Source organism: Phyllobates terribilis, unplaced genomic scaffold, assembly GCF_046119375.1.
Source record: "Phyllobates terribilis strain yellow unplaced genomic scaffold, ASM4611937v1 Scaffold_5__5_contigs__length_657084704, whole genome shotgun sequence".
Classification (NCBI taxonomy): domain Eukaryota; kingdom Metazoa; phylum Chordata; class Amphibia; order Anura; family Dendrobatidae; genus Phyllobates; species Phyllobates terribilis.
The window spans coordinates 127,579,229-127,723,407 of record NW_027362765.1 but is presented as its reverse complement, the minus strand read 5'-3'; the positions used below and the strand labels follow the sequence as shown (position 1 = coordinate 127,723,407).

The following is a 144,179-nucleotide window of genomic DNA, read 5'->3' as shown; positions in this document are numbered from 1 at the left end:
TGTGAGTCCGTAAAAGTAGCGTAATACCTCTGACAACATTGGGGATCTGGGAGTCAGAAATGCTTTCAGTGGTCTTCCTCATGCTGTTCCCATGTCATTTGAGCACTGTTCCCATTGATTTGGGCAATTTTTAGGCCCTCTGCAGAAAGCTGGGGGGGGAGCCGCCTGAAAAATGCTCGAGTTTCCCATAGACTTACATTGGGCTTGTTGCTCGGGTCGAGCACCCGAGCATTCCAATTTGCTTGACCCGAGCATCGAGCACCCGAGCATTTTAGTGCTCGCCCATCACTAATGGAAACCCAATCAGGATTCTCCACATTTACAAAAATTAGTGGCAGACTCCAGCGAAGTGGCATCAATTTCACTACAGTAGGAATAGTAGAATTAGGAACGACACCTCTTCCACTACAGCCAACCCAGTAGATAGAGAAACAATCAGGATTCTCCACATTTCCAAAAATTACTGGCAGACACCAGCGAAGTGGCATCAGTTTCACTACAGTAGAAATAGTAGAATTAGGAATGACACCTCTTCCACTACAGCCAACCCCATAGATGGAGACCCAATCAGGATTCTCCACATTTACAAAAATTAGTAGCAGACACCAGCGAAGTGGCATCAGTTTCACAACAGTAGAAATAGTAGAGTTAGGAACGACACCTCTTCCTCTACAGCCACCAGCAGCGGTGAAGAGTCAGACACGTTCTGAGAGAACGCTGACTGCCGGACATGATAAAACCTCCAAGGCGTGACAGGCGAGCTCAGGCCATTCATCCATTTTTGAAGACCAAAATGTTAAAGGGTCCAAATCCTCCCTGATGGTATTCATATTGAGCTCTAGCACCATCCTCTCCAGTTGTTCACCACGTGTCAGACTTGTACTCTGTTGTGCTGGTGCACGAGCTGTTGTAAAAAATGTGTGAAAGTACTCACAGAAATTGCTTCTGCCATTTACGCTGCTGCTGCGGCTAATGTTTTGGCAATGATGAACTGACCTTCTGGAGGTTGAAAGTCTACAGCTGCGAAGCACACTGTGTGCCTTACTGCTATCTTGGGGAAAACCTCTCTTAAGGTTGCTTAAAAGCTTGTTTCGATACTCCAGCATTAGCAGGTCACTTTCCAGGGTTGAAAGCATTTGGCAAAATTTATAACGTGAATCTAACAGAGTGGCAACCCAGTAGTCATCATTATTTCGAATCATAACTATATGGGGATCATGTTGCAGATGGTGCATGAAGAAAGCACTCATGTCGGGCTCTTCCAGGAGGTCCAAAGACAGGCTGTATTGATGGCTGGATAACACTGATGCTTGTTTCCTCCGTCCCCTCCCGCCAACCACGATCAACAGAGAGGGGATGATTATCCTATTCATCTTCTTACTGTTGCTCGCCCATCACCTCTTCCTCCACCATTTGTTCCTCGGCTTTTGCACCTTCACTAACAGTTTGTCTGGTATCACCCACCCCCCTCGATTGCAGTAATCCACCCTCACTTGGCATTAGCCTATGTGACGACAGTCTGGAACTTTGAGACATTGTTATCCCTTCCGCATCCTCTTCTTCTAGGACCATCACCTCCTTCCGCAGGTTATTCAAAGTCTGCTCCAGCATGTAGATGACCGGAATTATGATGCTGATGATGGCCTCGTCAGTGCTAACCATTTTAGTAGTCATTTCAAAACTGTGCAGAAGGGTGCAGAGGTCCTTAATCTGTGCCCACTACGTAAACATGATATGCCCCATGTCCGTACTGCGTTGGCCCAGGCTATACGACATGACATACTGTGTCAGGGCTCGTTGCTGCTGCCACAGTCGCTGCAAAATATGCAGAGTGGAGTTCCACCATGTCGGCACATCGCATATCAACCTGTTAACTGGCATGGACAAAGACCTCTGTATCGATGCAAGTCGATGACATGACGGGTGAAAACGGCGGAAGTGAGCACAGAGCTTCCGTGCTTTCTAAAGCAGCTCTTCCAGGCAGGGAGCAGGGATAGTGACGGACAAATCGCTGTACCACCAGGTTAAGGATGTGAGCCATGCAAGGCACGTGTGTGAGCTCGCCTTGGCATAGGGCAGCCACCAGGTTCACACTCGGCCTTCCCTGGCTCCAGGTTCAACAGAGACAGCCATTGCTCAAACTCAGCCTGGAGAGCTGTCCACAAATCTTCAGCAGTATGACTGTGATCTCCAAGGCATATTAATTTTAAGACTGCCTGAATGCGGTGTGTCCTGGCTGCGCAGTACTGAGGTGGTGTGGATTCACTCTGCACCGTTGGAACGTGTGTCTCGTTAAGGCAGAGGTTGAGTGCACAGGTGGAGGCCCTAGAGGAGGTGGAGGAGGCAGAAGCATTGGAGGAAGTGTGAAATACAGAGGTTTGTTCTGCAAGCCTTGAGGATTCCAAGATTTGTGGAGCAGCCCCTTCCCTGCCTGCCCCCACAGCCACCATAGTCACCCAGTGCCCAGTCAGCGAGATGTAACATCCTTGGCCATGCTTTTTCATCCAGGTGTCTGTGGTGAAATGCACCCTGGCAGAGATAGATTTAGTCAAGGAACGGGTGATGTTATCTACTACATGCTGTTGTAGCGCAGACACAGCTTTCTTAGAGAAGTGACTGGGCAACTGGTACTAGGGGACTATGACGGCCATCAGTTTTCAGAAACCGTCTGTATCTACCAGGCGGAAAGGCAGCATTTCCATGGCCAACAGATTGGAGATGGTGGAGTTCAACTTTTTAGCTTTCTCATGTGGGCGAAACGTAACCTCCTCATCTTCCTCCTCCACCTCCTTAGATGAGCTACTTGGTTGCGTGACTCTGGGTTCACACCAAGTAGGATCTTAACCTCATCATCATCCAATTTGTTATCCTATTCCTCGCCCTCAGAGTGACCCTTCTCCTCTTGTTGCCCTGACAGCACAGTACAGTCCGCATGAGCCTCAGGTATCTGAGTCTCATCAGGATCACCTCCCTCCCTGGTGGTTTACATCTGGTGACAAGGGTCAGGAACCTGCTCGGACCCTACTTCATCCTGCCCCAAATCCAACCTTAAAAAATTGTGGGCATGACACGGGGGGAAGCAAGGGTAATTGGGGTGCCACATCTGTGGACTGTACTGTGTGTGATTTTGAGGTGGAGGAAGAAAAGGAGATGCCACTTGAAGCAGCGCTTGCCATCCACTGGAGCACCTTCTCTTTCTGGCCCTTATCAACAAGGCGTATTGCTGTGCAGCTGCCATAGAAAGAGAGTGGAGTAGCTCATCTGAGGAGGTGGAGGAGGAAGACGAGGAGATTATTTTTCGCGCTACGGCGCAGACACGGAGTGATGCAAGCAAGAGGAGCACTGCATCCTTAGCCACAACTGTGGCTGTGGCCAGCAGCGGTCACGGGTCTGCAGCTTGCAGAGGTGGCAATGGTTGTTTAGCCTGGGCCTTTTTTGACATCACAAAGGATGAGCCAGCTCAAGTTATCTGCAGACTTTGCCAGAAAAAACTCAGTAGAGAGAAAAAGTGCAATAATTTAACTACATGCATGAACCTTAACATGCGCAATCAACATGCGTTACGCTAGCAATCTTACTGCGCTGAAATGCGGACCTCAACAACCATAAGATAACCCATCAACCGCATCCACTGCTTCTTCCTCCTCCTCTGTTACCGTGCCAAGTATTGTCACGCAGGTTTCCGAAAGCTGATGGCCGTCGCAGTACCAGTTGCCCAGTCGCCTAAGAAAGTCTAAGAAAGCTGTGCCTGCATGTCGCAGACAACATCACCAGTTCCTTGACTAAATCTATGTCTGTCAGGGTGCATTTCACCACAGACACCTGGATGAGTAAGCATGGCCAAGGGCGTTACATCTCGCTGACTGGGCACTGAGTGACTCTGGTGGCTGTGGGGGCAGGCAGGGAAGGGGCTGCTCCACAAATCTTGGAATCCCCAAGGCTTGCAGAACAAACCTCTGTATTTCACACTTCCTCCACTGCTTCTGTGTCCTCCACCTCCTCTAGGGCCTCCACCTTCGCACTCAACCTCTCCCTTAACAAGACACGTGTTCCAACAGTGCAGAGCGAATCCACACCACCTCAGTACTGCGCAGACAGGGCTCAATGCAATCAGGCAGTCTTAAAATTAATATGCCTTGGAGATCGCAGTCATACAGCTGAAGAGTTGTGGACACCTCTCCAGGCTGAGTTTGAGAAATGGCTGTCTCCGTTGAACCTAGAGGCGGTCCTATGCCGAGGCGCGCTCACACACGTGCCTAGCATGGCTTTGTCCGTGCCAGTTAACTGGTTGATATGCGATGTGCTGACACGGAGTTCCACTCTGCACATGCTGTAGCAACTGTAGCAGCAGAAATGAGCCCTGACGCAGTATGTTATGTCGTATAGCCTGGGCTAACGCAGTACGGACGTGGGGCAAATCACGTTTACGGAATGGGCACAGATTAAAGACCTCTGCACCCTTCTGCACAGTTTTGAAATGCCTACTAAAATTGTTAGCGCTGACAATGCCATCATCAGCATCCCTATTCCGATCATCTGCATTCTGGAGCAGACTTTGAATAACCTGCGGCAGGAGGTTGTGTTCCCAGAAGAAGAGGAGGATGCGGAAGGGATAACAATGTCTCAAAGTTCCAGACTGTCGTCACACAGGCGAATGCCAAGTGATGGTGCATTACTGTGATCGAGGGGGGTTGGTTATACCAGACAAACTGTTAGTGAAGGTGCAAGAGCCTAGGAACAAATGGTGGAGGAAGAGGTGATGGGCGAGCAACAGTCAGAAGATGAATAGGATAATAATCCCCTCACTGTTGATCGTGGTTGGCGGGAGGGGACGGAGGAAATAAGCATCAGTGTTATCCAGCCATCAATACAGCCTGTCTTTGGACCTTCTGGAAGATCCCGATATATGAGTGCCTTCTTGATGCACTATCTGCAACATGATCCCCGTATAGTTATGATTCGAAATAATGATGATTACTGGGTTGCCACTTTGTTAGATCCATGTTATAAGAGTAAATTTTGCCAAATGCTTCCAACCCTAGAAAAGGACCCGCTAATTCTGGAGTATCGAAACAAGCTTTTAAAGGAACATTAAGAGAGGTTTTCCCCAAGATAGCAGTGAGGCACACAGTGTGCATCGCAGCTGTAGACTTTCAACCTCTGGCACGTCAGTTCATCAATGCCAAAACATTAGCAGTAGCAGCGTAAATGGCAGAAGCAATTTCTGTGAGTCCTTTCACACATTTTTTATAACAGCTCATGCACCAGCACAACAGAGTACAAGTCTGACATGTGGTGAACGACTGAAGAGGATGGTGCTAGAGCTCAATATGAATACCATCAAGGAGGACTTGGACCCTTTTATATTTTGGTCTTCAAAAATGGATGAATGGCCTGAGCTCGCCTTGGAGGTTTTATCATGCCCGGCAGCCAGCATTCTCTCAGAATGTGTCTTCAGCTTTGCTGGTGGTGTCCTGATGGAGAAGCACAGCCAGCTGTCCCCTGAAAGTATAGACTGCCTAACTTTCATCAAGATGAACAAGTCATGGATCTCCAAGGACTTTTGCACCCCAATCGCAGACTGTACAGACTAGGCGATGTTGTAGTTATTAGTGTGCTGTATTGATCTTGCGGAATTGCAGTCCGTGATATGGCTTCTGTGCCTGCTCTTGCTGCTGCAGGGTTTAGGCCCTAATTTTTTTAAATGTGAACACTCCTTATTGTGTCTCCATCTGCTGGGTTGGCTGTAGTGGAAGAGCTGTTGGTTCCCATTATATTTATACTCTAGTGAAATTGAAGCCACTTTGGTGGTATTAGGCCCTCATTTTTTTAAATGTGAACACTCTTGATTGTGTCTCCATCTGCTGGTTTGACTCTAGTGGAAGAGATGTCGTTCCTAATTCTACTGTTTCTACTGTAGTGAATCTGATACCACTTCGCTGGTGTCTGCCACTAATTTTTGGAAGTGTGGAGAATCCTGATTGGGTCTCCATCTACTGGGTTGGCTGTAGTGGAAGAGGTTTTGGTCTCCTTTACAATTGTTATACTCTACTGAACTTAATTTTTTGGTATAGATATTGTTCTCCACACAGGGGTACACAGACATGATAAACTCAAAATTGGTTTTCTTATTACTGTGGTATATAAAGCAGGCTACATCTCAGCTTAAAATTCGTTGGTGCAAATAGTGTTCTCCATACAGGGGTACACAGACAAAGTCAAAATTGGTATATAAAGCAGACTACATCTCAGCTTAAAATTCTTTGGGGCAAATATTGTTCTCCATACAGGGGTACACAGACATGAGAAACTCAAAATTGGTATATAAAGCAGACTACATCTCCACTTAAAATTCTTTGAGGCAGATATTGTTCTCCATACAGGGGGAAAAAAAGTTTGGGTCCAAGCAGCTTCCTGACCCTCGACTGTACTGTGCTGTGCTGTTTGGGCAAGAAGAGGAGGAGGGTGACTCTCAGTGTGACAAATGGGATAACACATTGAATGATTATGAGTTTGTAGATCCCACTTGGTGTGAACCCAGAGTCACGCAGCCGAGTAGCTCATTTGAGGAGGTGGAGGAGCAGGAAGACGAGGAGGTTACGTTGCGTCCTATGGCGCAAACACGGAGTGATGCGAGCACAAGGAGCACTGCATCCTTAGCCACAACTGTGTTTTTGAGACAGCAAAGGATGAGCCAGCTCATGTTATCTGAAAACTTTGCAAGTAAAAACTCAGTAGAGGGGAAAAGTACAATAATTTGACTACTACATGCATGAACCTTCACATGAGCAATCAACATGCTTTACACTGGCAATCTAACTGTGATAAAATGCGAACCTCAACAACCATCAGTCGCCCCATCAACAGCATCTGCTGCTTCTTCCTCCTGTGTTATCTTTCCAAGTATTGTCACGAAGGTCTCCCACCATAGAACCTATGGTTGTATACCCACTCCAGTCACCCTGAGTGCGAGCCTGTCAGCTGTAACGGAAGCAGACATACCTGCTGTGTTTGTTTCACCAAGCACACCACATCTTTTTCAAATCACCACAACATCTCCGCCTGCACCTCACTCACGGTCCACCAGTTTGTCCTGTTCACCATACTCCACCCTCTCTCAGTACTGCAGCCAGCCCTCAGTCCCATAATTGTGGTCACGTAAATGATTGTTTCCTCTATACATGACAAAGCTAAGAGGTTGAACTCCACCGTTTACAATCTGTTGGCCACGGAAATGGTGATGTTATGCCCTAAGTTTTAAAATTTGAACACTCCTGATTGTGTCTCCATCTGCTGGGTTGGCTGTAGTAGAAGACGTGTTGGTCCCCATAATAATACTTATACTCTATTCAAATTAATTGTTTGGTGGAGATATTGGTCTCACAGGGAAACACATGATAAAATAGAAATTGGTTTTCTTTGTATCGTGGTATATAAAGCAGGCTACATCTCAGTTTAAAATTCTTTGGGGCAAATATTGTTCTCCATGCAGGGGTACACATTAGTGATGAGAGAACACTAAATGTGCTCAACTTAGTGGTTCACCGGTTTCTCAAAACCTACCCAGATCTGCCAGAGATGCTTGTGAAAGTATGCCGTGTGTCATTTAAGAAAGTCAGCTACAGCTTCCGCCACCCTGGCAGTGATTCAGCAGTGTTTTCCACTTCCAGCTCACCGGCTGGTGTGCGATGTAACCACACATTGGAAATCAACGTTGCAGATGTTGGGAAGGATTTGTGAGCAGCAGAGGGCAGTTGTTGAGTACCAGCTTCAATACGCCCGTTGGAATTCATGTCAGCCTCCGCACATAACAGCTGATGAGTGGGCATGGATGTCTGACATCTGTGCCGTCCTCCAAGTTGGTGAGCGGCGAGGACGCCATAATTAGCGTCACCATCACGCTTCTCTGTCTACTGAAACGCTCACTGCTCACAGTTAAAGAGAAGGCATTGCAGGCGGAGCAAGGAAATATACAGCCCAGCCTCATCTCATCTTAACTCAAGGCGGATTAGGTGATAATGAGGAGGAGGAGAACCTGGACAGTTGTCCTTTTGGTGAGTACAGAGAAGTCTTGGCTGTCTTGGAAGTCTTGATACCCCTTTTTCAGCCTATGGGAAAGCTGTATGAGTTTCGCTTAATGATGACCTTCAGTGGCCTAAACCGTGGCTTTGCTTATGCACGTTATTTTTCAAAACGCATTGCAGATCAGGCCATTCCTCAACTCTGCAGTCATGAAATTCAAAGATCTTGTGTGAGCTGATGTTGGATGGAGTGCCATTGCTTATGGAACAAGCTGCATTAGAATGACAGCCGGAGTAGATACTGTTTCCCTCTATACCAGTCCTTTCACCAAGCTAAAGAATATGGCTGAGATTAAATACAACTGCCACAGAGAGGCAGTGTCAGACCGAACGACCCAGAGGATTTGATTCTGAGGGCCCACCTTTCTCCCCTACTCAAGAGCCCCATAGCAGCTGCAAGGTTTGCGCTATGAACTCTCCTGAAGGAGAAGTCAGGGCCCACTCAGTCAACCAAATAAAATTCGTGAGAAGGAAATTGTGGATGGCTTTGCTTCTGGTACTAGGTGCACTGCTAATATCATGACATGCCATAATTTACTGGAAATATTCCAGGCTGCTTGGAGACAAGCTCATTCCCATAGAAAAGTACCAGCAGCAAGCTAAGGAGATGGTGGCCTCTATCATCATAAAGGAGTTAGAGTGCTGCTGCCTACCTTGTGAACATTGTGTTGAAACTTGCAAGGTGTCATGGGTTTACTGTGACAGAGGAGCCAGAAGACAGCAGCGTCTGATTCCTCCCACTCCTGCACTCATTAGAAGCCTTTCCCCTTCATATTATTCGGTGCAGGGGTTAATCTGCTCAGTTGTTAACTCCTGGAACCTTCCCTTCATTTAAGCTCTCAGCAGATTTGTCCCATGCATCTCAACTATTGTGTAACTGTGTACCCCAGCACATCAGACTCTCGCCTACCGTGGAAACCTTGAAAAGGAAGCTGAAGACCAGGGCTGGCTCCAGGTTTTTGTGGGCCCTGGGCGAAAGATTCTCAGTGGGCCCCTTTAACACATACCACTATTCATGATGCACAAATACCGCAGAGAAATATACAGTGGTGGCCAAAAGTATTGGCACCTCTGCAATTCTGTCAGATAATACTCAGTTTCTTCCTGAAAATGATTGCAATCACAAATTCTTTGGTATTATTATCTTCATTTAATTTGTCTTCAATGAAAAAAACACAAAAAGAATTGTCCTAAAGCCAAATTGGATATAACTCCACACCAAACCTAAAAAAGGGGGTGGACAAAAGTATTGGCACTGTTTGAAAAATCATGTGATGCTTCTCTAATTTGTGTAATTAACAGCACCTGTAACTTACCTGTGGCACCTAACAGGTGTTGGCAATAACTAAATCACACTTGCAGCCAGTTAACATGGATTAAAGTTGACTCAACCTCTGTCCTGTGTCCTTGTGTGTACCACATTGAGCATGGAGAAAAGAAAGAAGACCAAAGAACTGTCTGAGGACTTGAGAAACCAAATTGTGAGGAAGCATGAGCTATCTCAATGCTACAAGTCCATCTCCAAAGACCTGAATGTTCCTGTGTCTTCCGTGCGCAGTGTCATCAAGAAGTTTAAAGCCCATGGCACTGTGGCTAACCTCCCTAGATGTGGATGGAAAAGAAAACGTGACGAGAAATTTCAATGCAAGATTGTGCGGATGGTGGATAAAGAACCTCGACTAACATCCAAACAAGTTCAAGCTGCCCTGCAGTCCGAGGGTACAACAGTGTCAACCCGTACTGTCGGGGTAAAAGAGAATATATATTTTTTGTAACTTTTATACTTTTGTAACTTTTATACGCTTTTTTGCTAATGTACTAACCACCATTTTGTGTCTTATAACAATAAGCTTTCCTTGCTACGTATTACTTAAATCGAAACTTAAACTAAGACAGTTCCAGTGTTGCCAAGACTTATTTCAGAGAAACGAAACAAGATTATAAGCTGACGGCTACAATATCTGCCCAGAGACTGAGATAAGGAGATGTGGACCAATCAGGAGTGGCCAGACACTGGACTTTCATGGCTTACCCCGCCCGGACAACCCCTTTCCCCTCCCCATTATGTAGTGTATTTAGGTTTGTGTATGTAGGAATAAACACAGAACATTGCTGAGAACTTTGTCTGTAGTAGTCTTTTGAGCGTGCTCTGAGTTTGAACCAGCTTGTTGTCTGACTCATTCTTTGAATGGTTGACCCATGCTCATAGCCTTAATTTGGAGTGACTGGAGGACGAGTGGAATGTCATCACGACCCTCACAGTACTATCCATCGGCGTCTGAATGAAAAGGGACTGTATGGTAGGATACCCAGGAAGACCCCACTTCTTACCCCGAGACATAAAAAAGCCAGGCTGGAGTTTGCCAAAACTTACCTGAGAAAGCCTAAAACGTTTTGGAAGAATGTTCTCTGGTCAGATGAGACAAAAGTAGAGCTTTTTGGGAAAAAGCATCAACATAGAGTGTACAGGAAAAAAAAGAGGCATTCAAAGAAAAGAACACGGTCCCTACAGTCAAACATGTCGGAGGTTCCCTGATGTTTTGGGGTTGCTTTGCTGCCTCTGGCACTGGACTGCTTGACCGTGTGCATGGCATTATGAAGTCTGAAGACTACCAACAAATTTTGCAGCATAATGTAGGGCCCAGTGTGAGAAAGCTGGGTCTCCCTCAGAGGTCAAGGGTCTTCCAGCAAGACAATGACCCAAACACACTTCCAAAAGCACTATAAAATGGTTTGAGAGAAAGCACTGGAGACTTCTAAGGTGGCCAGCAATGAGTCCAGACCTGAATCCCATAGAACACCTGTGGAGAGATCTCAAAATGGCAGTTTGGAGAACGCACCCTTCAAATATCAGGGACCTGGAGCAGTTTGCCAAAGAAGAATGGTCTACAATTCCAGCAGAGCATTGTAAGAAACTCATTGATGGTTACCGGAAGCGGTTGTTCGCAGTTATTTTGGCTAAAGGTTGTGCAACCAAGTATTAGGCTGAGGGTGCCAATACTTTTGTCTGGCCCATTTTTGGAGTTTTGTGTGAAATGATCAATGATTTGATTTTTGCTTCATTCTCTTTTGTGTTTTTTCCTTGCAAGCAAATTAAATGAAGATAATAATACCAAAGAATTTGTGATTGCAATCATTTTCAGGAAGAAACTGAGTATTATCTGACAGAATTGCAGGGGTGCCAATACTTTTGGCCACCACTGTATAGTACAAGGCCAAAGATGTCACTTACTTTTTACATTACATGAATGATATCTATTGTAAATGTCCAGCATATGAAAAGAAATAATGAGGCACCAGTCAAACTATGCAGCCTTCAATTGTCGAGCACTAATCGCTGCACTCTGCATATGAAAGACTGTTAGCCTGAAAACCACGTAGACAGGGCACTAGCCGTGTGCATGCGAGCCAGGTGGTGCAAATTATATATATAGTGACACCTGAGCCGTCAAAGCTATAGAAATGGAACAGATAATGCACTCACCAATAGTGTTGCTTGATAATAGTAGTGGACCCGTTGAAGCGCAGGACTCGCGCGAAACGGTCGTTGTCCTCTTACTCCCACATCCCAGAACCTGCACCACCACTCCGCATGTGTAATCCCGAATAAACAAGACTATTATCAAACAACACTGTTGGTGAGTGCATTATCTGTTCCATTTCTATAGCTTTGATGATATCTATTGTAAATACTACAATATCTCAGAAACCGGTGAATCCTCACAGTGCAGACCAGACAGAATAGTACTCCATACAGTATTATGGACACCACATAGTCCTCCATACAGTATTATGGGCACCACATAGTCCTCCATACAGTATTATGGGCACCAAATAGTCCTCCATACAGTATTATGGGAAACACAGACTCCTCCATACAGTATTATGGGCACCACATAGTCCTCCATACAGTATTAAGGGCACTACTAAGTCCTCCATACAGCATTATGGGCCCCATATAATGCTCCATACAGGATACTGGCCCCCTTAAAATGCTCCATGCAGAATACTGACCCCCTTATAATGCTCCAAACAGAATACTGGCCCCCATATAATGCTCCATACAGAATACTAGCCCCCATATAAAGCTCCATACAGGATACTGGTCCCCATATAATGCTCCATACAGAATACTCGCCCCCATATAATGCTCTATATAGAATACTGGTCCCCATAAAACGTTCTATACAGAATACTGGCCCCCATATAATGCCCCATGCAGGTGCCCCATATAATTCCCCATGCAGGCTGTTCCCCCATATAATGCCTCCTGCTGGGCCCCCATATAATGCCCCATGCAGAATACTGGCCCCCATATAATGCCCCATGCAGGTGCCCCATATAATGCCCCATGCAGGCTGTGCCCCCATATAATGCCCCATGCAGATGCCCCCATATAATGCCTCCTGCTGGGCCCCCATATAATGCCCCATGCAGGTACCCCCATATAATGCCTCATGCAAATGCCCCCATACAGAATAAAAAAATCAAATACTCACCTCACTTCTCACCTGCTGCCGCTGCTCCGGACTCCTCACCCGCATCTCCGTCTTCCCGCTCTGCGCTGTTACTGCTCAGGAGAGGGCTTGGTGGAAAGACATCACCGTGCCCTCTGACCTGACACGTCACAGTGCAGCTGTCGCGGAAGAGACAGGACCTGCTGCGGATACGCGGGGAGAGGTAAGAATTGTGCCGGCTGCTGGAGCCCTGAGCAAGGGGGTGGGGGGGGTTGGGCGCTGGCACTGGCACCGCTTTCCTCCGCTCATGGGTCCCATAATGCACCGGGGTGCCCGACAGCGAGTGGGCCCCCCGCCTGCTCAGAGCCCCGGGCCTGCTGAAGACCCACTTCTTCTGACAAGCGTACAATCTGCAGCAACTCTCGCTCCAGCATACCGATGCACGACTAGCTGTACCCTGACCTTCTGTATCCTCACCCATCCCTTGTAGATTGTTTGTGCGCCCTCACGGGCAGGGTCCTTTCTTCTCTTGTACCAGTCGGTGACCCCTTTTCACATGTAAAGCGCCACAGAATAAATGTCGCTGTAATAATAATAATAACAGTACTTGTACTCTGGGTCAATTGATGGCACTTTCCTGGTGTCTGCCCCTAATTTTATGTTTTGGCAGCTTTTGGGCCCGTTTGAAGGTGTTGTGTATGCGTTTGTTTTTGCCCCCCATTGAATCCTATGGTGTTCGGTAATGTTCGGCGAATATTCGACAAATAAATTGGCGAATATTGCAAATTCGACGATCGTTATCCGAACATTGAAACATTCGCTCATCTCTACTGGTGACCATGAGAAACCTGCCTCTATTTTGCAGAAGGGGGTAGTCATTTCATCATTGTACCCTGACAAGGAGGGTGAGGTGTTGGAGGCTCAGGGGGACGCCCCTGCCTCCTGCCCTTTGGGAAGGTTATTTGTACCATCTGTGACAGAGTCACTGGTATGATATATGAGGGGAGGTATGTGTCGCACAGGTTGCTTGCCTGTGTGAACTGAAACCAATGGACTTTCTGCCAGCATGTTATATGTAGGTGGGTTAACTCAGGTTTCAGGGGAATGACAGTGATGGGAGGGACGTCATTCCCCATACCTCCACCTCAGGCTGTGGCTGAGCATCGTTTAAATGTTCAGTCCTGTTTTTGGAGAGGCAAGGTCTCCAGACTGGACAGCCATAGCTCAGGAGGGAGCTGAATTATCAACATAACCTGTGTGGGCGAACCGCACACACATACAGTATATGGACTGTGCTATAGTTTATCTTTTGTTTTGTTATTTAGCCAAGTAAGGCTGTATTTATTTTGCTGGAGTGCAGAGCTTTATGCTTTTAATAAAGCCTGCAAAGAAAACCCAGGTTCCTGAGTCTACTTCCGGAAGTGGCAGAGCGAGTCGTCCTACCACAGTTGGTGGAGAATGCGGGCAAGATTCCAGGAACACGTGTACCTGCCACAGAGACCGGTGGATGTCCTGGGTAAAGGCCGCCAGCCAGATTAGTCCAGCAGCATGGAGGAGCTCATTAAGCTCCTGACCCAAAGCCAGCAGAGCATGCAGCAATTGCACTTACAGACCCAGCAGAGCATGCAGCAGCAGCACAGAGAGCAGCTTCAGCAGCAGAGGGAGCATGAGCAGGAGACCACGACAGATAGAACTCCTAGCAGGGGAGATCCATGGCAGGACATCCGCTCCACCCCCAGGTCCAGGTGAGGATGCACACGTCAGGAAAACGGTAGGGAGAACCTTACACAAGATGACCCCGGGGGATGATGTTGAGGCGTTCCTGACTGTTTTTGAAAGGGTGGCGGAATGGGAGAAATTACCTCAGGAGCAGTGGGCAGAGGTTCTGGCACCATATTTGACCGGGGAGCCGCAGAAGGCCTATTATGATCTGACTTTATAAGACGCAAAGGAGTACACGAAATTAAAAACTAAGATATTGGCACGCTCAGGAGTGACAATGTCTGTCAGAGCGCAAAGGGTCCACCACTGGGCTTATGCTGGCGACAAACCTCCACGCTCACAGATGTTCGACTTGTTACATCTAGTCCAGAAGTGGCTGCAGCCAGAGTCTTCCACTCCTGCCCAGATGGTTGAGCGTGTGGTGATGGACAGGTTCATCCATTCCCTACCCAGGCCGGTGCAGACCTAGGTTGCCCAGGGCGACCCTCGGAATGTGGACGACCTTGTTGGCCTGGTAGAGGTACCAAGTGGTTGAAAAATCCCTAGGGAAGCCCGACATAATCACCTTTCCCTACTGGAGTGCCAAAAAGTGGGCAGGCTCACCACGGAAGAGGTTCAGAGCCACAACTGGGGGGGCGTCCCACTTCCACTGAAGGTGCCGCAAGGACTGTTGTTAAGGATGTGATCTGTTGGCGGTGTCGCAATCCGGGACACATAGCCGCCCAGTGTCATACGTCTGCTGAGCCAATGGACTGCAGCCTAGGTAGACGATGTTCATATTATGCTTACCCTGCCTGCAGTGTGGACTGTCAACCCAGCGAGGGCCCGCAGGCATGTGCCGTATCCGTTAACGGAGTGATGGCTCTGGGGCTGTTGGACTCTGGTAACCTTAATCAGTGCCAGCCTTCCCCACCAGCTGGTCCCTACCAAATCTGTGGGCGTCCGCTGTATACATGGGGACGCCAAGAACTACCCGGTGGCCAGAGTGACAGTCGGAACAGACTGTGGCACCCAATCCCACGAGGTCGGGGTGGTCAGGGACCTGATACATTTCGTCAGTTTGGGGCGCGATTTTCCCTTGTTCTGGGACTTGTGGGGGAAGGGATCCAGACCGAGTCCCGTGGAAAAAAGCCAGGACCCTAGAGAAATACCCCGGTTGACATTGGAAGTGGATGAGTTCCCACTATGTGTCCTTGTTGGCGACGAGGATGAGACTGTGTCTGAGGTGGTCATTGCTCAAGAGCCGGGGGCGGACACCAGGTACCCACACTTTGCAGTTCAGGGGGAGCTATTATACCAGGTGACCAAACTAAAAAGTGAAGAGGTAGTGGAACAGCTGTTAGTTCCAGGTTCATACCGTCAGAGGATATTAAAAATGGCACACTCACATATTCTGGGGGGACACCTAGGGGTTGAGAAAACCCAGGAGAGAATAATAAGGAGGCTTTATTGGCCAGGATGTTATCGGGAAATCTTAAACTATTGTAGGTCCTGCCCCACCTGCCAGATAACCGCGCCCACCTCCCAGTTCCGTAGTCCCTTAGCTCCACTACCTGTCATAGAGGTTCCCTTTGAGAGGATTGCCATGGACCTCGTGGGTCCCTTAGTTAAATCGGCCCGGGGCCACCAATACATCCTGGTGGTCATGGACTATGCGACCCAGTACCCCGAAGCGGTACCCCTAAGGAACTCGTCCAGTAAAAGTATAGCCCGAGAGCTAGTTCATATTTTTGCTCGGACAGGTCTGCCAAAAGAGATTTTGACAGATCAAGGAACATTATGAGCAAGGTGATGAAGGAGCTATGCACAGTCCTTCAGATTGCCCAGATTCGGACCTCAGTTTATCATCCGCAGATGGACGGCTTAGTGGAAAACTTCAATAAAACCTTAAAGGCGATGCTCAGGAAGGTCATTGAAAAGGATGGGCGAGACTGGGACTACCTGCTCCCATTTCTGCTTTTCTCTGTCAGAGAAGTTCCTCAAGCCTCCACTGGCTTCTCTCCATTTGAGCTCCTGCATGGACGGCATCCAAGAGGTCTCCTAGACATCGCCAAGGAAACCTGGGAGGCCGAGGTCACGCCCCACTGGAGCATTATCGAACATGTCGCCCAGTTACAGGAGAGAATGGCAAAGGTGATGCCCATCGTGAAGGAACATCTCCTGCAGGCGCAGGAAGCCCAGGCGAGGGTGTATAACCGGTCAGCAAGGCTGAGACAGTTCCAACCTGGGGATCGCATCCAGGTTCTTATTCCAACCGTTGAAAGTAAGTTTCTGGCCAAGTAGCAAGGCCCATACGAGGTGGTGAGAAGCTCGGTGAAGTGAACTACAGAGTCCACCAGCCTGGCCGAAGAAAGCCACACCAGCTGTACCATGTAAACCTGCTCAAGCCGTGGCGAGATCGGAAACCCGTGGGAACTCCTTGCCTGGGAGGCCAGGTGGAAGATGTCATGATAGCGGAGACCCTTTCGCCAGCCCAGAAGCAACAGTGTCGAGAACTGCTCCAGCAGAATCGGGACCTTTTCTCAGAGTTGCCGGGGCATACCCAGGTGGTAGAACATGATGTGCTAACAGAGCCGCATATAAGGGTGAACCTGAAGCCATACAGGATTCCTGAAGCACGCCGGGAGGTGATCTCGGCCGAGGTAAAGAGGATGTTAGACCTCGGTGTGATAGAGGAGTCAAAGAGTGGATGGTCGAGCCCCATCGTCCTTGTGCCAAAATCCAATGGAGAGTGGAGGTTTTGTAATGATTACCGCCGGCTGAATGAGGTGTCCAAGTGTGACGCATACACGATGCCCCGCGTTGATGAACTCATCGAGAGGCTTGGAAAGGCGAGGTACATCACCACCTGATGAAGGGCTACTGGCAGATCCCCATGTCCCAGACGGCCAAGGAGAAGAAGGCTTTCTCAACACCTGATGGATGCTCGGATGCTGTTCGGACTATAGGGGGCCCCATCCACCTTCCAGAGGGCTATGGATCGGATCCTAGCCCCACATAAGAAGTATGCCGCAGCCTACCTTGACGACATTGTAGTCTTTAGCCCAGACTGGGAAAGTTATCTACCTAAACTACAGGCCGTTCTGGATGCTCTAAGGAAGGCGGGATTTACAATAAATCCAAAAAAATGTGCCGCTGGAAAAGAGGAGGCCAAGAACTTGGGCTATGTCGTCGGGAGAGGGGAAATAAAGCCGCATGTTATTAAAGTGGAGGCAATCAAGACCTGGCCGAAACCGCTCTCCAAGAAGCAAGTGAGAGCATTCCTGGGAATATGGGATATTACCGGCGGTTTATCCCAAATTTTGCCATGATGGCCGCGCCACTGACGGATCTCCTAAAAGGCACCAGATCAACCATGGTGAAGTGGACGGAGTCAGCCCTGCGTAAACAGCCGGTTCTGGTCGCACCAGACTTCAAGAAAGAGTTTGTGGTCCAGACAGACGCTTCAGAGGTTGGTCTAGGAGCCGTACTCTCTCAAGAGATAAATGGAGAAGAACATCCCATTCTCTATCTGAGCCGGAAGCTTTCGTCCTGCGAGAAAAACTATGCAATAGTAGAAAAAGAGTGTCTAGCCATAAAATGGGCCATAAATACACTAAGATAATACGTACTAGGCCAAAAGTTTAAGTTGGTATCAGACCATGCCCCGTTGAGATGGTTGAGGGAAAAGAGGGGTAAAAATGCCAGGGTCACTAGATGGTTCCTAGCTCTTCAGGACTTCAACTTTCATGTAGATCATAGGCCCGGGAAGTTACACGGAAATGCTGATGCCCTTTCTAGAATTCCCTGTCTGGTATCGGAAGGTGCCCAAACCCCTGGCTTTGGGCAGAGGGGGGAATATGTGACAGAGTCACTGGTATGATATATGAGGGGAGGTATGTGTCGCACAGGTTGCTAGCCTGTGTGAACTGAAACCAATGGACTTTCTGCCAGCATGTTATATGTAGGTGGGTTAACTCACTTAAAGGGCGTGGTTTCAGGGAAATGACAGCGATGGGAGGGACGTCATTCCCCATACCTCCACCTCAGGCTGTGGCTGAGCATCGTTTAAATGTTCAGTCCTGTTTTGTTTTCTCTGAGTTGTGTTTGGAGAGGCAAGGTCTCCAGACTGGATAGCATTGCTCAGGAGGGAGCTGAAGGCTGGACATAACCTGTGTGGGCGAACCACACACACACATATATGGACTGTGCTATAGTTTATCTTTTGTTTTGTTGTTTAGCCAAGTAAGGCTGTATTTATTTTCCTGGAGTGCAGAGCTTTATGCTGTTAATAAAGCCTGCAAAGAAAACCCGGGTTCCTGAGTCTACTTCCGGAAGTGGCCGATCGAGTCGTCCTACCACACATCTAATTTGCCCCATAAAGTAATTAGAGAACATCATAATTCCGTGCTTGCTGGTCATCCAGGTGATAAGGACACTGCGGACCTCCTTTCTCGACGTTTTTGGTGGCCGGGGTTGCTTCGGGATGTCGTTGAACAGGTGTCTGCTTGCAGTATTTTCGCGCATTCTAAAGTAGAGCATACCTGTCCATCTGGTCCACTTCTTCCACTGCCTATTCCTAGCAGGCCATGGACACACTTGTCCATGGATTTTATTACTGACCTACCGATATCTACAGGCAAGACTGTGGTTCTGGTGGTTGTAGATAGGTTCAGTAAAATGGTTCATTTCATCGCATTACCGGCACTTCCGAAAGCCAAGACTCTAGCTCAGGTTTTTGTTAATAAGATGGTGAAGCTTCACGGGGTTCTCTCCAATGTAGTGTCAGATTGGGGGACCCAGTTTGGTTCTAACTTCTGGAAAGCTTTCTGTACTCGACTGGGAATGCAGCTGTCCTTTTCCTCTGAATTCCATCCTCATTCAAATGGACAGACCATGTATATTAATCAGAATTTAGAGACTTACCTCAGGTGTTTTGTCTCCGAGAACCAGGAGGATTGGGCATCTTACTCACCGTTGGCCGAGTTTGCTATTAATAATCATTGCCAAGAATCTACCGCCAGGTCACAGTTCTTTGGTGCATACGGTTTCCATCCACAGTTTGTTACTTTTAGTGGGGGAAGGGCTTTGGGAGTTCCTGGGGAGGAATGTTTTACTTTGTCGTTCTCTTCTGTGTGGTGGGAGGTTCAGTGTAATTTGAAGATCATGGGAGACAGGTACAAACGTATGGCTGACAGGAAACTCTCGACAGGTCTGGTCCTAAGTGTGAATGAGTTTGTGTGGTTGTCTACCAGGAATAATGAGTTGAAAATTCCTTCCTGAAAGCTGGGACCTAGGTTTATTGGCCCCTATAAAATAACCACTGTCATTTACCCTGCAGAGTTTCGTCTTGAGTTACTTCAGGCTCTTAAAATCCACAATGTGTTCCACAGGTCTCTTCTCAAGAAATATGTAGAACCTCTTGAGTCCTCTCCCCTGCCGCAGCCCCCAATCATGGTTGATGGTAATTTGGAGTTCCAAATTTTGAGGATTGTTGATTCCCGTCTCCAGTGTCGTTCCCTACAGTACTTGGTGCACTGGAAGGGTTATAGTAAAGAGGAAAGAATGTGGGTTTCAGCATCAAAGGTGAATGCCCCAGGCTGGTTCGTTCCATGCCTCTCATCCTGAGAAACCAGGCCCTGAGTGTCCGGAGGCCACTCATAGAAGGGGGTACTGTCATGGGTGTGTCAGGTGTGACAGACTGTTGTTCTAGATCCAACTCTATAAGGTCTTTGCGCTTGGCTCTGCAGGTGCCTTCTTGATCTTTTCATCTCTGTAGTGTACTAATATCCTTCTCCCTGTAGGACCCAACAGTGACCTCCACCTTCTGCTGCTTATTGACACACCCTTGCCGGATGTTTAAATACCTTCAGTCTCCCCAGAGAATCACCGGTGATAGTTCAATTTTCCTCAGTCCAGGCTTGAAGTACTAGTAGTCGGCTAGTGTCTTCTTGAGAGTTCCCTTGTAGGATAGTTGGCGTGACATCTCTGGTGTCTTTACAAGCTAAGTGTTTCCCTTGTCTGTTTACCTGTTTGTCTTTAGTTGCAGTGGAGGCTGACTAGTGCTCACCCTGTCCCCTCCCTATCTAGGGCCCATCGCTAGTGGCAGTCAGGGATTAGGTTTCCTGCTCAACGATAGGTGCGGAACCTATTTAGGGATGTTAGGGGAGCCAGCGTGATGTCATATTTGCCTAGAGGTCTACACTCCCCCTTCCCCTAGTGTTTAGGCTTCCTCCCTGTCTTCCCGTTGTTGTGCACTTAGTCTTTCCCTCACCTTGCGTGACAATTACCCATGTCCTCAACAATGCAGTTACTGGGAAGGTCCACATAACCATGGATACATGGACAAGTGCATGTGGCCAGGGACGGTACATCTCGCTGATGGCACACTGGGTTAATATAGTGGAAGGTGGGACCCAGTCAGACCCTGGGACGGAACACGTCCTACCGATGCTGAGGATTACGGGCCCTGGGTCAATAAGGGTTGCCCCCACATTCTACAGCTCCTGCACCTCCTTCTTAGGCTCCATCTCCGGAATGACCAAATCAGTCGGAAGCCGGAAGTACTGCCTCGGCCAAGCGACAACAGGTTGTGCTGAAGTTAACATGCTTAGATGACAAACCGCACACCGCTGCAGAGTTGTTGACAGCTGTAAAAAAGCAGGCAGATCTGTGGCTGTCACTGCTGAACCTACAGCCAGGCATGGTTGTGTGTGACAATGGCCGGAAACTGGTGGCGGTTTTGAAGCTAGGCAAGTTCGCACACGTATCATGCCTGGCTCATGTGCTCAACTTAGTGGTTCAGCGGTTTCACAAAACCTACCCGGATCTGCCTGAGCTGCTTGTCAAAGTACGCCGCTTGTGTGCCCATTTTCGAAAGTCACCTACAGCTTCTACCGCCTTCGCCATGCTTCAGCAACGTTTGCAGCTTCCAAGCGTTGGAACTCAACGTTGCATATGTTGGGGAGAATTTGTGAGCAGCAGATGGCAGTTGTTGAGTACCAGCTTCAACATCGTTATTCAGGCCAGCCTCTGCACATTAGAGCTGATGAGTGGGCATGCATGTCAGACATCTATGCTGTCTTCCAAAACTTTGAGGACTCCACCAAAATGGTGAGCGGCGATGACGCCATAATTAGTGTCACCATCCCGCTTCTCTGTCTACTGAAATGCTCGCTGCTCACAATTAAAGAGGAGGCATTGCAGGCGGAGCACGATGAGATTGAGCAAGGAACTATACAGGGTGATGTCACACAGCTCAGCCTCATCTCATCCCAATGCGGATTGGGTGTTAATGAAAAGGAAGAAGAGGAAAAGGAGGAACAGAAGCTGGTTTCCTGCGCTACAGATGGTACTACCCACACAACTGTCCTACCGTCTATTCAGCGTGGATGAACTGAGGAGAGGGAGAATGAGGAAGAGGAGGAATAGAGCATGGACAGTTGTCCTCTTCGTCAGGACAGGGAAATCTTGCCTGTTGGCAGTCTGGCACACATGGCTGAGTTTATGTTCCGCTGACTTTCCAGTAACCCTCGCGTTGTACACATTTTGGGTGACCGTAATTACTGGTTGGTCACACTTCTAGACCCATGCTACAAGGAGAACTTTCGATCTCTCCTTCCCGTGGCGGAGACGTCTAATAAAATGTTGTAGTACCAGAAGGTCCTTGTTGTGGAATTATTAAAAAAAATTTCGATCTGAAAATGCTGGCAGCAGAGGTCACAGTTTGTTGGACAACCAAGGAGTACAGGTGAGAGAGACACAAATACGATGCAGCAGAGGCAGGGGAACACTGTCAAAAGTCTGGGACAGTTTTCTCAGCCTGTCCTAGCGCCCAAGCCCTGATGCGCGGGGTACTCCGACAAGGAGGGAAAAGTTTTGGAAGATGCTGAAGGAGTACCATGCTGCTCATACCAATGTCCTCCCTGATTTCTCTGTGCCTTATAACTATTGGTTATCAAAGATGGACATGTGGCAAGAACTGGCTCTCTACGCCTTGGAGGTCCTGGCCTGCCCTGGTGCTACCATTTTGTCATAGGGGGTTTTTAGTGTCGCCGGGTGCATTGTAACTGATAATCGCATCCGCATGTCAACTGAAAATGCTGACAGGCTGACTCTATCAAAATGAACAAGGGTTGGATTGGGCCAGACTTCTAAACATCAATGGATGATAGCAGCGGAACATAAAGTTAAATCCAGTGGCTTTTTTGTGGGGGTCTATTCCCATGCACCTCTTCTCATCCAGACATGGGTATGCGCTTACTGATTTTGTATTTTCTGTTTTACTCCTCCACCACCACCAAATCACCAAGGTGACCGTGATGCAACACCCACATAATCTTTTTAAGGGTGTTTATGATGCCCGTAGTAAATTTTTTTAGAGGCCTACCTCTAACATGCTGCATGTTATACAGTATGTTCATGTATACCCTCAGGGGTAAATGTTCTTAGCCCATGCACTAATTGCATGGGCTTTACCAGTATAGGAGACCCACTCCTTAACAATGGTAACAGTTTTTATGCGGTAACAGTTTAATGAGGATCTCCTCTACGTCTCTTCAAAGAGGTATTGGAGTGCGTCCAACTTTTTGGCAGTCCTTGCAGTCACTGCATGGGCATTACCACTATAGGAGACCTACTCCTGAATAATGGGAACAATTTTTTTAATGAGGCCCTCCTCTACGTCTCTTCAAAGGGGTACTGAAGTGCGTACAAATTTTTGGCAGCCCTTGCAGTCAGTGCATTCTGTGGTAAGACGCCTCACTCCGCCGCTTCTGACAGACATAATAACTTCTGAGCATGCCAATATTTCAGTTTTTAATTTGGCGTATTCCTTTGCGTCCTGTAAAATCAGATCGTAATAGGCCTTCTGCGGCTCAAATATGGCGCCAGAACCTCCGCTCACTGTTCCAGCGGCAATCTCTCCCATTCCGCCATCCTCTCAAAAACAGACAGGAATGCCTCGACATCATCCCCTGGGGTCATCTTCTGTAACGCTCTCCTTACCGTCTTCCTGACGTATGCATCATCACCTGGACTTGTCGGAGCCGTTGCCTTGCCACGAATTGCCTCTGCAAGTAACTCGATCTGCTGCTGCTGTTGGCGATGCTGATCCTGTTGCTGCTGTTTCTGGAGCTGAATTTGTTGCATCAGCAGTTTAGTGGTCTCTTGTAGCTGCAGTAGCTGCTCACGGTGCTGCTGCGTGCTCTGCTGGCTCTCCAAGTGCTGTTGCTGCATGCTCTGCTGGCTCTGACCAGGTGCTTAATTAGCTCTTCCATGCTGCCGGACGTCTACGGCTGGCTGACAGCCTTCACCGAGGACATCCACCGGTCTCTATAGCAGGTACACGTGTTCCTGGAATCTTGCCCGCATTCTCCACCAACTGTGGTAAGACACCTCACTCGGCCACTTCGGGAAGTAGACTCAGGAACTGTGTTTTCTCTGCAGGCTTTATTATGTGGCATAAAGCCCTGCAGCTCCAGCAAGGATAAAACACAGCCTTACTGGCAAAACAACAAAACAAAAGATAAACAATAGCACAGTCCATAGCGGTGTGAGGTTCGCCAACACAGGTTCTAGGACCAGCTTTCACGTCCTCTCTAGCTGTGGCCTTCCAGTCTCGAGTCCCTGCCTCTCCAAACTTCACAACAAAAAAAAAATGGTGACTGAGAATTTAAACCTTGCTCAGCCAAACCCTGAGGGGAGGTAGTGTGAATGGCTTCCCACCCTCTTTTCCATACACATAAAACCACACACCTTTTAGTGAGTTAACCCCCAGCATATAACATGCTGGCAGAAATTTTGCAGGTTTCAGTTCACACAGGCTAGCAACCTGAGTGACACATACCTCCCCACGTATATCACACCAGTGACTCTGTCACAATGCACAATAACAGTATAGGAGACCCACTCCTTTATAATGGGAAGTTTTTTTTACTGAGGTCCTCCTCTATGTCTCTTCAAAGAGGTATTGGGGTGCGTCCAAATTTTTGGCAACCCTTGCAGTCACTGCATACGCAATAACAGTATAAGAGATCCATTCTTTAATAATGGAAACAACAAAGCATAGCCAGCTGATGGCCCTCTAACAATAATGAGGGCCGACTGATGGCCCTTTAACAATAGTAAGGGTCGCCTGATGGCCATGTAAAAATAGGCTTTGTGACTTTCAGAGTCCCTCCTTCATAAATGAAACAGGATGTGTCTGATCATTTCTCACACACCACATGGGCAGATAAAGTAGCAAAATATTAAAATGACATTTACTGGTGAATGTATTTTTCACAGTTGAAAGCAATGCAAAAATGCATCAAAAATGCTACGTGTGAACATAGCCCCAGGTGTGGAGGAGTATTTTTTGTGTGTTTTTTTTTGCCTTATATACAAGTCATTACCCTGGAAAGAATGTTCCTTAACATTTTTTCCAGGAAAATCCATTTTGGCTTTGTTTTTGTATGTTTTATTGTGAGTCCATAAAAGTGGCGTAATACTCTGACAACATTGCTCACAGCAGTGACCTGAGAGTCAGAGATGCTTCCAGGGGTCTTCCCCATGCTGTTCCCATGTAATTTCAGCACTGTTCCCATCAATTTGGGCAATTTTTAGGCCTCCTGCAGACCTCGGGAGGGGCCGCCGGAAAAATCCTCAAGTTTCATATTGACTTACATTGGGCTCATTGCTCAGGTCTAGCACCCGAGCATTACGATTTGCTCGACCCGAGCAACGAGCACCTGAGCATTTGAGTGCTCGCTCATCACTACAGCCAACACTTTCGGCTAAGACTGTATTCATGATTGGACTATAGTACTTTTATTGTGATAAAACAATGCTTTGCCTCACAACCAATTTCAAATCTTTACTCAAATACACAATGGCTTAATTTACTCAAAGGGTTAATGGAGGGAACTGTCTGAAGTGAAAGTGTTCATGACACTGTGAATGGCATGAAAAAGGAGGTTCTGTGACAGACAGAGTGAGAGTCTGTCCCCAGTCAGTAGTTAGTGATAGAAGTATTGAACAGCATCTACCGCAACAGGAGAGATGGCCGACATTGCCAAGTCTGCTAAAGAGTGAGGGAGAGTCAGAGTTTCCTGCCATATCTTCACAGAAGTCAGCAGCATATAGTCGGCAGTGAAGATTTTAGAGCGACAAGTCATTGAGACCATGCCAAGATCTGGTAGAAGACAGTAATCAGAAAAGGCCATCCTAACACTGAGTGAGGTGGGTGCTTGTCTGGGCTGCTTTGGTCGGCGTGTGTAAGGTCCCCTTCGTATGTCCGTATGATGCCAGTAGCGGAAAAAAACGGTTATCAGTGTTTTGGATCAGTGTGCCTCCTATTTTTTTTCTGGTATGGCTTAAGAAACATCAATTCCAAAGCTTCTCCTGTACTTTGCAATGCTAAACACGTACAGCACATAGACGGCACACGGATGCTATCCGTGTGTTGTACATGGACCCATAGACTTGTATTGGCCCTTGTCATCAGTGCTGCTGATAAAAAACGGACGAGTCTCTGTGTGTAAATGCAGCACCATAGGACACACACGGACATAAGTGCAGAATCATAAATTATAATGGGTACGTGTGGTATCTGTGAAAAAAACGTATCTGAAACACGAACGTGTGAAGGGTGTCTAATAGAGAATAGCAGTGACAAAATGTATGTGGGACAACTGGGCTTTAATGAGAGCCATATGGAGTTCATGCCAGAATGGAAAGTTGCAGAGTGCAGGCAGTGGCACAAGCCTAAATGCATCGCATTTCATTACTGGGTGGAGAAAACAGTGTCAGATGCTGTTATTTTTCTTTGTTTAAGGTTGGCAGCAAAGTTTTATTGCCTCCATGTTGGAAAATCTGTGAATACATTTTCGTTGTTTTTAAGATCTGGTTTCTCAGAGGAAATATGCTTGACCTCTGGCCACCAATGAGTGCGTGACACAGAGCCCCCCTCCCTCTTTTCCATCCTTACAACTTGACTGGCACTGCGGATTTCAAGTTTTCAGCATTTCCACAATGGAATCCACATTAGTTTTGCCACTACATAAATTTTGTAGTAAATATGGCCTGTGAAACATAACTTAATCAGTAGTAGCCACTTTTTTCCTTTTACAGAGTAATTTGAGAGTGGCTTAGAAATATATTCAAAGTCTTTAATTAAGGTTTTGATTAGTCTAGAAAAAACCTACTACATATAGTGAAGGAACAGTTATAGCCAAAAGGTTTTTTAGATGCACACTTACTCTGTTTAGCATGACCACTTTTACACAGAGCAGTGTATATGTCTTTATTTATTTACAGACATTTTTGTCTCTGTCCGGTCACATTGCTTTGCTTCCCATGCAGAGCAAAAGGTTAGAAACATAACTAAGGAGGAGGAGAGGATTCAAAAGAAGATAACTCTGAATTTGGATCATCTAAAAATAGCATCAAAAAGGCAAAGAAAAGCCAAGTCTGGGTCTTGCAGGCCTAGTAGTCAATGCATTGATAGGAGGGGTGGATCAACAGCTCGTTCAGTAATGGTACTCTACAGCTGGCAGGTTATTTTTACCATGACTGACTAAATATGGTCAGAGGGACTGGCAGCAGATGAGGACACTAGCTGGTTGCAGAGTGATTTAAAATCGTATCTGTATATATAAGTAGTGTAATTGTATTGTGGATGCTTTCGCTTACCATTGCTCTAGCCTTCATTTAATAAACACATATGCATGTATTCCTCCCCTCCCAATATTATAACCTGCTTATCTAATAACCCACTTTTTTTCCTCACAAATCGTGGGATTCCACTAAGACTATTGATTTGAAATAGAAATTATTAAGTACAACTTCCACAAAACTGTGGGGGAGGAATACATAGGAAGGTTATTTAAAGGACATTGTTTATTTCTCTAGATAGTAAGCTAGGTTAGTTTGCCATAATTTACAGGTGTGAGACGTCTTATCAGTTGTTTCACATCTTGCTTTTATTAAGTGAGATGAGCCAATAATTTACTCATAAAACGGTCCTACTTCTACCACAAAATGTTCACACAGCTTCATGGCCAGCCAAGAATAACAAAACACTGCAATGAGTAAATATGCACACCCTCCATCAATGCATGTGCTTGTAGACACCCATTCCATAGCAATGTCCCTGTGCGAAGCCTTGAGGCCGTGAATGCTGCCTCTATTTCAAGCACCTCTCTATGTGCCACTTCCCATCATGCTGGAGATCCTTATCCTTAAGACTCTCTATCCCATCCATCGCAACCCTTCATCCCTAGGGAGGATGCAAAAAGAATTGGGCTGTGTTAAGGTGCTTGAGTGTAAGGGAGGTGGAGAAGCCAATGAGGGGGTGGGGGGAAGCTGGTATTTTCTCTCTCTCTTAAAGTGTGGACTAATACCATTACAGGGCCTGTTCTCTTTCTCCTTTCCTGCATTAGAGATTGGCTCTGGGAGAGGGGAAGGCGGTTGCAGCATAATATTACCTTGTGATTCTATGACCCTCCTCTATGCATCCCTAACTCTCAAAAGCTGATTCAGCTTTCAGCTTGAGCTCTGGTGACTCCACTGCTGCAACAGACTCTTCTAACAGGGTATGTCTCTCTCTATGCTGTTATCTTTTCCACTGGCTGCACCAGAGCAGTTTTCTCTCCTTGCTTGAGCAAAACATTACCTGGTCCAGTCAAACTTGCCTGCTGACTTTAGATGAGCATCTCTGCTTCCAGGGTGATGCCTCCTCTGTGTGCTTGGCATCTAAAGTGCATGAATGTGCTTCTTTGGTTGGGTATGTGCAGGATGAAATTACTCATTGCAGAAATCTGCAGAGCAAGCAACTGAAGTAGATGGATCAGGCTGAAATGGTACAACTTTGACATGTAATCGTTGGCTAGGGTTAACCTGTTCAATGCTGGTGAAGGCCTGCACGTTCATGGGTTTTGTAGCATGTTAATCCCTTCTTCAAGGAACTGGTTAACCCAAGCTGTGTACAGCAACTATCATGACAGGGAGTATTGTACAGAAGCCGGAAAAAGCTGAGTGTTTGTTTAATTACTAAAGAACCTTCTCTGTCTGGAATTATATCCCGCACTTAATTAGTGGTCACAGCAGGCTTTTTCTAACAAATGCTATTAAATAACAGTCTCCCCTAGTAAAGCGGGTCGCATGTCATGTAACGGAACAGTGATTTCATTCCTATACTATAAGCCACTAATAGTGGGTATAATAAAGTGTTCAGACATTTCTTACAAACACCAAACAACAGAAATTGATATCACGCATGTTATTAAGGAAACAGACATGCCTAGCTAAGCGGCAAACCACAACAGCAGAATTTGGGTGCATATGTAATGCGCAGCATGGCCATGACTGTGTGTATGTCTCTGAGATTATGTGGGATATGTAATAATGACAGGTTGAAAGCTGTGTGTTCACTATATATTTTTTGCAACTAAAATAAACTTTTTATTCTCCCAGTGGCAACTGAATGAGAAAATTGTTTATTTTTTTTTAGACACTCCAAATTCTGACATTGATAACAAGGAAGTGAGATAATGTGACGCACAAAGTGCCTTATAACCCTATCAGCTTAGACTAAAGAGGCTTCTTTTACCCACCTAGATATCTGAAAAATTTCTGTCCAACCAGACCACTGTTAAACTGAATTGTTGCGTGCGTAAATGGCCAATTGATCTGCTTTGAATCTGTCTCATCTTTCCGAAAACTGAACTGATGTGCTTCTGTTTGACATACACAAACACTGTAAACTGCCTTGAAAGATATCTGAAAAACATCTCCATTATATGTAACTGAAAGGATTATATTAGGAACACCATAACAGATGAAGAAGAAGAAGAGAATTGGTTGAATTGCATTGAAATTTCGGTGGGTGTAAAGGGCCAACTCAGACCAATTTCATCATTTGCAAAATCAGTCTGATTGATCACAAAAATGTATGGAAACTCGGCTTAAGTTACGTAGCTGATTTCTCCCATGTCATTTTGTCAAGTCATATCTCATGAATATTCTTAGCATTAATATACTGCAGTGCTTCACATACTACAGACACGTGAGAGAGAGAGAGCTCCTGCAGGATGCAGCGATCTCTCAGTGCACTTCATATGAGTCTGAGAGTTTGACAGCTTTTACCATGTGTGCTTCAGGATATTGAGATTGCTACCGAGGTGACACTGCAAATAGCACAACGACGGGACAAACAGTTTCCCAGATTAGTTTTGTGTCATTGGTTAAAGTCTGAACTTTTGCTGAGTTTCCTGATCAGTTTTAATAGCCATAATCTTCTGTACAATGGTGTGCATCATATTATAAGCTATTACAGGTTATCTGTGTTATTACATAATACAGAAATGGATTCTTTTCAGTGAGTCAAATTATATAAAATCACAGTCTTTACACCATAATTTATATCAACTTTTGGATTACTAATGTTTATTATATTAATAATGGTTTAAAAATCATTTTACAATGTGATGTTAGATTGAGCAGATCGAGGATAGTAATAAATACATATATAGTGACTTATGTCGCAACAGAAAAAGGAACTAATTTACAGTAATATCTACATCCAATGCTGACTTTCTATCATATCTAATATTTAGCTAGAAAACATGATTATTACTGGAATAAAGTTTTTATTGGGTAAAGCTGCCTAACAAAACCCCAGTTTAATTAATGCTAATAATCCAATTTTAGCATCCATCTTCAATGGATGGTCCTGATACAAGATATCACAAAGTGCCATACTCAACTGAGGGAAGATTGTGGCCCCAGTGTAAAGCTTTACCACACAGTGCGTATGAGGGTCCCCTATCATAATAATACACTTTATCCACTATAGTATATAACAAATTATTCAACACCAAATTCAAATATAAAGGCAACCCAACTGCTACCAAATGTTTCTTTAACCAAAGAAACCTCACTGACCAAATCTATTTTCTATAGACTCATTGAAATCTATGTAATAGCATATATAAACTACACACTGTATATATAATATGGTTAATTTAATTGCTGATCACTTGTACGCAGCCCATTTACAGTTATTAACATTTTATCCTATGACATGTAAGGTATACAGCTCACTAAAGGCACAACTGGTCACAAGTCCCTTGTATTCCTGCGGGTTTGCAGATATTAATCAGTCCTTGGGAAGACTATCCATTGAAAAATTCAATCCCACTTTCCCTTGTCAGTAGCAAAAGCATTGGATTATTGACTCAATTAGCTCCATATACAGGAAGAGACTTCTGGTGCCTTCCTCGCATAAAGGGCTTTAGCTACGGTGAGGAAAGAGAAAGAAGGCTACAAATGGTCCGCATGCTATGGTAATTTTATTTCAGGTCTTCATTAAGAAAGCTGCAACAAAAGCAGCAAAATTCATTAACACTAAAATAGCCATTCTACATTAGCCTGTAAATTGCTATTGATCTGCATAGTTCTGACTTGTATGTGTAATGTGCACTGGGAGGAGGTTGCCTGGGGTACAGTGAAATGAGGCAGGTAAGTTGACCAGCTGAGCATACCATTACAGCAGTGCTGAGTGAGCAGGAAACATCACGTTGACCTCTTCGTTTAGTCAGATGCCTAAATCCAGCTCATAATAGCCCTCTATTCACTGTGATCATCATTTTCACTAGTGGCACCCACACTACATTGTTAGGGGAGCTTTAAAGCTCAGAGTGGATGCAAAGGAATGAGTGAGCAAAGAGAGAGAGAGAGGGAGAGAGACAACTAGGGAGAGACAAAGAGAAGGGACAGATTGGTGTTAAGTGCTGAAAGAGACTGACACAGAGACCAAAATGAGTGGCCTGCAACCTGCCTGCTTTCTTGGCTGCCCTGATTTATTTCTCATTTCAGATGCCTGCTCATGTAATAATTCTGTCCTGCCGTGGAAATACCGGACACATTGAAATAAAATGTGAGCAGAGGGCACAGCCTTTGTCTATAGAGTGGAGAGATGCACATGTCTTATAATAAGAGGCGCCTGCAGCAGTGACATCTACGGACTCCAGAGGTAAGAAGTCTCCTTAGTTCTTTGTTTCTGTCTCACCCTGTCTTGGCTCTGTTCCCCGCAGTCTTGACCTCACCTCAGTTGTCACCCCGGTAATGCCAAATGGGGTGATATTGGGGGGCCATGACCCTTTCAAATGATGCCTGCGGAGAACAATGCCTCCTATACTGCTTGCACTGATGCACTCTCTGTGCAACTTTTTTTTTGTTCAATGTGCTTTCTATATTAAATTTTTTATTTTGTCCATTTCTGTGTATTTTTGGAACAATCATTAGTAATGCTTTTTACAATGACGCAGTGTAAGTTTTATAGTGAGTATGGAGTATGCTATTGTGTGCATATATTAACATAGGGGGTCTAGAAGAAGCATGTGAGACAGTGTACATAGGGTACATGGAAAAGTTATAAAATGTCTATTCTGGAAGACGATGACTAAGTATATTTACATGGACAATCTAATATTGAGGGAGAGCGAAAAGGTAATTCTGCATAAGGTTAGATATATAGTGGTGACCAAAGTTCTACATTTATATTCCGCACGGTATACAAGTCGATTACTTTCCATAGGTGCAATACAGAGGTGTGTAGGTGCACTGCAGATGTATATGGTTTTCTAGAGGCAGTTCATGATATATATGCCTTTCTTGTCTTAGTATATATACATTAACCCTCTAGTTGAAACTCCATATCATTATTTTCTTCATTATGGTAAAATGGGTAAAAAGCAACCAGCATGAAAGAATACAATTCATGTGATATACTACTAAGAGGAGAATCAGAAAAACTGAAAGGTCTAATCTGTTTCAAGTCTCTGAACATCACAATTCTTTGGACTCCCAGGACAACCTCCTGTTTGGGGCACATACTTCTTTATATGTCCATATGGAAGTGTCACTGCTGTGGAATGTAAAGAAGTATGTATCTCAGGTGGGGAAAAGCTGCGCTGGATGTGACATAGCAGATGTTGTGACAACTTCACAAGTTCCCCATAAAAGCACTTAGAAGAAAGTTGAGGGTAGCATAAGGACACTGGAAATGTCTTTGTATCAGATAAAACATCACCACAAACGTGACCATTTCACGACAATATTGGCCTACGCTTAACATTCAGGCTAAAGAGAAGCTCAGAATCTATATGATGTTACTCTATAACCCAAAATGAATAACAGCAAATTGTACTAAAGTAATGAACATTTTAACACTTCACTTCCCATTTTGTCAGAATCTTAAGAACAGGGGTTAAGATAAATAAACGGGTCCTTTAAGAAAAGGCTCAGAGTCTCCAGTTTCCTTACAATGTTACCCATGCGTTCATCCAGATTTCCAAAGCGATACTGCGCCACAGTGTGAAACAGTTGGCTAAGCTTTCAGCATATACAAATAGTAACGCATGTGGCCGCTTAGTTTGCTATAGATTCTCTTGTCATTGACCCATGGGAGCATAGTTTGGGTGTGAATAAAGCTATATATGCATCCAGATTACGTAAGCATGCTGAGACACATAGCTTTCTTTTGGTGCAGTGCCCTCGGCACAAGGGTAGCCACTATAGATACAACAGTAGAAACCGGAAACTGAAGATGTGAATTTAACATCTGTTATGCTACTATTTGCATTCAATATGTTTTAAACACAAAGTTAATATTTACAAAAAAAAGTAAAACATTTAAAATGCTTAAAAATACTATTGAGAGTAAAAAAAAATACAAAATATGCAATTGTCTAACATAAGAAAAAATAAAAATAACCTAAAACTTTTGGTAGCAGTACGGTTTAGGCATTCTGCAAGGATATATGTATTTCTTCGTTCATGTATGCAGCTGGAAACTCCATAGACTTAGGTTTTAATTAGTTCCTTTAATTCAGCATTCAGTAATACAGAACTTCTGATGTCTCAATACTGAATTACAAGATTATTCTTAGTTTCACAAGATTAGTGGCAGAGATAACCGATAAGTAAACTTCACTGACATTAACTTATTTTAGGTTTTAACGTTAGAGCCAGATTTAAAATTTTTAGACCTTCTAATTTACAGTGTAGTAAATGTCTTATCCCTTTACAATCAGTGATTTTACTAAAATAAGATCCTTTTAAATTTATGTCCATTATTCTATACAGTTTTTTTAATCAAAAGGAGAATCAAATCTAAACTTGAGGGAAACGAGAAACTGTTTCTAAGGAAATGTTAGCGAAAGTTTCCCCTCTGCCTTGTGCTGAGATCTGATCCTGCTTTTGATCAAAACAGAAGAACGGATCTCCAGAACATGATGTGAAAGGGGCTTAACCCAGACATCTGAAAGTAAAGATGGGGTCGGAAAAGGCAAACACGGCGGTATTTTCTTCCAGCACACGGGTTCCCCGGCCTTTTCAGAGCTCACACTGACCAATTGTTAAGTCGGGTCTGAATGTGGAATAATGCAGGAACCAACTAATTCACTTACTGTAAATATACTGTACACATCACACCTTTATTTTATGAGTTATTTTTTTTCTAAAATTAAGAGCAAAATCTTTACTATAACATAATAATGATTAGGAATGCAATTCTTGTAGTAACTTATAAATGTACAATTCATATTAGTTAGCTTAGAGTTTGCAGAGTAGCCAGGAAATCTGTTATAAACCATTAGTAGATTGTTTCTATGTAATGTGTTCCTGATTTGTTAGTCTTGTAAGCAATTATGAGGCGCAATGGTTAGATACAAAACTGTGGTATATAAGGGTGAAAAAAAACACAGTTGCAGTAATAAGTGAATGAAAATAAAAAGACTCCTATACCTGGAGAGCATGGGAGTCCAGAGTTATGTTGGAACCGCACCCCGTAGGAATCACTGTTAAATGTGCACATCATGTAGCTGGATGTACCGCTGTAAACCAGGTAACTAATAGTTACTTTAAGCTATGTTTTTTTTCTCCATTATCAGAGAGCCTGAGACCTCAGACAAGTTGCCTATTTTATAAAATCCAGTTTTTCAACAAATTTTTAATGTTGAGATGGACACACGATGTAATAGTGGCTGCAGAGCAGAATAAAAGATTTTTTAGTTTCTTTTTAATTTGCCTCTCCATTGCAGAGGTATTAGCAATCATAGTATTTGGCATTTAATGAGTTAACTTTAGCTAAGTTCAAGTGGGTGTTATCAGATAGTTTTCACTGGGGGCGTGTATTTATCTTCCCTTTATGAGTTGCTATCTGATAACACCCACTTGGACTTAACAAAAATTAACTCATTAGATCCTAAATGCTTTGATTGCCAATACCTCCACAATGCAGAGGTGAAAGTAAAAAGAAACAAAAACGTTTTATTTCACTCTGCAGCCACTTTTACATTGTATGTCCAGCGCAACATGAAAAAGTTGGTGAAAGGTTCTCTCTAATACTGGAGAATCTTTCCGAATGGACCATAACCAATTAGAAGAAACAGAAAGTGGCTGCAAAATGCATGTATGTAGGACACATGACCTTGCTTTACAAGGACGCTGTACTGATTTTAAATGGCACTATGTAATGCTTAATTTCTCCTATAGTGGCGCTGTAGGAGAGTTGTACTAGTCAGAATACAAGTGATTCCTAAGGAATCCAGCAGTGAGATGCACTATGATCCACATACATCTACAAATTCAGATTGTCCAAAGTGGACTTTTGATTTAAAGGAACGCTCCAGAGAAAACTGCGAGACTGTGTTATACCTGGTACAGACAAAACTGCTACACTGTGTTATACCAGGTACAGGGCCTGAAAAACACTAAAGAGAAAATCCTTGTGTCGTGCATCTCCCCTCAAATCCTGCACGAGGCATAAAATATAAGGTCAGTTTAGCAAGTAGGATTTAAACTAGAGTTTAACTAAAAAGCAAATAGATGTATACTATCTGGTGAATTATTTTCTATGCCTGCAAACTGCTTAACCATTACATAGATATGCAACTCCCTGTGATTCAATCCAGTAGTGAAAGGATCAATTAAAATCCAAAAAGTAAAGTTGAAAAAAGGCTAAAAAAGAGAAAAAGCCTGACCTAGCAGACTGTGAGAAGAGTCAATTGATGATCTTGTACTCGTGTGTGTATTGTTGTACCACTTTGACTGTGTCAGCAGGTGGAAACGCTCATCAGGACATTAAATATTCAAAGAGCTGACTGCGGCAGGGCCAGAAAGAGGCTCCACCAGGATGAAACCCGCTGTCCAGGCTTTATTTTATAAAAAATCTCAGGCCTGTGCTTATATCTAGCTCATTCTCTGTGTCATGCTTTTATTAGTGGCTGACATAAAAGAAGGAAGTCAGATATGCAGGCGCTCTCCACTTGGAACTTTTAAGGGTTAAAACAAAAAAAGTAAGCATAAAAACATTATATACACATACACACACACACACAAACATATATATATACATATATACACACACATATATATATAGTATTTCTTTCAAGGGCTTACACAGCCAGGTTATACTACTCTTGTACAGTGAGGGATGGCTGCAGTAGCCTGTTATTCTTGGCATGTTATCAGGGTGTTATGTGGTGGAATTGACTTGATCTTTACACATAAGCTTCTTCTCTGCATTTTGATTAAGATCAAGTATAGTGTCTGTACTTGTGTACTTGTCAGTTTTATATTTGGAAACCAAATATTTCAAAGAACACAGAAATGGGGTTGCTCTGTCCACTCCATGCATTGACTTGGTATTGCAGTACTCCAGGACCAGTGCATGATAACAATTTTCTGAAAGATGAGAGCTTGAGAAGTGTCTGATTATTCATATTTTCTTTTAAAATCAGACAGTATTAAAGATTGCATGTGCACATTTTCATGCAACATATAGACAATACAAAGCATTACCTTTATCATTCATTTTCTGTTGCAGAAACGTTTGTTTCAAAAATGTGTGGCCAAAAGTCAATTTTTCCTGGTGATAAACATAGAAAGAAAAAAAGTTTAAAAAAAATACCTTGTTTTATATATAAGGGAACAAACACATTTGTTTCATTTTCATTTGTATTTACCTTACATTGACATGTATCTAGTCTATTTATCTACAGTATCTAATCTTTATAAAGATATTATTTTTCTAATTTCATTTAAAATATATCTCGCAATCCATCCAGCTACTCATTTCCACAAAACACTAAGCATAGAAAGCAGTTTAAATAAAATCCATTCAATGCAGAAAAAAATCTTTCCTTTCATTTTTTTCTTAGATTTTTTTTGAGACTTTGCAGGGTTGGCGCCACTGTTAGGATGACCCTTTTGAATCTACAGAGATCCATCCTCTGCCCATCAGTTGTGCTATATGCTTGCTAGTTTAGACCTTTCGGGTACTGAGTCTTCCTGTGTTGCTGACTGATTTCTCTGAGCTACCAGGGTAAGCAGTGATCTTTCAATTCTGTGATGGGATCACTGCAGTGGACTGAAAGCACTTTTTACACCCCAGGCTTGCCTAATGCAGCTGGCCCAAACAAAAGCCCATCACTGATAGGTGCTGGCACTAGACCTAGAAGGGAAAAATAACACAGGCCCCTCATTTTGGAGTTTCACTGGATAATACTGTAAAATACTACTCATCTAAGATCACTGTTTGATGAGAGACAGAAGAATTTCCTATAGAAGTCAGGCTAGCAAAGAACTTTACTAAGTAATATCTATATTCTGCTTTGAATTTCTACTCTTCTGATTCTTGTCTCTGAGCTGTACAATTATTTATTGCCATTTCAACAGCTTTTGAAAACTGCCATAAATAAATGTACAGGACTTCTGGAAAAGATGAAATGCTTATTTGATAAAACACTACTGTAAAGAGGTCCAAACATTCATAATGCTTCCCTATTCAGGCTTTGGTATGTTATAAAGAAAAAAATATTATTAGTTAAAGGGATAATGCTGACCGAACCATGAAATCCAGACAGGATCCCTCTTTACAAAAAATATGTTTTATTCTCAAACGCTCTGGTGTTTAACCCCTTCACAACATATGATGTACATTTACGTCATATGTCGTGTCCCTGACTTTGATGCGGGCTCGTATGCCGAGCCCTCATGTTTTCCCGACAGATGATGACTGATTCAATCTCTGACAGCGGCATATAACACAGGCTGGCTGGTGGACGAGTCATTCCATGCACCCATCGACGCGCCTGTGACGTGATTACGGGGCGACATGAAAGCTGGGTGTCTGCCGAAGACCTCCGTGCTTGTCATGACGATTCCCCTATGAATGCCAGCGTTTAGTTGGCGTTCATAGGAGATCATGATTTTCACTATACATAGCAGTGCTTATGCACTGCTATGCATAGTACAAGTAATTGGATGACTGTAGCTTCAAGAGGACCATTAAATATAATAAAAATTTTTTTTTTAAAAAAATATGAAAATAAAAAAAATACAAAAGTTCAAATCACACCCTTTTGCTCTATTACAAATAAAACAATTAAACAAAAATAAAAAAATACACATATTTGGTATCGCTGCATTAGTAAAAATACAATCTATCAAAATATAAAATAAATTAATCAGATTGGTAAACAGCGTAATGAGTAAAAAAAATCAAAATGCCAGAATTATTTTTTTTGGCCACCGCAACGTTGCAATAATATGCAATAAGAGGCAATCAAAACATTGTATCTAAAATTGCATCAGTAAACACAGCCATTCAGGGTGCAAAAATATTACCCCTCACATATCCCTTTATCCCGAAAATTGAAAACGTTACTAGTGATGACCGAGCACTGAAATGCTCGGGTGCTCGAAGCTCGGGCCGAGCACATTGGAATACTAGGGTGCTCAACCCGAGCAACGAGCCCAGTGTAAGTCTATGGGAAACTCGAGCATTTTTCTGGCGGTCCCCCCCGGCGGTCTGCAGAAGGTCAAAAATTGCCCAAATCGATGCGAACAGTGCTCAATGAAGCATGGCAGGCAGGCAGAATATATAGGCAGACAGGCAGGCAGGGTGTATAGGAGGGTGCATAAAAAACATAGCAGAGCACTAGGAACACACTAGTGCCCTCTGATTTTCATGCACCCGTCTCTTTAAAAAAGCCGGCAATTCAGCAGTCGCGCACAGTTATAACACTGGTACCCGACAATTTAGAGCAGAAAGAATAGAGCATCACACATAGATTAGATAGATAGAAACATGTCAGTCACATATATAATGAGTACAGTGACAGTGTTGGTTACTGTACTTGTCATTTAGTGTTTAAAATAAAGGATTTATTAAAAAAAAAAATTGACGTGGGGTTCCCCATAATTTTAGTCTCTAGCGGAGGTTAAGCAGACGGCTGGGGCAGATGTTTGAAGCCTGGGAAGGGGGTAATACCCACGGAGCTTCCCAGGCTACTAATATCAGCCCCCAGCTGAATACCTAGCCTTTACTAGCTATTAAAATGGGGAACCCCAAAAAAATGACGTGGGGTCCCCTATTTTAATAGCTAGCAAAGGCTAGGCAGACTGCTGGGGGCTGATATTAATAGCCCAGGAAGGGTGCCATGAATATTGGTCCCCTCCCAGGCTAGAAACACCAGCCCTCAGCCGCACCAAAAATGGCGCATCCATAGGATGTGCCAATTCTGGCACTTAGCCTCGCTCTTCCCACTGCCCTGTAGCGGTGGCAGTGGGGTAATAGGGCTGGGGTTGATTTCAGCTTATAATGCCAGCTGACATCAAGCCCAGGTTAGTAATGGGGAAGCGTCTATAAGACGCCCCCATTACTAACCCCATAGTGTAAGACAAATGTAAAATAAAAACACCAACATCCAGAATAAAATCTTTTAATTGAAAAACAGACAATACTTTAATATTCTAAATTAAACTCTATTTACCGTCACGCCCATTCCCGCTGAAGCCAACGATCTCCTGCAATAAAAGTAAAATAATGAACCAACCTCATCCTTACCTTTCCATGGTTCCCACGACGGCTCCAGCTCTGCTACATCGAGATGGCAGGCTGGATCATAGCAGAACGCTGCCATCCAGCTTGCCATGCCGCAGAGACACTGAGAAGCGCAGGCATGCTTGCGCTCCTCAGTGTCTGGCTGTGACGGCATCCAGATGAACTCGGCTCACCTCATGCATGTCACTGACAGCGTAGGAGAATTATCCTGCTCAAGCGGTGACATCATTTGCCAGCACCGCATGCGCAGGAGAATTCTCCCACGCTGTCAGTGACGTGCATGAGGTGAGCCGAGTTCATCTGGATGCCATCACAGCCAGACACTGAGGAGCGCAAGCATGCCTGCGCTCCGCAGTGTCTCTGAGGCATGGCAAGCTGGATGGCAGCGTTCTGCTGCAATCCAGCCTGCCATCTCGATGTAGCAGAGCTGGAGCTGTCGTGGGAACCATGGAAAGGTAAGGATCAGGTTGGTTCATTATTTTACCTTTAATGCAGGAGATCGTTGGCTTCAGCTGGAATGGGCGTGATGGTAAGTAGAGTTTAATTTAGAATATTAAAGTATTGTCTGTTTATTTCAATTAAAAGATTTTATTCTGGGTGTTGGTGTTTTTATTTTACATTTGCCTTACACTATGGGGTTAGTGATGGGGGCATCTTATAGACGCCTCCCCATTCCTAACCTGGGCTTGATGTCAGCTGGCATTATAAGCTGACATCAACCCCAGCCCTATTACCCCACTGCCACCGCTACAGGGCAGTGGGAAGAGCGAGGCTAAGTGCCAGAACTGGCACATCCTATGGATGCGCCATTTCTGGGGTTGCTGAGGGCTGGTGTTTCTAGCCTGGGAGGGGGGCCAATATTCATGGCACCCTTCCTGGGCTATTAATATCAGCCCACGTCATTTTTTTTGGGTCCCCCATTTTAATAGCTAGTAAAGGCTAGGTATTCAGCTGGGGGCTGATATTAGTAGCCTGGGAAGCTCCGTGGGTATTACCCCCTTCCCAGGCTTCAAACATCTGCCCCAGCTGTCTGCTTAAGCTCCGCTAGAGACTAAAATTACGTGGAACCCCATGCCAATTTTTTTTTTTATAAATCCTATATTTTAACACTAAATGACAAGTACAGTAACCAACACTGTCACTGTACTTATTATATATGTGACTGACATGTTTCTATCTATCTAATCTATGTGTGATGCTCTATTCTTTCTGTTCTAAATTGTCGGGTACCAGTGTTATAACTGTGTGCAGCTGCTGAATTGCCGGCTTTTCATGTTTCACTGAGCACTGTTCCCATCGATTTGGGCAATCACTGTATTGCCACAACCACCATGGCTGCGGCATTACAGTGAGTGGTAGGCAATCCCTGCATGTTGATTGGCATTCTAAATAGCACCAAACATGCAGGGAGGGGACTAGAGCATCTGCCCGAGCATCGCGCAAGTACTCAGCGAGCTCCGAGCATCTCGAGCAGTGAGATGCTCGGGCGAGTACTGAGCAGTGGCGAGCATGCTCGCTCATCACTAAATGTTACGGGTCTCGGAACATGGCGACACAAGCAAAATGTACTTATTTTTTTTACAAAGTTACAAACTTTTTTTCACCAATTAAAAAAAAAACTATATATTTTTTTGTATATGGCTCTTTGAAGAAAGGGAGAAAAAAACAAAAAACTAAAAAACAGAAAATAGCCTGGTCATAAAAGGGAAATATAGGTAAAACTTGAGCTTAAAAATAAGCTGGACACGAGAAAAGAAGCCTGGGCTTGGTGAGAAGTGTCCGCTGGCGTCTCCCTCCGGCTTCTCTATGTCCAGCTCAGCTTGATTGACAGGTCTCTAGTTGCGTATGGGAAGAGACATGTAAATCAATCTGGGCCAGGTAGGGAAGAGCCAGACGCTTGGAATAAAACTTATTTGTTTGTAATGAGGGACCCTGAATGAATTTCGTGAAGTTATACTTCGGCACTGTTAACACAAAAAAAGACTATTGTCATTTTGATATTATATCAACACTATGTATTGCTGGTTCATTTATTCTTCAGTCATTCAGAGCTTGTATGTGGAATATTTAGCCCCACCTTTACACATGATGCTTGGCAGACATTTTCACATCACTTTTTTGCAGCAATTTTTCCTGCATTTTTTTGTGGGTGCAAAAACATTGTCTGTAAGTCTCTAGCAAAATACAAAACTGTCTACACAAACAATTCCTTGATGAGATTTAGGGTCCTTTTGGGGGGTCTTTAGTTGTGTCTTCAGCAGAATGGAGAATGTTGAAGATATGGGGATTTTTCATAGGTAATTTTAAATGCTACTAAACATGCTTGTAATAACTTCAACTTCAAAGAACATTCAAGTATTTTTTTACATGTGATAAAACATTACTATATAACCATGCATGCCAAAAGAACCTAACACTTGCTATAGCTGCATACACACACCTTGTATCACATTCCACTCCTGAAAGTATAACTCCATTTGTCATAATTTGTCAAAATTTGTTTTTGTAAAGAGCCTTAGTAAATGTGTGAGAAAAAAGACCTCATGCTTAAAATTTAAGGCCCACAGATATAGAGTATGAATGAATCAGTTAAAGGGGATTGTCCAGTCTTTTGATAAAAGTTTGCAGTTACGCTATGTGTATGCACACTTCTGAATCCTGATAGCATGAGTAATCACACAGTCATGATTCCTCAGTATTGACGATGAGAGTAAGTAGGCACGTAACCGAAAGTAAGCAATTTGCATATGACGCACCCCCTGGGCCGTGGGGTACTCGGTGCCTGGCCGGTCGTTGCTAGGGGAGATGTCACAGTGGCGGTGACCCGGTCTGTGACCCAGGGCGGTCAATAAAAGGGGATATTTACAGGGGAATTAAAGTTCTTATATACAGTTCGTGACGTCACTTGTGGTATGCGGCTAAAGGGAGCCACCGCTGCGGAGCAGGTCCTCTCCACAGGCAGAGCTTAGCTCCAGGGCAGTGTAGATTTTGTAGATATTGAGGTAGCGGTTGTGGTGCAGTGTAGTGCAGGGAGTGATGGCGCAGCAGTAATAATTCACAGAGACAGTGGGGTGCAGTCTTCTGGATTTACTCACAGTTCTCACTTTGCTCCTGGTTACAACGGCAGATCATAACTTCCCACGTCGTCCTGTGCTTACTCAGGGAGGGGTTCAGCAAACCCTCAGGTACCTCCGGAGTACACAAAGGGACCCCCTTCTGTGTCTTCCTTCTGGCTGTCTCCCTGCACCTCACACCCAGTGTCCCAAGCCAGTGACCGCGGACCTTGTCGGGCGACGTCTTCTCTGTCTCCTGGATCCTCTATGGCGACCTTTTCGGTGAGATAGATGTGGCTTTTGGCTGCAGCACCTGAAATGCTGCACCCTCCGGTTTCCTAGTTGAACACTGCAATTCTCACTAGTTAGGGGCCGGTCCCCTCTGCGACCCGATCCCTCCACCGCCTGGTAGATTCGGGCGTACGGGTGGCCTCCAGCACTGCCCGTACCCCTGGGATCCTTTCTTCACTCCTGGAGCCTTCTCTCTGCTCCCGTTCCTTCCTCCTCTCCTTCTCCTGGGCCTCCTCATTCAGGCCCGCGCTTCCCCTGAGCAGAGCTCCTGCTCCCAACTCTTCCTCTGACTCAGACTCTGACTCTACTCCCTCTAGAATGTTCCACACTCACTTTTATATCGCTTCTTACTGAGCTCCCCTGAACGCCTTCCTCCACCCACACCCACTACATGGTTCCCCCTACTTTGGTTCCCCCCACTCCAGCCAGGGACAGGGCTCAGCAGAGAAGCAGCGCATCTTGCCCCTCCTGCTGGTCTGGAGTAGTGTAGTGTTGGATGCAGGTGTTAGGGTCCTGGGTAGTACTCCGTCCTTACCCGAGAGTGAGATACCACACCTGTGGGTGAGATGCAGTACCTCTGTGGCGACTGAACCCGCAGGGGCCCCACACATACTTACAGTCACATTCCGACTAGATATGCCTGACTTCACTCAATACAAATGAATTGAGAGAAGCCAAGCACGTCTAGTTGGCATGTGACTGCATGAATGTAAATCATATACTTGAAGTCATGTGACCGCCCGCTGTCACAGGCAACATTGGGAAATCATGACTGCGTGCGCACCACAAGCTGTCAAGACTCAGAAGTCTGCAATCACATAGATTGACTGCAGACTTTTATCAGAAGATTGGAAAACCCCTTTAACTCCTTTCTGGCCTGGGGCGTATTAGTACGCCCCAGGCCACCACCCCCGGTTCAGCACGGGCTCCGGCGCTGAGCCCACACTGAATCGGGCACTTGTATAAATCAGCTGACAACAGCCGCGGGTGTAATCGCGATCCACCCGTGGCTGTTAAGCAGTTAAATGCCGCTGTCAATCTCTGGCCCCGCCCATCGGTGACCCCGTCATATGATCGCGGGTCACCGATGGGTGGGCATGACAACTTGGGGTCTGCAGCAGACCCCAGTGGTTGTCATGTCTCGATTGCTATAAGCGCCACCCATAGCAAGTGAGTATTTCTGCTCTTCGCTTGTATGCAGCAGAGGCAAGCAGAAAGTGTAAAAAAAAAAAAAAAATATATATATATATATATATATATATATATATATATATATAAATATATATATATATATATATATATATATATATATACACATATACACACACACTGTGTGCCGAATTATTAGGCAAATGAGTATTTTGATCACATGATACTTTTTATACATGTTGTCCTACTCCAAGCTGCATAGGCTTGAGAGCCAACTACCGATTAAGTAAATCCGGGGATGTGCATCTCTGTAATGAGGAGGGGTGTTGACTAATGACATCAACACCCTATATAAGGTGTGCTTAATTATTAGGCAACTTTCTTTCCTTTGGCAAAATGGGTCAGAAGAGAGATTTGACGGGCTCTGAAAAGTCCAAAATTGTGAGATGTCTTGCTGAGGGATGCAGTAGTCTTGAAAATTCCAAACTTTTGAAGCGTGATCACCGAACAATCAAGTGTTTCATGGCAAATAGCCAACAGGGTCGCAAGAAGCATGTTGGCCAAAAAAGGCGCAAAATAACTGCCCATGAATTGAGGAAAATCAAGCGTGAAGCTGCGAAGATGCCATTCGCCACCAGTTTTGCCATATTTCAGAGCTGCAACGTTACTGGAGTATCAAAAACCACAAGGTCTTCAATACTCAGGGACATGGCCAAGGTAAGGAAGGCTGAAAAACGACCACCTTTGAACAAGAAACATAAGATAAAACGTCAAGAATGGGCCAAGAAATATCTTAAGACTGATTTTTCAAAGGTTTTATGGACTGATGAAATGAGAGTGACTCTTGATGGGCCAGAGGCTGGATCAGTAAAGGGCAGAGAGCTCCACTCCGACTCAGACGCCAGCAAGGTGGAGGTGGGGTACTGGTATGGGCTGGTATCATCAAAGATGAACTTGTGGGACCTTTTTGGGTTGAGGATGGAGTGAAGCTCAACTCACAGGCCTACAGCCAGTTTCTGGAAGACAACTTTTTCAAACAGTGGTACAGGAAGAAGTTGGTATCATTCAAGAAAAACATGATTTTCATGCAGGACAATTTATTTATTTTATTATTATTATTATTATAGCGCCATTTATTCCATGGCGCTTTACATGTGATAGGGATATACATAGCAAAAACATTTACATAATCTTAACAAAACAAGTCAGCGACTGGTACAGGAGGAGCGAGGACCCTGCCCGCGAGGGCTCACAGTCTACAAGCAATGCTCCATCACATGCATCCAACTACTCCACAGCGTGGCTGGCCAGTAAAGGTCTAAAAGAAGAAAAAATAATGGCATGGCCCCCTTGTTCACCTGATCTGAACCCCATAGAGAACCTGTGGTCCATCATAAAATGTGAGATCTAGAGGGAGGGAAAACAGTACACCTCTCGGAACAGTGTCTGGGAGGCTGTGGTGGCTGCTGCACGCAATGTTGATCGAAAACAGATCAAGCAACTGACAGAATCTATGGATGGAAGGCTGTTGAGTGTCATCATAAAGAAAGGTGGCTATATTGATCACTAATTTTTTTGGTTTTTGGTTTTGCATGTCAGAAATGTTTATTTCTAAATTTTGTGCACTGATATTGGTTTACCTGGTGAAAATAAACATGTGAGATGGGATTATATTTGTTTTTTATTAAGTTTCCTAATAATTCGGCACAGTAATAATTACCTGCACAAACAGATATCCTCCTAAGATAACCAAATCTAAAAAAAAAAAACACTCCAACTTCCAAAAATATTAAGCTTGAATATTTATGAGTCTTTTGGGTTGATTGAGAACATAGTTGTTGATCAATAATAAAAAGAATCCTCTAAAATACAACTTGCCTAATAATTCTGCACACAGTGTATATATAAAAGTTTAAATCAACCCCCTTTCACCCCATTCAAAATAAAATAATAAAAAAAAACAACACATACACATATTTGGTATCGTCGCGTTCAGAATCACCCGATCTATCAATATAAAAAAAGAATTAATCCGATCGGTAAACGGTGTAACGAGAAAAAAATTCTAAACGCCTGAATTACGTTTTTTTGGTCGGCGCTACATTGCAATAAAATGCAATAACGGACGATCAATACATCAGATCTACCCCAAAATGGTATCAATAAAAATGTCAGCTCAACACGCAAAAAATAAACCATCACCCAGCCCCAGATCCAGAAAAATGGAGACGCTATGGGTCTTGGAAAATGGCGCCATTTTTTTTTTTTAAGCAAACTTTGAATTTTTTTTTTACCACTTAAATAAAAAATAACCTATACATGTTTGGTGTCTACAAACTCTTAATGGCCTGGAGAATAATAATGGCAGGTCAGTTTTAGCATTCAGTGAACGTGGTAAAAAAAAAACCCAAAAAACAACTGTGGAATTGCATTTTTTTTTGCAATTTCACCGCACTTGGAATTTTTTTCCCGTTTTCCCGTACATGATATGATAAAACCAGTGATGGCGTGTAAAAGTACAAATTGTCCCGCAAACAATAAGCCCTCATATGGCCATATTGACAGAAAAATAAAAAGGCTATGGCTCTAGGAAGAAGGGGAGCAAAAAATGAAAACGCAAAAACTGAAAATCCCAAGGTTGTTAAGGGGTTAAAGGGGTTTAACAAAAATACAGTATATATGCATATACATTAATTAAATATGTAATTTATATATATGTACATATATATATATATATATATAGCGCACCATCATCTTTTGTACTACTTGACTATGTAACACACAGATATACATTTATATCAAGCATATAAACAATGCAGCATAGAGCAAAATAACAGAAGCTTATAAAGTCTATAGAAATAAAATATAAAAAATAACATCCAAGCTGTAGTGAAATTAGTAAGCAATTGTTGCCAAGTTAGCGGAGAAACAGCAGCTGAGGGTGAAGCTTAGATAGTGTTTATGGCATGTGTGAGAGGCTTTAGTACTAGATTGCTATACCAGGTACCTTCAAGATGTAATAATGTACGGTCTGGAAGATGTATAATGAACATATGTGGAGTGAACTAGACTGGCACTTTATATCAGGAATTAGAGCTCATGCATACAGCAAAGCAATGTTCACATACCTTGGAAGATGGCAAACTGAGTACCTATGGTTAAATATTACAGGGACATATGATCACTCTGTGAGGTGCTGCATTTCTTTGATGGGATGATATCTTTGTAATACAGCATAGCTTGAGGTACATTTAAAGTTCTGTATTAGCCTCCTAATAATGTTTGCAAATATGTCTTTATTATAAGTGTTTATAAATTTACTGCAAAACTGAAGTTTAATCTTGGTGTGCAGGGAGGAGGAGAACATGTTTTCCCTCTTCTCCTCCCAGATCTCTTTGGACACACTTATTTGTCAAAGATACCAATAGAGTGCAGAGCTGAGTGACAGCGATCCTGGACTATTGCGAGTACAGGTGAACTGAGATTAAAGTTCAGTTTAACAGTAAATACAAAGACATAATTACAAACGTTATTTAGAAGATGGCAGAGCACTCCTAACACATTATGGGGGTAAATCCTGCTGTCAGGTTCCTTTAAAGTTCTATGAATTTGTACAAAACATTTGTGTACCTTATACATTCGGCGACTGTAGAACATAGATCTGTAATTTCCCTTTAGCTCTATTTTTATATATATATATATATATATATATATATATTTATATATATATATATATATATATATATAGGCTGTGATTTATTTAAATTTGTACAAAGTTAGCACACTGTATGTGCTCCACAGATAAATCAATTAGCAGAAAGATTTACAATAATAAAGTACTGATACAATCAGGCATTTATTATTATTATTTTTTTTTAATTACCATTCTTATTTTATTTGTTTAACTTTTGTTTCTTATCATCGTTTGGACTTTCTGGTTCTTCATGAAACCCTCATGGTGCCAAAATTCCTAAACGGAAAATAGATACATACAAGATCACAAAGATTTCTTTTCATTGTAATTAACATTACATGGTTCTATTTTCACTATTAAAATAAATATCACAAAATATTTTGTTTCATAAAAACATTGTACTATGATTGCTGCAATTCTGGGATCTGGGATTTTTATACAGGATTTCTCATTTTTCAACTCATTACTTCTAAAAGATCTAACAGTTTGGAATTATTCTTGTTTCATGAATTACATAGTGTAGCATTATTTCAGATAAATACTTACACATTTTTTAATGCAGCCTTTATAGAAATGAATGAACATGACATCTGCTTTGTATTGTATTATACTATTGTTATAAGCATCTGTGTGTATCGTACAGACTGCCATGGTGTCTGTTGTACTAACGGTTTACATCTTAATTATGTATCAGAGGTATTATGTTTTTCCATATTGCAGTTGTATTTATTTGCCAGTTATTTACTGTTGGTGGTTGTGTTGTCTATAATTAGCAGCACAACATACACTGATATCAGAACTGCAACTAACTTATGTGCAATCAATGAGCAAACTAAAAAAATTCTGATTTATCTAAGCTTTGACCAACGTGGAGAGACTGTATGTGAAATATGACTAGCATTGTATCTTTTCACACTTCAATTGAGTATTTTAGAACATGGCATATGGCTCAACAGAGTTGGCAGTCTGAATGAGAAGATGAGTGATATTAAACAGGCAGGGATTTTATGATGGTCATACATAGATCAAAATAAATTATAATTGCTCATTTCATCATATCAGCATAGAAAGAAAGAATAATGAATGATCATATAACCCGTGATAATTCATTTATCCGCATTATTTTCTAAGTCATTGTGTCATTTAAAGAATAACCGTCGTTTTTTTAATTTTTATTTAATAAATCAGTAGTATACATGAAAATAAGCAACTTTGTAATATATCTTATCTGTAAAATCCACTTCTTTCTCTTTCGGGACTGATATTTAATTTTTAAAATTCACAATTCACAGGTAAAATCTGTAGTGAGTGAAGACAGATTGATACATCACTGAGATAGGAGATGACAGATACTACTGATAAGATTCTATGTAAAGGGGAGAAGGACCTAGAGGCAGAACTCCTCCCCATCTTATCTACAGAGAATCTTATCAGTACTAACTGCCATCTCTTATCTCAGTAATGTAAAAATCTGTTTTCACTTTCCACACTTTTTACCTGTGAATTGAGAACTTTGAAAATTAAAGATCAGTCCAGGAGGTGAAAGAAGCAGATTTCTCTGATAAGATATGTTACAAAGTTTCTTATTGTTATGTGTACTTTTAATTTAAGAAATAATAATTAAAACAACAGTTACTCTAAGTGAAACTAATGATATTGTAAATATTAAATTCTTCTTCAGATCCATATTATGGGTGACATATAGGTAAAACTGTATTCCTGAGTCTCTACATTTAATAGACAGAAGTAGCAAGTGCTGTATATCTCAAATGTTTGCCCTGCTGATTCTGATTATTCTGACAGTCACTAGAATACTACTTTGGCTTGGAATATCCTTCCTTTTCATATTGAGTTGATGGGAATTATGTCTATGAGCAACACTTTTATACAAGAATGTATAGTGCAATTGCTATAGGACAATATTGATGATGATGATGTGATCTCGTTGGAGGTTATTACTATCCGTTTTATTGTATAACTGTATTAATTGGGGATATTAATGGTGCAGACATCCAAAATGCACTATTACCTCACGGTAAGAGAACTGAATGCCCTCACAAGTGGTGCTACAGCCGTGGTTTTACTGCAATTGTAGTAAAACTGCGGCAAAAAGTGCACATACAGTACTTCCATTTCGCAGTGAACCTCAAAGGAAAACCGAGGCATGTACTTAGCAGCAGTTTTGCTGCGTTGCAGTAAAGGTGCAGTACTCTGCAGTCCCACTATTATACTCACATCATTTCTTTGCCGCCCTCACTAATAATCTCACATCCTTCAAAAATGCACCACTTATTAGTTCTTACAGCACAAAACTAGACACTAGTGCATATTTTCTTTGTCTTTACGTCCCTTAAAATAAACGGTTGTAAACTAATATGAATATAATAGGCAACTGCATAAACAGAAATTCCCAAATACAGATTTATCACTGGGAACAATCCACTTATCAAATTGGGATACTACAATAAGACGTACATAGGAGTCTACACACAGTATTTGGACGTATGAGAACAAAGAAAGGATTTATATCACAGTTTAAAGTCCATGGCATTACCTTAATATTACTGTTATATTTAGCAGTTTAATATTGATGGGAAGAAAGGTAAAACAAGGCCACATATTGAGAGAGAGCTTTCTGGGCAGTGCCAGATATCAATAGTATGAATAAATATATATTTCTGAAAGCTTCCATCACTATTCCTTCCTGGTGCAGCAGCGGTTTAGTGCTCGGCTGTCATAGAAAGCAGATTCAATGAAGAATTTATAATCTACACAGCCATAAGAATTGTAAAGACATTTTGAGGAATTTGGAAAAACATTGCAAGGTCAACTAATCCTTCATATAGGAGTCAATACTGCTAAACGAATATAAAGAAGTATGGCTTAAATGTACTTGTGAGAACACAAACCTATGTACATCACAGGTGTATAGATGAACTATGTAAAGGTTGGGTATAAAAAAAAACCCCTCTTTAAAGCCACATTCTGAGAACTGTTGGTCAAAGCAGTTTAAAGGGACACTTGCTTGCTTAAAGGGACACTTTGTAAAGTTGCTCGGAGCTGAGTAGTGTGGTTGTGGGGTGTCAGACCCCCAAGTTTCTGATATTGATAACCTACTGGTTATCAATATATTGTGACCGGACGACCTCTTTAAAGGTAACCTGTCAGATCCCCCATGCCCTCCAACCCAGCAGCATTCACATACATGATTAAATTCTCTGAAAACCAGCCCTATATATTGTTATTCAGTTTAATTAATGTTTTTCCCCTGACTAGTCATCCCTCTTTCGATGTTATCACGCACCTGTGAGTGTAATAACATAATCTGCACGAGCCGGCATCAATGGCCAGCTCCATCATCACTCCATCGCCATCACTGCGCCTCTGTAACCAGGTGTATGCTTCTTAGCTTCAGAGGCGCACTACGCATGACCGGGAGATCAGCACGGATAAACTCTTAAACCCCTTACACATTACAGTTGACAATCTACAATTGATTATCTCTTATGTATGAAGGCTTCCTGCTTTCCACCTAAAGATGACATTAATAAACGAACGATCTAGGTAGTGCTTTACTTCTTCCTGGAGCCAAGCCATCGTCATCTCTTATAGAGAGCGTGCATGTGTGTGGAAGGTTTGGGAGAGGATATGGATATCATCTATCTGATGTGTGTGGCCTCCTTTAGTTTCTCAATAATAGCAAGAATCAAGTGACTGATTCATAAGGATAACTTTATCATGTAACTGGATTTTAAGTGACATAAAACAGATATAATGTTATCTTGAATTCACAAATACATCATACATTGTGGAAGACATTATAATATCCGTGTTCCTAGTGTAATGAGTCCTGGGTATATTACGGGAATATATCAGTATATATATAAATCATTTTCTTATTCTGCTGCGCAATGTTCTTCTATACACCACTTACAAGAATGGTTGTAGTAGGTGTCCCAAGTGTAATGAACACTGCTCTTCTTGCATACATATATAAATTGCATCATTCTCTGGCCTTAAAGGGAATGTGTCATCAGAAATGACCAAATCATATATATACAGTTATATGAAAAAGTTTGGGCACCGCTATTAATCTTAAGCTTAATGTTTTATAAAAATTGGTGTTTTTGCAACAGATATTTCAGTTTGATATATGTAATAACTGTTGGACACAGTAATGTTTCTACCTTGAAATGAGGTTTATTGTACTAACAGAAAATGTGCAATCTGCATTCAAACAAAATTTGACAGGTGCGTAAGTATGGGCACCCTTATCATTTTCTTGTTTTAAATACTCCTACCTACTTTTTACTGACTTACTAAAGCACTTTTTTTGGTTTTGTAACCTCATTGAGCTTTGAACTTCATAGCCAGGTGTATGCAATCATGAGAAAAGCTACTTAAAGTGGCCACTTGCAAGTTGTTCTCTTGTTTGAATCTCCTCTGAACAGTGGCATCATGGGCTCCTCAAAACAACTGTCAAATGATCTGAAAACAAAGATTATTCAACATAGTTGTTCAGGGGAAGGATACAAAAACCTGTCAGTTTCCACTGTGAGGAACATAGTAAGGAAATGGAAGAACACAGGGACAATTCTTGTTAAGGCCAGAAGTGGCAGGCCAAGAAAAACATCAGAAAGGCAGAGAAGAAGAATGGTGAGATCAGTCAAGGACAATCCTCAGACCACCTCCAGAGAGCTGCAGCATCAACTTGCTGCAGATGGTGTCACTGTGCATCGGTCAACTATACAACGCACTTTGCACAAGGAGAAGCTGTATGGGAGAGTGATGCGAAAGAAGCCGTTTCTGCAAGCACGCCACAAACAGAGTCGGCTGAGGTATGCAAAAGCACATTTGGATAAGCCAATTTCTTTTTGGAAGAAGGTCCTGTGGACTGATGAAACCAAGGTTGAGTTGTTTGGTCATACAAAAAGGCGTTATGCATGGCGGCAAAAAAACACAGCATTCCAAGAAAAACACTTGCTACCCACAGTAAAATTTGGTGGAGGTTCCATCATGCTTTGGGGCTGTGTGGCCAATGCCGCACCGGGAATTTTGTTAAAGTTGAGGGACGCATGGATTCCACTCAGTATCAGCAGATTCTTGACAATAATGTTCAAGAATCAGTGACAGAGTTGAAGTTATGCAGGGGATGGATCTTTCAGCAAGACAATGATCCAAAACACCGCTCCAAATCTACTCAGGCATTCATGCAGAGGAACAATTACAATGTTCTGGAATGGCCATCCCAGTCCCCAGACCTGAATATCATTGAACATCTGTGGGATCATTTGAAGAGGGCTGTCCATGCTCGGCGACCATCAAACTTAACTGAACTGGAATTGTTTTGTAAAGAGGAATGGTCAAAAATACCTTCATCCAGGATCTCATTAAAAGCTACAGGAAGCGACTAGAGGCTGTTATTTTTGCAAAAGGAGGATCTACTAAATATTAATGTCACTTTTCTGGTGAGGTGCCCATACTTATGCACCTGTCAAATTTTGTTTGAATGCAGATTGCACATTTTCTGTTAGTACAATAAACCTAATTTCAAGGCAGAAACATTACTGTGTCCAACAGTTATTACATATATCAAACTGAAATAGCTGATGCAAAAACACCAATTTTTATAAAACATTAAGCTTAAGATTAATAGGGGTGCCCAAACTTTTTCATATAACTGTATATACACACACACACACACACACACACACACACATATATACACAGCTACAAACGTACAGCGGGTGAATTAAGTATTTAACACATCATCAATTTTCTAAGTAAATATATTTTTAAAGTAACTATTGACATGAACTTCACATTAGATGTTGGTAACAACCCATCCAGTCCACACAGGCAAAGAAATCAAACTATAGATGTCCATAAATTAAGTTATGTGTAATAATGAGAAATGACAAAGGAAAAAAGTATTGAACATATATAGAAAGAGCAAAAAGCCATGGATAGTCATGACATCAGCTGAAACCAATCAGTAATTAGAAAACAATCCTGCCACTTAGTGAAACATAATATCAGCAGGTTCAACTGATGGCCTATAAAAAGGTGTCTCATTACCAAGGTGCCACACAGCAAACATCTCATGATGAGTAAAACCAGTGAGCTGTCTCAAGACCATCACAACCTTATTTTTGCAAAACATACTGATGGCATTGATTATAAAAGAATTTCTAAACTACCAAAGGTTCCAGTGCCAGTGAGCACTGATGGGGCCATAATCTGGAAGTGGAAAGAACATAATTTCCCCATAAACAAGCCACGACTAGGTGTTCCCCAAAGGTTTCAGACAGAGGAGTGAAAATAATTATCAGAAGAGTTGTCCAAGAGTCAAGGACCACCTGTGGAGAGCTATAGTAAGACCTGGAATCAACAGGTACAGTTGTTTCAGAAAAAACTATATGTAATGCACTCAACCTCCAGGCCTGTATGCACTCTCACCACACAAGACTCCATTGCTGAACAAAAAGCATGTTCAAGCGCATTTAAAGTTTTCTCAGCAACATTGACAAGCCTGTGAAACACTGGGAGAATATAGTCTGGTCAGATGAGATCAAAATTGAACTGTTTGAATGCCATAATGCACACCATGTTTGGAGGCCAAAATGCACTGCATGCCAACAATGAAGTTTGGAGGTGGGAACATTATGGCGTGGGGCGTTTTTTCAGCATACGGCACTGGCAAACGTCATTTAATTGAAGGAAGGATGAATGGACAAATGTACTGAGACATTCTTGATAAAAACTGCTGCCATCTACCAGGATGATGAAGATGAAACAAGGGTGGACATTTCTTCAAGACACTGATCGCAAAACACAGCCAAAGAAACTCTCAATTGGCTTCAGAAAAAGAAAATAAAGCTGCTGGAATGTCCTAGCCAAGATATTTCTTGGCCCATTCTTGACGTTTTATCTTATGTTTCTTGTTCAAAGGTGGTCGTTTTTCAGCCTTCCTTACCTTGGCCATGTCCCTGAGTATCGCACACCTTGTGCTTTTTGATACTCCAGTAACGTTGCAGCTCTGAAATATAGCAAAACTGGTGGCGAATGGCATCTTGGCAGCTTCACGCTTGATTTTCCTCAATTCATGGGCAGTTATTTTGCGCCTTTTTTGGCCAACACGCTTCTTGCGACACTGTTAGCTATTTGCCATGAAACGCTTGATTGTTCGGTGATCACGCTTCAAAAGTTTGGAAATTTCAAGACTGGTGCATCCCTCTGCAAGACATCTCACAATTTTGGACTTTTCAGAGCCTGTCAAATCTCTCTTCTGACCCATTTTGCCAAAGGAAAGGAAGTTGCCTAATAATTAAGCACACCTTATATAGGGTGTTGATGTCATTAGACAACACCCCTCCTAATTACAGAGATGCACATCACCAGATTTACTTAATTGGTAGTTGGCTTTCAAGCCTTTGTAGCTTGGAGGAGGACAACATGTATAAAAAGTATCATGTGATCAAAAATACTCATTTGCCAATAATTCTGCACGCGGTGTATATATGTGTGTGTTGTGACAAAGTCACTGGCAAAGTACTGGAGGAGAGATATGTAGCACTGATTGTTAGCTCCAGTAATATAAACATAGAAAAAATGTACCAGCACACAAAGTGATGAATGGTTTATCAGCCATGTTTAGTGCTAGGGTGATTAGAGAGACAGGAGGTCAGAGGTTAAATTCCCAGTCTTTTAGAGCATTTGGTGTGGGATGGGTCTGGAGGCACAAGCTCTGGAGCTGTATTGCCATGTATAGGAATGCTAAACCTTGGGTTGTTTGCTTCCGAAGCGGGTGGAAACCCGTAGGAATAAGGACTGTGCCATATGTTATGTTTTGTTTTTGCTGTTAGGCCAGGAAGGCCATGTTTTGTCTTGCTAATATTGCCGTGCTTTATGCAGTTCCCTTAATAAACCACAATGGAAGATTTAAAGAGACAGTGTTCCTGTGTCTACCTCCATGTGCAGCCGAGTGAGGCGATCTACCACAGTATACACACACATATATATATTATATATACTGTATATATATATATATATATATATACACTCACACATAAAAAAACAAGCAAGCAACTTGCACTTTGTACACTGACCACTAGACCTAATTTGAGACTCCTCCTTCCTTTTGGCACATAGTAGTAGTAATAGACTGAGTCAGACCCGATTTGTTATTATAGAAGCCAAATTAGCTTCTAATATAAGCATACTCTTATTTGGCAAATATCCTTGTGAAGGGAGAGGGATGAGGTGAGCTGTAATATCACCTATAGTGGAAAGTGGATTCTGTGTTATCTATTGTATATAGTAATGTCATCAGTCATTGTAATCTTGAGGTCAGCGCATCAGCCAATAAAAGCTACTTGGAGCAGCAGTAGGGACTTTGTGGTGGCCCTGAAGAGGCTGGGTAAAGGCAGTATGTAGTGTTTTTTTTATTAAAAACTTCAACTGGAGACTGGCATTTTCTGAAAGGGAATAACCCTTTAACATACAAACCTAAATTAAACAATAGGTCTTTTTCCTATGACACTCATCCTTTAAAGTGGATCTCTCACTAGGTTATAGCATAGCATTTATGTGCATACTACACATGCATCAGATACCGCTGGACTCTTCAAGAGTAAGTTACGTACAGGAAATGATATATGTTAACTACTTTATTTTTTTTTACTTAATACCACAATGGGCACTAATAACTGTGGCATATTTAGTACACTACACCCCTGCAGCATAACAAGATGTTGGTGCTTAAGTAGCTGAAAACCTACTGACAGTCTCCCTTTAACTGACCAAGTATCATTTTCTACATAGTATATTGCAGTCATGCTAAATTCAATTCTTACAACTAAAGCATTGAGTGATTATACTATTATTACTTATTTTATGTTCTAATTCCACTCATCAGTAATCTTTATAAATGACTGGACCAGCCTTCATTTATTTTGACAATGTAGAGTATTTTAGTGAACTGAAAAGCTAAATTTGCTTAAGGCTAGATTCATGTCTCATTTTTTTCTGGTCAGTGTGTTATTTTTATGAATAGTTTTTGGATTCATTATAATGAATGTGTCTTCTTAAATTTTTTTAGTACCGACTGTCTGCAAAAAACCCCAGATAAACAAAAAAAACAAGTGTTACAGATCAAACTTGTCAATAGCCCCTTGAAAAAACAAACACACACTGTTGTCACCCATGTATGATTTGTATTTTACTGTTTAATGGGTAGGAGAAGAGAATTTTTCCACACTTGAAAAATGGATGTAACAAAGATTGTAAAACTGACTAGGACCAAAAATGGGTTCAAAACACTGAAAAAAATACAGACCTAAAAGGTGTAGAATGTGTGAAAAAGACCTTTCTTATCGAGTTGTTCACTTTCCCGTCTTTTCCAGCTGGCCCAGACCGACATGATAACTTCTCCAGCAAAAGCTCATCTGCAGAGATTACAACAGACACATTTGACTTTTCACATTTCCAGCCCTGTCCCCATCTATTCCCAACCTGCACAAACTCCTCATCCTGCCGTATGTCGCCATATTAACTGCACCTGCTGTGTGGTTCAATAACATTGTTCCTCTTAATGCTCACCATTGTGCCCCTTAAAAAGTAAAATGCCTCTTTTCTGCCCTCTAGATGATAAAATTGCTCCTTATAAAATATTAATACCATGTGTAAGTGCCCGATAAAATAGTGGCCACATTTTTACCACAGAAAATAATAATGTCCTTTTTGTGCACCTTTGATGGTCACAATACCCTGAGTGCCCCTATAACAATAATGCTTCTTAAGTGCCCACAGAACATTTAATAATGTCCCCTTATTAGTTCCTCCATGTACAGTAAAAATGTCCTCTGAGTCCCCCCACGTACAGCTTCTCTATACACAGTATAATGATCTAACAGCTTCCATGTACACAGTATAATACCCCCATAGCTCCCCTATACACAGTATAATGGCCCCACAGGTCCCCTTTACACAGTATGATGGGCCCAAAGTTCCCCTATACACCGTATAATGCCCCCACAGCTCCCCTATACACAGTATGGTGGGCCCACAACTCCCTTATACAAAGTATGGTGGTCCCACAGCTCCTTTATACACAGTATGGTGTGCCCATAGCTCCCCTATACACAGTATGGTGGGCCCACAGCTCACCTATACATAGTATGATGGGTCCACAGTAGTCCTCCCACTGTAAAATGGACCCACAGATCCTCTATACACAGTATGATGTCCTCACTGCTCCCTCAAAACACAGTATGATGACCCCCATAGTAGTCCTCACACTGTATAATGGTCACCACATTAGCTGCCATACTATATAACGGTCCCCACATTAGCTGCCACACTATATAATGTTCCCCATATTAGCTGCCACACTATATATTGGTTCCCATATTAGCTGCCACACTATATAATGGTCCCCATATTAGCTGCCACACTATATAATGGCCCCCATAGTAGCCAGCGAACAGTATAATGGTCCTTACATTAGCTACCATACTATATAATGGTCACCATATTATCTGCCACACTATATAATGGTTCCCATACTAGTACCTGAACAGTATAATGGCCCCCACATATTGAAGGCCCCCACAGTAGCCCCTAAAATGTATGAGGGGGGCACCCTCACACACTGTATGATGCCTCAACATCACATCCCAAGTTTTAGTTAAAATAAAAAACATCATATACTCACCTAATCCAGGAACCTGCCACGTCCTCCTGCAAAGTGCAGGCGCACACATATGATGTCGAGGCCCAGTGTGGCGCAGTGACGTCACCGACCAGGGACTCTGACAACCTGTGCATGCGCCGTCGGTTTAGGCACTGTATCATCCTGCTGTTCTGTAGACCGAGGCTAAAAGTGACCTGCAGTCTTCAGAATGGAGAGCGGTAGTGCAGGGAGATCATGTTTCCTTGCTCTACAGCACAGGTTAACTATATCGTTGCGCTGCACGCGCTGATATAGTTAAGGGTAGCACAGCTCCTGGTGGGCCCCTCCGAGCATGGGATCCGGGGCCTCTGTACTCTCTGCCCCCCCCTGGTAGCTAGGCTACTGATGGGGATAGATAAGGAACAGGAGGTTTTTAGACAGGCATATCATTTCCAGGTTCCATGTTCTCAAAGAGTGGGAGCTCTTAAAGGTGCGGGCAAGTTTCATCATTTTTCGGAGCTGTGTAAAACATATATTGGATGTTAATTAAAAGTTAAATAGAAACATACTAGTAGCACAATGGTGCAATGCTACACGACAAAAGGTGTATCCAACATACATCAACCATCCCCAATTATAAAAATGATGCTACAGTTTATGCTGCAGATAAAATAAATGACTTTTTGAACATTAGTTAAAGTGATTGGCAAGAAAGAAACAAACCTCTAATTCTTTCTGTCGTTTGGCTGAGGTGACAGAAGATGTTGAGGAGGGTGGGGGCTTTAATGAATGGCTCCATTTTAGAATAAATTGAAAGTGTTATTTGCGGATCATCCAATAAAAAAAAAAGACAATGGTGCTGACTCAGCCTCGGATATGTGCACGTCTGATTGCAGGAGGGAAAACCTCAGCATTGCAGTGCAGTCGACGAGTGGATAACCAGCAGCCGGGTTGCAGTGGTCTCCATTGTCTGATGGGTAGCTTGCTGATAACCTCATGTTATATTTTCTAAAGGTTCGGGGGTTGAGGTGCTCGTTAGTCCTTATAAGAAAGAAGCGTGCGTTTCTTATTGCAATTTTACCAGTAATAAGATAAAAAAAAATCAATGAATGTCTCAAGGCCTATGCATTCTCTCAAAGGCTCCAAGCTGCACTGCGATTACATAAGTAAAGGTGATGATGATTTTTATTTTCTTGCCTAGAAATAACGCTGCCTGTTGATCTGCAGCAGCTATGCAATGGTTATTACATTAACTAATCTATGCACGACTTGTTTCAAAGCTTTTTGGACCGATATTAGCAACATATTAGCTATTTATCTCATTCTGTGTGGAAAGAAATTTATGTACAACATTGTCATTCTGGGGGACATCCTGTAAATCCAGATTAAATGGTTAATACCTAACTAAATATAAGTAGTTATATGCAGGCGCCATATTCATATTTAAATTTTTATGTTTAACCTGGAACATGTCTTGTAACGGATGTTTTACAGTGTTGTAATCTCAAAGACCCTCCATAGGAGTTTGGCTGTTTGCTGCATGCTTGCATAGAGCAGCCCGTTGTCTGTCGCTGTACAGAAACCCAATAAAGACAGCAGAGTGGAGCGGTGCGAGTGCATGCTCCATCACATCCGCACTGACAATGTGCAGCCTGTCCTGACTGTGACCTTGATTCAGACTGTGTCAGCACATAGGCAGATTTCACACAACTAGGCATCTTCCCTTTAACTGAGAATTGAAACTGTTTAATCAAATACATTGGTTGCTGTACATCCAATCTATAATTTTCACAGGAAGGTAAATATTTCCTTTTCTGGATAATTTGCAATTTTCCCGTGTTTTATTATCAGGTTTTCTTTTTTAATGTAACTTCTAGCATCTCGGTTCCTACCACAATATACAAAGAGGTTTCCATAGAAGACATATGTATGTCTGTATGAGATTTATAGTATTATTATATTCTTCCTGTACACTATTAGGCTGTGTGCCCACGATGCAGAAATGCTCTGGATTTTTCCTGAGCGTTTCTGCATCTCCCCTGGCAGAAAAAAACGCATGCGGATTGTACATGCGGATTGTACATGCGGATTGTACATGCGTTTTTCCTGCCAGGGACATGCGGATGTGAAGCGTTCTTCACATGCATTTCCGCATGCGGGTTGACAAGCGCTTTCCAAGCGATTTTAGCATCACTTGGAAAGTGCTTGACAACTTGATCACACTATATAAATCCATGCAAACGGCATGGATTTATATAGTGTGACCATAAAAGAATGTCAAAAAATAAATCTATACTTACCTTCCGATGGCCCCCGCAGTCTTGCTTCGCTCGGTCCTGGCTGCTGGCACATCGCGGTACACTGAAGGACCTGCCGATGTCAGCATCGCGTGACCCATCACATGACTATGACTTCAGCACAGGTCCTTCAGTCCATCGCGATCTGCCGGCATGAGAGGACGAGCGCACCGGGGGCAGCCAGAAGGTAAGTATAACATATATTTTTTATTTTATTCTTTTTTTTACAGGTACTATAGTGCCCGGGTCCGGAGGAGAGTCTCCTCTCCTCCACACCCGGGTGCCATCCGCACATTAGAACGCATGGAATGCGCATCTACATATACATTGATGCGTAATCCATGCGTTCTAATGCAAGTCAATGGCGGTGAAAACGCAGCGCTTCCGCAAAATAATTGATAGTGCTGCGTTTTTTTCCGCAATGATAATCCGCAGCGGAAATGTCCGCAGCATGTGCACAGCACATGCGGATTATCATTGGGGAACATGGCAGATCTTCTACCATGCGTTTTTAAGCGTTTCTGCAGCGTTTTTGCCGCTGCGGAAACGCTTAAAAAATGCATCGTGGGCACACAGCCTTATAATTAGTATATCTAGTGACTGTAGTGCCTGTTCTGCTCTGTACTACAGCATAAAAACCATAGTGTAAGGGTTAAGTTATAGTCAAACAGTTGTATAAGTAAAAGAAGACTCAAAATGCTAAATGTACAGCAAATGGCAGTATAAACGGAAATGTGTCACGAGAACTTGACCTACCGCTTACATCACATTTTTAGGTTACATTTAGTTTTAAACATTTTAGCAATGTTTTTTTTTCATATCACAATCTGTATTAAAAAAAACTAAATACAAAATAGAAATCTTGCAATTTCCGCACTAACTACTAAGGATACTCTGCACTCATACTTCACGTTGTTTCAGAAAATCCACATGTACATTAGCAGCAATGAACAGAACCCATCTTTTGTACTGAAGCATTTAAAGAAGCACACCTCCCATTAAAGTTTGTATCCTTTTAATATATTGCAATCATTATATTATGTAGCACTGTGTATTTATGATTGCTCATTTTGCCTTTCTACCCAGCTAATTGTTCTCATTTCTCTGCTCTATGTAGAAACAGGAAGTCTCTTTTCTCTGCATAAGTCATCCCCCTCTTCATCTCCTGACCCAGGTGCTCTGCCCCTCCCCCCTGCCAGGGACTGTTGCAGTGACTCATGACTCATACAGGGAAAATTTACCACTGGTTACTACATAGAGCTTAGAAGGATTCAGCTAGTTAGTTTTTTATCACGTGATGTCATAGACAATGGAAAACAGAAGAATTAAGTGGGTAGAAAGGCAAAATGAGCAATTGTAAGAACACAGTGCTATATAATTGATGATTGCAATATATTAAGAGGATAAACATTTTGATGGGAGGAGTGCTTCTTTAATGAGAGTGTGCAAAGGTCATTGTGAAGAGAGGAGGAGCAGGGTCAACTGTGACATCACCTTGTGGTGGATATGGTGTTATCAGCAGTGTATAGAGGTGATACTTTTCATTGTAATCCTGCCTCTGACAATAAGGAGACTGCTGAAAAGTCTTCTATAAAAAAAAAACAAAAAGCCACACAAAGTAGTATTTTCATATATACAGTATATGGCAGAAAAATATGGTGAATTCTATTAGATTCCCATTGCTGTGGGCTCCACAGAGATATTCTGTGGTGCAATTATTATACTTTCCAGCTTGCAGTTGATTGCAGTGCAATACTTCATATTACCGCTGCACATTTTTACCTATAAATTCATGTTTTTTTAGCAATATTCTGTGGCCTTGTGTTTGCCCTCACCAAAACAAGTCGGCATAATAACATGGTTTTAAATACAATGTTTAGACTATGTGCCCACGATGCGGAAATGCTCCGGATTTTTTCCTGAGTGTTTCTGCATCTCCCTGGCAGTAAAAACGCATGCAGATTGTACATGCGGATTGTACATGCGTTTTTCCTGCATGCGGGTTGACAAGCGCTTTCCAAGCGATTTTAGCATCACTTGGAAAGTGCTTGACAACTTGGTCACACTATATAAATCCATGCAACCGTCATGGATTTATATAGTGTGACCGAAAGAATGTTAAAAAATAAATATCATACTTACCTTCTGATGGCCCCTGGTGTCTTTATTCGATGCGTATCGGCTTGCCGGCAGCTCGCGGTACACTGAAGGACCGCCGACGTCAGCGTTCGCGTGACCTGTCACATGACTAAATGATGTCAGCGCAGGTCCTTTAGACTACCGCGAGCTGCCGGCAAGCAGAGACAAGCACACCGGGGGCCATCAGAAGGTAAGTGTAATATTTATTTTTTATTTTAGTTTATTCTTTTTTTTACAGGTTCTATGGTACCTGGGTTCGGAGGAGAGTCTCCTCTTCTCCAAACCTGGGTACCATCCGCAAATTGAAACGCATGAAAAAAAAAGCAGCGCTTCCGCAAAATAATTGGTAGTGCTGCGATTTTTTCCGCAATGATAATCCGCAGCGGAAATTTCCGCAGCATGTGCAGAGCACATGCGGATTATCATTCAGGAACATGGCAGGCCTTCTACCAAGCATTTTTAAGCGTTTCTGCAGCGGAATTGCCGCTGCGGAAACGCTTAAAAAACGCATCGTGGACACACAGCCTTATAGGCTAATCTAAGTGGTGATCACAAACTGGGACAATCAGAGTGTGTACCTGATCTACAGTATTGATGAGTTGAAAAAATATCACTGCGGATGACTTAACAGAGAAGAACACAGGCAGGAGTGCAATTCCATCAGAATATAGCAGCCAGAAATATTTTAAAGCCTAACCGTCGTTTTAATTTTCATTTTATAAATCAATAGTGCACATGAAAATAAGCAACTGTATAATATGTCTTATCAGAGAAATCTGCTTCTTTCTCTGCCAAAATTGATCAGTAATTATCAAAATTCTCAATTCAGAGATAAAATCTGTATTTAGTGAAGAAAGACTCTCCCATTACTGAGATAGGAGATTCTATCTACCGTAGATAGGAGGGGGAGGGGCTCTGCCTCTTGCTCCTCCCTCTTCACGTCAACATAGAATCGTATCCATAGAAACTGTAACTTGCTATCTCAGTAATGGGAAAGTATGTCTTCACTGAATACAGATTTTACCTAAGAATTGAGAATTTTGATAAATGACTGATCAATTTTGGCAGAGAAAGAAACAGATTTCTCTGATAAGATATATTACAAAGTTGCTTATTTTCCTGTGTATTATTGATTTATGAAATAAAAGTAAAATAGGGGTTTCTCTTAAACTCCCTGCAGCTTTTAGGCCAGCAGATTATATATTGTTTGAGGATATATCCACATGGGTTGGATATGCTGCAGCAGCAGAAATTCCACGGAAAAATAAATCTGTATCAAATCTTGCATATTTTGCAGCGAATTCCACTGCCAAAATGGTGACGATTTTCCACCAATTTCATCCTCTGAAATGCATTGTGGAAAATCTACTTTGAAAAATATATAAACACATCTGCATTGTTTTTAAAACGCTACACAAGACACCAAGTGTTCTCTGTCTGTCTTTTTTGGGTCACTATAGATTTCTTTAGTTTGTGGCATCTTCCAAGTAGAAGATGCTAGTATATTAGTCAGGTCACTGATTTTTAAACACTTTGTGTCTTTTGAAAGCTGAAGCGATTAAAAGACGATCAAAAGACTGAACATCTGAACAAAAAGTTGTTTTGACATAGAAATGCATATGTTCATTCATTTAATCGTTTTGGGGAACTTTTCCTACCTGAAAAAGGTTCTGTGTGCACGAACATAGGGCATGTGCAAGCAACTTTTAAACCAAGGTGAACCAGCCAAGTTTTTGAAGCATAAACCGCTTCAGGGCATTATTTTTGATTCATTTTTGCTCGTTTCCTGAGTGCAGTGCTTGCTTCATTGTTTTTGACCACCGGTAATTTTTTGAGCCTTTTCCGTCGTTTTTGGTTGTCTTTTCTACTGGTGTTTTCTGATCTTTTTTTTCTCAACAGAACAGTGAAAACGTTGCCAGTGGTTTCTGATGCTAAAACATTGGGAAAGCACTCAAAAACACACCTGGGCATCTTCTGGGTGTCTCTTGAGCTTTCCCATTGACTTGTATTGTAAAGTATGGAGCATCTTCAGACATGAAAACGCCTAAAGAATGGACAGGTCACTTTTATTCTTTTAGCCGCCTGATGTCTTTTGAATCCTGAAGCAGTTAAAAGATGGCATGAGATACTCTTTGAATATGCTGCCTGTTCAAACACTGAAGTCAAAAGGCTGAAAACCTTTTGTGGAAACTGTGTGGAAAAAAAGATGCTTAAAAAAACACACCTATATGGTTACATGAGCCTATCTGTAAAAAAACCAAATGCTATATGAATGCTCCGTTTGAGATTCATAGTTTCCTGTGCAACTATAGGCTTGAATGGGAGATTCTGACACGACATACAGAAGACAGAAGAAACTAGTGAATGCTGCAATTTTTTTCACAAGGAGCATATAGAAAAAAATTGCAAAGAACCAATGTGGGATACAATACAAAATTAGTTTATTAAGTTCAAATATAAAATATATTTAAAATACTGTGGCATGGGGTGATGAGAGTTAATGACCAAAAAAGGGCATCGCAATTAAGCAAGGTTCATAATGAGATATTTAATATAAAATGCAAAAAGCAAGTCATATAATAGGGAGTATTAAAAGACATCAGCAGATAGCTATAAGAACCATGGTTATTAAGTAATGAATCAAAGGTAGAGTATAGACCTGGAAATAGCAGAGAACTAACAGCTGATCTCCTAAGAGTCATATCAGTTATAATGAAGGTAACAGCTTTGCAGCATGAGGTTAAAAAATCAAATAATAGAATGTGCATAACCTCAGCCTTGTATTGCGGTGTGACTACCCCGATGCACGTTTCGGCAGGCGTACCTTCCTCTGGGGGAAGTCAAACCTTGCTTAACTGTGGTGCCCTTTTTTTGGTCATTTGCTGTCATCACCCAATGCCACAGTATTTTTAATATATTTTATATTTGAATTTAGTAAATCTTTTTTTCTTGTATCACCCACTGTTTTTTGTGCAATTTTTTGTATATGATCCTAATTCATCCCCGTGCACTGAACCCCTTTGATTCATGTATAACAGAGGTACACTATGGACTTTACCTTATAGTTATACCTACATAGGAGTACCTTGGCTGATAATCCTAAATGAGGCTAATTTTTTTCACAAGCAAATTCGGTCCCTGAAGATAAAATCACTCATCTGTACTGCCCCATTTAATAATATTGATCTGAGTGCTGTCCATTTTTTTTCACGAAAATCTCTTTGATAGAAAATACAATCATGTGAACCTACTCAAACTGTGTCAAACTTGACAAAAAAAAACAGGAAAAAACAACCAAAAATGTGTATTGTATGTTTTGGCTGAAAAACCCATGTCAAAACACTCCACATGAACCCTTACCCTTAACTGTAACTTATTTTAGAATTGCTCATAATGCAATTTACTAAAATTTTGCCAAATGTGTCATCAAACTAGTGGAAATATTTTTATATTAAATGGTATATTTTATATTTAATGTTCCCATGATAAGCACCATTCTGCACCTATTAAGTAAATTAGGTTACTTAAGTTTTTTTCATTGCCTTTTTATTGCGTTTTTGTGTCTTGTTGGTGTGTCAAGTTTTAAACGAAGCTGCTATGTTTTTAATGCTTCCTTGTATTTGGCTTTGACAAAACTTTATTGATACAGTCATGTGTGGATTACACACGTATTTGATGAATTTCCGATACGGAAACGCACTAAAAATGCATATGCATTCTCTACCTGCGGATTTTCCGCATCTAATGCAAGTCAATGGGGAAAATCTGCACAGAAAACTCAGCGTACCCACGAGAGAAATTGACATGTTGGAGATTTGAAACGCGCACCACAGGTCAGTTTACGCTCAGTAAAAAAGAAGCACAGAGGGCACGATATTTCTAGAAAACCCGCGTGCTTGAACTGTAAGATGCTGCGTTTTAGATGCAGTGGAAATACGCAGCATCAAAAACTCATTGTGGAACATCCATGTCTGTGTGTCCATGTGCACCTGTGTGGCACACGAATGCCGCCCGTGTGCCGCATCAGGAACACATGGCGCCTGGGAATCAGTGGTACAGTTAGCACTGTTCCCAATCCCCCACCGGGTGCTGAACGCTGCCCTCATCATAGTTCCCTGCCGGCGATGTGATCAGCACCAGCAGGGGATAATGATGAGAGTAATAGTCTAATCCCGGTGTCTCCACCTGTAAAAATAAGAATAAAATTAAAAAAATCCATATACTCACCTTTCCTAAGTGTCCCCTGCTGTAATCCATCTGACCGTTCACTCCAAGGAGCCGGGGAAAATGACTCCTGCAGCGAGCGGGCCCCGGAGCTGTGCTCAGTGAGTGACAGGACACCGCTCGCTGGAGCGAATCATTCTCCCCGGTGTGAGCGGTCAGATGGATTACAGCAGGGGAAACTTAGGACAGGTGAGTACCGTATAAGACGACTGGGCATATAAGACGACCCCCAATTTTTCCAGTTAAAATATAGAGTTTGGGATATACTCGCCGTATAAGACTACCCCTTTTCTAAAGCACACACGGTAAAAATTAAAAAAAAATCAGATTTGATTTCAATATGGTAATTTTAAAGTGATGAACCTTACCAGCGGTTGGCTGGTTGTTGTATACAAATCCTGCTTGGATTGGTCAGCTCTCCCTGCCTACCCAGCCATCCCTGTCTCCTAGACTATCAGAGCGGTAGCGCATCCCTCTGGCCCGCCCTTGTATCCTATTACCGGTACCTCCTTCTCTGCCTCTCTGATCTCGCTCCTGAGGACTGCAGTGACGAGGTAAGGGGGCGCCTCACCGGGAAGGTGTAAGTGGAGCAAGCTGCAGGCGTCCAGGAAGCCCGGGGTATGGAAAAAAGAGAAAGAGCGGTGCTGTTGTGGCGCCCCTGAGGGTTCGGTTGCCACAGGGGTACTGCATCTCTTTAATGGGGTGTGGTATCTCTCCTTCGAGGTAAGGATGGTGCAGCTGTCAGGACCCCACCTCTGCATTCATCACTACATCTCTCCCACCTGAGGGGGGGCTAATATGCACCAGGGTGCTGCCCCAGCCGGGATAAGTGGAGATGGGGGGAACCAAAGATAGGGGGAACCTAGTAGTGAGTGAGGGTGGAGGATGCACTTTTAGGTTACACTTAATAATTCATATTTAGTAAACGGCCATCTTGGGCTTATGGTCTTTTGATTGTGATCTTCATCACTGAATGTGGCTTTCTGTGTGAACCTGCAGTTGATGGGGACACGGTCCTCGTACTCTGGCCTTGAGTCGAGGAGCGGGCAAGAGTTAACGGCTGTCTCTACCCGGTCAAGGTCCCTACCTAAGAAGGCCTGGAGGGGAGCAGAGGAGACAAGCTCCACAGGCAAAAGGATCCCAGGCGGATGCAGACGGAGCAGCATACGCCACCTGTCCTTACTGTTCTGGCCTAGTCAGAGGGATTCCTGCTGCAAAAAGGGGTACCGGCCCCCGATATCTGGCTTTGCTACTTAATCTCCTAGTCAGAAAAGCCCGGAGGCTCAGTGGATCCCGCCGGGTAACGGACGGAGCGGAGTCGCCACCCGTACCCTTGTTCTGTGCATAGACCAGAGGGAGACCCGGTCTTACCACACGTAGTACACTCGGACAGGAGAGGACTTAGTGAGAAGTCTAGGAACACTCTGGTGCGGGGTCCTGACCAAAGCACCTGAACTACCTGGAGGTTGTCGGACCCCCAGTCCTGGTGGCCGCAGAGCGCCGTGAGGAGCAGGGAGAAGCCTTGCAGCTGCATGCTCTACAGTGAGTAAAACCTGGAAGACTACCCCTATGGCCTCTGGTCCTTTATTCCCGCGCCGCCCCGCACTACACCAGAATTCACTACTACTCCCTCCATCCGCGCCTCTGCCCTGAGGCCATGCTCCGCCTGTGGGGAGTAGCACCATCCAAAGCTGCCACTACATCCCGCCTCAGAGGACTGCCGCAGCGCTGGTGGCCATCACCAGACACCACAGGTGGCGTAGTCTTTCACACCACTCGAATCACTGTCACCGTCCCTCCTAGCCCTTAACTTTTTGTAGTGTGACAACCCTGGGCACGGACCGGGCCTAGGCCGCGACTACATCCACCTTGCACAGTGGCCCGGCTTCCGAGTACCCCAACTCTCAGGGTGGGCTAGCGAGTGGGGAAAGAGAGGCGTCCCCTAGTCCAACCAACACAGACGTATTGCTACCATCCATCTCTCTCCTCCACCCGGGCGTCACACTGTGCCCAGAAAAACACACCTCAGGAGCGAGATCAGAGCGGCAGAGAAGGAGGTACCAGTAGTAGGATACAAGGGCGGGCCAGAGGGATGTGCTACCGCTCTGATAGTCTTGGAGACAGTGAGGGCTTATAAATGACCATAATTATATGCCCTATAAGATGACATCCGGCGTATAAGACCACTCCTGACTTTTGAGAAGATTTTCAGGGGTTAAAAAGTCGCCTTATACGCTGGAAAATACAGTATATGGATTTTTTTAATTTTATTCTAAGTTTTACAGGTGGAGACACCGGCAACAGACTACTGCTCTCATCATTATCCCCTGGTGGTGCTGATCGCAGCGACGGCAGGGGACAATGATGATGACAGCGTTCAGCACCCGGCGCTTGGGAACAGTGCCAACTGTACTGCTGATTTCCAAGCGCTGGTACGTGTCACATGGATTGCATCCGTGTGCAGTACTTATTTATACGGACCCATTGACTTGAATAGATCCCTGCAATCCGTGCTGCAGGCCAAAAATGGACATATCTACATGTGGATCACACGGACACACGGTCCGTGGAAACACACTGACATCTGTACAGATCCATTCATTTGAATGGGTCTAGGTGTGTCAGTGTCTCCGATACGTGTGGAAACTGTCACCACACATACCAGACACAATAACATGTGAAAGAGCCCTAAAGCATCTTTCAGATGTCCAATTTTCTCACATATGAGAAAAACAGGCTTTATTTTGATCAGACTTTGATCAGAGTGTGGTCCGAGTCCAAGATTTTCTCTTACATGGAGAAGAAAAAGGTTTCTCCACCTACTTTGTGACAGTCCATGGAAATTGGACTGCACTCGGATGTTTTTTTAGCAAACCCATAGACTTGCATTGCTGATTTTGATCCAACATTTGGATCATAATCGGAAAGGTCTAGGCTTTTTTAATTAGGCCAGTCGGTCCAAGGAAAAAATCAGACATTTGAACAGCCCCACAGACTATCATAGGTATGTGCGCTATCCGTGAAAAAAAAGGATAGCACTTTTGCAAGAAAAACTGACATCTGAATGAGCCCTAATTTGTCAAAATTATAGCTCATGCAGACAACCATATTTTCGGTCAGAGAGTGATTCGACAAAACATCGGTCGGCCTCAAAACAATGGTATTCTATGGGGCCATGCACATGTCCAATTTTTTTCCTCAAACTGAGTCTGTCGGAGGAAAAAATTGCAGCATGCACAATTTGCATCCGTAAATTGGATCGCACTCGGCCATGCAAGTCAATTGGTCCGTCAAAAAAAATTCGAACCGCACTCGGATGTCATCCAAATGTGGTCCGATTTTCATGGAGTGACAGAATGAAGAAGATGGAGACATTTTTTTTCCATCTTCTCCACATCTGAGAAAATTGGATCACACTGTGATTAAACTCTGATCAGACTGAAATTAGCATAATCACAAAACAAAATCTTTGTTGTGTGACCCCGGGTCCCGGCTTTACTGTCTGTTGCATTGAGAGAATAGATTAATCTTAAACCTTGAGCTACATATATCATATAATACTAAGCATTCTTATTAATTATGTCAGCAGGAGTTTGTCATAACATTACTGGTGCACTTATCTGGATGAAGAAAGTAATATGGAAGGCAATTTACAAAAACTGTTTAATTTTAAGCCATGTAATGAGAATGTCTGTTTTAACTTATGTACATGAAGAGTCTCATCATTCACGATCTCAGAAGGAAGGTCTGATGTTACGCTTGGGCCAGTATTAAAATACACACTCAATGAGCAACATAAATACATCTTACTTTAACAGTTTATCTACATCACCATTTGCTCCAATTATAACTAATTGGACACATATTGCATTTTCATGGAGCCTCATTTCTATTGATTATAGCGGCAATGCCAGGGTTTTGCCACATAAAGCAGTATTTAGAAGCCAAAGCTGTGTAAAAATGCTGAGCATACTACACTGCATGGGATTATGTAGTCAGCAGATGTTTTAAAACCTACTTAATTGTTGCTCACCACGATTTGTATAGGACGTGCCTACTACATGTAGGAGAGAAAGAGGAGGCCTCATGTCTATACTAGGGTTGGAAGCTTACACAAACATACAGATCTAGAACTATAATGTAGAATGTTTGTTATTTCAGATGGCTGGCATATAAAAACTGCCATCAAACTGAAATTATGTCCTGCTTGTGACTACTACATATCTGAATCATCTATTGAAGTCTGAGATAGTTAGGGTATGTGCATACTGTATGTCAAGCATTTGGTAAAAAAATTTCTGTACCTCCTGGCAGGAAAAATGCAGCATAAAATACGCACATTTTTGATGCATTTTTTACATGCGTTTTTGGTGCAGGTTTTTCCCCAATCATTAGTATGAGTGAAATCTGCAGAAAAATGCTGAAAGCATTGACATCCTGCAGGTTTAAATCTGCATCAAATCGGCAAGTCACAAATAAGCAACGTGTGCATGAGACTTCAGGATTCTCATTCACAAATCTGCGACAAATCTGCAATGCAGGCCCTAAGGCTACATTCCCAAGATGAGCTTTTGGTGTTTTTGACGCTGGAAAATGTATGCACCTATTATTTAAATTAGGTTACTTGCATTTATTCATTGCATTTTTTAGTGCGTCTTTTTACATACATTTTTAGCGCGTTTTTGAGGCTGTGTTTTTTTGTATTTTGTTGGTTTGTCATGCTTTAAATAAAGCTGCTTTGTTTTCGATACTTACTGGTAGTTGGCTTTGACAAAACTTTATTGATATACTTAGGAGGGCATTACATGCATTTTTGATGTGTTTCCGCCGCAGAAACACGTTTTATCTGTGGATTTTATGCATCTAATGCAAGTCTGTGGGGAAAATATGCACAGAAAACTCAACGTGACATGCTGCCGATTTGAAACACGCACCGCAGGACAGCTTACACTGAGTAAAAAAAAAGCACAGTGGGCATGAGATTTCTATAAATTACATCCATTTTGCTGGAACTTTAAGGCCATGTTCACACATTGGGTATTTGGGGAATTTTTTACCTCAGTATGTGTAAGCCAAAACCAAGAATGGGTAAAAAATGCAGAGCAGAGATCTCAAACTGCGCATGTTTTATTGCAATGTTGCGGTGACCCAAAAAAAATGTATTGATTTTGTTTCTCGTTACGCCGTTTACCGATCGGATTAATTATTTTTCTATATTGATAAATCAAGCGATTCTGAACGCGGCGATACCAAATATGTGTATATTTGATTTTTTTTATTGTTTTATTTTGAATGGGGTGAAAGGGGAGTGATTTAAACTTTTATATTTTTTTAAACTTTTTAATATTTTTACAAACATTTTTTCTTGTTTGTCACGAAACGTAGTGGCAAACGCTACGTGGACCTAGTCTAACTGAGGAATATTACTACTTAAGACCACTAGCGTGGGTTTTATTTCCCACTATAGATTAGAGGCGTTACTTTTACAACTCAGTAATGTAATATTTCTACTTTTCCACTCATCTGTTGCATCCATAAAAATCTCCTGTTTTAATTATTTTTTTTACTGCTCTTTATTAGCCTAATCTAATTGATGTTACATGGCTATTGGTAATGGAAGTAGCACTAGTCCCAATGTTACATTTCGTACAGGATTTTCAGAAAATGAATTACTGGAAATGTGAGTGTATTTGGTTATCAGGCTTCCGGGAATCATAAATCTTCCTCCCATGTAATCTGCACTTTCCAGTGTCTAGTAAGCATTAATGACCCACATCCAAAAGGTGTTTTACACCTTATTAACGACTGATGATCTGTAATCCATTTTACACTGGTAGAAACACACACTCACAGCAGGCATTAACTCCAAGAAAACTCAAGGTATTTAAAGGGTTATTCCCATCTTCATGAATGGGTATTGTCAGATAATGCTTATAAGCAATTTTGCAATGTACAGCTTATTAAAATTTGAGTCATTCTTGAGATATTAAGGATAAGTTCCCAAAATTAGATTTTGGTGACTGTTTGACGCTGCATATTTTCACTGAGCAAAAAAAACGCAGCATTCTAGCAAAGTGGATAGAATTTATAGAAATCTAATGCCCGCTTTACGGTGTGTGTGTTTAAAGGGAATCTGTCAGGTAATTTTTGTGTAGATTCCTAATAGTATACTGAAATAGGGCTTGGGCAGCCCTGTCAGGAAATGTAACTTTTATTTCTCTTCGTGGCCCCATTGTATTGATGTAAGCCCCAGACAAATTTGTCACGCGCTGGCAAGTCAAGCATATGTAATTAGCAAAGGAATATTCACTCCTTCCCCCACCCATAATCTCACCGACCCCTTTGCACGAGTCAGTGATTCAGTCAGACTGCCTTATGCTCGAGGATCGCATCCCAATCCTCTGACTGGCTGTCTGCTCTCGTGACCCGAGAGTGACAACTGCATAGAAATACATGCTGTCACGCTCTTGTCAGGAGAGCAGACATCCATTCCGAGGATTGCAATGCGATCCCCGCGTGAGTAACACAGCAGTCTGACGGCATCCAATCAGTGACACTGGCCAGGAGTAGTGGGTGGGATTATGGGTGGGGGAAGGGGTGAATATTCATTTGGCATTTACATACTCTTGACTTGCTAGACAGCAGCGGCGGTCAGTCTCCTAAGCAACGAGCTGTAAAAAAATATTTGAAAAAGTTAATAATATCTCAAGAAAAACTGCAAATTTTAATAAGCAGTGAATTGAAAAAAGGATGGTTTATACAAGCACTATCCAACAATATCCATCTGTGAAGCCCAAGTTAAACGTTAGGCCCAGTCACTGTGGTGGGCATTGACAAAGTGCTGGAGGAAATTAGTCAGGATCTGATTGACCCTCTCCACCTAGCCATTGGACTGATGATGCTAGGCTGATAAGAATTCCAAAGTAAGGGCTCTTTCACACGTCAGTATCTCCGGTTCGAGTGGTGGCAGTTTCCACACGTACCGGAGACAATGACACATGCAGATCCATTCAAATTAAATGGGTCTGTGCACATCTCAGTGTGCTTTCACGGACGGTGTGTCCGTGTTCTGCACACGGAGACAAGTCCGTTTTTTGACATCCGTGTGTCATCCGTGTGACTCGTATCGGCGCCTGGGAATCAGCACTACAGTTAGCTCTGTTCTCAAGAGCCCGGTGCTGAACACTGCCCTCATCATGGTTCCCTGTGATCAGCACCAGCAGGGACCATGGTGAGGATAGTAGTAGTAGTCTTCTCCCAGTGTCCACCTGTGTAAAAATAAGAATAAAATAATAAAATCCATGTACTCACCTCTCCTAGGTGTCCCCAGCAGTAATCCATTCGACTGCTGCTGCTGAGGAGCTGGGGAGAATGAGGAGCTCCGGAGCTGCGCTCAGTGAGTGACAGGACACCACTCCTGAGCTGCAGCTCCGGAGCGGCTCATTCTCCCCAGCTTCTCTGCAGCAGCGGTTGCATAGATTACAGCGGGGGACACCTAGGAGAGGGGAGTATATGGATTTTATTATTTTATTCTTATTTTTACAGGTGGGGACACTTGGATCAGACTACCACTACCTTCAGCATTGTCCATGCTGGTGCTGATCACAGCGCCGGCAGGGAACCATGATGATGGCTGTGTTCAGCACTGGCGCTTGGGAGCAGCGCTAACTGTAGCGCTGATTCCCAGGCGCCTGTCCATGTGATCCTGATGCGGCACACGGTTGCCACACGTGTAACAAACACTCGGACACATGGGACATGGATATCTCCGGTACTGGAGATATGCGGACGTGTGAAACTGGCCTAACATTCAGTAGCTTGCAGGTGGCCCTCCAAAAATGAGAGGTAAACTGGATGCCTGTATCAGAGACAATGTGGAGCGGTAGACCATGGAGGTGGAAAATATGTAGAATACATTTTTCTGCAAGCACTGGTGCAGATGGAAGACCAGGTAGCGGAGTGAAGTGAGCCATTTTGGAGAAGCAATGCACAACCACCCAAATAACGATACACCCGGCCGATATTGGCAGAGCAGTGATGAAATCTATAGCAATATGCTGCCAGGGAGCAGATAGTACGGGCAAGGGAAGTAACCGAGCGGCTGGAAGCTGCTTGTGAGTTTTGTTTTGGGCACACGAGGGACAGGCAGAGACAAAATCTGTAATATCTTTGCACAGGGTCGGCTACCAACAGTGTTGGGAAATGAGGAGAGCTGTCTTCTTCCGTCTGGCATGGCCCGCCAGCTTAGATGAGTGACCCCAGAGAAGAACCCGCTTCCTATCTGGTTCAGCAATGTAAGTTTTACCGGAGGGAAGTCAAGACAAATCCAACGGAGCAACCGTAAGTATTTTGGCTGACTCAATAATGTGTTGAGGCTCTGCCTCCTGAATGGAAGACAGAAACCATCTGGAGAGTGCGTCTGCCTTGACGTTCTTCTCTGCTGGCCGAAAATGGAGAGTAAAGTTGAAGCATGCAAAGAACAATAACCACCTGGCCTGCCGTGGATTAAGCCGTTGTGCAAACTGTAGATAGGCTAGATTCTTGAGGTCCGTGTAGATAACCACCGGGTGTATAGCCCCATCCATCAAGAATCGCCACTCCTCTAGCGCCAGTTTAATTGCAAGTAGCTCCCGATCGCCAATTGAGTAATTGCATTTTGGAGCAGAGAAGATCTTGGAAAAGAAACAGCAAGTCACCATGCGGCTAAAGGAGGACTTCTTGGTAAGAAAGGCTCCGGCCCCTGAGGAAGAAGCATCCACCTCCTGTCTGGACAATGCAGCACAGAAGCAGAGGATGAGGTCTGCTTTAATGATACAAAGGCCCTTTCAGTCTCTGGGGTCCATATCTTAGAATTGGCCCCCTTGCGGGTCAGAGCTAAGATAGGAGCAGTCCGGGAAGAGAAATGAAGGATGAACTGGCGGTAGTAGTTTGCGAATCCGAGAAACCGCTAGATAGCTTTCAGACTGTCTGGCTGGGGCCACTTCAACATGGTGGACACTTTTTCGGATCCATTTTCAAACTGGTCTCGGAGATTATGTATCCAAGAATCAGAAGAGAAGTCTGCTCAAAAACGCACTTTTCAGATTTGGCGTACAGATTGTTCTTCATAGCAGAGGATATTTATTTTTTTATCGTTATTTGATTTAGTCTCCTATAGTCGATACAGGGTAGAAGTGAACCGTCCTTCTTTACAAAGAAGAATCCTGCTTCAGACAGGGAGGAAGACTTCCAGATACATCCCCTAGCAAGATTTTCTTTAATATATTCGGACATGGCTCTGGTCTCGGCCTGCCACAAGGGGTAGATTCGACCTCGTGAAGGGGATGCACCTGGAAGGAGATTGAAAGGACCGTCATATGGCCTATGAGGTGGTAGTGTCTCAGCCTCCTACTTGTCAAAGACGTCGGGGTACGTCCAATATGGTGCAGGCAAGCTAGGTAGGTTAAATGGAGAAGCGGGGGGTCAAGCAGGACGAATGAGGACAAGACAGGTTTCATGGCATTCCTGACCTCAGTGGAGTACTTCACCAGATCTCAAGTCCAAGACAAGCTTTTGTATCCGCAGCCATGGCAGACCTAGTAGCAGACGATGGGACAGACATGAGAGCATGATGAGTGTAGATCTACGGGCTCGGTAACAGGATGGTCTCAGAAAGAGGCTTTCGATCCACCGATGAAACCACCAACGGATCCTGTAGACGTTGGATCAGAATTCTATGCCGCTCTACAATGGCCTGTTGAATGAGATTGCCTGTGGAACCAGAGCTCAGGTAGGCTGACTTCACAAAACAGATGTTGCCGCAGGAGACCGATACTGTCAGAGTTAGCAATGGAGAGGAGTGATTCTTGTCCAGGGTAGCCTCTCCAACAGACCCTAGCCGTTGGAGTTTCCCGATTTCTCAGGGCAGGATAGGATAAAGTGTTCAGAACTGCCACAATAGAAGCTTGTTCCTTCGGCACGGCAAACCTCCTGACGACGTTTAGCCAACTTCACCTGTTCGATCTGCATAGACTCAAGGAGAGGATCTGCAGGAGGGGCTTGCTGAGTGATCGACCTTTGGAAGGTGGGAGCTAGGAGCACAGATCTTCTTTTGCGGGTCACCGCTTTGGATCGCTCCTGAAACCTGATGTCTATCCGGGTAGCCAGGGACACCATGTCATCCAATGAGGTGGGTATTTCCCAACCGGCCAGCTCATCCTTGATTCGCTCAGAGAGGCCCCAGAGCCTCATTATTCCAGGCGAGTTCAGACGAGAGGGTATGAAAATGAACAGCATACTGGCCCAGTTTGAGGTTACCCTGGCGCAGCCTCAATAGAGAAGATGTTGTAGGAGAAGCACGGCCGGGCTTGTCAAAGACCTTACGGATGTCTCTAGAAAGGACTGGAGGTTTGACACAAGAGGATTCCCTCTCTCCCAAAGAGGACTGAGCCATGCCAGGGCTTCGCCAGAGAGACGGAACATGATGAAAGCCACATTGGCCTGGTCCGAGATGAACTGATGAGCCAGAAGTTCGAAGTGGAGCATGCACTGGTTGATGAACCCTCGACATAGGGCATGGTCTCCGTCATAGCGTGGAGGAGCAGACAGTTGAAGGCCAGGAACATAGCACGCCGGCTGATAGGTTGCGACTATGTTTGCCACGGCTTGGAGAGGTACGGCTGCAGCCGAATTTGCCAGCGTATCTAGGTGGGTGGTCACTGTTCGCAGGTAGGAAAAGATTTTATCCTGTTGGTCTTTCTGGTGGGAGATCTCAATAGAGGAGGCCTGGGAGCCAGCGGATTCCATGGCCTGAGCAAACTGTAACAAATGGATGGTGGAACCACTGTGCCTGATAGAAAGGCAGGCGGGCAGGTATACTGGACACTATCAGAGGGACCTGAGAACTAGTAAACGTGTTAGTAACAGACATACAACATTGTTCAGGCACCTCCATGCTGGAAGAGGTGCCTTAAATAGTAAGTGTCCTCCAGCTATTGGCTGGGGACACTTAAGTATCACAGTGCCCAGGGATCTCCGCGCCGTGAACACATCCTATGCAGCAACCGACTCAGAAGAGGGAGGAAGTGCAGGACGGGGGCCGCAGTGGTAAGTGAGCTGGCATTTCTACCTGGGGAGGGAGGCAGAAGGCAGAGACGCTGGCTCTACAATGACCTGGGGTGCGTGTTTCAAATCTGCATGTCAATTTCTCTTGTGGGTACACTGAGTTTTAGGTGCAGATGTTTCTCACAGATTTGCATTAGATGCGGAAAATCCGCAGGTAAAAAACGCATATGTGTTTTTAGAGCGTTTCCATGGCTGAAATGCATCAAAAACACATGTAATCTGCACATATCAATAAAGTTTTCTCAAAGCCAAATACCAGAAAGCTTGAAAAACAAAGCAGCTTAGTTTAAAACATTTATAGAAAGGAGGATTTGTGGAGTTTTTCCGTGCTGCTGAAAATAGAAGATGTCAAATGCCAGGAGAGGTTGTCATGCAGTTTCATTCAATGCGTTTCAAAGTAGAACACACTTCTTCAGGAAACAACCATTGTCTGTCTCGAGTGCAGTCTGATACACGCCGAGGCAGGCAATGGAAAAGATGGAGAGATTAATCTCTCCTTCTTCTCCTCACTTTTGATCCAATTCTCGCAAGCGAGAGGATCGGATCACAATAAAATGACACTCGGCTCATGCTCGCAGCAGAGTTTGAGCTGAGTGTCATTAGCATATCGCATCTGATTCTCTCTTGGATTCATTATGAAATTGGAGGCATACAGAGGTACATCAAAGTTCCATTGGTGTAATCATTACCATGTTATGGCTCTATGTTGTAACTTGAATGTTGTACTGAGCTGTAATGTGGTTATATGAATGAATCCTACATTTTACATAGATACTTATTATAATTAAAGGCGTTATCAGCCTTTGAGAACATTTTTTTTTAATTTAAATGTATGTATTGGGGCTAAAATCATTTTTGTAATTGGGTTTCATTAAATATTTGTCACTGTCTGTCTTCTATAGCCTCTATGTTGCATCTGTTGCTGGCTGCAGAATGAGTTAACTGAGAATTCATCAGTCAGCCATTATGATGTTTTGAGGGGAGTTTGTAATTCTTTGTCTTTTTCTGAGCTCTTTTCAGCTGATTTATGACAGCAGACCACATCAACTTTGCAGAGTTTGTAAAAAGCAATATTTTTAAAGAAACACAATTGCAGAAATGATTTTTAGACTAAATTACTTGTGTTTGAGTAAAAAAAAAAAAGAAAAAAAAGCCCAAAAGGTGGACAACCCTATCATTGGACATTGGTAGGTTTTACAAACGTGAGCTGGGAAACTATACATACAGAAGTAATGAGTCAGTAAATATATATTTTCTTTTACATATTTGTATCCCGTTCTTATATCTATAAATGAATTATTTCAGTAATTAAGAGACAATCTAAATATCCTCATAATATTAGTCATATGTTTATTACAATATAAGGCTTGACATCTTCCATTATATTCATTTACAAGTCCAGAAGCCAATTGCAATAATTGTGAGGCCATTAGTTAAAGTGCCATAAAATCTATCTTCATTGTGATATATGGTAAATTATTATGCTGTGTGATACCAAAGTTTGCTTACTTCAACAGAACATAGAAAGAGGAGCTGCATATCCAATATTCTGCTGTCACTGGGGAGTCGCTTCTCTCAAGACTGAATGCTTTGCTAAAGCTGGTAAAATGGAACCAAATCAACTGTTGAATGGATTTGGTCCCCTTCAACCAGCTGCAGCTGTGCATTGATCACTCTGACAGAGCCACAGACCGAAGAAAGTGGGAAGTATCGACATCAAACTGGGGACGAACAGCACATGGGCCACTATTGATAACTAATGATCATGACTGGCATCTTCTTCAACATCCTCCGCTGTAATTTAGGGGTCAGTGCTCAAAGAGCGTACCAGTCAATTTTGTGCAAATAGTTTAATAATCTGCATACTGCATTTATTCTGTATTGATCTTGTGCTGAAGAACTGGGGGAAGATGTGATATATACAGTGATTTCCAACTGCAGCAGTATGCCCTGTCACACATCTTCCTAGATCTACTTCTATGTGAACACCACTAACACTGAACACTTAGGCTGGGGTTCGACATTGACTTTGGCTACAACACAGATTGTTCTGTGCAGCAGCTAGGGTACTGGAACCGGGACAAGCAACAATTTTTAGCTGGGTGACCAAAGCCGTTGAATAACCCCAACTTAACTCTTACTGTATATATTTAGGACACATGCTGAGGACTGAATTTTATTCCTCATTCAGTCTCCATAATAATTAAGCAGCAGCTCCTCTACAGTGTGGAACTGATATTCATTGGCGGATGTTTCAACTAGAGACCCATACGTTCATCAAAAATAGGTCCATGTAACGAACTGGATAGTGTAGAAAATAAAGTAACTAGTCTATTACAAGGGAGGACAATGGATGCCAAGGAAGCTGGAAAGAAAGAATTACGTATTATAGACTCCTAGTCATAGTGATTTATTGGTGTTTGCCCAAAAGTATGTGAAATTGGTAAGTAGATAAACGGTAGTCTACAGCCTTTTTGGTACTAAGTGTTCTAAGATCCTATTGCATGCTCACAACAGTGGGACCTTGGAAATATATTAACAGTGGTGTTGTGTGGCAAGGCATAGGGATGCTTTTACTTCTGTCGAAATAAGACACAAAAGGAGATGCTCCCAAAATTAACTGAACCAAAATACAAATAACATTTCTTTGCATCCTATATTGGATGCAAAGTGAAATCTAACACTAGCTAGTCAGGGATAGATTATCCATAAACTTTTAAAGGGTTAGCCCTGAAAAACATCTCTTCGATATCTATGGTAGTGATAGAGATAGCGAAGTGATGTACTTGGTTATCTCTGTCACTCTCATAGACACTGACTTGGTTGACCCTTTGCATACATTAACACCACTCTATTCAAACTCCAGCACAACCGGGGCTCAGGACCACAATTCTGGCAATCAGTGGGAGTCCCAGGAGTTGGGTCTCAGTAACATTTATCAACAATTGTTTGGATATTCTGCTCTGCACTGACTACCTCCTTTTATTAATTGATTGTTTGTATGTAAAATGATAATTCACGACATCCCTCACAACTCACAATTTCCTCTAGTCCCACTTCCAATCTCCAGTTGTTATACTGTGTATGGTCTAAAAATTATTACAAATGGTATTGTATTCTTTCCTATGAAAAACTTCAAAAATGTAAAAAAAGTTGGCAGGTTGGATTTGATGGACCTTATGTATTTATATGTGATTTATCACAGTTATATGTATACTGCATCTTTTGAAAACATATATTGTACATTTTTATCATCATTAAATGTTGTAAACTTACCTTGTCAGTTTTATTTTTCCACTTCAGAATCTTATCTGGGTCGCTGGGCAGAGCCTGGATTGGTTTGGACATACAGGTGCTTCTCACAAAATTAGAATATCATCAAAAAGTTAATTTATTTCAGTTCTTCAATACAAAAAGTGAAACTCATATATTATATAGAGTCATTACAAACAGAGTGATCTATTTCAAGTGTATTTCTGTTAATGTTGATGACTATGGCTTACAGCCAATGAAAACACAAAAGTCATTATCTCAGTAAATCAGAATAATTAACAAAAAACATCTGCAAAGGCTTCCTATGCATTTAAAAATGTCCCTTAGTCTTTTTCAGTAGGCTCCACATTCATGGGGAAGACTGCTGACTTGACATATGTCCAGAAGGCAGTCATTGACACACTCCACAAGGAGGTTAAGCCACAAAAGGTCATTGCTAATGAAGCTGGATGTTCACAGAGTGCTCTATCCAAGCATATTAATGGAAAGTTGAGTGGAAGGAAAAAGGGGGGAGAAAAAGGTGCACAAGCAACCGGGATAACCGCAGCTTTGAAAGCATTGTTAAGAAAAGGCCATTCAAAAATTTGGGGGAGATTCACAAGGAGTGGACTGCTGCTGGAGTCATTGCTTCAAGTGCCACCACACACAGATGTATCCAGAACATGGGCTACAAGTATCGCATTCCTTGTGTCAAGCCACTCATGACCAATAGACAACACCAGAAGTGTCTTACCTGGGCCAAGGAGAAAAAGACCTAGACTGTTGCTCAGTGGTCCAAGGTGTTGTTTTCAGATGAAAGTAAATTTTGCATTTCATTTGGAAATCAAGAGTCCCCGAGTCTGGAAGAAGAGTGGAGAGGCACACAATCCAAGCTGCTTGAGGTCTAATGTGAAGTTTCCACAATCAGTGATGGTTTGGGGAGCCATGTTATCTGCTGGTGTAGGTCCACTGTGTTTTATCAAGACCAAAGTCAGAGCAGCCGTCTACCAGGAGATTTTAGAGCACTTCATGCTTCCCTCTGATCTGAAATATTTAAGTGTGACAAACATGCAAAAGAATTAGAAATCAGAAAGGGGGCAAGTACTTTTCACACCACTGTATATATATGATTATAGCAGGCAGTGACAGGGGAGCTATGCACGTAGATAACAAATGTTAATTAAATGGTACACATCAATGAACAATATGGGGGCCAAGTGAAAAAGTATGGAAAAGCAATAAGTAAACGGTATATTACCAAGATGGTCCAGGGTCCTAAGTGTGGCGCATACTTTGACGCGCGTTTTGGATATGATCCTTTGTCGGGGAAGGGGGTTTGTTTATAATGGGAATGTATTCTGTGAAAAACACAGAATACTTATGTGAGTCACAAGCATGTGAATGAGACCTTAGTCAGATTTCTAGTGCTTGGAGCATAGCTAATCGATCTGAGTGTGTGTAAACACGTCATAAGAGACTTTTATTCACAAAGTCAACAAAACATAACTTCACAACACAAAAAAGACATTAGTGCACCACGGCTGGCAGTCTGTAATTGCCCGACATTTTAGTAGGGTGGCAGAAAGATATGTAACCATTAAGGTAAAGGATAATATTTAAGCTGCAATATGCATAGTACACAGCATAGTTGCAATCTTACTTTTTGGATATGCTCAAAAGGAGAGAAACAGCTGAAAATTTTAAAGCAGTATCAAAGTGGGTGTTGTGGAAAAGTATGTAATTAAAATCCTCAACTTGTCAATATTTTCCGTGGATCAGTTGCAGGTTTGTTGTGGATTTTCCGAAAATGAGTTAATTGGGGAAATTTAATAAGCAAATCTGTTGTGTACTGCAACTAAGAAAAAACAGGAGACCTCCTAACAGAAAAGTTAGTTGCAGAAACGAAGATTAAAGGGAACAAAACTGGTGGAACAAGAAGTCCCAGGATATCAATTGTCCTAAGCAGAAAGAACTAACAAGGCAACTTAGCAAGAGCACAAACGTAACAATACTGATGTCCAGCAATACTGATGTCCAGCAAGGACCCCCATCCTTCTTTTTGACAAAAAGAACCCAACCGCCACAGGAAACTTAGAGGGTCTTATGTGACCTGCAGCTAAACTAGTCTGAAGGAATTCTTTCAAAGCCTCCCTCTCAGGAATTGTCAGATTAAACAACCGACTCTTTGGGAGCTTAGCATCAGGGACAAACTCAATAGCGCAATCGTGATCTCTATGAGATGGTAAAGCTATCGACTCCACCTCCGAAAAAAACCTCCAAAAATCCTGATTGGGTTCAGGTAACTCCCCCTTCACAACAGCCGCAATGTGAACACTACAACACTTACCGTAATGTGTGACGCTCACAGCCCTTCCCTGGGAGATGGGGGTACTCGGAGCCGGGTCAGATGTTGGGGGTTGTAGCCGTGGCCTGGACCCGTTCCGTGCCCAGGGCCGTCACACTAAAAGGGATGTAATGGACTTTCAGGGTTGGTGTTTATCGAGTAGTGGTATAGACTACGCCACCTGTGGAGCCTGGTGACTCCCCACCAGTGCTGCGTTCAGTCCTCTGAGGCGGGATGTAGTGGCAGCAGAAGAAGGAACTACTCCCCACAGGCGGAGCAGGGCCTCAGGGCAGAGGGGACAAGAGGATGGGAGCTGTAGTGGAAGATGTGGTGCGGTGTGGTGCGGGGCCGCGTTGCAATAAGAAGCCGGAGGCCATAGGGGTAGTCTTCCAAGCTTTACTCACGGTAGTATGCACAGCTGCAAGGCTTCTCCCTGCTCCTCACGGCGCGCTGCGGCCACCAGGACCGGGGGTCAACAACCTCCGAGTAATTCAGAAGCTTTGATCAGGACCCCGCACCAGAGTGTTCCTAGACTTTCCCACTAGGTCCTCTCCTGTCCGTGTGTAGTGCTTGTACTAAGGCCGGGTCTCCCCCTGGACTATGCACAGAACCAGGGTACGGGTGGCGACTCCGCTCCATCAGCTACCCGGTGGGATCCACTGAGCCTCCGGGCTTCTCCGACTAAGACTTGAAGTGACAGAGTCAGATATCGGGGGCCGGTACCCCTTTTGCAGCAAGAGTCCCTCTGGCTAGGCCAGAATAGTGAGGACAGGTGGCGTATACCGCTCCGTCTGCATCCCCCTGGGATCCTTTTGCTTGTGGAGCTTTATTCCTCCGCTCCAGGCCTTCTTGGGCAGGGACCTTGACCGGGTAGAGACAACCGTTAACTCTTGCCCGCTCCTCGACTCAAGGCCAGGGTACGAGGACCGTGTCACCATCAACTGCAGGTTCACACAGAAAGCCACGTTCAGTGATGAAGATCACAATCAAAGACCATAAGCCCAAGATGGCTGTTTATTAAATATGAATTATTAAGTGTAACCTAAATGTACGTCCTCCACCCTCACCCACTACATGGTTCCCCCTATCTTTGGTTCCCCCATCTCCTCTTATCCCGGCTGGGGCTGCACACTGGTGCATATAAGCCCCCCTCAGGTGGGAGAGGTGTAGTGTTGAATGCGGAGGTGGGGTCCTGTCAGCCGCACCATCCTTACCTCGAAGGAGGGATACCACACCTCATTAAAGAAATGCAGTACCCCTGTGGCGACCGAACCCCCAGGGGCGCCACAATAACACCCCTGACCCCAGGATCTTATGGAACCAGACGACCAGTCCAGCATAGGATTATGCACTTTAAACTAGGGCAACCCCAGGACGACCGGGGAAAGCAATTTAGCAAGTACAAATAAGTCAATCTGCTCCTGATCATCATACAGCAAACCCATAGCATTAAAAAATGCCTCCACAGACAATGATCATCAGGAGACAAGGAAAACGCCTAGATTTAAGGTTCTTTACGCAATAGAGACATAATAATCCCTACACGCTGTAGTTCACTTCCAGAAGATCTAGGTCTGAGCCGAAAATACAACAAACAATCGTTTTTAAATGAAAAAAAATCCTATTGTTTCCCCGAGAAACACTCAGGTAATCCTACCTTAGGTTCTTCATAGCCTTCTGTAGGGTATTTACTCACGTACTGCTGAAGACCGGCAACCTCCAGAGTCAACCCTTTCAAGCGTTTAGCAAGCTCCTGGATGGTACTCATACTGAAGAAAACCCAGGAAGAGGAAAAAAAAACAACTTTTTTTTTTTTTTTTAAATGTGGCTGGACATATTGTTGTGTACTGCAACTAAGAACTAAGGAATAGGAGGGAAAAGCTGTCCCTGCACTGAGACTCAGCTTAAACCCTACGCTGGGGTGGGTGCCCTATTCCTTGTGAATAGCCCCACCGACACTCCTGCACTGAACTCAAAAGAAGACCTGTAGGAAGGGGAAAGGGGTCCCTAAAAGATCTAAGGACTGGGAGCAAAAACAGGAGACCTCCTAGCAGAAAAGTTAGTTGCAGAAACGAAGATTAAAGGGAACAAAACTGGTGGAACAAGAAGTCCCAGGATATCAATTGTCCTAAGCACAAAGAACTAACAAGGCATATTAGCCAGAGCACAAACGTAACAATACTTATGTCCAGCAAGGAATAGGAGACAGGTGCTGAGTAATAAAGAGTGAGGAGATCATGTGACCAAGAAACCCAGCTCCAGAGGAAAAGACTAGAAGCCAGGAAAAGACTAGAAGCCAGCAAATCACAAAAAGATGGCCAAAAAGTAAAGCAACATAGATTCTAACAAAATCCAGAACTAAAAAAACTTCCCTCAAAAATAAAAACAACATTCTACTTACCTCACTGGCAAGTCTGTTGCTCCCTTGCCTAGCCCTCAATGCCGGTCTCTGTACAACCTGATGTCCTGTGATGATACTTTGTCCCTTGTAAGCACTGCAGCCAATCACAAGCATTGTATAGAGACCAGGTAAGCTGTTGGGAGAGACAGCAGTGTTTTGTTTTTTAATTTCTACCAGTTAGCTGTTTTGCACAGAAAAACAGCAGCAAACTAAGTCAGCGAGATTCCGTTTGGATTTGCTTAGGCAAATTTCTGTGGAATTCCTGTGGATTTTTCAACAGCAATTGTCCAAAGACACAATATCATTAGTTTCTAGGAAAGAAGTGTGCAGCATAATACATCTGCCATACATTCTGGTTTCTCCTTTCCTATGACCTTCCCTTTCCCAAGAAGTCCCAATAGCATCTAATGAGCATTGACATTATGCTAATGGATTAAAGGCAGTATGTGGTTGTTTGTTTGACAAAGATTGCTGGGAAGGTTCAATTGATATCTTGCGCCTTTCCCTTTATTGTAAATCCATAGAATAAGCATTAAAAAATGTCCCACTGAATACAAACATGGCCTCACCCTGAATAACCGCATCGGCTCATTTGGAACAGCTGATATACCACTGAGTACTATTTATTGGTGATGACTAACTAATGAAGTAATATCTGTTTTCATGCAAAGTTGCACTTAGGCTGGGGTCACACAATGCTTTTTCACATTCTTTTTTAGCTTTTTTTCAATGTGTTTTTCTTTCTAAAAGCGTTAGTATTTGTATATAAAATGAATGACATAAAATGTGCCTTTATCTTTGGTGTTTGGCCGGGTTCAGATGAGCATAATAAAACTAGGGCCGGTCATGTTTGCAAATTCTAGATGTGACTGGCTCCATGTTCTCATCCACACAGCAAAGGAGCGAAGGAGCTGCCTACTAACGTGCACTTGTGTGGCCTGTAAAACCTAGTATTTTGGTTGTTTTGTAAAGTTTTTGCATTTTCTCGAAATGCAGCACAATTTAGGTATACTGTTTGTTCCATTGGTATGTCACAAGTTTGTCATGCTTATGAGAGAATTTGTTTGCCACTGTGATCGGCTGATCAATATGGATTCCTCCCTTGGCACCTAAAGCGAACAGATAAATAGTCATCTGTATAAGACGAAGATGGCTTGAGTCTATCAAAATGTGGGCAGCTTGTATAGTTTTGGCCTAATGAGGGGAAAGGACTAAATTTGTGATGTCCATGTGTTTTAATATGGAATATGAACAACCCTTCAGAATCTGGGTGTTGCGCTCGCGCCCGGACTGACTGGCGTGAGCGTGATTAGTGATTTCACCGTACCATGAACAGAGGAGTACGTGGAGGAGCGTAACTAAGTATTAACCCGAACCGACCAAGGTCGCACGGCGGCTCAGTCGACTCCGTGAACCAGGGAGGAACCGAGCAGAGGGACCAGGTGCTACTCCAGGTCAGACCCCGGTCACAGCTGTTGACCCACACCGGGGAATGCAGGAACAGGCAGGCTAAACTGGCATATTGACTGGTGGGCACTGGCAAGCACGGCTGGTATGCAGACAGGTGGATATTGACAGGCACGGCTGGTATGCAGACAGGTGGACAAAGGCTGGCACGGTTGGCATGCAGACAGGTGGGCACTGGCATGCATGCACGGCTGACATGCAGACAGGCGGGTACTGGCAAATAGGAACGTGGGCAGGACAGGGACCAGTACAGACTGGGATACAGGAAGAGAGTCACAGGTGCGGTAGACAAGCAGAGCGGAGCAAAACCCGCATATGCGGTGAACAAGCAAAGCAGAGCAAAACCGCAGATTCGGTGAACAAGCAAAAATAGCAAAACCCGCAGATGCGATAATCAAGCAAAGCAGAGCAAAACCGCAGATGCGGTGAACAAGCAAAGCAGAGCGAAACCGCAGATGCAGTGAACAAGCAAAGCAGAGCAAAACCTGCCGATGCGGTGAACAAGCAAAGCAGAGCAAAACCGCAGATGCGGTGAACTAGCAAAGCAGAGCAAAACCCGCAGATGCGGTGAACAAGCAAAGCAGAGCAAAACCGCAGATGCGGTGAACTAGCAAAGCAGAGCAAAACCCGCAGATGCGGTGAACAAGCAAGGCAGAGCAAATCCGCAGATGCGGTGAACAAGCAAAGCTGAGCAAAACCCGCAGATGCGGTGAACAAGCAAAGCAGAGCAAAACCACAGATGCGGTGAACTAGCAAAGCAGAGCAAAACCCCCAGATGCGGTGAACTAGCAAAGCAGAGCAAAATCCGCAGATGCAGTGAACAAGCAAAGCAGAGCAAAACCGCAGATGCGGTGAACTAGCAAAGCAGAGCAAGACCCGCAGATGCGGTGAACAAGCAAAGCAGAGCAAATCTGCAGATGCCGTGAACAAGCAAAACTGATCAAAACCCGCAGATGCGGTGAACAAGCAATGCAGAGCAAAACAGCAGATGCTGTGAACTAGCAAAGCAGAGCAAAACCCGCAGATGCGGTGAACTAGCAAAGCAGAGCAAAACCCGCAGATGCGGTGAACAAGCAAAGCAGAGCAAAACCGCAGATGTGGTGAACTAGCAAAGCAGAGCAAAACCGCAGATGCGGTGAACTAGCAAAGCAGAGCAAAACCGCAGATGCGGTGGACTAGCAAAGCAGAGCAAAACCGCAGATGCGGTGAACTAGCAAAGCAGAGCAGAACCCGCAGATGTGGTAAACATGCAAAGCAGAGCAAAACCGCAGATGCGGTGAGTAAGCAGAGCAAAGCAAAACCTGCAGATGTGGTACACAGGACAGGGCTCTGTTCACATGGAACAGACTGGAAAACACAAGAAGATAGCTGGAACATATGAGTTAGATACAGAGGCAGGGAAAGAATGAGCAGAACCAGATACACACAAGGTACTTGCAATGAAGTAGCGAGAGGACACAAAACTCACAAACAGAAGTACAGAGACAACGAGTTGGAATTAGGTGCAGGTTCAGATACTGCAGGAAAAAAGGGAAGATACAGACATATAGACAAACAAGTAACGGACTAGGACACTGTTCAGACAGGGCCTGAACCAGGAACAAGATACAGGAACGAGCCTGGGAACTCAGCCCCCAGGGTGGCAGAAACAGACTAGAAGTCACAGGTACAGGTAGAGGCCCTGGGTACTCAGCCCCCAGGGTAGCGGACAGACTAGAGTCAGGACAGGACCTGGCAGCTCACAGAACAGACTGTAAGAAAGTGTTGCTCAGGCACCTCCTACTGGGTGGAGGGGGTTTAAGTATCCAGTGACTCACAGCAATAGGCTGGGGACGCATTAGGACTGTGCACACAGTAGCTATAAGAAACAAGCAGAAAGCTGCGCTGACGCCCTAAGCAATCAGACAAGAGACATGGACACAGCAGGTAATGGAGCAAAGAGTGCTGTATGGACTGACAGGTAAGATTGCGGTCTTGCATGGAGGGAGGTGGTGCACCATGCAAGCACGCCGCCAGGGATGTTACACGGGGCCACTGTCGGAAATTCAAATCTACAAGTCTGAGTCTATCGCTTGAGATAAACAGTAAGGGGTTGATTCTTCAAATGTGATTCATTGAAGTCACTTTTCTATTTTTGCCTTGTGGTATTCGCTGTCGGTTTTTTGCACCAAATTCTTCAAAATGGCGCGCGTGGTTCAAGAATTTGGCACAAAATCAAAAATGCTCTTTATCTTTAGTCTGTTTTTGAGACTTTTCAGCACCAAGAGTCGCAAATCTTTTAAAAAGTCACAAAATTGTGCCAAATTGAAAACTCCTCCAGAAACTTTACTCCAGGATGGGGGGAATGGAGTGAAATGTGCCAAAAAACGCAACGTTTGGTAATAGACAGATTCTGCAAATGTGACTAACACATCTGGATAAACAACAAAGTTGTCGAGGAAAAATAAAAAAAGAGGACTTAAAAAAGAAAGATAGATAATGTACAGTAGCACAAAACGCATAGAGAATAAGGTGCAAATACAAAAGCCACTACAATGGAATAAATTACTCCAGAAAAAAGTGGAGCAACAGCCATGGTGAATCAAGGTCTAAAAATAAAATTATTAGACCACTTTTGCATACTTCCACCTTCACTGCCAGAGATTAGATCCCTACTAATCACATATTAATGGCCTACTTTGAGGCCACGATCACACGTTGAGTATTTAGTCAATATTTTACATCAGTATTTCAAATTCAAGTTTTTTATTTTTGTGTTGAAAAAGTACAAGAAAATGCAATATACATAGTAAAAGGGGTAGCGTAACTATAAATCTATGCATAACTACAGTACATTGGGGGATACAGGGAGGGTTTTCCATCAATATCCAGATCAAGCATGTATTTTTCCATATGAAAGATAGAGAGAGAGAGAGGGAGCGGACCAATCAATCAATAGAGTGTGATTATGATCATTGTTGTGACGACATCCCAGATAACTTTAGTTGGGGGCTAGATGATAGGTCAGAGTTTTGGAAATCCATCCAATCCCTCCAAATCACACAGTATCTATCAACATCAGCCGGTGAGATGGCAATCAGATGCTCCATCCTATTAAGGAGGGAAATCTCCGCAAACCATTCCTCCACAGTGGGTGGGTCTCTGCTTTTCCAGTGTCGTGGAATGACATTCTTAGCCGCCTGTATTAGGTAGCCTATTGATGATCTTTTCTAACTACGTTTACTTATTGGTAACATTGATAAAAGGAGGGCTTCTGGCGTATTAGGGATAGTCAAACCAGTTATTTTCTCAATCATGGGAACCACCTTTGCCCAAAATGCATTTATTATAGGGCACCCCCACCATATGTGGGACATTGTCCCTTCCCCCTCCCCACATCTCCAACATCTGTCTGAGACCACTGGGTACCATCTATGAAGGACTGCTGGTACCCGGTACCATCTAGAGATAATTTTGAAGGAGGTTTCCTGAGCTTTGGACCATATTGAGGTTTTATGTGTTAGGAAGAAACATTTATCCCATTGTGAGTCAGAGAAGGACTTCCCCAGTTCCCTTTGCCATGCACCGCAGAATCCTGGCCTATTGTCAGTTACCTGGGCAATGAGGAGATTATACAGTAGGGAGATGGAGTGTGTAGGGGGTGACAATGATAGGCACAATTTTTCAAAGTTTGTGAGATCTCTATGAAGATGTGTGCGCTTCTTCACAGTTGAATAGAAGTGTAACTGACTATATTCAAAATTAGCCTTCGGGGAAGTGGCTCTTCCCTGTAACAAGTCATTGAGGGGGAGGAGCGAAGTATTGGAGATGACATGAGAAAAGAATATCAGATGGGATTTGTTTGAACCGAGAAATCTATTTGCAGATAGTCCTGGTGGGAAATCCGGATTATCTGAAATCGGGAGCAAGGGGCCCTGGGGGTCGATGAAGGATAAGCTTTTTTTATGGGATCTCAAAGCCAAAGCAGTGGCATAAGTACTATATGACATGAGGCCAAGAGAGGGGACAGCTAAATGGGCGCACCATGGGAGAGTGGTAAGAGCTTTAGGACAAATGGATTGAGCTATTTTGACCCATAATTTCCCCTCCGAATGATGGAAGAAGTCCAGGATTCTAGCGTGTACTGCTGCCATGTAATACCTTCTACAATCCGGAAGGCTAAGGCCCCCCTTTTGTTTGTGTCTGATCAGAACGTCTCCCCGAATGCGTGGACGCCCACTTGCCCAGATAAATCTGCAAAAGCTACTGCGCAGTCTTTTCCAAAAATTTGAGGGAATTACCACGGGAATGGTTTGGAAGAGGTATAAGAGTTTAGGTAGGACGTTCATTTTTAGTATATTTATTCTGCCGAACCAGGCAAAATCCTTCACCGTCCAAGAAGTAAGATCTCTATGGAGTTGTTCAATAAAGGGCCCAAAATTAAGATAAAATAGACGGGAGAGGTCTCTATGAATACGAATTCCTAAGTATTTGATACCCTGTGAGGGCCAGGCAAAGGGAAAGTTGGACTGGATGGAATCCTGTATGGATTTGGGGAGGGAAACACCGAGGGCCTCAGACTTTGCAGCATTGATTTTAAAATTTTACCATGTACCAAAGTGATCTATTTCAGCCATAACAGGAGGGATGGATATATGTGGTTGAGTGATCTATAGCAGGACATCATCAGCAAATGCAGAGCACTTGTACTCAGTGCCTCCCACCTCAATCCCCCTAATATTGGGGTTGTCGCGGATTGATGAGAGCAGGTGCTCCATCACTAGGATGTATAAGAGAGGGGACAGAGGACATCCCTGTCTTGTCCCATTGGTTATTATGAAAGGTGATGATAATGTTCCATTTATCTGCAGCCTAGCTGACGGATTGCGATTCAGGGCCATGATTTTGGCTATAAAAGGGTCCCCTACTCCAAGCTTTTTAAGAGAGTAATATATGGCGTGCCAGGAGACTCTATCGAATGCTTTCTCAGCATCCAACGAGAGTATCAGTAGAGGGATACCTCTTGATTGGGCATGATGAATAATGTCAATTGTCTTTAAGGTGTTGTCCCGAGCTTCCCGCCCAGGGAGGAATCCCACCTGATCCAAGTGTATGTGTGCGGTTAAGAAAGGTTGAAGCCTGTTCGCCAATATTTTCGTGTAGATCTTCAGATCCACGTTCAGCAGAGAGATTGGTCTATAGCTAGAACATAAGTGTGGGTCCCCACCCTTTTTTGGGAGAGCAGTGATATGTGCCTCTGTAGTTTGGGGAGGGAAGGGCTTTGTGCAGGAAGCATGATTAAATCCTCCCAGCAGGAGAGGTGAAAGGAGGGGAAGGAATGTTTTATAGAATTTGACTGTATATCCATCTGGGCCTGGACTTTTTCCACTCGCTAACAACTGGGTAGCTAACTGCAATTCGGACTCTGTTAAGGGTTCATCTAGAGATGTGGCGGGAGACATTTTTAAAGGGTTCTGTGCTTGTGTCTCAGGCGTGTCTGTCCCAATCAAGGGAGTATTAACAGGGGATGTATTGTTTTGTATACAATCGAGATTGTATAGTTGAGTATAATATTTATGGAATTCAGTTGTAATATCTTCCGTTTTGTTTAGCATTTGACCCGAGTTGTCTTTTATTTTTGGGATGTGATTTTGGGCTTGTTGGGATTTTAGAGCTCTCGCTAGCATGCGTCCACATTTATTGCTAAGTTCATAGAACTTACTGCTACAGACCTGGAGATAGCGTCTATATCCCAAGTCTAATAGTTTTTTGGCTTCCTGTCTGGCTGCTAATAGGTCTCGGAGTGTTGCTGTGGAGAGGGCATGTTTGTGGGCTACCTCAAGGGTTTCTACTTTACGCAGAGCGAGATTGAGGTTATGTGCCCTCTCTCGCTTCAATCGGGAGCCATGTTTAATAAATAGACCCCTAAGAACGCATTTCAGTGCCTTCCATTTGATTGTGGGGGAAGATACATTAAATTTGTGGTCTTCCTCAAAGTTTGATATTGTGTTGGTTACATCCTGGGTGCACACCGAGTCCAGTAACAAGCATTTGTTTAGTTTCCACGACCTTGAAAGCTTGGGTAGATTGGGAATAACGAGAGAACAGAATATGGGAGCATGGTCAGACCAAAGAATAGTCCGTATCTCCGTCTCCGGCTGCCAAGATAGGGCTCGGTGTTGTTCCAGGATATAGTCAATTCTGCTGTAAGAATCATGGGGGGAGGAATAAAAGGTATAATCTTTGACAGTCGGGTGTGTGAGGCGCCAAACGTCACAGAGCTGTAGTTGGAGAAATGCCCTCTTTACTTTTTTGATAGCTGAATATGATAGAGATGCTTTTCCTATTGAATTATCTAATGTAGGATCTAGTGTTAAATTGAGGTCTCCACACAGAATGACTGTACCCTGGACAATGGGAATGGCTTTGTCTATTAGGTCGAGAATGAACTGAGTTTGACCCTGGTTAGGGGTATAAGCATTGATGATTGTGAAAAGTCTGCCTTCAATTTTTAAAATTAGGAGCATATACCTTGCATTTGGATCTTTAATGCATTCGACAAACTCGTGTGTCAGGCTTTTGTGAATGAGGATAGCAACTCCCTTACTCTTAGATTGGGTGTTATTACACAGGTGCCAGTGGGTATAATATTTGTTTTTAGGGGTAGGGGTATGATGTTCTTTAAAGTGTGTTTCCTGTAAGCACGCGATCTGTACCTTTTTTTTGTGAAGTAATCTAAGAATTTGGGCCCTTTTTTCTGGGATGTTAAACCCCTTCACATTGAAGGAGGCATACTTAAGTGTCGCCATTGGGTTGAATCTCTCGGCGGTCCGCTGCCCTCAGAGTGAGATGATTGCAAGCATCGATGGACATTTGAAGCAACTGTGGGAAAAAGACAATAGGGTGAAACAAACATAACAAAAGAAACAATAAGTAAAGAACTACTGTTCGGGGTATAAGTATCCATTTTAAGTAGAAACAAGCATATGGGGGTACCCGATCGCCTGGCGGTGTCCCTTCAGGGGGAAAGTGACAGCTAAGCATCGTGAACACTAACACTCCTTTTGAGAATTGCGTTGCAGGAAAAAAGACTAACCAACCGACTATGAAAAACATTACTGAAACTTACTTAAAGGCAAAACCATTAAACTCCCACGGGGTTACAGTGGGGTCAACAAATCTAGGTGTATATTCTGTTGATAGGTGCTAGCAAGGTTAAGGCATTAAGACTTATGCATTTGGTCAGATATTTGTATGTGCTCCCCAGTGGAGCTACCCATTTTTCCCTCCTGACTCCTTTCAGGAGAAGACGTTAGGCTATCTTAAAACTAACAGGCAGTTCAAATGGAGTACGCCACTAAACATGAGCCTCCAGGTCCAGGGTCCTTTTCTGGGCATCTGCGTCGGTCACTGGGAGCGCTTGGTGACTCTCTGGGGGAGATTAATAGAAGATGAAGCCTTTCTGTCCAGCCCACTGCGAGGTCCGCCGTCCTCTAAAGCCGAAGACAGTGTGAAAAACTGGAACCACTGTGGGATCGATATTTGTTGGAGATGGAGTTGCTTTAAAAACTCCGGCAGGTCTCCCGGGGTGAGTAGTCTGGCCGAGCGTCCATTGTGTCTAACTTGAAGGGAGAACGGGAAACCCCAACGGTAGGGGATATCCCGTTCCCTGAGTGCGTCTGTAAGTGGTTTCAAAGCTGCTCTCATTGATAATGTCCGCCTAGACAAGTCAGGGAGGATCATCAACCGCTTGCCTTTGTACATTGTTGCAGAGCTGTCCCTGGATTTGAGCAGGATCTCCTCGTTAGCTTTGTAGTAGTGGACTCGACAGATGACATCTCTTGGTTTATTGGGGTCTAAGTCCATAGGGCGTAATGCCCTGTGAGATCTGTCTAGCTCTATCACGGAGGAAGGGGGGGCCCCTAGTATTTTATTGAATATGTTATTAAGAGTGGAGGGTAAGTCCGCAGTAACCACCGATTCCGGCAAGCCCCTGATGCGTAGATTGTTTCGTCTTCCGTGGTTCTCCAAGTCATCCAGGTGAGAGTGGAGGTTGACGATATGGGTAGATTGGATGTGTATTGTATCCTGGAGCGCTGTGATAGTGACAGAGGTAATAGTCATGTTCTGTTCTATGGTGTCCACTCTCGTTGTCAGGGAAACCACATCAGATTGCAGTTTTGCGAATTCCTGTTTGCACTCCTCTACGATGTATTTTGCAAATGAGGTCATATCCTCTTTAGTTGGGAAAGATTGCAAAAGTGTTTGAATGTCAGCCAAAGTCACTGGTCGTGAGCTCGTGGCCCATGATGATGCTGGTTGTGGTGCAATTGAGGGTTCTGTGGAGGTAGGATATTTAGTGGCATCAACTATGGATTGTTCGGTTTGTGTTCTTATTATATCAGTATTTGTAAGCCGAAAACAGGAGTGGAACAATCAGAGGTAAAGTATAATAGAAACATGAGCGCCACTTCTGCAATTTGCACCCACTCCTGGTTTTGGCTTAAAAATACTGATATAAAATACTGACCAAATACTGAATGTGTGAACCTGGGTGAGGAATACTTCTTTACCACATTTTTTTATTATTTCTTTCTGTTTGCTTTTTTTTCTCTTTTTCTTTCCATGGCATACCCCTTTTTATATATTCATAATTTATTAAAATGTAAATGTCTGCTGAAGAGTATTCAATATAAATATGAAGTCTCTATACATTAATGAATGATGCTGCTGCAGAGTGTGACATTTGTAATGCATAGCTGTACAGCGTGGTCATTCGCATGTTCTCTGTGCAAAGTTTTATCCACTGCCGGTGAATGTTAATGCAGACACAAGAGGCTTGCTGCTTTGATTTATATTGGGCTTTCCGCTGATACGTTTGTCAGGGAGGTCATAAGTTGTAAATCACCAGTCTTTTATGTGTGGCTAAAATCTCAAAAATAGAAGCAGGAGATCAATGTTAATTGTACGGTACCCCATCCCTCGCTCCATCTTTCTCAGCTCTCTCCCATCGTAATCTATATGCTCCAGTTTTATTCCCAAGGGTGGTGGACTGTGTCAACAACACCATTAATAAGATCTTTCCTAGGTAATGATAATTAAGTTACTTAAGAAAATTTCAAATGGAGGAGGTTGTGTAATCACAGCTACAGCAAATGGCCAAAAACAGTCATAGGATATTTGCACATTGGTACTAAAAATTGGGTTCAGGATTCCTTTTTAATTATTGAAAAAAAGATGATAATCACTTTTACACTGTGTTCACATCTGCTTTCGAGGCTTCACTAGTAACAGATTGCGTCAACAATGCAGAACAAAATAGCGCAGCACACTGTAGTAATTTGTCCAGTAAAATGACAGATATCATGGCTGAAGGCCAGTGGCATCGCGTGGTAGGGGCCAGAGGGGCTTTGTCATCTCAATTGCTGCCTATTCAGAGCACAGCAGCCAATGATAAACTCATATCCGCTGATGAGTACTACATAGGCAGTGACTGAAAAATCAAAGGCTGCATTGTGCACTCCCACAGCTCCCTACCTCTTCTCTCACTTGTAATTTTGTGACAGGACAAAAAGAGGCTTGCTGGTGGAACTGTCAAAAATGTAAACAAAGTTTTCCCTTTAAAAATGCTAACATTACAATAAAAATTAAGCTTTTACAAACTTTTTCTAACCCTAACTTGGGTCTAGGACTAGGGTTAGAGCTAGGGATAGTGCTTGGATAAATGTTAGGATTAGGGATAGTGCTAAGGTTAGGCCACGGTCCCACTATCAGTATTTGGTCAGTACTCGGTCAGTATTTTTTCTCAGGAGTGGGAGCCAAAACCAGGTGAGGAGCAATCAGAGAAAAGGTATAATAGAAACAAGTCACCAATTCTGCATTTATCACCCACTCCTGGTTTTGGCTCCCACTCCTGAGAAAAAAATACTGACCGAATACTGACCAAATACTGATAGTGAGGCCGTGGCCTTAGGGTAATAAAATAGTTATGGCACAAGAGAACAAAATATAAACAATGTATACTTTTTTATTTTTAAAATCTTATGTCAGATTTCAGCAAAAAATAACTGGAGAGTCAAAGAAGGCATAAGAAAAAAAATAAAAAAAAGTTCAATACTGGACTGGGGGAAGGGACTCAGCGGGCTAAGAGTTTACATGTTAAAAGGCACAAAATACTTGCTTTGCCTAGGGAACTAGTAATGAACGCTAACCCATTGCCGAAGCCTGATAGACCCTACTATTATACTAGATGAGTTCATTATCATTGATATCCATCATATGACACATCTGGCACTGCCATTGTTTTCATTGTTGTATCTCTAGGGAGGAGCATAGCAACAGAAATATCAATACAGGTCTGAACATATTGTAAAGATTCATTAAAATGTTTCTTAAAAATGTCTCATAGTTATCATTTATATTTAGCAGTTCGCAACATTAAAGCACCACTCCAGCGGATTTTTTTATTGCAGTGCTAGAGTTGTGCTTCTAATCTAAGTTCCCTGCACCCACTCTTATATTTACCTGCTGCCATCTTCATCTTCTATTGCCATTGCTCCTGTTGGTCTCCAGAAGTCTGTGATCTGCCGGATGAATCCAGTGTTTGCTGGAGCAAGCCGAACGTCACTATTCAATGCAAGTATTTGAGGGCGTCGTTCTGGCTCTCATAGAATTGAGAGCTTGTGACAGTTACTTCTGGCCAGTCAGAAGTTGGTCACAAGATAGCGCCGCGGGACTGGACTGGTGCCGATAAAAGGTGAAGATGGCAGCGGGTAAGTATAAGCCTATGTTGAGAGACCTTAGATTAGAAGCACCACTTCAGCGCTGAGAAAAAAAAACCACTGGAGTTGTGCTTTAATGACCAACAACTGATGACTAGTCGGTGGTAACTTAATAACCTATTTACACAGACAAAAAGTAGTTCAGATGCGCACTCATTCAGTGCACAAAGGCTGCCATTATTCTCTCAGCAGCTCAGGTTTTGTTTACACAGCAACTGAGCTGCAGCCAATCACTGAGCTCAGTGGTTCGTTCAAAGTTGTTGAAAGGGGGCAAAACTTTTAATATTGATAAGGAAAACCAGGGATCTCTATTCATGAACTGCGGATTGTTTCGAATTTTCTCTCTCTATTAGGCCTCATTAAGACATCCGTGATAGAACATGTAACCATTATAGTCTAGGGGCCAGTTCACATGTCCGTCTTTTTTTTGCGGATCGTGTGTCCATGCAAAATTCACAGAGACATGTCCGTTTTTTTCTCAGTATCACAGATGAAAAGATTAACTGTCCTGGCTTATATATCTAATGTGAGTATAATTATTGTTAGAGAATACTATGAGGGAAATCAAATTCCATCTCGTGGTATTTAACAAATCTATGCCACTTTGTGCACATTTCTATGTTCCTAAAAGTAGACTCCCTCTAATGTGCTATAAATGCAATTCTGGTACGCTAGGATTACACTGTGATCTTCGGTTGTTATCTTTGGACAGTTTGTTCTAAATCAGTGACACACAGACATCCATATGGGGATATTGGGGTACTGAAATAAGTTTTACCAAATTGGCTCTTGCTATTACAGATAATAGTAATTTACACATTGCAGAAACATTTTGGAAAAACTCTTATATCTGAGAAATGTATTTAAAAGTTATGAAGACTTGTGTACGGTAAAAGACCTGAAAGTACCGGTAGATGTTATTTGTCCATAAAAAGTTTGTTTGTTTTTAACATCAAGGTGGAAATGGAATCTGCCGGTAGGAGAACTGACTTGTTCCAATTTATGTACAAGCTTAATGCGATCTCGTGATGGACCCCAAAGATTCCACATTTCTAAGAGAAAACATATTGTGCTATTTGCTCATCATGAGACCTATATTGAAACTTTTTAATTCCTGGGTATAGGCGTACTAGCCTAGCTAGTGACTCTATAGCCAGTGTGAAGAGGAGCAGAAAAAGTGACACCCCTGTTTCAAATTTCAATTAAAATGTGTCAGACAGCACACCATATATTATAATTCAGTCCCTAGACTGGGAATATAAAAGGATAGAAATTAATTAGGCCCTACCCCCATTCTCCCAATAACCTCCAATAGATTCTTCCACTCTACACTATTAAAAACATTGGCAGCATTAAGGGAAAAACTGCTTTGCAGTCAATAATCTTTGATCTAATACAAAAATTATGGTGCATATGCAGCACCTCGAGGGCTCGGCTGCTACAGGGGTATTGCACCTCAAACCAGAGGTGTGATATTCCACTCCCGGGTAAGGATGGAGTGTGGACCAGGACTCGTTTAGCTGCATGCACCACACACACCCCATTTCCGAGGGACAGCTCAACGGTGCTCCCACAGAAGTGCAGGCACGACAGCATCTGTCCCTGGCTGGAGTGGGGAGGGGAAAGTACACCCAGTGGTGTAGGAGCAGATAGGGGTGGGTCTCTGGGCATAGGTAGGAGCCCATTGGTTGCTAGTCACCTGGGCTCGGGTGTTAGAGGGAGGTATAAAAGGTGGGCACCATCTTAGAACAGAGTTCAGTCAGAAGAGAGGAGTGAGAGAGGAGTTCAGCCAGAGAGGGCTGACAGGGAGCTGTGGCTCAGTCTGGGCCCAGCTCCACGAGGCAGGCCTAGGGTGAAGGCCGGAGCTAGAGAGAAGGAACAACAAAGGAAGTAAGAAAGGAAACAAGGAACAGGAACACAGAGAAAAGCCCAGAGACACGAAGGTAGAAGGAACCCCAAAGGCCCAGGAGATTGCGGGTGAAGGGTTGGCAGAGCAAGGTACCGGAACCCAAATTGGTGGAGGCAACAGATTCCTCAGCCAAAGACCGGAGGTTGTGACCACATCTTGGTGCGACCCCTCACTACATCCACCAGGAAAGCAAACCACATAGGGTCAGGGAAACCGGAGATAGGTTTCGCCAAGAGAAGGCTCGAGGGAGCTGGACAAAGGTGGGTCACTGGTGAGGACGGCAAGAGAAGGGAAGAGAAGGGAGCCCTGTGCCACGCTCTGGAATTGCCTGGGAGTTGGTCGAGTCCCCTGCCTGGTGGACGCAGCACGGCTTGGGCAGTCATCGCCTGCAGGATTGACACGAATAACAACTGTGAGTAAAGCATTGGAAACTGCAACCCCACGTCTCTGTGTTTCATCGCCGCACCAGCACCATCAGTACTGGGACGCTCACACCATCACTCCCATCATCCACACTAGCTGCCCTGAGGCAATACTTCTCCCGTGGGGAGTTATCCCATACTTGGCTGCGCATACAACATCAGCCTCAGCGGTCTGCAGCGCAGCGGCGGTCCCCACTGACCGCAATCCACGGGTGGCGTAGTCGGACATTTGTCACGTTACTAAGACTGCCACTGGTTTGACCGCCCTGGGCACAGACCGGGTCACAGCCACGGAGGACTACAACCCCCAGCGATCCGGCTCCGGGTATCCCCTGCACAGCAGAGGCCCAGGGGGCGCGTCACATATATCTAATGCTCATTGGTCAGCTGGTCTGGCTTTTATGAATGAAAAGCAAAATAGCCTTCATTAACTATTGTCTAAAATTTTGACCAGCAAATTTAGTGCATAACAATAAAATATGCAGAGTTAAAATAGTTAAGGGTCCTTAAGAAGCCTAGATATGACTACCACCGCAGTCTCTCTCATTGAATATGGCAACCCACCCTCCACCAATGCTTCTGTAAACACATATAAACACTGCAACATCAGAAACATGTAAAATCACTGGGTAATGGATGTAGAATTGGTTCTGCTCTTTAATTCCACCCCGACCCACCCGATCTGCGTCATTGTCTTGTCTTGTCTCGTCATTGCTCAGGTACATTTGTAACTACCAACGGTGAACTCTGATGCAGACGAATAACTCATTGAAACAATGTTATGTTTGTAACTAACAATCTGTGTATTTTTCTAATTGTCATTTTGTATTTGTGTTTGTATTTTTGAAAAATTTACTAAAATTCCAGTTATAAAAAAGAAAAAGAAACATGAAATCTGTCAGAAGCCATCAGCCCAAAATGACTAGCTTGGACAGACTTGGCGCTAGCCACTCTTTCTAGAAGGTACCCAGCCTTCACCCTATAACCCTTCGCCACTGCCCCACTATCAGTATTTGGTCAGTATTTTTTCTCAGGAGTGGAAGCCAAAACCAAGAGTGGGTGATAAATGCAGAATTGGTGACTTGTTTCTATTATACCATTTCTCAGATTTTTCCTCACCTGGTTTTGGCTCCCACTCCTGAGGAAAAACACTGACCGAATACTGACCAAAAACTGATAGTGGGGCCGTGGTCTTATACAGAAATCTTGACTTAAAATGGGGCCCTTTGGGTTGCATCCACAAAGTGGCTACTGGCAGGAAGAGCGAGGCTGTAGCATGGATGATTAAACAAAGCCATCTGACATTTGTCCGACTGGAGGAGCGCAGCCTCGTTCCATGCAAGTATATTGAGTGAGGTTGCACCCATATAGTCAGATTCTGGCCAGGAGTCTGCATTTCACGTCCTTGCAGACACGTGATCGCCGTTCCTGGCTCTGATACTGGCAAATCCTCACAGCGCAGAGTGCGTACGATGTAAGGATTCATAAGTCTGCAGTCAGAGTGACACAGAGGGACTGCAGGCTTGTGGATTTAGACTGGACAACCCCTTTAAGGCTCATTCACCCGTCAGTGAATATCGGTCTGCGCTCGGACCGCAGTGCATGGACTGGCCGCGGGTCTCCTGACCTGAACTCAGCAGCCTCACAGCATGTATGAGGATGTGGGTCAGGAGATCGGCAATGCACTGCGTCCGAGCCCAGACCAATTTCTCCCTTCCAATATTTACACTGCCATAACAATAAAGATTTTTGCCAATCATATATACACACTTGCATCAATCATTCCCTCCCTTCCAATCTTCCAGGAGGGGAGGGAATGATTGTATCAAGTTAGTTCCTCACTCAGCCAGTGGTACCACCGTGCTCACCGTCCAGTCATGAAGAATCTAATGGCTGCCTCAACCTGCCCACCGCCACAGCCTGCAATCATCGAATTAATATATGTAAGCAGTGTATATTATTGCATATACAGTGGGTACGGAAAGTATTCAGACCCCTTTAAATTTTTCACTCTTTGTTTCATTGCAGCCATTTGGTAAATTCTAAAAAGTTCATTTTTTTTTCATTAAAAGAACATTCTGCACCCCATCTTGACTGTAAAAAAACAGAAATATTGAAATTTTTGCAAATTTATTAAAAAAGAAAAACTGAAATATCACATGGTCATAAGTATTCAGACCCTTTGCTCAGACACTCATATTTAAATCACATGCTGTCCATTTCCTTGTGATCCTCCTTATGATGGTTCTACTCCTTCATTGGAGTCCAGCTGTGTTTAATTAAACTGATAGGACTTGATTTGGAAAGGCACACACCTGTCTATGTAAGACCTCACAGCTCACAGTGCATGTCAGACCAAATGAGAATCATGAGCTCAAAGAAACTTCCCAAGGAGCTTAGAGACAGAATTGTGGCAAGGCACAGATCTGGCCAAGGTTACAAAAGAATTTCTGCATTACTCAAGGTTCCTAAGAGCATAGTGGCCTCCATAATCCTTAAATGGAAGAAGTTTTGGACCACCAGAAGTCTTCCTAGACCTGGCCGTCCAGCCAAACTGAGCAATTGTGGAAGAAGAGCCTTGGTGAGAGAGGTAAAGAAGAACCCCAAGATCACTGTGGCTGAGCTCTAGAGATGCAGTAGGGAGATGGGAGAAAGTTCCACAAAGTCAACTATCACTGCAGCCCTCCACCAGTCGGGCCTTTATGGCAGAGTGGCCCGACAGAAGCCTCTCCTCAGTGCAAGACATAAAGCCCGCATAGAGTTTGCTCAAAAACACATGAAGGACTCTCAGACTATGAGAAAAAAAGATTCTCTGGTCTGATGAGACGAAGATAGAACTTTTTGGTGATAATTCTAAGCGGTATGTGTGAAGAAAACCAGGCACTGCTCATCACCTAATAATAATAATAATAATAGTAGTTTTTATTTTTATAGCGTCAACATATTCCGCAGCACTTTACAAATTTTAGGGGGGACATATACAAACAATACAGAATAAGCATATCTCATATCGAAAGGAGTGAGGGCCCTGCTCGCAAGCTTACAGTCTATGAGGAAATGGGGGAGACACAAAAGGTAAAAAGTACATATATTGTATAATGCAGCCTTGATATACTAAATAGGATAAATAATAATACATGGACTGGTCGCCAGCCAGTATGTGTGCAGTCCTGACAGAGGCTATTAAGTGCATGGTTGGTATGAACCTGAAGTTGACGAAGATTTTAATATGGGGGAAAACTGGGACGGACAGAGTGTGTTTAGGCGATACGCCAGTCTAAAGAAATGTGTTTTTAGGGTTCGCTTGAAACTGTGGGTATTGGGAATTAATCGAACTGTCCTGGGTAGTGCATTCCAAAGAATTGGCGCAGCATGCGAGAAATCTTGGAGACGGGAGTGGGAAGTTCGGATTATGGAGGATTTTAGTTTTAAGTCATTTGCAGAACGGAGGACACGTGTAGGGTGGTAGACTGAGACAAGAGAGGAGATGTAGGGGGGTACTGAATCATGGACCGCTTTGTGGGTAAGCGTGATAAGTTTAAATTGAACTCTATATTGGATGGGCAACCAATGCAATGACTGGCACAGGGAAAAGGCATCGGTGTAGCGGTTGGCGAGGAATATGATCCTGGCTGCTGCGTTAAGGACGGATTGGAGAGGGGAGAGTTTAGTAAGAGGGAGACCGATTAGTAGAGCGTTGCAATAGCCAAGACGAGAATGAATAAGAGCTACAGTAAGAGTTTTTGCCGAGTCAAAGGTGAGAAAAGTCCTGATTCTTGAGATGTTTTTGAGGTGTAGATGACATGACCGAGCGAGTGATTTGATGTGAGGAGTGAAAGAAAGATCTGAATCAAAAATGACCCCAAGACAGCGGGCTTGTTGCTGGGGAGTAATGGTTGAGCCACAAACGGAAATGGCAATATCGGGCACAGGTAGGTTAGTGGAGGGAGGAAAGACGAGTAGTTCAGTTTTTGACAGATTCAGTTTTAGGTAGAGGGAGAACATAATGTTAGACACAGCAGAAAGACAATCACTGGTCTTTTGTAGTAATGCAGGGGTGATGTCCAGAGCAGAGGTGTATAATTGGGTGTCATCAGCATAGAGATGGTACTGAAAACCGAATCTGCTGATTGTTTGTCCAATAGGACCGGTGTATAAGGAGAAAAGAAGGGGGCCTAGGACAGATCCTTGAGGAACCCCGACAGTAAGGGGTAGTAGGGAGGAGGAGGAGCCGGCAAAAGACACAGAGAAGGAGCGATCAGAGAGATAGGAGGAGAACCAGAAGAGAACAGTGTCCTTGAGACCGATAGAGTGGAGCATAGTGAGGAGGAGCTGGTGATCCACAGTGTCGAATGCTGCAGAGAGATCCAGGAGAATCAGCAGGGAGTAGCGACCATTAGATTTATCATTAGAGACTTTAGTGAGGGCAGTTTCAGTAGAATGTAAAGAGCGGAAACCAGATTGTAAAGGGTCAAGAAGAGAGTTGTCTGAGAGATAGCGGATGAGACGGGAGTGGACCAGGCGTTCCAGGAGTTTAGAGATAAAGGGAAGATTGGAAACAGGTCGGTAGTTGGCCGTGCAGTTCTGGTCAAGGGATGGTTTTTTAAGTAATGGTTGTATGCTGGCGTGTTTAAAAGAAGAGGGAAAGATACCAGATGAGAGGGAAAGGTTGAAAATTTCACCTGCCCAATACAATCCCAATAGTGAAACATGGTGGTGGCAGCATCATGCTATGGGGGTGTTTTTCAGCTGCAGGGACAGACGACTGGTTGCAATTGAAGGAAACATGAATGCGGCCAAGTACAGAGATATCCGGGATGAAAACCTCTTCCAGAGTGCTCTGGACCTCAGACTTGGCCGAAGACAATGACCCTAAGTACACAGCTAAAATAACAAAGGAGTGGCTTCAGAACAACTCTGTGATCATTCTTGACTGGCCCAGACAGAGCCCTGACCTAAACCCAATTGAGCCTCTCTGGAGAGAGAGGCCTGAAAATGACTGTCCACCAACGTTCACCATCCAACCTGACGGAACTGGAGAGGATCTGCAAGGAAGAATGGCAGATGATCCCCAAATCCAGGTGTGAAAAACTTGTTGCATCATTCCCAAGAAGACTCATGGCTGTACTAGCTCAAAGGGGTGCTTCTACTCAATACTGAACAAAGGGTCTGAATACTTATGACCATGTGATATTTCAGTTTTTCTTTTTTAATAAATTTGCAAAACTTTCTACATTTCTGTTTTTTTTTTTCAGTTAAGATGGGGTGCAGAGTGTACTTTAATTAGAAAAAAAATGAACTTTTTAGAATTTACCAAATGGCTTGAATGAAACAAAGAGTGAAAAATTTAAAGGGGTCTGAATACTTAATGTACCCACTGTATATTCACCGATTATACACTACTAAAAATATCTTTATTGGTATTCATTAAAAGCCTATAAGTTCTAGAATTTAAGTATACTTCAAAACATAACTCAAAAAGAGAAAATATAAAAAAAATAAAAAAATCACCCTATAGGGAAATCACCCTGTTTGTCAACTACTCTTGTTTCTACTACCTGTTCGTGGAGGTTGGCACCCTCGTGAAACGCAATTGGCGCCCCCACTCCTCGTTGACTAGCCCTGGTCATCCGCAACGCCACCTCAGCCTCACCCTGCTGGAGGCAGCCTCCCCTCAGCAGCCTCACCCTGCCGGATGCAGCCTCCCCTAAGCACCAGCCTCCCCTCAGCACCAGGCCCCTCTCAACACCAGCTCATCCTCACCACCAGCCTCCCCTCAGCACCAGCCTCCCCTTACCACTAGTGCCTCCTCAGCACCAGCCTCCCTAACCACCAGCTCCCCACCACCAGCCTCCCCTCAGGACCAGCTTCCCCCCACCACCAGCCTCCCCTCACCACAAGGCCTCCCTCACCACCAGCCTCCACTTACCAAAAGGCCCTCCTCACCACCAGCTTCCCCTAACCACCAAGCCCCCCTCACCACCAGCTTCCCCTCACCACCAGGCCCCCCTCGCTACCAGGCCCCTCTCGCCACCAGCTCCTCCTCAGCACCAGCCTCCCCTCAGCACCAGGCCCTCCTCAGCACCAGCCTCCCCTCAGCACCAGGCCCACCTCACCACTAGCCTTTCCTCAGCAACAGGCCCCCCTCACCACAAGGCCCACATCAGCATCAGTCCCCCCTCACCACAAGGCCTCCCTCAGCACCAGCCTCCCCTCACCATCAGGCCCCCCTCACCATCAGGCCCCCCTCAGCACCAGCCTCCGCCCAGGACCAGCCTCCCCTCAGCACCAGGCCATCTCACGACCAGGCTCAGCAGCCTCCTCCTCCTCACACACTGCCCGCCTCTGCCTCCAAGGCATGCTGCTTTGCTCAGGAATGAAGATGAGAGCGCAGCATGTCATATGACCGGAGTCAGGACCATGATGCACCCGGTTGCAGCTTAAAAGAACAGCGCCCTTTTCTGTCCGCCGAGTGCATCATGCATCTGGCGTGCTGCTGCAGCACTGCTAAACTGTTGCCCCTGAAGCCCGGTGAGCAGAAGCAAAGAAAGGGGGGCCCCGGGCTGCTTGCATGTCCGGGCCCCCTCATTTTGCTTTTGTTGACCGGGCCCCATACAATAGTAAGGGCAGTAGTGCCCTGTTGGCAGCCCTGGAAGTCAGACTACCTGGGGTCAGACTCAGGAGATATAGAAGAATAAACATAGTTAAGGCCATAACCTTGGTCAAAATTTAAGGAGTAGCACCAGAGTAAAAGGAAAAACAAACAAACAAGCAATAACTGACACCTCCCAGCACATTACAGAGAGTTTATGTAGGGTGTAGTACTGCCACATAGGCCACAGAAGCAGGGGCTAGCTGGCAAATTTTAGCCTGGGGCTGAGCACATAGCACTGGCCCACGAGTTGCATCGGACCATCTTTAACTTCCTTACCTCTGACTACTGCATAAAACAGCAGAGGTAGCAAGGCTTTAAAAATGGTGGTTGGTGCTGTTTTCATATTGGAATCATACACACATTTGCCATTCTATATACATTCTCAAGCTCAATCATTTAGAAGGACTAAGGCCATATTCACACGTTCAGTATTTGGTCAGTATTTTAGATCTGTATTTGTAAGCCAAAATTAGGAGTGGGTGATAAATACAGAAGTGGCGACGTGTTTCTATTATACTTTTCCTCTGATTTTTACTCTCCTTATTTTGGCTTACAAATACTGATGTAAAATACTGACCAAATACTGAATGTGGCCTAAGAATTAATATTGCCATTTATTTTGCATTAGATGCAGTTGGTGCAGCATATTACAGTGATATAAGACCATAAAAATATTATAATATAACTGGTTGTCTGTCTCAGACACAGAATATATATATGTATAAATATATATATATATATATATATATATATATATATATATACACACATATACACACACACACACACACACACACACACACACTATATACAGTTGAAACCAGAAGTTTACATACGCTATATAAAAAGACACATATGCATGTTTTTCTCAATATCTGGCATGGAATCAGAATAAACCTTTCCCGTTTTGGGTCAAATAGGATTACCATGATGTTTAATATTTGCCAAATAATGAGAGAGAGAATGTTTTAAGGCACTTTTAATACTTACTGCAAAGTCAAAAGTTTACATACATTTCATTAGTATTTGGTACCATTGCCCTTAAAATGAATGACTTGGGTCAAACGTTTGGGATATCCTTCCACAAGCTTCTCACAATAGTTGGTCGGAATTTGGGCCCATTCCTCCTGACAAAATTGGTGTAACTAATCGAGGTTTGTAGGTCGCCTTGCTCGCACCTGCCTTTTCAGCTTTGCCAATACATTTTCAATAGGATTGAGATCAGGGCTTTGTGATGGCCACCCCAAAACATTGACTTTGTTATCCTTAAGCCACGTTGTTACCATTTTGGCAGTATGCTTCGGGTCATTGTCCATTTGGAAGACCCATTTCCGCCCAAGCTTTAACTTCCTGGCTGATGTCTTAAGATGTTGCTTCAGTATTGCCACATAATCTTCTTTTTTCATGATGCCATCTATTTTGTGAAGTGCATCAGTCCCTCCTGCAGCAAAAAAAACACACAACATGATGCTGCCACCCCCGTGTTTCACAGCTGGAATGGTGTTTTTCGGCTTCCAAGCTTCTGCCTTTTGTCTCCAAACGTAACGATGGTCATTTTGCCCCAAAAGTTCAATTTTAGTTTCATCAGTCCACAGGACATGTCTCCAAAAATGAAGGTCTTTGTTCCTGTGTGCATTTGCAAACTTTAATCTGGCTTTTTTATGTTTCTTTGGAGTAATGGCTACTTTCTGGCAGAGTGGCCTTTCAGCCCATGTTGATACAGTACTCGTTTCACTGTGGATATTGACACAATCTTACCAGCTTCCGCCATCATCTTCACAAGGTCTTTTGCTTTTGTCCTTGGGTTGATATGCACATGTCGGACCAAAGCACGTTCATCTCTGGGACACAGAACCCGTCTCCCTCCTGAGGGGTATGATGGCTGGACATTCTCATCTTGTTTGTAGTTGCGTATAATTGTTGGTACAGATGAACGAGGTATCTTGAAATTGCACCCAAGGATGAGCCAGACTTGTGCAAGTCTACAATCCTCTTCCTGATATCTTGGCTGTGTGTCTCTAATTAACTCAGATGTTGCCAAAAAACCTATCAGAAGCTTCCAAACACATGACATCTTCATATGGGCAGTCCAGAATTGTTTAAAGCCATAGTAATCTTAGTGTATGTAAACTTTTGACTTTGCAGTAAGTAATAAAAATGTCTTAAAACATTCTCCCTCTCTCATTATTTTGGCATTGGGCAAATATTAAACATTATGGTAATCCTAATTGACCTAAAACGGGAAAGGTTTATTCTGATTTCATGTCAGATATTCAGAAAAACATGCATATGTGTATTTTTATAAAGTGTATGTAAACTTCTGATTTCAACTGTATGATACAACACTTACCACATAGATACAGAAACAGAACTAAGTTTACTACACAGATAAGGGAGCCAAACCAAGCTTACTACATATTTGCAAAGAGAAGAGAAACAAGGAACCACATGTATCAAGCAGCACACCTGTTTATAAGTAATATACCTTTTTATTCCAGAAATGTGTAGACAAAACATTTAAAAGCATTTAAAATATAGGGAAACAGAGGGGTCTGGCCCTTATGACTGTCCAGGTCTATAAATAGTCACCAATACATCGACAATTTGATAAATAATGTTCTGTGTATAATGTAGCTCGCACATTAGCAAATTTATTAACTAATGGAGGCCTGGATTTGGAGTCACCCCCAAAATTAAAGTGGAAAAACACACTACAGGCTGATCCAACTTTGATGTAATGTCCTTAAAACAAGTCAGAATGAGGCTCAGTATTGTGTGTGGCCTCCATGTGTCTGTATGACCTCCCTACAACGCCTGGGCATGCTCTTGATGAGGTTGCGGATGGTCTCCTGTGGGATCTCCTCCCAGACCTGGACTAAAGCATCCGCCAACTCCTGGACAGTCTGTGATGCAACGTGACGTTGGTGGATGGAGCGAGACATGATGACCCAGATGTGCTGAATCGGATTCAGGTCTGGGGAACGGGAGGGCCAGGACATAGCTTCAATGCCTTCATCTTGCAGGAACTGCTGACACACTCCAGCCACATGAGGTCTGGCATTCTCCTGCATTAGGAGGAACCCAGGGATAACCGCACCAGCATATGGTCTCACAAGGGGTCTGAGGATCTCATCTCGGTACCTAATGGCAGTCAGGATAACTCTGGCGAGCACATGGAGGGCTGTGCGGCCCTCCAAAGAAATGCTACCCCACACCATTACTGACCCACTGCCAAATCGGTCATGCTGAAGGATGTTGCAGGCAGCAGATCGCTCTCCACAGCGTCTCCAGACTCTGCCACGTCTGTCACATGTGCTCAGTGTGAACCTGCTTTCATCTGTGAAGAGCACAGGGTGCCAGTGGCGACTTTGCCAATCCTGGTGTTCTGTGGCAAATGCCAAGCGTCCTGCACGGTGTTGGGCTGTGAGCACAACCCCCATCTATGGACGTCGGGCCCTCATACCACCCTTATGGAGTTGGTTTCTAAGCGTTCGTGCAGACACATGCACATTTGTGGCCTGCTGGAGGTCATTTTGCAGGGCTCTGGCAGTGCTCCTCCTGTTCCTCCTTGCACAAAGGCGGAGGTAGCGGTCCTGCTGCTGGGTTGTTGCCCTCCTACCATCATGTCTTTGTGCGACGCAGAAAAGGTGAACGGATGGACTATACATGCCTGGTTCCCACCGTGAAGCATGGAGGAGGAAGTGTGATGGTGTGGGGGTGCTTTGCTGGTGACACTGTTGGGGATTTATTCAAAATTGAAGGCATACTGAACCAGCATGGCTACCATAGCATCTTGCAGCGGCATGCTATTCCATCCGGTTTGCGTTTAGTTGGACCATCATTTATTTTTCAACAGGACAATGACCCCAAACACACCTCCAGGCTGTGTAAGGGCTATTTGACCAAGAAAGAGAGTGATGGGGTGCTACGCCAGATGACCTGGCCTCCACAGTCACCAGACCTGAACCCAATCGAGATGGTTTGGGGTGAGCTGGACCGCAGAGTGAAGGCAAAAGGGCCAACAAGTGCTAAGCATCTCTGGGAACTCCTTCAAGATTGTTGGAAGATCATTTCCGGTGACTACCTCTTGAAGCTCATCAAGAAAATGCCAAGAGTGTGCAAAGCAGTCATCAAAGCAAAAGGTGGCTACTTTGAAGAACCTAGAATATAAGACATATTTTCAGTTGTTTCACACTTTTTTGTTAAGTATATAATTCCACATGTGTTAATTCATAGTTTTGATGCCTTCAGTGTGAATGTACAATTTTCATAGTCATGAAAATACAGAAAAATCTTTAAATGAGAAGGTGTGTCCAAACTTTTGTTCTGTACTGTATACTGGTCTTCCAACAATCTTGAAGGAGTTCCCTGAGATGCTTAGCACTTGTTGGCCCTTTTGCCTTCACTCTGCGGTCCAGCTCACCCCAAACAATCTCGATTGGGTTCAGGTTTGGTGACTGTGGAGGCCAGGTCATCTGGTGTAGCACCCCTTCACTCTCCTTCTTGGTCAAATAGCCCTTACACAGCCTGGAGGTGTGTTTGGGGTCATTGTCCAGTTGAAAAATAAATGATGGTCCAACTAAACGCAAACCGGATGGAATAGCATGCCGCTGCAAGATGCTGTGGTAGCCATGCTGGTTCAGTATGCCTTCAATTTTTAATAAGTCCCCTACAGTGTCACCAGAAAAGCACCCCCACACCATCACACCTCCTCCTCCATGCTTCACGGTGGGAACCAGGCATGTAGAGTCCATCCGTTCGCCTTTTCTGCGTTGCACAAAGACACGGTGGTTGGAACCAAAGATCTCAAATTTGGACTCATCAGACCAAAGCACAGATTTCCACTGGTCTAATGTCCATTCCTTGTGTTCTTTAGCCCAAACAAGTCTCTTCTGCTTGTTTCCTTTCCTTAGCAGTGGTTTCCTAGCAGCTCTTTTACCATGAAGGCCTGCTGCACAAAGTCTCCTCTTAAAAGTTGTTGTAGAGATGTGTCTGCTGCTAGAACTCTGTGTGGCATTGACCTGGTCTCTAATCTGAGCTGCTGTTAACCTGCGATTTCTGAGGCTGGTGACTCGGATAAACTTATCCTCAGAAACAGAGGTGACACTTGGTCTTCCTTTCCTGGGGCGGTCCTCATATGAGTCAGTTTCTTTGTAGCGCTTAATGGTTTTTGCAACTGCACTTGGGGACACTTTCAAAGTTTTCACAATTTTTCGCACTGACTGACCTCCATTTCTTAAAGTAATGATGGCCACTCGTTTTTCTTTACTTAGCTGCTTTTTTCTTGCCATAATACAAATTCTAACAGTCTATTCAGTAGGACTATCAGCTGTGTATCCACTAGACTTCTGCACAACACAACTGATGGTCCCAACCCCATTTATAAGGCAAGAAATCCCACTTATTAAACCTGACAGGGCACACCTGTGAAGTGAAAACCATTTCCGGTGACTACCTCTTGAAGCTGATCAAGAGAATGCCCAGAGTGTGCAAAGCAGTCATCAAAGCAAAAGGTGGCTACTTTGAAGACCCTAGAATATAAGACATATTTTCAGTTGTTTCACACTTTTTTGTTAAGTATATAATTCCACATGTGTTAATTCATAGTTTTGATGCCTTCAGTGTGAATGTATAATTTTTATAGTCATGAAAATACAGAAAAATCTTTAAATGAGAAGGTGTGTCCAAACTTTTGGTCTGTACTGTATGTTTGGCCAAAGCGAGATCATAATGTATTTTCTATATTAGGAACAGACCTGTGGAATTAATGTGCAAAACGGAGAACCCCACAGCTTCAATTTTTTACCAGTAATACAAAGGTTCTGTGCATTAATTCCACTTTTCCTGTTCGTAAAACAGAAAAAACAAATGGAATTCCCTAAGGCCTCATTCACATGTCTGTGTTGAACTGGAAAAAATGGTACTGGTGTCATCAGTATTTTTCACGTATGGATGCATTACGAAGCTTCTTCTATCTTTTGTAATGTTAAATACATACAGCACACAGTCTGCACACTGCTGTCATCCATATGCTGGACACGTTTTTCACAGACCCAGACTTGTATTAAAACTTTTCATCTGCGATACCAGAGAAAAACAGACATGTCTCCATGAGTTTTGCACTGTGAAAAAAGACGGACATGTGAATAGCACATACATGCAACACTGACGTCTGAATAAGGTCTTAGGCAGATATGATTACGATTTAATCATGAAAGAAGTTTTTTCGAATTCTGAATTCTGGTTTAAGAAACTATAAATATTCTTTGATTTCCAATAAAGATTGTGACTGAGATTACATAACAATAGGCTAACAGTCTCTGTGATTAATGATTTATTTTTAAGAAGAAAAGACAGTGATTCCTTTATTGAGGCAAGGAGAATAAAGTCCACATTGGAAAAATTATTTTGAACTATTAATTGTTGATTTGGAATAAAATCATTTCCATCATGAAGGTCCTTGATTTTAGTTATATTCTTGAATTTTCCATGAGTCAGGAAGTTTCTGATCTGATATTAGCTCAAAGATTTTAAAAGATATGTTTTTTATTTGGTTACATCTTCGTTTCCCTTTACTTTGTTGCCCTGCTAAGTATCTCCATGCCTGTATAGTGGCTGATAAAGTAGGATATGTGGGAGAAAATAGAGAAGGAGACCTTAAATGGTTCAAGATTAATTTCATTAGTGGGGTGTTGTTGTTTAAATATTGCTCAATTTATTGTGAAACTCTTGAACTCTGTGTTTTTGGGGTTTGTAAATATGCATTTTTAAGTGCACAATCAAAGTCTTTGTACATTAAAAAATGCTGCTTCATATCTGCCGCAAAAAGTCATCAAATAATAGGGAAACTGCTTTAAAAAAATGCATAAAAACTGCAGCAATCAGAGAACACTGTTTTTGTGTATTTTGGTAAGTGCACCTGCAGAAAACATGAGGATAAAAAGCGGCAGAAAAAAAATGCAGCATTTTTGTTACATATGAACATGGCCTAGATGTTTCCTAAAAAACTCAGTAGGAGGTCCAACTGCCTGAGATACCCTTTTAATCAAAAACCCATCAAGAGCATTCTGTCACCTAGGGGCAGCAGGCATTTACCCTTGGCGCAGCCGGCAGGGGGTGGCGCTGTCGGACTGCCTGATGCAGCAGCCCGAGGTGTCTCCCCGGCGGCTGCATTTTGCAGCTCCCATAGTGGGAGTCGGTTGTTCTCTGAGCTGGCTATCAAGCGGACAGCCAGTTCAGAGAAGGTGCAGGGCGCCAACTCACAGTGATCAATTGTACTCACATATTTTGAGCGCGAGTACAATTGAAGCCCTGAAGGCCGGAACTTCCGGGTCAGGGCGATGTCATCAGGTCATTTGATCACACTGCTAACATCACTCCTCGGTGCCGCACAGGCGGCAGAAGTTTGGTGTGGTAAGTGCTCTAATGGAGATGAAGACACCAAAGATTTATTGTAATTAGGGGAAGGGGGAAGAAATTTGAGTACACTGTATGGGGAGAGAGGGTGAGGGGAATGTATGCGGACACAGTATGGGGAGCGAGTGGGGATGGGCGCAGACACAGTATGAGGAGTGAGGGGGGAGTGTATATGGACACAATATGGGGAGCAAACGGGGAGAAGTTTGAGGACACAGTATGGAGAGCGAAGGGGGGAATTTGTAGACAGTATGGGGAGTGAGGGGGATGGATAGGTGCGGACACAGAATGGGGAGCGAGGGAGGGAATTTGACGACACGGTATGGGGGTATGGGGAGCAAGGGGGAATGGGTGCAGACATAGTATAGGGAGCAAGGGGAGAATTTGAAAACACTATGGGGAGCGGGGAGGGTAAATTGGAGGACACAGTATGGGGAATGAGGGGGTGGGATGGGTGCGGACAAAGTATGGGGAGCTGTCATGTACACACTTCTGAGCATGTGACGTGGGGTGCGCCTGCAAGGGTTAATTTATCTCCTCTCACTCAATCCAGAACTCAACCTCTGTTTTTGGCTATAAAGTGAGAATAAATCACACCCCAACACATTCAGCAAACCCAGATTTCTTAAGCTGCCACATCTCATCAAACACACGGGGTGATGAGTCCCCAAAATCTATGTTACTATCAGACAATTGAAAGGTCACACACTCTCTTAAAGGCTATAGGTTCTTTAGAGCATACAAGAGCTAACCTTATTAAAGATTTTAAGCTTTATTATAAAAATACTAGATGGTGGCCCGATTCTAATGCATCGGGTATTCTAGAATATGTATGCGGCCGACCGGGCGCGACTAATCAGCGAAGCAGTGTTTAAATGGGTTGTGCACTAATTTAAATTCAGGACAGCGGTGCTTTAAATTTTGCGCCAATATCGGCTGGCGGCCGCGACCAATCAGCGAACCGTGTTAGTGAGGACCGGGGAGCGGCACTGCCTGTGCGGGTACTTCCGCTGCGAGCAGCCGGGAGATGACCGGCTGGCGCTGGTCATCTCCCAGCTGCGTTGCCGCTGACCTCCATGCGGCCACCGTTGGGAGATCAGCGGCTAGGGCCGCTGATCTCCCGACGGCAAGTGTGAAGGGAGGACCGGCAAGTGTGAAGGGAGAATCGGTCGGGGTACTTCTGCTGCGAGTAGCCGGGAGATGACCGGCTAGCGCCGGTCATCTCCTGGCTGCATCGCCGCTGTTCTCCGTGCGGCAGATGAGCCGCTAATGGCCGTCATCTTGTTCTGAAATCCCGTGTCGCTGATTGGCCGCGGCCGGACCAATCAGCGACGCGGGATTTCCTGGACGGACAGACAGACGGGATAAGCCAATTATATAGTAGATACAGTGTTTACAATAAACAATATAAAAAGATAAAAATAAAATGACACCAATCTGCAAAACAGTTATAAAATAAAAAGGGAGAAATAACAGAAATACCTAAACGTTTCCATCTGCAGTTATTTTCTGTTTCCTTGAGGGAAGGAGAATTAAATTATGGATCCCATCAGAATACGCAGCCCACACATGTGAACCCCTTCTCTTTGTGTCACACAGCTTTTTATAGTCCTAACCATAGGCTCACATTTCCAGGATGACCCGGATTAGCCCATTTAAACAATGCTGTCTGTAAATGGACGATGATCTAAGTTGTGGCATTTCAAATGCCTGTGTCTCCCTGTCTTCTCTTATACAGACAATAGTAAATATTCTTTCTTAATTGAAACCCATCTGCTAGCTCTTTGAAGTAAAGGCTCCAGGCCAAGCTGCCATGTTTGACACCTCTAGTATTTTCCCAGGAGACCCCCCTTGGCGCTCAGTTCCTGCAATAAGAGCAGGAAGATGTTATCTCCTGTGGGCAGAGACAATATGTGGATGCAGCCTTAACCAGTTGTTCTACTGACATTATAGTCTACCTTACAATTATATACTTCCTTTACAGGAACAAGGGGATGTGTCCGGTGACTATTGAGGGAAATAGTGTGAGGAGACAGTATGGGTTAAGAAAAATATGAGTAATCACAGAATAGAGACAGGTTAGTGTGGTGGGGCAGTATGGTGAGGGGTCAGCATGGGGGGACAGTGTGAGACCACAGCAAGTCGGGGAAAGTATGCTCAGGAGGGGGAGTGTGATGAGGGAGCACAGTATAGAGACTGGCCAGTATAGTGGGACACAGTGTGAGAGCACAATGTGAAGATGGGGCTCAGTATGGAAAGGAGAGGGCAGTGTGGAGGGCATGTACCATAAGAGGGACAGTGTGTGGCTCATATTTTGTGCAGGGAACACAATGAGGAGCAATTATTTATTCAGTGGCACTGTATAGGGCAGATACTTTTATTCAGAAGCATTATAATGACAATGCTATTTTTAAGTGTAACGTGTGGGGATGTGCTGCACAGAATGGAGAAGATGGAAGTATTAAGAGACGAGCTGTGGCTGTGAAAAGTCATCATGGCGTTTGGACAAGATGAAGATTAGAAAGAGAAGGACTCCAATCAAAGACAACGTTATCTATAAGGTACCTGAATGTAAATGTTGATTTGTGATACTAATTCTTATCAGTACTGTGGTGTGATAGCAACAACTCCCAGTATCTTCTTACCATTTTTAAGGATGTACTGAAGTTGCAGGTTCATGCAATACAGATGTATATGGGTCTGACCTGACATTACAATTAATGTACCATGTACTGATGATGGTTCTGGTGCTGAATTCATTTACTGATGGTCGTCTTGGTGCTATATTCATGTACTGATGAGGCTTTTGATGATGTATTGCTATATTGATGGTGGTTCTGGTGATGTATTTCTGTACTGATGGTGGTTCTGGTGATGTATTCCTGAAATGATGAGGGTTGTGATGCTGTGTTTCTGTACTGATGGGGTTTCAGTGATGTAATTCTGTACAGCTGGTGGTTCTGGTGATGGATTCTTGTGCTGTTATTGGTTCTGATCCTATACACATGTAACAATCCATAACTTGCAAGGTTATGTGATACAGGGCTATGTTAATAAAGTGTTGTGCCAACTGACAAGTTAAGGGTTACTATATTTTTATTTATGTTAAGAGAATTAAAGAGATTGTCCAAGTTTGTGATGAGTTTGCAGTCATTCTATGTGACTGCAGACTTCTGAATTTTCACAGCGTACACTGCATACTGAGAGGATTCTCTGGTGCCGGCGGTGAGAGTGGAAGGTCACAAAACCACAAATGTACGATTATCATACATGTGGTCACATGCCGACTAGACATGCGTGGCCTCACTCAATGAAAATGAATGCGGCTGGATATCTCTAGTCGGAATGTGGCCAGAAGTATACAAATCGCATACTTGTGCTCACATGACCGTGTACTCTTGCCACTGGCAAAGGAGAATCCAAACAGTGTGCAGTGCATGCGCTGTGAGAATTCAGAGTGACTGCAGACTTTCAACTCAAACGTGGACAAGCCCTTTAATTATAAAATGAAGCACAGTAGCATGCCAATCCTAACAGCATGTAATATACTCACTGTCAGGATTCAGCTCTGCTTGCTAGTTCTAGCAGTCATCACATGACCACTTCACTCATATGCGATTTTCACACTTATGGTCACGTGAAAAGCTTTTTTTCATGCTCACCTCAGATTGTCACTGAACATTGAAAGAATTAGGAAGAACAGCTAGTCAATACGTGACTGTAAGTGGACAAATAGCATATGAATGATTGGTCACATGATGACTACTCAAACCACTTGAGGAGGGAGGGGGGGGACACCAAACTGATTTTTTTGCCCAGGTGCCGGAAAACCTAGATATAACTCTGCTGCCATCCATCATTTTCTGGGAGTCGTGAAATAGTGGGGAACTTTATGCTCTCAATACTGCAGCCGAAAGGTACCCAAAACTTTCTCCCTCTTAAAAACAATATAACACACATGACATCAGCCAACTAATCAAAAGAGTCGTTGGTGATGCCGACAAGTAGGAGATGCTCTTTGGTCGGGCAGGCAAGGACTACTGATATGGCCATTATATTTACATTGTATAAACAAGGGTACAGTAATATTGCATTGCAGTGGCGAACCACTAACAGCAGCCACATGTGGTACATGACTTGGAGGGGCTCGCATTTCCCACATGGTGTGTTGATTTCAATAGTATTTGCATCCTCAGGATACTTTTGAATACAATGGAGGAACAGAGAGCTATCAGCTTTCTGATACATTATTTGACCTGTGCATGAGTCTCAGTATAGATGGCATGATGACACCCTTAGATGGTGCCTTCTGCACGGAGCCTCAATCCACATGCCACACAGACTAGAGCAGCACATTGGGAAAATGAGGCTAGGTGTGTATTTTTATTTTGCCAGCAAGTGTGGCGAAACTGTGGTGGCAATCATACTGTGTGTGAGGGGCTGTGGGATCTATCATACTGTACGTGGGGGTTGTGGGAGTCATCATACTGTGTGTGATGATCTGTCGTGGCCATTGTACTCTGTGTGGTGGGCTGGGGAGGTATCATACTGTGTGGAGAATTGTGAGCGGAATGATGCTGTGTGTCTGGTTCTTGGAGAATAGTAGTGTGGAGGGAGTGACTGGGGTATCATTCGTGTGGAGTCATTGCAAGGGAATTGTGGGGACATCATACTGTGTGGGGTGCACTGTAGAGGCATCAAATTGTGTTGGGGGCTGTGGTGCCATCATACTGTGTTGAGGGCGCCAAGGAGGAATCATACTTTGTTGGGGCATTGTTGGTTCATCATATTGTACGTATTTGGGGTACTTTGGGGGGCATATTATGTGAGAAAATTCACTTTAGGAGTACCATAATAACGGAGAAGTGGCATTTTAGGGGCATCATAGTGTATGAGAGCCATGAAAGGGGTATCGTAGTGGCTGAAAATAGTAAGGAACTTCAGTAGGGGCACAATTACTATGTACAGTTGTGCTCAAAAGTTTACATACCCCGGCATAATTTTTCCTTTCTTGGCCTTGTTTCAGAGAATATGAATGATAACAAAAAACTTTTTCTCCACTCATGGTTATTGGTTGGGTGAAGCCATTTATTGTCAAACTACTGTGTTTTCTCTTTTTAATCTTAATCTTTCAAATCTTAATGACAACCAAAAACATCCAAATGACCCTGATCAAAAGTTCACATACCCCAGTTCTTAATACCGTGTACCCTCTAACAACAATGACAGCTTGAAGTCTTTTGTGGTAGTTGTGGATGAGGTTCTTTATTTCCTCAGATGGTAAAGCTGCCCATTCTTCTTGGCAAAAAGCCTCCAGTTCCTGTAAATTCTTGGACTGTCTAGCATGAACTGCGCTTTTGAGATCTCCTCAGAGTGGCTCAATGATATTGAGGTCAGGAGACTGAGATGGCCACTCCAAAACCTTCACTTTGTTCTGCTGTAGCCAATGACAGGTCGACTTGGCCTTGTGTTTTAAATTGTTGTCATGTTGGAACGTCCAAGGATGTCCCATGCGCAGCTTCCGGGCTAATGAGTGCAAATTTGCCTCCCGTATTTGCTGATAACGTGCTGCATTCATCTTTCTTTTAACTTTTACCAAGTTTCCTGTGCCTTTCTAGCTCACACATCCCCAAAACATCAGCGATCCACCTCTGTGCTTTACTGTATGAATGGTGTTCCTTTCATCATAGGCCTTGTTGACCTCTCTCCAAATGTAACGTTTATGGTTGTGTCCAAAAAGTTCAATTTTGGTCTCATCACTCCACATTACCTTGTTCCAGAAGTTTTGAGGCCTGTCTCTGTGCTGTTTGGCGTATTGTAAGCGAGATACTTTGTGGCATTTGCGCAGTAATGGATTTCTTCTGCTGACTCGACCATGCAGCCCATTTTTCTTCAAGTGCCTCCTTATTGTGCATCTTGAAACAACCACACCGCTAGTTTTCAGAGAGTCCTGAATTTCAGCTGATGTTATTTGTGGGTTTTTCTTTGCATCCAAAACTATTTTCCTGGCAGTTGTGGCCAAAATTTTTGTTGGTCTACCTGACCGTGGTTTGGTTTTTACAGAGCCCCTGATTTTCCATTTGTTAATCACAGTTTGAATGCTGCTGACTAGCATTATCAATTCCTTGGATATCTTTTTGTATCCCTTTCCTGTTTTATAGAGTTCAACTACCTTTTCTCTTAAATCCGTTGACAATTATTTTGCTTTCCCCATGACTCACAATCCAGAAACGCCAGTGACTGGATGAAAGATGCAAGAGTCTGTCTGGATCCCAGAAACTCACTCAGCTTTTATGCACACACACTGATTACAAGCAAACAGGTCACAAGTGAGGATGTTACCTTTAGTAGCCCTTCAAACCCATTTGTGTCAAATTCTGTGCATGTTATCAGGCCAAAATCATCAGGGTGTGTGAACTTTTGATCAGGGTCATTTGGATGTTTTTGGTTGTCATTAAGATTTAAAAAGAGAAAACAGTAGTTTGACAATAAATGGCTTCACTCAACCAATAACCATGAGTGGAGAAAGTTTTTTTTGTTATCATTCATATTCTCTGAAACAAGGCCAAGAAAGGAAAAATTCTGCCGGGGTATGTAAGCTTTTGAACACAACTGTACATGCCTCAATACATGTCCTTTTTCCTGACTTTAAAATTTGGGAATTATGCTTTTCTGTGACTGCGCCTATGTGCCATGCAGTGACACTATCTACTCCTCCGAACATTTTTTTTCAGGGTTTCAGGGGAAAGGTGGTCGCGAAAACAAATAGGACTTTTGCTATGGAACTCCATGATTACTAAGTGTGCCTCGTCAGTCACTGAGTTTGTATGAGCAGTGGGTGAACTATGCAAACAGCCCAGCTGCAGCAGTGCAATATTTGCACATAGCAATATTATGAAAGCTCAGTGGACCAAGAGAAAACTGCAATATTAAATTTAAAAAAAAAATCTTATGGGTAGTGATATAGACAATTAAAAAAAATGATGTTTAATGTAACCTGAGACTAGAAAACAATAGGTAATTTTCTGACCATAGATTCCCCTTTTACAATGACTTGGCTCTATAGTTCTAGTGTACAAATATATCACAGCGCGCAGAGCAATAAATCCTATGTATCGCAAAAACACTAGACACCTTCTGCAGTGATGAACCGATGTCTTCACATTTGCTTTGTGTTCTCCCAGGTTGCATATATCTCTTACGTTTACTTACAGTGTACAAGATGAAGAAGGGGATTTCGGTAAAAAGGATTTATAGCGACACTCAGGCGTATAGGGCAAGAATGGAATAAAAGAGCAACTGAATCAGGAATTACGGATTTCCCAGTATTATACAGCACAACCAGCTATATGTATAAAGGAAAGAATGCTGATATATTGTGCCAACATCATTCTTTAACCGATGAATACATGATCAAATTGTATTTTGTCAGAAATAACATTTAAAGAACCAGTCACTAGTATGTTTTTTTTTTTGTTTTTTTTAGTTATTTTTCCATATTTTAAATTGAAAATTGTGTTATTTAATATTGTTTTTAAAAATAAAAATATTTTTTTTAACATAAATTTTATTCTAATTTGTTTTTATTTTTTAATTGTATCATTTTTAATCATTTATATGATCATGAGAGCTGTCATCTTGCCTGAAGCATGTCACTACAGCAGACACAAAGTCAGAAAACTACTGACAATATAAGAGAGGGTGTTGTGGTGGTCATGATCGGAGTTGTGGTCAGCTGACTGGTGTCCATCCTCTATTGTCTGTGGTGTGACTTTATGCTATTTAATAGTGGTGGGTAATTGACTCTGCGAAATGTAGATATAATCCTTGTAAGTGCTCGTGCAGACAACAGTATTTTCAGTCTGAGTGCGATCCGACAAAACATTGGATCGCACTTGGACAAATGTTACTTTATCGGGCAGTGAACATGTCCGATTTTTTTGTCAGACAGTCTGTTCTAGGAAAAAGTCACAGCATGCACATGTATGATTTGCATCCGATATTGGAAGGTACTCGGCCATGCAAGTCAATGAGTCTGTGGAAAAAAATCGGACTGGACTCGAATGACATCTGAGTGCAGTTCGATTTTCATGTTCACGAGCTGACATAATGGAGAAGATAGAGAATTTTTTTCCCCCATCTCTTCATCCGAGAAAAGTTGATCACAACATGATCAGAGTTTGATCAGAGTTTGATCAGAGTTTGATCAGAGTTTGATCAGAGTTTGATCAGAGTGTGTTTAGTACAAGGGCGGAAAAACCGCCGATGAAGCTGCACCGGGGCCCGTAGGTGGAGGGGGGCCCTTGCAGGGTGGCTAATTCTGAGGGCAATCTGGCCTGTTTCTCGGAGCCCGAGGCTTCGGAGGGCCCATGGCCAGATTGCCCTCATCATACGTGGGAGTGATCCCTCCAGCTCGGCTGCTGACAGTAGGAAAATGGCAGCGGAGCTGAGGAATCCATCGTCTGCTTCCCGCCCAGCGCTTTCTCCCTGACACAGGCTCACATGGCTTGATGACGTCAGCATGCAGTGTAGGCCTGTGTCAGGGAGATAGTTGCCGGCAACGACTATGCTGCTTGGGAACAGGCAGAGAGGTAAGTGCTGTTTTTTTGTTTTTTTTTTACTACTACACTGGGGAGAGTTATAGGACAATGAGGGGTCGTAGGGGAGACAATGATAGAGGTGGGGGAAACAATGATGGGGATGGGGAGATGACAATGATGGTAATGAGGGAGCACAATGATGATGGAGGTGGGGGAGATGACAATGATGGAGGTGGGGAAAACAATGATGGGGATGGGGGAGAACAATGATGAAGGAGGTGGGGGAGAACAGTGATGAAGGAGGTGGGGGAGACAATGATGGGGGTGAGGGAGATGACAATGATGAAGGTGCGGAACCAATGATGGGAATGGGGAGATGACAATGAAGGGGATGAGGGAAAACAATGATGATGGAGGTGGGGGAGATGACAATGATGGAGGTGGGGAAACAATGATGGGGAGATGACAATGAAGGGGATGAGGGAGAACAATGATGATGGAGGTGGGGGAAAGCAATGATGGAGATGGGGAGAGCAATGATGGAGGTGGGGGAGAGAAATGATGGAGGTGGGGAAGATGACAATGATGGAGGTGGGGAAGATGACAGTGATAGGGATGACGGAGAGCAATGATGGAGGTGGGGAAGATGACAGTGATGGCGACGAGGTAGAGCAATGATGGAGGTGGGAGAGACAATGATGGAGGTGGGGGAGACAATGATGGAGATGGGAGGGAGAATGATGGGGTGAGGGAGATGACAATGATGGAGGTGGGGAAACAATGATGGGGAGATGACAATGAAGGGGATGAGGGAGAACAATGATGATGGAGGTGGGGGAAAGCAATGATGGAGATGGGGAGAGCAATGATGGAGGTGGGGGAGAGAAATGATGGAGGTGGGGGAGAGCAATGATGGAGGTGGGGAAGATGACAATGATGGAGATGGGGGAAAATGACAATGATGGAGATGGGGAGAGCAATGATGGATGTGAGGGAGATGACAATGATGGAAGTGGGGAAGATGACAGCGATGGGGACGAGGTAGAGCAATGATGGAGGTGGGAGAGACAATGATGGAGGTGGTGGAGAACAATGATGGAGGTGGTGGAGAACAATGTTATAAGTGGGGGAGAACAATGATGAAGGCGGTGTGGGAGACAATGATGGAGATGGGAGAGATGGCAGTGATGCGGGAGAGCAATGATGGAGGTAGGGGAGATGACTGTGATGGTAGTGGGAGAAAGGACAATGATGAAGGTAAGGAGAGGACAATGATGGAGGTGGGGGAGATGTCAGTGATGGGGATGGGGGAGAGCAATTATGGAGGTGGGAAGATGACAATGATGGCGATGGAGGAGAGCAATGATGGATGTGAGGGAGATGACAATGATGGAGATGGCAGTGATGCGGGAGAGCAATGATGGAGGTGAGGGAGATGACAATGATGGATGTGGGAGAAAGGACAATGATGAAGGTAAGGAGATGACAATGATGGAGGTGGGGGAGATGTCAGCGATGGGGATAGGGGAGAGCAATTATGGAGGTGGGGAGATGACAATGATGGCAATGAAGGAGAGCAATGATGGATGTGAGGGAGCTGACAATGATGGAGGTGGGGAAGATGACAGTGATGTGGACGAGGGAGAGCAATGATGGAGGTGGGAGAGACAAAGATGGAGGTGGTGGAGAACAATGATGGAGGTGGTGAACAATGATGGAGGTGGTGGAGAACAGTGATGAAGGCGGTGGGGGAGACAATTGTGGAGATGGGAGAGATGGCAGTGATGCGGGAGAGCATGATGGAGGTAGGGGAGATGACAGTGATGGTAATGGGGGAGATGACAGTGATGGATGTGGGAGAAAGGACAATGATGAAGGTGGAGGAGATGACAATGATCAATGACGGAGGTGGGGGAGAACAATCATGGGGATGGGGAAGATGACAATGATGGAGATGGCAGTGATGCAGGAGAGCAATGATGGAGGTTGGGGAGATGAAAGTGATGGTGGTGGGGGAGATGACAATGATGGATGTGGACGAAAGGACAGTGATAGAGGTGGGGGAGATGACAATGATGGAGGTGGGAAGATGACAATGATGGCGATGGGGGAGAGCAATGATGGATGTGGGGGAGATGACAATGATGGTGATGGGGGAGAGCAATGATGGATGTGGAGGAGATAATGATGGAGATGGGGGAGATGGCAGTGATGGGGGAGAGCAATGATGGAGGTGGGGGAGATGACAATGATGGAGGTGGGGAAGAGCAATGATGGAGATGGGGGAGATGGCAGTGAAGCGGGAGAGCAATGATGGAGATGGGGAGATGACAATGATGGATGTGGGAGATAGGACAATGATGAAGGTGGGGGAGAGGACAGTGATAGAGGTGGGGGAGATGACAATGATGGAGGTGGGAAGATGACAATGATGGCAATGGGGGAGGGCAATGATGGATGTGGGGGAGATGACAATGATGGTGATGGGGAGAGCAATGATGGATGTGGGGGGAGATGACAATGATGGAGGTGGGGAAGAGCAATGATGGAGGTGGGGGAGATAATGATGGAGATGGGGGAGATGGCAGTGATGGGGGAGAGCAATGATGGAGGTGGGGGAGATGACAATGATGGAGGTGGGGAAGAGCAATGATGGAGATGGGGGAGATGGCAGTGATGCGGGAGAGCAATGATGGAGATGGGGGAGATGACAGTGATGGTAGTGGTGGAGATGACAATGATGGAGGTGGGGGAGATGACAATGATGGAGGTGGGGGGATGACAATGACGGAGGTGGGGGAGATGACAATGATGGAGGTGGAAGAGAACAATGACAATGATGGGGGAGATGACAATGATGGGGATGGGGAGAGCAATGATTGAGGTGGGGGAGATGACAATGATGGAGGTGGGGAGATGACAATGATGGAGGTGGGGAGATGACAATGATGGTGATAGGGGAGAGCAATGATGGGTGTGGGGGAGATGACAATGATGGTGATGGGGGAGAGCAATGATGGATGTGGGGGAGATGACAATGATGGAGGTGGGGAAGAGCAATGATGGAGATGGGCGAGATGGCAGTGATGCGGGAGAGCAATGATGGAGATGGGGAGATGACAATGATGGATGTGGGAGATAGGACAATGATGAAGGTGGGGGAGATGACAATGATGGAGCTGGGAAGATGACAATGATGGCAATGGGGGAGAGCAATGATGGATGTGGGGGAGATGACAATGATGGTGATGGGGAGAGCAATGATGGATGTGGGGGGAGATGACAATGATGGAGGTGGGGAAGAGCAATGATGGAGGTGGGGGAGATAATGATGGAGATGGGGGAGATGGCAGTGATGGGGAGAGCAATGATGGAGGTGGGGGAGATGACAATGATGGAGGTGGGGAAGAGCAATGATGGAGATGGGGGAGATGGCAGTGATGCGGGAGAGCAATGATGGAGATGGGGGAGATGACAGTGATGGTAGTGGTGGAGATGACAATGATGGAGGTGGGGGAGATGACAATGATGGAGGTGGGGGGGATGACAATGACGGAGGTGGGGGAGATGACAATGATGGAGGTGGAAGAGAACAATGACAATGATGGGGGAGATGACAATGATGGGGATGGGGAGAGCAATGATTGAGGTGGGGGAGATGACAATGATGGAGGTGGGGAGATGACAATGATGGAGGTGGGGAGATGACAATGATGGTGATGGGGGAGAGCAATGATGGATGTGGGGGAGATGACAATGATGGTGATGGGGGAGAGCAATGATGGATGTGGGGGAGATGACAATGATGGAGGTGGGGAAGAGCAATGATGGAGATGGGCGAGATGGCACTGATGCGGGAGAGCAATGATGGAGATGGGGAGATGACAATGATAGATGTGGGAGAAAGGACAATAATGAAGGTGGGGAGAAAGGACAATGATGAAGGTGGGGAGATGACAATGATGAAGGTGGGGGAGATGACAATGATGGAGGTGGGGGAGATGACAATGATGGAGGTGGGGGAGAGCAAAGATAGGGATGGGCGAGAGGACAATGATGGAGTTGGGGGAGATGACATTGATAGAGGTGGGGGAGAGGACAATGATGGAGGTGGGGGAAATTACAATGATGGAGGTGGGGGAAAACAATGATGAGAATGGGGAAAACAATGATGGGGATGGGGAGAGGACAATGATGGAAGTGGGGGAGAGCACATTGATGGAGGTGGGGGAGAGCAAACTGATGGAGGTTGGGCAGATGACATTGATGGAAGTGGGGGAGAAGACAATGATGGAGTTGGGGGAGAGGACAATGATGGAGGTGGGGGGAGAGGACAATGATGGATATATTTTGATTGGTACGTGCCTAATAATATATTAATGGTCGGATACATATCTGTATTCAGGGGCGCAGTGCGGGGGAGACACATGTATGTATACAATATATGTGACTTTGTAATTTTCAGGGCTGTGGTGATCATTGTGATAAGATGAGTCGTGGCTGGGAGATGTCAACATAAAGGTCTGACCCGGTGGAGAAGAAGTAGCAGAAACCGACTCTAATCAGATGAGACGTCAGTGGTAAGTGAATGGATGTAAACATTATTCTGTATCTGCACTATATGACTTGGAGTAATAATGTTATCTATAAAATCCCTTAGACTGCATTCTCACATTTGTGTGAAATGTCCGTGTGCTGCCAGATTTTTTTATCGGACGGCACACGGACTCAGAGTTTTCTAGGTTCATTTTACACATCCATGAAAATCACCAATCTGAGAATGAGATCCGTGAGGGTCAGAGAATGTCCTGTTCTGATCCGACACAGCACACGGATACAGGAATGTAGCCTTATTATGTATAGCATAGTCCCTTAGTATATAGTGTACTCACTTATGTATAGCGCCATCCTTATTTGCATAGTTTCCTCTTTTATTATGTATAACACCGTCACTTATTACATACCATCCTCTCTAGTTATATATGGTACCATCTCTTATTATATAGCTTCCTCTGCTGTTATGTACAGTGCTGTCCCTTACCTAGCGTATTCTTGTTATTTTTGTCAGTCACAGAGCCCTCTTCTATTACATAGTCGTCTCATTAGATATAAAATGACAGCTGACCGAGCAACCGGTGACCTCAAGACCAGTCTCCTCCATTAGAAAATAAGCTTTCCCATGCTCCATCAGCCATCAATACATTATATATTTAACAAGAGAGGACGGTATGTAATAACAAAACAGGGTGCTATATTATCCGATGTAAAGGATAGTGCTGTATATAACAAGAGAGGGCACTGTGTAATAAGAGTGGCAATATGCATAATAAAGGAGACTATGTAAGATTATATATATATATATTATATATATATATATATATATATATATACACACACACACACACACACACACACACACACATACACACTTATTTATGGCTTATTCTCATACATTTTACATGTATACAGTACAGACCAAAAGTTTGGACACACCTTCTCATTTAAAGATTTTTCTGTATTTTCATGACTATGAAAATTGTACATTCACACTGAAGGCATCCAAACTATGAATTAACACATGTGGAATTATATACTTAACAAAAAAGTGTGAAACAACTGAAAATATGTCTTATATTCTAGGTTCGTCAAAGTAGCCACCTTTTGCTTTGATGACTGCTTTGCACACTCTTGGCATTCTCTTGATGAGCTTCAAGAGGTAGTCACCGGAAATGGTCTTCCAACAATCTTGAAGGAGTTCCCAGAGATGATTAGCACTTGTTGGCCCTTTTGCCTTCACTCTGAGGTCCAGCTTACCCCAAACCATCTCGATTGGGTTCAGGTCTCGTGACTGCGGAGGCCAGGTCATCTGGCGTAGCACCCCATCACTCTCCCGCTTGGTCAAATAGCCCTTACACAGCCTGGAGGTGTGTTTGGGGTCATTGTCCTGTTGAAAAATAAATGATGGTCTAACTAAACGCAAACCGGATGGAATAGCATGCCGCTGCAAGATGCTGTGGTAGCCATGCTGGTTCAGTATGCCTTCAATTTTGAATAAATCCCCAACAGTGTCACCAGCAAAGCACCCCCACACCATCACACCTCCTCCTCCATGCTTAACGGTGGGAACCAGACATGTAGAGTCCATCCGTTCACCTTTTCTGCGTCGCACAAAGGCACGGTGGTTGGAACCAAAGATCTCAAATTTGGACTCATCAGACCAAAGCACAGATTTCCACTGGTCTAATGTCCATTCCTTGTGTTCTTTAACCCAAACAAGTCTCTTCTACTTGTTGCCTGTCCTTAGCAGTGGTTTCCAATCTGATATCTTACCATGAAGGCCTGCTACACAAAGTCTCCTCTTAACAGTTGTTGTAGAGATGTGTCTGTTGCTAGAACTCTGTGTGGCATTGACCTGGTCTCTAATCTGAGCTGCTGTTATCCTGCGATTTCTGAGGCTGGTGACTCGGATAAACTTATCCTCAGAAGCAGAGGTGACTCTTGGTCTTCCTTTCCTGGGGCAGTCCTCATGTGAGCCAGTTTCTTTGTAGCGCTTGATGGTTTTTGCAACTGCACTTGGGGACACTTTCAAAGTTTTCCCAATTTTTCGCACTGACTGACCTTCATTTCTTAAAGTAATGATGGCCACTCGTTTTTCTTTACTTATCTGCTTTTTTCTTGCCATAATACAAATTCTAACAGTCTATTCAGTAGGACTATCAGCTGTGTATCCACCAGACTTCTGCACAACACAACTGATGGCCCCAACCCCATTTATAAGGCAAGAAATCCCATTTATTAAACCTGACAGGGCATACCTTTGAAGTGAAAACCATTTCCGGTGACTACCTCTTGAAGCTCATCAAGAGAATGCCAAGAGTGTGCAAAGCAGTCTTCAAAGCAAAAGGTGGCTACTTTGAAGAACCTAGAATATAAGACATATTTTCAGTTGTTTCACACTTTTTTGCTAAGTATATAATTCCACATGTGTTAATACATAGTTTTGATGCCTTCAGTGTGAATGTACAATTTTCATAGTCATGAAAATACAGAAAAATCTTTAAATGAGAAGGTGTGTCCAAACTTTTGGTCTGTACTGTATATATATATATATATATATATATAACTATATATATATATATATGTCAGTGTCCGCCCCCGGTTTAGTATAATCGGTCTGATTCTTTCAGATGAGACAAAATACGGTCACACGAGAGAATCAATTCGATTATGCAAATGACACTGGATGAAACTCTAATTGGAGTGTGATCAGAGTGTCAGCATAGTGCAATTTGATTCTATCTGATGAGGAGAAGATGAAGAAAATTATTTCTCCATCTTCTCCATTTTATCAGTCCATGGAAATCAGATGTCATCCGAGTGCAGACCGAGGTTTTCCACGCACTTATAGACTTAGATGGACAAGTGCGATCCGAATCATGGATCAAACTCGGACATGCTGCAATTTTTTTGTTTCTTGAACAGTTTCTGTCCGAGAGAAAAAATCGGAGATGTGCACGGCCCCATAAAATAACATTGATACAAGTGCAATCCAATGTTTTGTCGGATTGCACTCGGACCAAAATAAGATCATGTGCACGAGCCCTAAGGTGAATCACTAAATATTACAAAGAGGAAGTTAATCAGAGAAATGAGATTTTAATACAATAAGGGCTTGTTCAGGGGCTTGTTCAGATAAGTGTATTTTACATCAGTGTTCTGACCAAATGAAAAAAGTTAGCATAAAGACAGTACACTTATGCAAGACAATGGGGTAGTTCATATGAGCATTTTTTCCCTTCGTAGTGAAAATTATTGCAATTACACATGTTTTGTTATACACATGTTTGTTTTCTTTGTGTGTCTTGGAACAACACAAAAAAACTGAGAAAAAAAGGCAAATTACATATAATTTCACACAAAACCCTAAAAATGGGCCGGAAAATATTGTTGTCACCTTTCAAAAAGGTAAACAACTTTGTTTCAAGCATGTGATGCTTGTTCAAACTCACCTGTGGCAAGTAACAGGTGTGTGTGGGCAATATGAAAATCATACCTGAAACCAGATTAAAAAGGGGAGGCATTGACTCAATCTTTGCATTGTGTGTCTGCATGTGCCACACTAAGCATGGAGAACAGAAAGAGAAGAGAACTGTCTGAGGTCTTAAGAACCCAAATTTTTGAAAAATATCAACAATCACAAGTCCATTTTGTTACGCTGGGTATGGGGAGAACCCAGCGTATAACGACAGGAAAGGGGGGAGTGGAAACCCCTAAACAGTTCAAATGACAAACCTTGACTCCCCTATTGACCCTATATAGGTTTTGCACCTATGACCCTAAAGCTAGGCCCTAGGTAGGGAGTGGGAGGGGTGAGCACTAGTCAGCCCCACTGCAAACTAAAGTACACACAAGGGAAACAAACAAGGGAATACACTTAACTTAAAGATGAAACCGGGGAAAACAAGGCAACACTCCACGAAGGAATTCCAAGAAAATTCTAGCCGACTAGTAGAATTCCAAGCCTGAATAGATATGAACACTCTATCACCAGCAACTCACTGAGCAATCTAAGTGTATTTAAGGATACAGAAAGGGTGTGGTAATTAGCAGCAGAAGGTGAGGATCACCGCTGGGTCCTAGAGAGAAAGGATCAGGAAGATGTTTGCAAGGACAAATGCAGCGACCTTCTACTGCTGGACCCTTTATGACTGTCTGTCAAACCTGACAGACCCGTGACACATCTCCAGAGACCTTGATGCTCCTTTATCCATGGTGAGCAACATAATCGAGAAGTTTACAACTCGGGGCACTCTAGCTAATCTCCCTGGACGTGGACGGCAGAGAAAAATTGTTGAAAGTTTGCAACTTAAGATAGTCCAGATGGTGGATAAATAGCCCAAATCAAGTTCCAAAGAAATTCAAGTTGTCCTGTAGGCTAGGGTGCATCAGGGTCAGTGCAAACTATCCGTTGATATTTGAATGAAATTAAACAGTATGGCAGGTGACCCAGGAGGACCCCATTGCTGACACAGAGACATAAAAAAGCTAGACTGTAGTTTGCCAAAATGTATGAGAGTAAGCCAAAATCCTTCTGGGAAAGGTCTTGTGGACAGATGAGACCAAGATTAAGCTTTTTGGTAAAGCACATCATTCTACTGTTTACCGAAAACAGAATGAGGCCTACAAAGAAAAGAACACAGCACCTACAGTCAAATATGGTGGAGGTTTAAAGATGTTTTCGGGTTGTTTTGCTGCCATTGGCATTGGGTGCCTTGACTCTGTGCAAGACATCATGAAATCTGAAGATTACCAAAGAAATTTGGGTAGCAATGTAGGGCTTAGTGTTAGAAAGCTGGGTTTGCGTACTAGGTCACTGGTCTTCCAGCAGGGCAATGACACCAAGCATTCTTCAAGCAGTACCCAGAAATGGATGGAAACAAAGCGCTGTAGAGTTCTGAAATGGCAAGCAATGAGTCGGGATCTAAATCCCATTGAACACCTGTGGATAGATCTTAAAATTGCTGTTGGGAGAAGGCACCCTTCAATTATGAGACCTGGAGCAGTTTGCAAAAGGAGAATGGTCCAAAATTCCAGTTGAGAGGTGTAAGAAGCTTGCTGATTGTTATAGGAAGTGATTGATTGCAGCTATTTATTCCAAAGGGTGTGCAACCAAATATTAAGTGGAGGGTGACAATTTTGTCTGGCCCATTTATGGGGTTTATTGTGAAATTCTGTCCAATTTGCCTTTTTTTCCTCTGTTTTTTTTTTGTGTTGCTCCAATACACACAAAGGAAATAAAAGTTTATTACAAAATGTGTAATTGCAATAATTTTCTAGGAGAATTACTTAATTTTCTGGAACAATTGGCCATGACAGTATATACATGAACTTGTCACATGCAGGTCGGGAGGGCCAACGGCCAGTCCGTGCATTGCGTTCCAATCTTGGTCTGAAGTATATGGCCATCCTAGTGCACCCTACTAGTGTGTACACAGCATGAGCTGAAAAGTCTCCCTTAGGTCTCGTTCAGACAAATGTATTAAATGTCCATATGCAAAACTGACAGCACACTGACCAATGCAAGTCAATGTGGTACTACTACTGAATGTACAGTACAGACCAAAAGTTTGGACACACCTCATTTAAAGATTTTTCTGCATTTTCTTGACTATGAAAATTGTACATTCACACTGAAGGCATTAAAACTATGAATTAACACATGTTGAATTATATACTTAACAAAAAAGTGTGAAACAACTGAAAATATGTCTTATATTCTAGGTTCTTCAAAGTAGCCACCTTTTGCTTTGATGACTGCTTTGCACACTCCTGGCATTCTCTTGATGAGCTTCAAGAGGTAGTCACCGGAAATGGTTTTCACTTCACAGGTGTGCCCTGTCAGGTTTAATAAGTGGGATTTCTTGCCTTATAAATGGGGTTGGGACCATCAGTTGTGTTGTGCAGAAGTCTGGTGGATACACAGCCGATAGTCCTACTGAATAGACTGCTAGAATAGAATTTGTGTTATGGCAAGAAAAAAGCAGCTAAGTAAAGAAAAACGAGTGGCCATCATTACTTTAAGAAATGAAGGTCAGTCAGTCCGAAAAATTGGGAAAACTTTGAAAGTGTCCCCAAGTGCAGTTGCAAAACCCATCAAGCGCTACAAAGAAACTGGCTCACGTGAGGACCGCCCCAGGAAAGGAAGACCAAGAGTCACCTCTGCTTCTGAGGATAAGTTTATCCGAGTCACCAGCCTCAGAAATCGCAGGTTAACAGCAGCTCAGATTAGAGACCAGGTCAAAGCCACACAGAGTTCTAGCAACAGACACATCTCTTCAACAACTGTTAAGAGGAGACTTTGTGCAGCAGGCCTTCATGGTAAAATAGCTGCTAGGAAACCACTGCTAAGGACAGGCAACAAGCAGAAGAGACTTGTTTGGGCTAAAGAACACAAGAAATGGACATTAGACCAGTGGAAATCTGTGCTTTGGTCTGATGAGTCCAAATTTGAGATCTTTGGTTCCAACCACCGTGTCTTTGTGTGACGCAGAAAAGGTGAACGGATGGACTCTACATGCCTGGTTCCCACCGTGAAGCATGGAGGAGGAGGTGTAATGGTGTGGGGGTGCTTTGCTGGTGACACTGTTGGGGATTTATTCAAAATTGAAGGCATACTGAACTAGCATGGCTACCACAGCATCTTGCAGGGGCATGCTATTCCATGCGGTTTGCGTTTAGTTGGACCATCATTTATTTTTCAACAGGACAATGACCCCAAACACACCTCCAGGCTGTGTAAGGGCTATTTGACCAAGAAGGAGAGTGATGGGGTGCTACGCCAGATGACCTGGCCTCCAAAGTCACCAGACCTGAACCCAATCGAGATGGTTTGGGGTGAGCTGGACCGCAGAGTGAAAGCAAAAGGGCCAACAAGTGCTAAGCATCTCTGGGAACTCCTTCAAGATTGTTGGAAGACCATTTCCGGTGACTACCTCTTGAAGCTCATCAAGAGAATGCCAAGAGTGTGCAAAGCAGTCATCAAAGCAAAAGGTGGCTACTTTGAAGAACCTAGAATATAAGACATATTTTCAGTTGTTTCACACTATTTTGTTAAGTATATAATTCCACATGTGTTAATTCATAGTTTTGATGCCTTCAATGTGAATGTACAATTTTCATAGTCATGAAAATACAGAAAAATCTTTAAATGAGAAGGTGTGTCCAAACTTTTGGTCTGTACTGTATTTCCATGCGGACCGATGGTCTGCATGTAAAAAAATCACAGCATGCACTACTTGATCTGTATTCTGGATCAGACTTCTCCATTAGATATACATAAAAGATATAGGGATGGCAAACAGACTGCATATGCATGACAATTCAGATTAAAATATACGTCATACATTCATGTGAACTTACAAAACATGAAGGGCCTGATTTAGTCAGCAGTTTATACCAGTTTTCTGCTGTAAAACTGCTTGAAATGTTACAACGTTTTTGTAGAACTCATATTTGGCGCTTATACAGAAGACTTCATAATAACTGACGTACTAAAATCCTGACTTGATGAATCTGGGTCGAAGTGTCAGGCTTAACGGGCAGTATGAAAAAGATGCAAAATTATAAAAAGAAAAAAAAAAAACACCTATTTTTGTTACACATAAAAACTTCAAACAATAGGTATTTTTCTGTAACTAAAATAAGAAAAGAAAACAATAATGTGCATTATAGACCAATCCCTGTCCACAGCTTTAACCCCTTGAATATTAACCTATTTTGGGCCCGCAGGATCATTGGATTTTTCTTTTAGTTTTGTCCCCTGATAACACTATATGAGGCAGTTTACTAGCCTGTTTACAGAAGTCAACCCCACTTAAAGTGCACGCTGAATAGTACTAGCTTGGCAGCCTACGCACACTGAACAATGTTCTGGGGGGTGTATCCGTTTGGTTACCTATCGGACCATCCCATGATGCAATCTCAAGGTACCATTGGGTTGCAATAGCTGCTGCTGAAGGACCCCATCTTCACTATCTTTCTGGTCCTGTAGAGTCCAGCCACATGAATCCATGATTTTTACTATAAACAGTAATACTGCAGTATATAGAACAAACAATCACATGGAAATAAGTAAAAAAAAAATTTAAAAAAGTTTTGTTTTTTTAAAAAAGTGCATAAGTTTAAAATCACCCCCCTTTTCCACAACCAAAAATAAGGTAATAAAATAAGCATATTTGTTATTTCTGTGTTTGTAAAAGCTCAATCTATCAAAAATTAACAATATTTCACCAATAATAAAGTCTACAAACCAAAAAAAATCATCCAGACGTCAGAATAAAAAGTGATCAAAATGTCGTTTGCTCTACAAAATGGTAACAATGAAAACTGCAGCATAAGCAAAAACAAGCACTCATATGGTTCCAGTGACAGAAAAATAAAAAAGTTATGGCCCTTGAAAATTGACGACATAAATCAAATTTTTTTACAGCCATTAAAATAATAAAGATAAAAACCTGTATAAGTTTTGGACTGATCTGGAGAATGATGTTGTTAGATCACTTTAACTACACAATGCCATAGGGCCACATTCTATGTTTTTTCACAATTTCACCCCATTTTTTAGCACATTATACTATATTACAAGTGTGGTCTAAGGGGTAACATTTCTCCTTATGGAGAGTGACACACCAGCTCTGGCACGTCAAGGTAAGGAGGCTTATTTGCCATGCAATGCTCCTCTGGGAAATTTAATATGTAAATTGCCTCTTCAGAGAAAAAGAGGACTTGTACTCTATAGCGCCACCTATTGGAAGCAGCAATCCTACAAGTCACAATCAACCCTTTAACGAGTCGTGCAATATGACTTGGGATAAAAGCCAAATCAGAATCTCAATTTGCAGACACGGTGTTTCGGGTTGTTGGCCCTCGTCAGTGCAAAGTATGAGAACTGATTTGGCTAGGTGAGAGGCTCTGGACTGAGGTCTAAGGGGTAACATGTCTATAGAGTACAAGTCCTCTTTTTCTCTGAAGAGGCAATTTGCATATTAAATTTCCCAGAGGAGCATTGCATGGCAAATAAGCCTCCTTACCTTGACGTGCCAGAGCTGGTGTGTCACTCTCCATAAGGAGAAATGTTACCCCTTAGACCTCAGTCCAGAGCCTCTCACCTAGCCAAATCAGTTCTCATACTTTGCACTGACGAGGGCCAACAGCCGGAAACACCGTGTCTGCAAATTGAGATTCTGATTTGGCTTTTATCCTAAGTCATATTGCACGACTCGTTAAAGGGTTGATTGTGACTTGTAGGATTGCTGCTTCCAATAGGTGGCGCTATAGAGTACAAGTCCTCTTTTTCTCTGAAGAGACAATTTGCATATTAGAATTGTACAACTCGCCTCAGAAAAAACAAGCCCTCATACGACAATGTGTACAGAAAAATAAAAAGTCATAGCTCTTGGAAAAAGAGGAGGAAACATTGAAAGCACAAAAATGAAAATTAAAGGGGTTATCTCCTTGCAGTTAACTATAATCCTTGGATGCAGTTTACAATAAAAAATAAAAGCGACAAGTATCTGGCACTGCTCCCAGTTTCCAGCATTGGATGTGGCGCTGATGTCACGTCGATAGCGTGGAAGCCAATCAGTGAGTTCAGCAGCTCTCCTAGTGTAATCACAATGCTTCGTTCAGAGATACTGAGCTCACTGATTGGTTGCCCTCTGTTGATAAGACGTCTGTACCGCTGTCAATGCCAGACATCAGAAGCAGCGACGGAGACTCACCAATGAACCTGGGGAAGGTGATCAAAACCCTGTTTGATTTTTAATACTAAATGCACCCAGGGCCAAACATTGACTGAAACAGGACAAGACCTTTAAGGTATGTATCTTTTTCTGAAAAAATTCTGTTATTCTTGCGGGTGAGGAGTATAGAAAAAAAAAGATACAATTGTTTTTTATTTACAGCACGAACTGAGCAGTATAAATAACGCTAGAATTTCAGTTTTCCAGTTTCCACAAAAGCATGTTTTATGAAAAAAAAAATATATTTTTTGAGAGGCATAGCTGTTTTCTTTTGTTAAACATTGCTGTCTAAGGTTATCTTATGAAAAATAGGTTGGATATTTTGGGCACCATTTTGGGAAAGATTTATCTAATTTTTATTTTTTTTTATAGGAGGGAATGAAAAAAAGCAGCAATTGCTCCATTGTCTTTTCTTATTTATTTTTTTCCATGTGTTATTACATTTGTAGCAGCATAAATCTGTATTTTTTTTACTTTTTTCTGTTATTTTTTTTTTTTTTTACATTTTTTGTCCCAGTGAAATAGAAGCACAGTGGATATATAAAAGTCTACACACTCTTCAAAATGCCAAGCTTTTATCATGTAAAAAAATCATGCCAAAAAGAATAATTTCCAAACTTTTTCCACCTTTAGGCCACATTCACATGTTCATTATTTGGTCCATATTTTACATCAGTATTTGTAAATACAGGAGTGGGTGAAAAATACAGAAGTGGTGACGTGTTTCTATTATACTTTTCCAATGATGGTTCCACACCTGATTTTGTCTTACACATACTGATGTAAAATACTGACCAAATAAGTTCCCACAATGAGCTTTTGATGTTGCAGATTTTCTGCATCCATTAAGTAAAATAGATTGCTTGCATTTTTTTGGTTGCATATATATACACAACTTTAAACTAATACTGTGTTGACGTACTCTGAATTTTTTACAGCATTCAGTCTTTTTGAGTAGGAGTCCATCAGCATGGCACATCTAGAACCGGCAATATTTGCCCACTTTTCCTTGCAGTTGCTCCAAATCTGTCAGTTTGTGAGGACATCTCCTGTATGCAGCGCCCTGCTTTGGTCCACACACAGATTTTAAATTGCATTCAGCTTTGGGCTCTGATTGAGCCATTCCAAAACTATGATCTTCTTCTGGTGAAGCCATTCTTTTGTTGATTTGGAGGTATGCTTAGGGTCACTGTCATGCTGAAAGGTGATATTCATCTTCATCTTTTTAGCAGAAGCCTGAAGATTTTGATGCAAAATAGACTTGATATTTTGAACACTTCATAATTCTCTCCACAGCTTGATTAATACGCCAATTCCAGCTGGCAAAAAACAATCCAAAAGCATAATGTTGCCTCCACCATGTTTCACTGTGGGTATGATTTTTTTTTTTACATTTATGGACAAAAAGGTCAATCTTTGTCTCCTCAGACCAGAACACGTTTTCCTGCATGCTTTTGGTAGACTGGATGAAGGTCTTGGCAAAATAAAGCAGGACTTGGATCTTTTTCTTTGTAGGAAAAGGCTTCTGTCTTGCCATCATACCCCACAGACCAAAACATGAAAAATATGGTAAATTGTTGTCATACGCAATACACAACCAGTACTTGTCAAAAAATACTGTAGATCCTATAATGTTGCTGTAGGCATCTTGACAGCCTCTCATACCAATTTTAAGCTTGTTTTTTCATCAATTTTTGAAGGACGTCCAGTTCTAGGTAATGTCACTGTTGTGCTAAATCTAAGCAACTTCTTGATGACCTTCTTCGCAGTGTTCCATGGTATATCTAATGATTTGGAAAAGGTGTATTCTTCTTCTGACATTATATTTCAACAAGAGATCCCTTTGCTGTGTTGAAAGCTTTTTATGGACTATGACCTTTGCTGTAAAATGCAACTAATGTCAGGAAAATTCTTCTTAAACAACTAAACTTTATATAGACTTAATCAGAATCACTGTAAATGATGGTAGATGTGGCTGACTACTATGTAACATGAGTGTAAATATGATTTGCTAATTCTGAACACAACCACACCCCAATTATAAAAGAGTGTTCACAGTTATGCAACCACATTATTTTAGCTTTGCTGAGGTGAGGTTAGGAGATTAGAACAAAAGCAAAAGGGCAATACCGCAAGAGAAATGAGAGAGGGTGAGAGTGATGGTTTTGCATGGACACAATACTAATAAGATCCTTAGAATCCAAAACTGCAACCCCTTGGCTATAGGAAAAATTCTTCCAGATAGCAATTCAATGAAAAATTCTTCCAGATAGCAATTCAATTCAGGTGGAGAGATCACTGTACCAGTGCTACGATTGTGAAAATGAAGAATCATTGATGGTATAAAATTAAGGTGTTTATTAACTGATGCGTTTCGATGCTGGATTGGCGCCTTTTTCAAGGTAAAAAAACAAAATTAATTTGTACAGATTATGGATGACATTAAAGGTGGAAAAAGTTCTGAAATGATTCTTCTTGGTATGATAGTTATACGTGGCAAAAACCTGTCATTTTAACAGGTGTGTGTAGACTTTTAATATCACTGTCTATGTAACTGCGGAATGTAGATTTCTTTAAACTTATTTTAGGGCACACAGCTTAGAAAAAACAGTGGCTGACGCTGAAAGTACATAGGAACACTACAGCTGCATAAACCGTGCAGTTTCAGTTCTCAATACTGCAGCTCCGCTACAATTAAAGTGAATGAGGATAGGTCAGAAATATCTTAGTTGTGGATAACCACTTTAATGCTTTAAAGTACACAGTTTTACAAAGCATTATTGTTTGTCAGTGTAAAAAAGCATCGCCCCTGTTTTAAGATGCCAATGGCTAGACAGAGGGAGCCCCTGTTAAACTTCTTAGATGCTGCTATCGCAATTGTCCATGGCATCCAGGGAGATGACTGACCCTATCTAGGGCACACCTACTTGGCTCATTCCCCACCGCCGTGTCTTTTTACATTTCTTTACATTTCAGATTTTGCTGCAATGGCTTCAATATATCCAGAAACAAAATTTCATACATCTCTGCACTGTCCAGTAAATTTTGCACCATTATGTTAACAGAAAACAGTCATTTTTAAGCAAGTCCCCCATTGAGTAAGATACACTTGCATTTTTTATTGCCAAATACTGGCCAATTTGTAATAAATTGATTTAGTGTAAACAGGAAGTGACACAGTTAATTCCTGAAAGGCAAAATCATTATTTGTTACTGTGTTTTAATCTCACTCTCTCCAAGTCATTACATGGTGACAACTTAAGTTTATGAATACGATGCACTTTATTACCTGAAGCGACACAAAACTACACAGCATTCGCTTGGTTATGGCACAGTTAAAATGTAATGGGTGTTACATAATTAAATTAAAATCCTGAGAATCAGTAAATGTTTTTCAGTGAGATGAAACAAAATTATCCTGTCGCCAGACAGAGAACTAATGGAAGAGAGTTTATTACCATCACTACTTGCATTTTTTATATCTTGAAACAAGTATTTTTCAAATGTCTACAAGAATATCTGATACATTCAATCAAACAAGAAATAAAAATTCAACACGGTTTAATATTACATGATGGAAGACGTAAAATGTATTACGGTCTCCATAAATAGTTTTCTACAGCTTTTAGGCTGTGTGCCCACGATGCGTTTTTTAAGCGTTTCCGCAGCGGCAAAAACGCTGCAGAAACGCTTAAAAAACGCATGGTAGAAGGCCTGCCATGTTCCCCAATGATAATCCGCATGTGCTGTGCACATGCTGTGGAAGTTTTCGCTGCGGATTATCATTGCGGAAAAAAAAAGCAGCACTACCAATTATTTTGCGGAAGCGCTGCGTTTTCGCCGCCATTGACGTGCATTGAAACGCATGGATTACACATCACTGCATAAGTAGATGCGCATTCCATGCGTTTCAATGTGCGGATGGTACCCGGGTGTGGAGGACAGGAGACTCTCCTCCGGACCCGGGTACCATAGAACCTGTGAAAAAAAGAATAAAATAAAAAATAAATGTTATATTTACCTTCTGATGGCCCCCGCTGCGCTCGTCCTCCCATGCCGGCAGATCGCGGTGGACTGAAGGACCTGCGCTGACGTCATAGTCATGTGACGGCAGGTCCTTCAGTGTACCGCGATCTGCCGGCAAGGGAGTACGGAGCGAAGCAAGACTCCGGGGGCCATTGGAAGGCAAGTATAGATTTATTTTTTATTTTTAACCATTCTTTGGGGTCACACTATATAAATCCATGCCGTTTGAATGGATTTATATAGTGTGACCAAGTTGACAAGCACTTTCTAAGTGATGCTAAAATCGCTTGGAAAGCGCTTGTCAACCCGCATGCGGAAATGCATGTGAAAAACGCTTCACATTCGCATGTCCCTGGCAGGAAAACGCATGTACAATCCGCATGCGTTTTTTCTGCCAGGGAGATGCAGAAAAGTTCAGGAAAAATCCGGAGCATTTCTGCATCGTGGGCACATAGCCTTAAAGGGGTATTATCATCTCCAAGAGCCTATCCCAATATGTAGTAGGTGTAATAATAGTAATATTAGCAAATATCTCCAATTAGAAATGTAGTATAGTATTTTTGATTCGCTATCGCACTTACCTCATGTGCAGGCATCGCAGGACCTTAGGTATGTATCCATGGTTATGACCACTAGCAACTAGCTAACTAACTGTGACTTTATCAGTGGACGTAACCATGGATACCTAAGGTCCTGCGATGCCTGCACATGAGGTAAGAGCGATAGCGAATCAAAAATACTATACTACATTTCTAATTGGAGATATTTGCTAATATTATTATTATTACACCTACTACATATTGGGATAGGATCTTGGAGATAGGAATACCCCTTTAAGCTAAATTCACATGTTGGGTATTTTGTGCAAATATTTCCACAGCGTATCAGCAACTTTTCTGCAGCAAAATCCATGTGCTTGATTTTGTGGCAGATTTGGTGCAGAATTACCACTTATTCCAGAGGGAGAAATCCACACTGAATCAACACAATGAACTGATTCAAAAATACACATCGCAAGTCACTTTATGTGCAGAAAATATCCACAGTGTGCAGATGAGATGCGGTAGTGTATTACAAATGCAAACCCAAAAGGAAATTCATACCCAGTACACAACTTGTGAACTTGAAATGAATTTGGGGATAATTGAAAGAATTCATCCAAGTCCGTTCTGTAGTGGTAAGACATCTAGTACAAACAATGATGTATTTACATGAGGTATTTTTTCTGTTTTTTTGACACTTAAATAAAATCTGCCAGTAAGATCAATTCCAACCCATCTCCCCAAACATATAAGCGCATGCAGGACTTTGAAAATGTAAATCCATCCACACTTTTATATCTTCTATCTGTTGCTGCATTCCAGGATGATTAGAGCTTTCATTCATATGAGAATGAGGTGTTAAGTGTGCTGTGCATTCAGGGCAATTAACAAATTACTGCCTACCAAGATAGTTTTCCCGCCCATCGCTAGCCTCTTTAGCTTGTTTGATGTCTCATCATTTATCTGCTCAATGTGAGCTATCAATCAAGCTAAAAAGGATGGTGCTGGGCAGGAAAATAAACTCGGAAAGCAGAGGCTCCTTAAAGGGACTGACAGCAAAGAATGACTGCTCAAACCAAGTACAGGCGCTCGGGGCAACCTTGCCGTGACCAAATGTGAACTGCATCTTCCCACCTACTTGTTTTCCCGCTATCGCCGCCGACCCCCCTCTATTTTGATTGATAGCTCTGGCTTTATAAAGCCAGAGAAGGGTGAAGATAAATAGAAAGTAAGTGTGACTGTGCACCTAAATGTCTGGCAATGCAAAGGGAGCATCGAGTGCATGTACCTGGTTTGAACAGTCATTCTGAGCTAAAAGACTCCATTAAGTGCTTTCTCACACTCAGAGCTCATAATATTTCATTTAAAAATGAAGGAAAACGTAAATCACATGGGAATGCAGCAACAGATAGAAGATATAAAGGTGGGGTGGATTTACATTTCAAAGACCTTCATGCCAATATATGTAGCTTGGAGGGTTGATCTGACAGATTTTCTTTAAACACTGCAAATCAGCAACCTTTTTTAAACACCAAGGAAAAATTGAACTAAAAACATGACAGAGTTTGGTGGCATCTACAATCCTAGTTCCCTGAGAATATAATAGTGTAAAATCACTGAGCTCAATCCTAAAAATGAAACTGAATTTCAATGTCAGAGATGGTGAGTTGTCTGCAGCTTTACTCTAAATGCATTATTAATTTTTAACTGAAGACACAATTATTATTACCTAAAATAGACTGCAATTTGTGCTAGTCAGAAAATATGTACAGACAAGCATATTTATATACATGTACAAATCAATATGATTATAAAACTTCTATGAATATGGATGGTTAAAGTACACTCCATATCACAAATCAATGCAGGAGTGATACAATGGAAAGGCTGCCATCTACCAGTAGTTCTTGTGCCATGTTATCAGAAGGAGCTGCTTTCTAGTCTAATATATATAATCGTCTTATCCTGTCTATCTGTCCTTCTGTCCAGGAAATCCCGCGTCGCTGATTGGTCCAGCCGCTGCCAATCAGCGACGCGGGATTTCAGAAAAAGATGGCAGCCGTTAGCAGATGCACGGAGGTCAGCGGCGATGCAGCTAGGCGGTCATCTCCCGGCTGCTCGCAGCAGAAGGACCCCGACCGGCGGCGCCGCTGCTCTCCATGCAGCTACCGTCGGGAGATCAGCGCCTAGGGCCGCTGATCTCCCGACAGCAAGTGTTAAGGGAGGACCGGGAAGCGGCGCCGGTCGGGATACTTCTGCTGCGAGCAGCCGGTCGTCTCCCGGCTGCTTGCAGCGGAAGTACCCTCACAGGCAGCGCCGCTCCCCGGTCCTCACTAATATGATTCGCTGATTGGTCGCGGCCGCCGGCCGTGACCAATCAGCGATTTTGGCG

The 144,179-nt window shown here is 43.2% G+C and overlaps 1 long non-coding RNA gene and 1 pseudogene across 1 annotated transcript; both read left to right on the top strand.

Annotated features, from left to right (window-relative positions):
• The first annotated feature begins 27,729 nt into the window (after window positions 1-27,729).
• LOC141270950 (uncharacterized) lies at window positions 27,730-121,688 on the top strand. The gene is made up of 3 exons (XR_012321778.1): window positions 27,730-27,813; window positions 31,097-31,253; window positions 121,594-121,688. It is a non-coding gene; the product is annotated as an uncharacterized lncRNA (long non-coding RNA).
• Window positions 35,795-35,961, top strand: LOC141151073 (U2 spliceosomal RNA; annotated as a pseudogene).
• Window positions 121,689-144,179: the final 22,491 nt, after the last annotated feature.